We start from the raw sequence: 121,896 nt of genomic DNA, 5'->3' as shown, positions 1-121,896 counted from the left end.
TCACTTGGCCTGAGGCCTGGCTGCCTCTGGCTGCCAGGGGGCCCCTGAGTCGGTGCTCAGAGGCCAGAAGTCTCCAGGTGAGGCAGGCATGACTTCTCTGTGGACACCTCACTGTGCTCGGGGGCCTGGAAAGAGCAGTCCTAGCAGCCCCCAGGGCCAGGGTCCCCGGGCCTTGCTGCGGGCTTCCTGGGGTCCAGGGCACTCTGTGGCCTGGCCTTGGCAGATGTCCGAGGGGCTGCTTACCAGGACCCAGTGCCCGAAGACACTTGGACCCTCCCCTCCCCCCATCCCATGGACTCTCTAACGGCGTTGGCTCCACCCCAGAGAGGCCTGGAGCTGGCTCTCCCCTGTCCCTTGGCCACCAGCCTGGGAGACTTGGGACACAGGGTCCTAGCTACTCAGTCCCTCGCCTTGGTCTCCACATGGACCAGGATGGCTTGGGGCCCAGTGTGAGGACCCTTCCTGGGGACCAGACGTCTTTTCATCTTATGGCCACCCTCAAGTCTGGCTGAATGTCCAGCTCTGCGGACAGTGGCTTCTCCCAGGGCTCCCCTGGACTGCTGTGGTGCCCACAGGGGTAGCGACACGTCCCACCCTGAGGGTCTCTGAGACCGGGGGCGGACGCCTGACTCCAGCAGACACACCGTGACTCCCTGTGGGGCTTCTGGTGGCCTCCTGGGGGGCCAGCCTCACGGGCACATCCACGCGCCCTGCCTGGGGCTGGACGTCATGCACGCACTCACTCATTCGGCAAACATTGGCTGAGCCCCACCATGGCACAGCGCTGGACAGAGAGTGACCCTCTTGAGGGACTCGAGCCCGGCCGCGCAGCCGTGGTCACAGACAGCACCGCAGACACGTGAAGCAGACACTTGATGTCATCGTTTACTAAAGCACTTACACCCAAAACGATGGTGTTCCCTGTCCAGGGACCACCGTGGGCCTCCAGGGACCGAGGGCCTCACCCCCAGGGCCGGCCCCTACCCCAAATACAGGTGGTTCCCCCACCACGGGGACAGAGCAGGAGAGGATTCTGGGGGTCCAGGCAGCTGTGTGGTCAGCCCCGGTGCACTCCTCACCCCACCCACCCCACAGAGCCCCCAGAGAGACTCTCGTCCCCTCCACGAGGGTCCCTGTGCGAGCCAGGCAGGAGGAGGTGGGGGAAGAAGCGCAGAGCAGATCAGACTCGGGAGGGCCCTGGCGTGACCCTGAGCAGAACTGGGGTTCAGGGGCGGGGCACTGGAGGAAGGGCGCCTACGGGTGGGGAGGTTTGGGTGGTGGGTCCTCGGAGGGACAGTCAAGGTCCCTGCCCTGGGAGGGGGGTGTCACCCGATGGCCAGGTGTGGCAGCCCGTACAGGACTGAGTTGAGGACGATGGGCAGCCGCTCAGAGTTGCTGAGCTGTGGCCAGACGTACAGCAGCTTGTCCCTGGAGGCCCACGGAGGCTCACCTGAGGGGGAGTGGGACAGCGTGTGTGGACAGCGCTCGTGGACAGCGCTCATGGGGTGCGCGGCTCCCTGGGGGCAGGGCACATGGTGGACAAGGGCGCTCCTGCCTCTGCCTCCAGACGCAGCCCCACACGGGGACGCTGACACATGTCTACACCCACGGACGCTGAGGCCCACAGGCAGTGGCACACAGCCAGGGAGCGACCTTGCCAGGCCCGGGCCCGCCTGCCCCCTCTCCACACCACACCACTCCCAGCACTGTGGGCAGGCGGCCGGGAGATCCCACCAGCTCCAGGCCTCCTCCTGCTGCCAGCTGGCTGCCACTGCTGACCGGGGGGAGGGCTTGCGTGACAATCACAGTTTTGTCCCTTCCTTCCGACGCACATTCACGCAGAACAACAGAGCCCACGTGGGCGCCATGGCTTCCCCTTCCTCTGTCCCCAAAGCAACTCGTTGGCAGCTCCTCACACCCCTGGCTCTTCTAGCCGCCCTCCACCTTCACACACCAGCCAGCTCTCCACCCCCCCCCCCCGCCCCGCTGCTCTCCCTCCCACATGCATTCAACAGCGTTTGCTGTTTGGAACCATGTTCTGGGCACTGGACCACGTCACTTCTAAATTTAAGCTCCTGCTGTGCGGTATATTTTGAAGGGTTCATGCTCCCGCCCCAGAGAGCAGGCCTGGGCTTCCAGAACTCGGGCGGCTTGAGCCCTTCTACCGCCCAGTGTGTTTTGCCCCGAGGATCGGTGCTGCCGGATCTCACGGGGGCTGTGCTTTCCGTCAGCACACGCTGAGCCGTGGAGGCGGCCCGGAAACACGGGCACCCCAGCCTGGCAGCACCGCTGGGACGCTGGCTGGCAGGTGGCCCTGCTCAGCCTGAGGAACGGCGGGGAGGAGGGACAGCTTCTGTTACCGTGGTTCCTCAGGTCACCAGCTCCCATCTTCTGAAGGAGACGGACTGCTCTCCCGATTGGCCTGCCAACTGTCAACAGATCTAGGAAGGAAACATCCCTCAGGCCGGCAGGCTTCCGGAGAGGCGCACAGGGCTGGGGACGGGCCCAGGACACCCGCGCCCACTCACTTTCCCACAGGACGCTGGCCCGCAGTGCATTGTCCTGCAGGAATGTCGGCCACTGGTTTGCCAGGATGCTCCTGACCCCCGCCAGACTCAGAAGGACGGCCGTCTTGATGGGCTCCTCCAAGGACAGCTGGGGCACGCTGCAGGGACCGAGCTCCAGTGGGACGGCCCGAGCCGACCCCAGTCCACAGCCCAAATAGCACCAAGTATTGGACTGACGGCTCTTCAAGTTCTTGAAAGAATCAAGAACACCCTCCCCCATCCCCCCACTCCCACGTGAAATGTCATTTAACAAGACAAGGCATTCCGGAGTGCTGCCAGTCCCTCTGGACCACTCTCAACCTTGCGGTGGGGTCAGGAGGCAAAGCACCCATCATGAGACTCTCCGCCACCTTCGCAGCCCACACAGGCACTGTGCTGCATGTGATGTGGGGAGCTCTGAAGCCAGGGCGCCCTCCCAGCTGCCGGCCCTCTGTCCCCTGGCCCAGTCCCCGCAGGCCTTGGTCTGCCGCTGGAGCTCCCCTCCTTCCTCCCCTGCACCCCCCTCCAACCAGACTCCTCCAGGGAAGGGTCTGGGCAGATGGTAGAGTTGGCTCCCTCATGGGGCTCTGCCCATGGGACGCAGGGACACTCTGTCCCCGCACACTCCCTGGGGAGCACATCCGTTAGTCCTAGGCCCCCCAGGCACCCCCTATTCAGTGTGTGGGGGCCAGGCTGCTGGCTCAAGCCGGTGCAGGGGGGACAGCAGGTACCTCTTGTTCTCTGACTTCTCCATATGCCGCCGCATGCTCTCGTAGGACCGCGTCAGGCCCAGCAGGACCATCATCTGGCACTCTGCAGGACACAGGAGGGGCAGTCCAGCAGCTGCTCGCCCAGGAGCGGGAGGCCAGTGCAGGCTGGTGGTGTCACCCAGGGCTTGGGAGAATCAGGCTCAGACTTGACATCCGTAGACCCCTTCCCGAGACCCAGTGGCTGCACAAGCACACGGGGACGTTAAGTGCTTCGGGAACCCCACAGCCTTCCCAGTCTTCTAGTGCAGTCGGCTCAGCTCCAAGCATGCCATGCCAACAGGCACCCCAGCCTGCCAGGGGTGGTCTCAGGCACGTGGCCCCCCGTGTGTCCACTGAAACAGCCACACTTGGCCACGGGCATGCCGAGAGCCCCATGTGCACAGAGTTGACTCCCTACTTCCTGCAGTGGCCTGGCTGAGGGCAGGCGTGGGGGGCTGTGCCCAGGGGCAGGCAGGCCCTCCAACTGCATGAGGGTAAGTAGCATAGGGCACCAGTGGTCACCCCACATGAGCCTGGTGAGCTTCAGAACTCCTCTGCCCTCATGCATCTGAGAAGGCCTTGTTTCTACCTCCCCTTGGGGCAAGGAATGCGCCAGGTGACAGGCTTCTAGGGTGGGGTGCGCTGTGGGGTGGCCTGTCTCCAGGGGGCTGGGAAGGAGACAGGTAGCAGGTGATGGTGTGGGGTGTTCAGGTGCCCTGACCACGGAACACACGTCCACGTCCTTGTTACGCTGTCGTCACTGGGCCATGTGCTTCCTGAGGGTCCCCGAAAGGCTCTCCTGCGACTGCGTGGTGTGGCCAGTCAGCCACTGCCTCAGGAGACGGTCACTCAAGGGCAAGACAGACGGCCCACTCAGAAGTCCTCAGGGGATAGCCAGAGGGCATACAAGGCCTAGAGTGCCCACATTTACACTAGGAGTGGTGGGGGGGCTGTGGTCAGTGTGTTCTGGAAATGCCCACCCTATCCTTCCTGGACTCTGCAGGCCCAGCCCTGGGGGGTGACCATCCCAGCTCCTGCCTCTGGCCGTGCCTGTCAGGTCTGGAACTCTGAACTGGGTCTCTGAGAAATGGAGGAGGGGGACAAGGGCAGGAGGGGGCTTCCCCCCACTGTGTTTCCAGAGTGCCCCGGCCCCCCAAACCCTTTCTCAGACAGACGATGACTGATGGAGACACAGGGCCTCGCTCTGTCCCTGTGTGGATCCATCTCACGCGCTGGGGTCCTGGCAGAGCGTCGGGCTTCTGGGGGCCCTGACGGGCTGTCTCACCTGGTAGGTTCATGGCAGCCAACCTTTCCACCAGTATGTGCGACAGGAAGCTCTCCATCCCATAGAAGAAGAAGCCGCTGCAGGTGCCCAGGAGATGCTCCCACTCGGCCTGGCTGCAAAGGGAATGCGGGTGGCCCGGTGGGCGGAGCCAGAGGCAGGCAGCGGGCATCCCAGGGTGTCCCGGGGGTGCTGCAGCCCGGACCACATCTGTCCTGGGCCTTCGGGGCTGCGGCTGCAGGCTGGGCAAGCTCTCAGGACGGGTTTTGAAAGCAAAGCCTGTCCTGAGCTCTTCACTCCTGGTCCCACCCCTCTGCTAGGACTGGACTAACGTCCACTCTCCTGGTGCCCAGCGTCAGCCTCCATCCTGGGTTCTACCCACATGATTCTCCTGAGCATGGACCTCGGGTCCCTGGAATGAACTCTCATCTCACTGAGCAGTGGCTCTGGAAAATGCTAGAAGGACAATTCCCTGATGGCCAACCGCTTCCAGGTCTCTGAGAGAACCCACAGGGGAGTCCGCCCCCAGCAGGCTACACCACTCCAGCAGGCCCTGCTCACCGCCCACAGGCCCCGCCCACGTGCGGCCCTGCACTTCTCCAGCAGGCCCCTCCACACTGCTGCCCTTCCTCATCTCACAGGCCCCGCCCACTCACTCCCCGCTCCAGGGGGGGGGCCTTCTCTCCCGCAGCCCCACCCAGCGGGCCCCGCCCCTCTCCAGCAGGTTCTCCCCCCACAACCTCCTCTAGTCCCCAGAGCCAGGGGCACGCGCTGCACTGGACAGGCTGGGGGACCCCGGCAGAAGCACACTCCCGGGTGCCAGGTCCTCATCTGTAAATTGGGGATGAGGACAATGCCGCCCCCACTCAGGCACTATGAGGACCAAGGAGCCCGCTGTGTGATGAAGAAAGGCCAGACACCTGGAGGCTCTGGGGGTGGGGGCGGCAGGGGGGCTTGACAGGACAGAATGGGGGGGTCAGGGTTGGGGGGAGCCTGAGGGAAAGAGGGAGGAGAGAGGGAGAAGGGCGACTCGGAGCACAGCAGTCCCTCCCACCATGTCTGGAGCACCCCCCAGCTGGCTCACACCACCCTGCTCACTGCAGGACGGTGTCCCCAGACACCCTGACACCAACCTGGGGAAGTGCTTATTTCCCAGATGTCCCACCCAGAGAGCAGTGAACGTGTCTTGGAATCTTTCCAAAATCTCCCGGGTGACGAAGACAGGAGTCAGCCTTTCTACAACACGAATTGAATGGTGAGGAAACACAGGAGTTTGTCTCACATGGGGAACAGTAAGGGAGACAGACCGCAGGCCGTCCCCTGCTGTGGCCCCTGTGTGGACATACAGGACGTGGTAGAGTCAACGTTTGCTGCGTGCGGACAGGTCAGGGCTCCTTCCCTCCTTTGTGAAGAGATTTTACACTTGATCTTAGCCGAAAGGCTGAGAAGCGATGGAAAGAGATTTTAAAAACCAATTTAGCAAAAGAAGAGCCCACAGGAATTAGACAGAGCTGCAGTGGGCGGTGGGAAGTCGTTTTGGGCTCTGAGAAGGGGGCAGCGTACCTCACTTCAGGGGTTCGCTTTTCCTACAACCATCGTCCTGACCTGGCTGTGATGGTCAAGGGCCACAGGACCGCACTCCACCCCCGCCCCCGCGGTCAGTGTAACGGGAGGCGGCAGAAGGCGGAGGCCGTGCACAGGAGGCGGGCTCGGAGGCCACAGCACTGAGCCCACGCTGCTCTGCGGCTGAGCCCAGAGGGTGGCATGTGGCGCGTGTGTGCACGTGTGTGCGCGTGGGAGGCACTCACCTATGCCCTGGGCCTCCTCGTAGGGGTCCACGACGACTAGGTCTGCGTTAAGGAGAAATCGCGCACGCACCTGCATGTCCCGGGCAGCGGGGCCGGTAAAGGATACACTTGAAGTTGTCGGCGTCGACTATGATGCAGTCCGGGGGGATGAGCCGGGGCGGGGCGTCCTGCACCACACACAAGCGTCGTTGGGGGCCGCTGGGGGGTCCTGCGTCCTGCAGGGGGGACCCAGGCTCCCCAGGCCCATCTGCCCACCTTCTGTCCCTTCTTCGCCGGACTCCTCTTCTTGCCTCTGCCCTCCTTCTTCACGGGCCCCTCGGCTGCAAACAAAAGGTGGTGTTTGGGGCCAGCGCGGCTGGCGGCCCACAGCCTTATGATGAACGCACTAAATGTCCCTGAACTGTTCACTTTAAAATGGTTAATTTTTTCACCTTAATAAAAAAAACAAAAAGTAGCGAGAACAACTGACTTCAAATTTTGTAAAGTTGAAAGAGCTATAGGTTCTAAATGTAAAGGATCGCAGGGCCAGGGAAGGCCTGAGCCAGGAGACCTCAAGCAAGGAACAGTCACCAGAAGCCCCGCTGCCTACCTGGCTGACCATTCACACAGCACGCTGGGCACCCACCAGTGTGCCCGCGGCGGCAGCCCAGTGACAGGGCCGGGCCCGGGGGGTTCCTCTGCTTCCGGCACAAGAGTTTACACTTCACTCTTCCAGTGGCTTGCAGATTCTTTTGGAAGGTCCAGAAATGATGACAGTTTACTTCCTCTCTTTCCGCCCTCATGCCTCTCATTTCTGCGCGTCTGCCGGCATCGCGCCTCCCGCAGAGAAGGGACCGGGGCTCCTGCTGTGTCTGGCCAGCGCGCTCCCTGGGGTGTCCCATCAAGAAGGCGGCTTGCTCTAGGTCTGGATGGAGCCTCAACCACGATGAGCTATGTTCACTGTCTCTGTGTGCTAGGGATTTCTATTACGAATGCACACATTTTGTCAAATGCTCTTTTCCTGCAGCAACTGAGATGCTTGTAAGTTTGCTTTCCTTTAATCTAATGATACTTGTAAATTTTTGAGGTCAGACTGGGTGATGCAAGTTCTATTTTTCTTTCTTGTGCTGTTCTTGGCAGTTTCGGTGGCAGGGGCTGACGGAAGGCTGGGACGGGTTGGCCCCTTTTCCCTCCTCTCAGGGAGATCTGTTAAGACTGACGTGAACGGTTTCTGGAAGGTCCGGTAGATCTCAAAGAAGTAAGTCTGTTCATCCCCTTTCCCTGCTGGTTCTGAGACCATTTGGAGTCTTCCTTCTTGAGTCGTGAGCTGCCCTTCCCCAGGACGTGGTCCGCTTTGCTGAGGGCTTTGCACGTGCCGCCGTCAGGTCTCTCAGGCGCCTTCAGAGTCTGAGTGTCTTTTCATCCCTGACTTTGTGTATTTGTGCCCCATCCACTCTTTTTCTTGATCATTCTTGTCAGAATGCGTCTATTTAATGAGTTTTTTAAAATTTTTATTTCCGGGGCCCCTGGGTGGCTCAGTCGGTGAAGCGTCTGCCTTCGGCTCAGGTCATGATCGCAGGGTCCTGGAATCAAGCCCCGTCAGGCTCCCTGCTCAGCGGGAAGCCCGCTTCTCCCTCTGCCTCTGCCGCTCCCCCTGCTTGTGCTCTCTCCCTTTTTCTGTTACATGAATAAATAACATCTTTAAAAAATTTTGTTTTGTTTTCTATTTTGTTGACGTCTGCTCATGTGTTTATTGTACCCTTTCCTCTGCTTTCTTTGAGTTTTTCTTTCTTTTCCTTTTTTTGCTGTTCTTGCTCTAACTTCATAAATTCAATGCTTAGCTTTTACACTTCCAACATTTTCCTTTTCTGATACGAACGTCCAAAGCAGTGAGACCCTTCCAGACCCTGCTGCCGTAACACTCCACCGGCCGTGGGCTTGGACCTTCCTGCGATCCTTTCTCCTGAGCCCCAGGAAATATGCAGAAGTATATTTTTAAATTTCCAAATGAATGGAATTGAGGAGATCCACCCTTGGTGGTGGCTTCTGCCCTCATCATCCTGTGATGGCGCTAACGTGCGTCGCTCCGGGCGTTCGTGGGGAGGATGTCCCCAGTTGTTGTGCGGCTTCCGTGTCTGTCCACGGCGCAGCTCAGACTCTCTGCTTTTCCTCTGTTTGTCCGACCTGCCCGGACGTGGGGGCGTGCGCGGTCTACCATCGCGGGACGGGTCCCTCGGTCCTGTCCTGGGATTTGACTGCTCGTCGCTTCACATATTTTATCCTGCTGATGAACCGACCGTTATCACCGTGGAGTGACCCCAGCCCTGAGGGTGCTTGCGGTGGTCACGGCGGCTCCTCGTGGCAGCGGGTTACTCCGACAGCCTGCTGTCGAGCGCATGTCCCGCGGCTTTGGCGTGCCTCGTCATCCACGCTGTCGTGAAGTTGGCTGGTGTGGCCCATTTATTTATTTCTTTTTTGATTTATGATCCAGATGGACTAATTTCCACCACTTTGCCTTTTGATTTTTGTTTGTTCCACTTGTCCTGTCACTGGCTGCTGGCCGCTCGGGTGAGCTTTGTTTTTCTTCTTTCTTTTCCCTCTGTCGTCTGGAGTTCATACACCGATTCTCTGCCTTTGGTGGTTCTCCTTAAAGATTTACCGGGAGCGTCTCACCCGCAAACACGCCTGTGGCCGGAGCAGCTCACGGCTCTGACAGCGCCCTGCTCAGCTGGGCGGGCCCTGGGTCAGCGCTCAGGCGTGTGTTGAGAGGGACTGAACTCACCCTGCCGGCGCTGTTGTTCGAGTTCGGGTGCGTTTCCTGTCGCTGCTGTAACAGATCAGCGCACGTGGGGGCGTAAAACCGCACCAGGTAGTGTCACAGGCCTGAAGGTCAGGGTCGAAAGGGGTCCCATGGGCGGAAACCGAGGTGGGCAGGGCTCTTTCCTCCCGGGGCTCCGGGGAGAATCTGTGTCGGCCTCTTCCAGCCTCTGGCGGCCACTTCCGCGGCGGTGGCGCGGCCTCTTCCCGTGTCTCTGTCCCCCTCCTGCCTCCATCTTAGAGGCGCCTGGTGCGCCGTCGGGCCCCCCGCTCAGCCAGGACGCTCTCCCGTGTCAGCATGGTCACTGGGTCACACTCCTGGATGCCGGGAGCAGGGTGTGTAGCCTCCGGGCCGCTGCTCCTCCCTCCACCCCGGGGTGGCGCCACGCTGCCGCCATCGCCACAGCAACACTGGCCACGCAGAGCTGAGGGGAAAGCAGGACCCTCCCGTAAATGGTGTGCAGCCCGGGGTGGTCCAGCGGGGAAGAAACGTACCGCACCTCACACCGGGGGTCAGGAGGGGGGTCACCACGTGAAAGGCAGAAAAGAAAAACAGATGTATTTACGAGGTATCATGGGAGAATAGCTGCATGATTGTGAGGTAAGAAAACAAGTTTTAAAAAAGACCCCAAAGCACCAGCGGTTAAGAAAAAGATTGATACATTGGTCTGTATTACAATATTGTGTTCAAAAGGCACCATTTCGGCGTGTGAACGGACACGCCACAGAGTGGGAGGGGACATCTGTCATTCCTGTACATAATAAGACAATCCATATGCAAACCTCTGGAAACCCCACAAATCGAAAACAACAAAAACCAGGTAACCCGGCAAAACTTGGCCCTAGACTCGGACACGAGCGAGTCCATGGCGTGGCCAGCGGGGGGCGGCGTGTTCTCTGTCCTGTTATTTGAGGGGGTCTTAGATGCAGCGAGCTCGCCCACGAAGGGCCCTCCCTCCTCATTGGGGGCTGGCACCGTCTGCGGAGATGGGGCAAATACACCTGCTGTTCTTCTCCACCAGCCCCATCCGCTCTGTGTTCCACTTTCCCTCTTTTTCTGCCTTTTGCGCATTCTTGTGTATTTTGTGTTGTTTCCCTTCATCTTCTTCATTGGTGTGTGGGCTTTAGCACTCAGACTTTCTGCAGTAACGTAAGGATGTCACTCGTGACCTGCGCTGTCTCCATCGGGAAGTCGGGGTCACTCCTGGCCTCGATTCTGGGTGTTCCGTGGCTGCGGCTGAGATGATGTCAGGGTCCTCGTCACTCTGACCACCTTCCCTGGAGTCTCCTCTCTGATTCCTGTGTCTGGGGCTTATGGAAACTTCTGGACATGTGGGATTATGGTTTTCTTCAGATCTGGGGGTTGTGGGGGACACTGGTCATTATTAATTCCCATACTCCCCCTCCAAGGACTCTGATCCCAGGTCATCAGCTCCTCTAGGCTCGAGGCCCATCCTCCGTGGGGTTTGCCCTGTTCTTGGGGACCAGGTTCTGCACGGCCTGCCCTCCAGTGTCTGAAACCCACTGCTCCATCTGTTTTGGGTTTCCACTTGTTTCTGTTGGAAGGGCAAACCCGGTCCTTGTTACCTCCTCCAGCCTACAGGGGTTCGGAAGCTGGGCACATGGGTGTGAACAGCCCCCAGGACAGGACACGGTCAGCCCAAGTCGCCAGCTGCCCCCAGGCCTGCGTGCCGTCCACCCTCCCGGTCCCCTCCCTCACTGCCCCTCGCCACCTAGGGAATGAGTAAGCATGTCGTTGGTCATCACCCATCCCCGGTCTGTAGGGCAAGAACAATGTTTAATTTCTCCCTCGGGGGGCCTTTAGCACCTCACAGACACTGGGCACACAGCAGGTGTTCTGTGACTATCTTGGAGCGGATGAGGGCCTGGAATAAAGCGGGAACATCTGATAAGAAGCGTCTGACAGGAGTCCACGTCAGGCACTTCAGACGGGCCCAGTGCGAAGGTCAGTATAAGCGTGGCCGAACGCACCTCTTACCTGTCTCCTCTTTGTGGAGACGATTACACAACATCTGCAGGGAGAATTCTCGGGACACGGAGGAGACCATCCCCTCCTCAAACACCGAGAGGCCTTCCAGCGGCAGCCCCAGAAGATGCTCGTCCACAATGAGGATGGTGTTGTCTGCAGCCTCGAGCTGAGCTGTAGGCAGGGACAGGAGCTACGAAGGCAGCAGGAGACGCGCTTCCGCGGACAGGCAAGCCCCTGGGGTGGGCCGCTGGTCCGGGTCTGTCTGTCCTTGTGGAAGCCGTTGCACCGCACACATAGGAAAAAGTCTGAGCTGGGCTCAGTGTATGAGGAGTGGGGTCACAGGGTCGTCAGGTCCTCCACGGTTCGAGGACCTGCCCCCACATGGGCAGCCAGTGCCCGGGGCGGGTCTGGGAATGTCATGACTCCTTCTAACCACGGAGCCCCCTTTCGAAGGATGAAGATGTGTGCTGAAGGATTTGCACCCCTGCGATGTGGCAGCTTCTCCGGGTGACCATGGAGCGCTCGGAGGAGCTGTTGGACCTGCCTGGCTCGTGAGGAAACCTGCTCTTTGTGACAGGTGGAAAGGGGACGAAGGGCGAGGCCACCAGACACTTGAACTGAATTCACTATACGTACAAAGTAAAAACAAATTACTTAAAAGTGAGCAAAGGCCTTCATCTGGGGAGTTTTTAGGGCAGAATCTCAGTTCACAAAAGTGACCTCAGGTGGGCAAACTCTGGCCCCTCACCCTTACAGCGGGCCCCAGGCGGCCATAGGCACTGGCACGTGAGCTGGAGCGACCGCGTCTGGGGCGCGGTGCTGGCCGGAGAGCACTGCCAGGTGCTTTTGGAAATCAAAGCACCCTTGGATAGAGCAGCCCTGCTTTCCCTTCATCAACCAATGAAAATGACTCTGAGAAAAAGCGATTTATACCGTCGCAGGTGCCGGCTGAGAGGCTGAACCCTCATGGACGTGCCACAGCCCTGGCCAGGAGCGGGGCGTGGATGATGGTGCTGGCACCTTTCACACGTGTGGAGACACATCAAGTGAGAAACCAGAGGGGCTGTCCTGGCGACGCAGAGGTGACCAGGAAGCCACTGGAGCTCGGGCACTGGCGCCCTCTCCCCAGCACGCTCACCTTCCTTCAGGACATCAGATCACTGAGGCAGAAGCACGTCTGCCCCTCAGGTCATCTGGGGCGCGCGCACTCAGGATGCAGATGGGCAACCTCACACATTGTTACTGCCGTCAGCACACACACGCGGGCGGCCGGCTTTCCGAGGAAGGGCGAGCATGCTGGGGTCGCTGGTGCTGTCGGCAGCGTTGCGCAGAGCCCCCACCCGGGGCGCTGGTGTGGGGCTGTGCACACAGCCTTCTGGGGACCTTCCCACGTCTCTGGGAGGCCCTCTGGGGAGGCCTGTTCTCGACCCACCTAGGCTCTCCCAGAGCAGCGGGTGAACCCCAGCCCAAGTTCTCCAGCAGAAACTCCCGTCAGGCCCCACTCACCATGGGGCAGGGACACTTTCCTTTCCTTGTCTTTGCCTTTTGATTTCCCAGAATCTGCGACAGCTGCGGGAATCTGTGTTCTGGAAGTCAAAGGCACGTCGTCAGGTTTTCAGAAACACAGGAACATCACGCACTAAGAGTGGGAGTGAGTGTCATGAGGCTCCACGACTCCCTCTCCCTGTACTGGAGGCCGAGGAAAACTGGACACACAGGTGCAGACGGGACTCGAGTTCATCTCCGACCTACTGGCAAATCTCAGCAGTACCGCCTGCCCAAGCCCTCTGCCTTTTTCCCCACCGAGCCTAAGTCACAGGGGCTCAGGACCGGGCCGCGCTCGCCACTCCCATCCTGCCTCAGCAGCAGAGGGGAACAGCGTGGCCGGGACGCGTCCCCAGAGGTTTTCAGCAGCATTAGGGCTTCTTCCCCGCGACGACGGTCCTGAGCTGGGCACCGTGGATGTGGATTCAGCACGCGAAGCTCATCCCTTTCACGGTATCAGAGACTCGGACTTGCACGTGGAAACAGCACCCCCCACCCCACAGCCAGCTCTTTCTGGGATCGGGAGGCAGCAGAGCTGGCCTGCAGGCTGAGCCCCCACCCTGTCCACCCTGGCTCCCCGGAGTCCTATTCCTGACTGCTCCCAGCATTTTGGGGCACTCCTAGGGACGGAGAGATGGTGACCCTCCCCTCTGCCCCGAGGAGAGTGCCAGCTTTGGGCTTGAAACCCACGCCCGCTGGGGCTCGGAGATGTAACCAGCCCCTCCCTCGCGCTCCGCGGCCTCAGCCCTCGGACGCTGGGAGCCATCAGCCCATGGCAGGTACCTGGCCTCAGGGCTGCTGAGCACTGGAAACAGTGGCTGCAGGAACTCCTCCATGGATGCCAGGACATCACTGAATTTCTGCAGAGAGTGTCCTTCCCTTTCAAGGTACGCACTTTCCAATTCCTGTCTCAACCCAAACATCAGCTCGTGATCAGAAGCATCTAAGGGGGGGGACTCATTAAATCCCAACCCGGTTAGAGCAAAGAGTGGGAAGGACCCTGTACGGCCCTCAAACCTGCCCTTCCCAAAAAAAGCCTGGTGGCCAGGGGCCCAGTCAGCTGCACAGCAGGGCTCCCTGCACCCGCCTGCCCCAGGACCAGGGCCCGTCAGATCCCCCTGCGGACAGTGCCCCTTGCCTTGTCTGCCTGCCCACTCCTCCAAGAGGCCACCCTGGCACCCCCAGCCCCACCAGTTTCCCTGCTGGTATCAGGGAGGTGGCCGTACCAGACTAGCTCAGGGATTCAGAAAGGAACTGCCTACCCTGTGTGTCCTGGGTGTCCAGCAGTGCCTGGGGTCCGGATGGCCAGTGCCACTCACCTAGCCCTCCCTGCCTCACCTTGCTGCCGCTGGGCCAGGGTCCTGGTCCCCAGCACTGCAGCAGCAGCAGCCTTGGACGCTGGGCTCAGGGTCCTCACCTCGCCTGAGCTTGGGGCCGGGCCCTCTTTGTTCACCTCGGCCTGGGTCAGCTCCCGGAACTGCTGAGCACTGGCCAACAGGCAGGAGAAGGTGTCTGGATCCACAGCCACCCGTGCCACCTTGCAGGAGCCTGTGGAGACCGACACCCCTGCTGTGTGTGCCCACCCCCCGGCTTTGCAGACCACGCTCTGGGGCTGAGGACAGACAGAGTGGAGGTGTGCATGAACACTGGGAGTGGGTCTGCGTGAGCAAACTGCAGGCACGTGAGAAGATGGTCCTGGCTCCAGACACAGCTTGCTGTGGCACTCTTGATGGCTGTGAGCAGTGGGGACACAGATGGATGTCTCTGTCCCACAGCCTTCCTTCGCTCTAAATGAAATGCTAAGTGGAATTTTATGCCTGAGATGTAAGGAAGAAAGTGGGAATATAGTGTTTTTTGAGAAAAGAAATTCTGAAGGGGGAGTGGGGGCAGCTGGTCCTCTCTGTGGACTGGAAGTCCAGGAAACACACAACCCTGCCTCCTTCCCCATCTCTTACAGACTCAACGACCCCCACGCGGCATGCACCCCCACCCGGCAAGCACACAAGCCGCCAAGCCCCACAAGTGTGCATTGTGGCCCCTCGCAAGTGTGCCCCCTGTGCTGAGGATGAGGCCTAATAAACACCTCTTGCAGAACTCACCTCCCACTTGGAAAACCTTCCCTTTGGCCGCGGAGATGGACTTGGGTCTCTCATAGGCAGCACAGTACAGATGGGCCCTGCTGGCAGGACACAGGGCAGGGTCAAAGCCCAGCTCGTGGGGTCCCAGAGGAGCCCCAGAGATGCCGATTCGGTGAACCACGTACACCCCGGCAGGAGCCCCCTCCCCATGAATGCCTTGGCCAAGTCAAGACCCAGAATGGAAACAGGCCCATCTGGGCACAGTCAGTGAGCTGTCCACACCAGGCGAGGGTTCTGTTCCACGGCAAGGGTGGCCTTCAGCAGACGCACAGGCCCCGTGCCATGGACAGCAGGCAGATCGGGGTCCCCAGTAGTACCAGCGTGGCTTTTCCCGGGGGGATGCTGCCCTACCCCATCTCGGCTGGGAGCCTTTGCCAGCCGGTGTCTGTCCAGCCACGGCCTTGGGTCCACCCCTAACATGCCCTCCATCGCGGCATCCCTCGAGCCGTGTTCACCCCACACCGCGAGACTTCTTAAGAGGGTGGGGAACGGCCCAGAGCAGGAATAGGAAGGCCTTACCGGTCCCGCGAGTGCTGCAGGATGAGGATCCGAAAGGTAGGCGGGATTTCATTCAGGAGGTTAAAATGCTGCTCAGTGACCCTGAGATTTTGCCAAGCCTGTGCGTGATAAACAGGAATCAACCATGCACGATGTGGGGTGCAGGCCCAGGCGTTGTGGGGGGCCTCAGGGTGGGGGCGCGACCCCTACAGGACTCACGGCTGCCACAGGGGGGAAGAGGGCACACGCGGACTCCACCGGGACCCGCCGAGCTTCCACTTGCCCGACAGGAGCGAGCCCGAGAGCCCAGCAGGCAACACACGGAAGATCCTCCAGCACCCTAGTGTCTTCCCTCCATCCTCCGCCCGGCACCCTGGGCGCCCCAGGTGTGCACACGGGCGCGCCCCGCCGGCCCCGCCGTGCTCCCCGATGAGCCCCAGGGGCCCGCAAGCACATCGCCCCACTTGCTGATGAAACCAGCTTCGTGTCCACAAGCGCCGACGGGCCTGCACTGGCGTCCAGGGGTGCGGGTGGAGCAGACAGAAGACAGTCGGTCGTACGCGGGCCGCACCCGCCTGCTCGCAGGCGCGGAGTCCTGCGCCACCTGAGTGTGCCCTCGGCCTGCGTCCCCTCCGGGCAGCCCCCGCTTGGCCGAAGCTGCTGGACCGGCCTCCTCGGGGCGCGTTTTCCCTGGGGCCGGGAGCTTCCGGAGAGGCCCTTCCATCGGGGCGGCCCCGCTCCTGCTGCCGCACCTGCCCCACTGTAGCCGTTGGGGGGTCTAGCAGTAACGGAATGCAGGTTTAATTTTTGCATCTCCCTGGGAACTAGTGAAGCTGGGTGCCGTTAAAAATGTTTACGGACCATTTGGGCATCTCTTGTGACATTCCAGTCTTGCAGTTTTTCTTCTGTGGGAGCGTCTGTCTTTTTCTTATTGAGGGGACACAAAATGCGAGCTCCGAGGGTCTCCTCCGGGACTGGTTCTGTTGAGTTTTTTTTTTAAACTCCAGTATAGTTAACACAGTGTAGTCGTTTCAGGCGTACAACATAGCGAGTCAACACTTGCACACGTTACCCGAGCGCAGCACAAGTGCATACCTTCATCCCCGTCACCTATCTCCCCTTCCCCACCCACCTCCCCCGGTGACCATCGGCGCGTTCTCTGGAGTGCAATTGCTGGGTCGTAGGGTGGCTCTATTTTCAACTTTTTGAGGAACCTCCACACTGTTGTCTGCAGTGGCTGCCCCAGTTTACATTCCCACCAACAGTGTAAGACGGTTCCCCTTTCTCCGCATCCTTGACAGTTGGGCCTGGGATTTTTCTTTGTGGGGATGTTTTTAATAAAAGACTCAATTTCTTTAACAGATAATAAATTATTCAGATTTTCTATTCCGTCAACTTTGGTAAGTTGTATTTTTGAGAAATTTCTCTATTCCATCCAGATTGTCAAACTTCATTAGAGTATGGTTGTACAGAATATTCCCCTATCAGCTTTTTGAAGTTTGAAGGATCTCCATGATGTCTTCTTATTACTGATAGTGGAATTTTGGGTTTTCTTTCTTTCTTTTTTTTCATTTTCGGGTCTTCCTAAATGTTCATCAATTTTATTAGTCTTCTCTTTGGAACCTTCTATGCTGTTGGTTTCCTCTACTGTTTTAATTCCATTGTGTGTGTTGTATTTCTTTCTCGTTACCTTCTAGTTTTCTTAGAGGTGTTTTTATTCTAGCTTCTAGAGGTCTAAACCTAAATTACTGTTTTTAAGATTTTCTCCGTGTATTCAAGGCTATATTTTCCCTCTAAGCCCTCCTGTAGACAAGTCTCATAGGTTTCGATATGTGGTATTTTCATTCTCTAAGTCAATTTAAAATATTTTCTAAATTTCATTGTGATTTCTCCTTTGACTAATTCCTGATGATAAGTATATTGTTTAATTTCAAATTTATTGTATCTTTCAGTTATTGGTTTCTAATTTAATTGCATTGTGGCTGGACAACAAAGGGAATGTTTTCACTTGGTTGGAGAGTCTTGAGGCTATGGCCCGGCACCGGTCCATTCCGGCCCACGCTCCCTGCACACTTGGAAAGAAGAGAACCCAATCATAGTTGGAATTGTGCTCTGTGAATGTCAGCCTGGCCACAGCTGCACAGACCTTCTGCACGCGAACAGCTTTCCTATACAGCCCTACATGCTTACCAATCTATCGTCTGGGCTTCCACCAGCCGCCGGGCCGGCTGCGGGTCTCCCACTGGATGCAGGCCTGTCCAGGGCTCCTTTTATTCCTGTCACTTCTGTTTCATGAATTTGAAGCTACATCATTGTACATACAGACCGAGGATGCCGATTCCCTGTTGACTGATCCCCGGGCCACCTGGCTTTCATCAGATGAGTATCTTCATGACTTAGATACTATTTCTCATCTTTTCCATCCAACATTTCTGTGTGCTTATATGTGAAGCAGGTCTCTTTTAAGAGGCATATGATTGGATTTTGTTTTTCTTTTCAGCCAATGTGACAATCTTAGTCTTTGACTTGTAGGGTTTGGTCCATTTACATTTATTGTAAATATATATATATATGAGTTTCCAACTACCATTGCCCTGCTTTTTTCCTCCTGGGACCATATGTTTTTATATTCTTTCCCCCTACTCTTTTTGTCTGTCTTTGGGATAATAAAATACTCTTATTTGATTTTTTTCTTTTTATTAACTTAGTACACAGTATTTTAGTGGTTACTCTAGGGATCATGACATTTGCCTTTAGCTTGTTATAATCTAATAAAAATGTAATTTTACCCTTCCCTAGTAGTGACAGAACCTCTGCATTGTAAACTCTGTCTAATCCTTCCTGCTTTTTGCATTGTCTTTCATTTTACTTCTGCAAAATAAGCTAAACTCCACAAGATGTTAAAATTACTGTTTTACACACTTGAAATGTATTTCCTTGTACCTAAATGTTTGCCTTTGTAGTATTCTTGGTTCTCCCACGCATTCTGCCATTTCCTCCTAGCTTCTTGTGCCGCAGGCTACCTGGTGGCCCACTCCCTCAGTTTCTGTGCATCCAAACGTTTCTCTGTGCTGCCACAGTGGGCAGCGGTCTCCTGGCCTGCTCGCAGGCGCCCGTGGCTCCTCACTGACTGCCCTCAGGTTTCCTGTCCTGGGTAGCAGCGGCTTGGTGCTCGTGGATGCACTGCAACTTTCTTGTGTTTCTCCTGCATGGGGATGCCGGCGCTCCTGAGTCTGTGGACTGTAAGCCATCATGTTGTGTCACTATTGCCTCAGCTCCATGTCACGCTCTCCTGGCCTTTGGAGACAGGTTCCACATGCACTCGGCCTTCTGAGAGTCTCTCCCAGAGCGCTCATCCCTGTTTCCCTCTCCAGCCAGGGTATCTTGTGCTAGTCCACATTCCCTGTGCCATGCTAATGCTCTCTGAGGAGACCTCATGCAGCATCTTGCTGGAGCCAGTGACCTCGAGGCCACAACCTTCCAGGATGGTCCTTATTTCCCAGGTGCCATGAGAACCACAAGGAATTTCACCACCATCCACGAGTTTTCAGGCAAACTCCCCACAGCCCAGGATGCAGCTGCAGTCCCCAGGCAGGTCATCACAAGCCTGCTGCGCGTCCCAGCGGGTCAGCACTGATGCAGGGGCAGTCGGGGACAGGTCGCTGCGGACATCTTCCCCTCTCAGGAGCTGTAGCTCAGCCTGCTCTCCTGTCCACAGCAGAGGCTTTACGGACAGCAGTTTCTGCTGATCACCAGGCTCCTGCTGTGGCTGCTGTGGTGGCCTGGCTGTGGTCTGTGCCCCCACCAAGTGCAGCCGAACCCCGAGTCTGACTGCTCTGTGCACCTGACCGAATCAGTGCAGGTCTTCCACAAGAATCCTTGAAACAGCAGGAGGAGGAGGAGCCGTCACAGCACCTACGATGGAGTTGGCCGCCACAGACCCGTCCTGCCACGGACCTGTCCCACACTGGACCAAGCCCCTGCACCCCCCACATCCAGCCCCATCCTCAGCACCATGCACACATCAATGTATTTGGTCCCTCAAGTCTCCTCTGAGGTCAGTGCTGGGTTACGCCCACCCCAGCCTCAGTGGGACACACATGGATGTGTCCTCCAAGCGTGGGTGTCTGGGCTGTGCTGCTTCTCTCGGTGGACTGGCCTGGTTGTCCTTGCACCTGTGATGGGCTGTACTGCTCTTCAGGAGAAGGGGAAGCTTTCCAGCACTGGCTCTCAGCTGGGGGTGATTCTGGGGACCTCTGTTGTTGTCGCAGCTGGGGTGGGGCGGCCAGCATCTGGTGAGCACCCCACGGGGCACAGGACACCCCACCACAAATGACAACCTGGCCCCCAGTGTCACAGGGAGAAAAGAAACTCTGGATGAAGGGCTGAGGTTGGACCCACACAGGTGTGCGCAGAGCAGCAGGGGAGGAAGAGGAGTGGGATCGGTCAGAGTGCTCCAGGCTGTTGTCCCGATGCCTTGCATTTCATCAAGTCCCGTTTCCTTAAACACCCCAGTTCACATCTGCTCGTCCAAGCAGAAGAGGACGTGCTAGTGTCTGCAGTGTTCTATTGCGGGCTGAAAGAAGTGTGCCCCCCTCAAGAAGACCCTCAGGGGCCCTGTCCCCTCCCGACCTGCTGTAGGCCTGGGCACTTACAGTCACCAGGAGGCCCTGGGGGAGGCGGAGGTCAGAGAGGGCCAGTGGTGCCCCGGAACCACACAGCTATGGAGAGGCTGCACCGGTGAGTGCTGCCGTCGGGCTGGCAACAGAGTGGTACCGCAGGGCTGAGTGGCCAGGGCAGGTGCAGACGGCTCGCTCACCTTGGAAATGACAGCCAGCCTCTGTTCCACGCTCGCAAACAAGCTGGTGGACATCCTCCCCTTCTGCTTCAGCTGGTGCTCGAGCTGCAGCAGGGCCGCCAGCTGCGAGCTGCTGGTGTTGGCTGTGGCCGTGAACAGGACATCCCGCATCATCTCTGAAGCCAAGCAGCTCTGAAACAGACAAGGGATGGGGCCAAGAGACCTGAGCCCTGCCTGCCCGGGGCCAGTGGGTGCCCAAGTGGGAGAGTAGCTAGGGGCTGCTCAGCCTCTTCTGGCACCAGCTTCTTGGGATGCGTCTCCTGCCACCAGCAGTCACCAGGCCCTTCACCACTGTGCCCCCAGCACCTGCCCACTCTTTTGCTCTGAGCCCCAAGAACATAAGGCTTGGTGGACCGTAAGATGTCAGTAATAGGGGCTGGGGCTCAGGAGAACCTCAGGAAGATGGGACAGCCTTCCCTACTTCTTCTGGTGACCGGAAGCTCCCTCTTCCAGCCGAGCACTGCTCTCTCAAGGCAGAGACCCCCGACGTAGCCTGGCTGGCCAGCCTACCAGCAGGAGGGAGTGCCGGGTGCTCAGGGAACTCCCCCTTCCAAGGTGGCCAAGAAGGGACTTGAGGAAGAGGCACACAGCAGAGCCATACCTGAGACAGCGCCAGGAACTGGCAGGTGGCTGCGGGGTCCAGGGTGCCGGTGCACTCCACCATGTCCAGGCTGGCCGCAGCAGCAATGTCCAGGAGGCCGCTGCCCAGGGCGACCTGCACACACTGCAGCAGCACCTCGGAGGCCTGGGCCAGGTACCGCTGGGCCAGCACCAGCCTCCTCTGCGGGGCGCAACGCTTGGGCTCAGGTCGGGTCTGTGGGCAGGGCACCACGGGGCAGGTGGGAGTGGCTGTACCTGCTGATCCGAGCCCTTCCTGCCGTGCTCCTCAGCGGCAGACCTCGAGGCCCACAAGTCTTCGTAGGGATCCTTGCCGGCCCTGTCCTCTGGGACGGTCTGCAGATGCGTGAGGCTGCTCAGCTCAGCGATGGCCTACGGAGGAGCCACCTCCGCTCAGCCGGCCTCCAGCCCACTGCCCGGCCCGGCGTGCCTGTCGCGCTTGGGGCATCTCTGTGAGACCCCTGGGAGAGGCATGCTGTAGGCGGCAGTCAGGCCTCTCACCGACTGGACTGACCTGCGGGGCCTTGGCCCAGGAGGCCTGGCAGCTGGCAGGTGCGGCCTGTGTGGTGAAGCAGCTCTAGAGAAGCAAGCCTGAGTGTCCCCGGTCTCAGAACAATCAAATTCTATGCTTACTTTCTTCAACCTTCAAAATCACCTTCCCCAGGCATCACCACCAGTCCGACTGGGCAGCCAGGACTGAGTACGTCAGGTGCCCTCCTGCCCCCGGGGACCTGGGCCTGCCTGACTGCAGGGCCAGCCACCCTGATGAGGTCCTTGGGGGTGCCAGGGGACTCTGCCGGGGGGAGGCAGCAGGTACAGGGGGAGGCCCTGGGTCTGTGGGATCACGACAGGGAGCAGCAAGGGGAAGGCCGGCTGGGCAACGGGGCTGGGGAACAGGGGTAGGGCAGCGTGGGCACACTTCTTGGAAGCTACCTGTGTATGTTTCCCCGACGACCCCTCTGAGAGGGAGCATCGTTAGTGCTGTTCCATAGACGAGGACCCCAACCCCAAGGGGAGGGGATTGCCAAGGCTACATCTCTGGTCGACATCCACCTGACTCAGAGCCACCTTGCAGGTGCTCAACAAACACAGACTGAGTGAGGGGCTAAAATTCCATCATTTCCCCCAAATGTGAGTCCAGTCCTAGGTCCTGGGATCCAGACAGACAATGCATCAGGACTGGCAATCACACAGGGGTACGGAGCCCAGGTGCTCGGGGCTGGGGGTTCTTCCTAAAAGAGCAGAGTCTGTGGGGATGCGCCTGACTTTGCTTTGGGCAGGTGCCTTCCAGATGGAGGCAGTGGCATCCACAGAGGATTTTGGACGGTGGCCGGCAGCTGCTACAGTGCCAGTGGCTGTCCCCAGCACTCCCTGCGAGGGGTGCGGTGCTCCCCCTGGGACCACCAGGCCTACTGGGCAGCCTTGCCAGGGGCTCGAGAGAAGGGAGCAAGCCTGAGTGCATGACGCCAGGCAGTGTGGGTGGCGGAAGGGAGTAGGTGGCTTGGGGTCTCCTGCTGCTTGTGAGGGGGGTTTCTGCACCCGGCACTCAGGCAGACCCCAGACCCCCTGGAGGAGAGGTGCTGAGGTGCAGGCGGGACACCCCCATTTGGGGCTGGGGCTTCCTGACCTCGGACCACCTATGTGCTCGCTTTCCCTCCTCTCCGGAGTCTGTCCCCAGAAGTTTGTGTTTCTCTTCCACCCACTGGTTGCACCAGACAGACTACTTCTTGCTTTTTTCCTCCCTTTCTGAGGCCACACAAGCCTTCTTAATCAGGGACAATTCGAGGTCTGTTTCATATGCCCGTTCTTACCGAGATTAGGCTAGCTTTAAATAGCCGCTTTTGTTTTTACGCATGGCCGAGGGGCTTGCGGGGAAGCACATACCGAGAGGCCCTCCTCCCAGTAGTAGGTGGGGTGCACGGGGTCTGCGTGCATGGCCAGCAGGCGGAGGGCCTTCCCCGCGAGGCCCAGGACCTGAGCACGGATGTCCACGCAGCCGGCGCACAGTGAATGCATGGTCCCGAGCTGCGCCAGCGCAGTGTGGGCCAGGGTCCGCTTCAGCGTGAACCATTTCTGTAGGAACACAAACGGCCTCGTGGTTACTTGCACCCCGCCCTGGGACATGCCAGAGGCCCACCCTTGAACACCCCCCGGATCTCCCCCCACCACTCCATCCTGTCCCCGAGTTCCCTGGTCTAACGCCACTGGTCTAACGCCCCCAGGAGTGGCGACATCCAAGCTGAGAAATGCACCCTCGGGCGTTGGGGGAGGGTCTCCAGGGCTTAGGTGTTGGGAGTGTCACTAAAATCTACTTATATAACCTTAATTTGGGACTCACTGACAAATAGAAAAGCTCGTATAGCTAGCTAGTTCACTGTTAGAGCTATCTTTGATATATTCATGGTTACATCAAGTTAATTTGATTCATAGTACATGAAATCAAAGAAAATGTCTGAAATGGCAGGATGTTTCTTTCAGATACTTTGCAAACTCCACTTTTTTTTTTTAACAAAATCAATTCACCTTTGTAGAGCTCTTTAATACGCTGCCGTAGTTAGTTGAAGCAAATGCATACCCCAGTAGGAGCCTGCCGTGCACCTGGGAACATCCCCCAGGAGACCCCCCAAGGCCGTCAGACTGGGGGCCCTGGGAGCCGCTGGGGCTGGGAACACCCTCGCGGTCAGAGGGCTCGGCCCCGCGCCTTCTCCTGGTGAGTCCTGCCGTCCCAGGACAGCACCCGCACACCAGACCACGAGCACGAGCACGGGGCCCACTGCGTCCCGGGGCGGTTACCAGGCCGACGGAGGTGTAGTCGCTCAAGCTGTGCAGGTAGTCGGCCAGCAGCTTGTCCCTGGAGCCCCGCTCTTGCCGCCTGGCCTGGGCCTCCGCCCACACGAGCTGCAGTGTGTCCAGAGACGCTTGGACCAGCCTGAGCCGCAGGCGCGCCAGCTTCCTCATCAGAGGCGTGTTGATGTTCTGCACCTGGGCGTGCCACACACACCGTGGGAGTGCCGCCCTCACAACAACGCACGTAGCCCCTCCCCCAAATCCTCGCGCCCTTTTCTCACCGGTCCCTCCCTCCCGGGCAGCCCGGGGCCACCCTCCAGCACCACAAGCTGGTTTGCAGGTGCCAGGGTTTGTCCCAGGGGAGTCACACAGCGTCTGCTCTCTCTGGCCGATTCCACTCGCGTGATCACTCAGACCCATCCACGTTGCTGCGTGCACTCACACCTTTCCACTGACGAGGAGCACGGGTTGTACAGGTGGGCGCCAGCACGTGCACCCCTCACACCCGGGGCTACTGCAAATACAACGGCCGGCTCCTATGGGGGCCCGTGTTTAACTGCACCCCCGCCCCCCGCAGCAGCGATGAGAGTTTGGTCCCTCCGTGTCCTTGCTAACATTTGCTACGTTTGGTCTTTTAAATTATAGCCATTTTAATTGCTGTGGTGGTTTCCCTGACCCGCTGGTGAGTGCATCATCCCCTCATGTAATTACTTACCATCCACATATTTTCTTTGGAGAAACGTCTGCTCAACTCTTTGCCCACTTTTTATGGGGTTGTTTCTTTTGTTATTATTAAGTTTTAAGAGGGTTTTATATTCTGGATACAAGACCTTGTCAGTCATACGGTTTGCAAATATTTTCTCCCAGTCTGTACCTTGTCTTTTCATCCCCTGAATAGTGTCTTTTGAAGAGCAAGCTCCAATTTGTCCGTTTTTCATTCTCACATGGATCATGCTTTTGTTGCCATATGTGAGGAATCTTTGCTGAACCCAAGGTCCCAAAGGTGCTTTCCTCTAGAAGCCTTACAGTTTCAGCTCCTACTTCCAGGTCTATAGTCCACCTGGGGTTGGACCCTACGTCTGGTGTGAGGTATGAACTGAAGTCTGTCGTTTGGGTGTGGATTTCCAGCTGCCCCAGCACCACTGTTGTATAGGGTAGACTTTCTTCACTGAATTCCCTTTGCTCTTTTGTTGAAAAGCAATCTTCTGTCGTCTTTGTGTCTGTTTCTGGATTCTGTTATGTTCCATTTTCTGCTTATCTTACATTTACACTAAAACCACACTGCTTTGATTCCTGTCACTTGATAATAAGTCTTAGGTAGTGTTAGATCTTCAACTCAGTTTTTCTTTTTTAAAGTTGTGTTTGCTATGTTACATCTTTTGCAGTTTCAAAGGAATTTTAAAATGTTTTTTTTCAATTTTTATAAAAAGCCTGCAGCTTCTTGGTCAGGATTGAAGAAAATTTTTGAGGTCTTAGTAGTATCAAGTCTTCTGGTCCATGAACACGGTATATCTCTCCATCTACTTAGGTCTTCTTCAGTTTCTCTCAGTGATGTTTTCTAGTTCTCAGGGGTAAGTTTTCACTTTTTTGTCCAATTTCATTTTTATGCTGCCAAATGGTTTTGTTTTTGCATTTTTAATACCTGATCAATTGTTGCGAGTATATAGAAATATAAAATTAGTATTTGCATATTGTTCGTGTCCTGAAGCCTTACTGTCCTAGTACATTTATTATTGTTTTTGTAGATTGCGTGAGATTCTTTCTTCTTTCTTCTTTTTCTTTTCTTTTTTTTTTTTTTTTGAGAGAGAGCTTGAGCATGCAAGCAGGTGGGGGAGGGGCAGTGGGAGAGGGAGAGAGAATCTTAAGTAGGCTCTTCACCCAGTGTGGAGACCAACGCGGGGCTTGATCTCGCAACCCTGAGATCATGACCTGAGCTGAAATCAAGAGTTGGACACTCGACTGACTGAGGCACCCAGGTGCTCCTGTGTGAGATTTTCTGTACAGATGATCATGCCATCTGTAAGCAAAGACAGTTTTACTTCTTCCTTTCTAGACTGGGCATTCTGTATGAAGGTGGAGCGAGGGCACACCGCCGTCTTAGTGCTCTTCTTTCCCACTAAGTGTGACATGGGCCCTAGTGTTTTCACAGACGCAGTCTATCAGCTCAAGGAGTTTCCTTCTAGTAAGAGTTTGTTAAGAGTCTTTCTTTCTTTCTTTCTTTCTTTCTTTCTTTCTTTCTTTCTTCTTTTTTTTCAATCAGGAATGAGTATTGGGTTTTGTAACTGAGGTGATCATATGGTTTTTTAATTTTTAAAAAAATATGGTGAGCCAAACTGATTGATTTTTGAATGTTAAACAATCCCAGGATAACCCCAACTTGGCATTGATGTGTTATCCTTTTCACATATTATTGGATTTAATTGGCTAAAATTTTGTTTAGAACTTCTGCATCTGTGTTCATGAATAATAATGACCTGTAGTGTTTGTTTTGCTATCAGGGTCAAACTAGCCCTACGGAGTGGGCATGTGTTCCCTTCTCCTCAATTTTCTACAAGACTTTGTGTTGAATTGGTGTTATGCTGTCCTTAAATGTTTGGTGGGACTCACCAGTAAAGCCGTCTGGGTCTGGTGTTTTCTTTGTGGAGAGACTGTTAACTACAAATTCTACGTCTTTAACAGAGGGAGGGCTATTCAGGTGATCTATTTCTTTTTGAGGTTGTTTGTGTCTTTCAAGGAATTGTTCTATGTCATCATAAAGCTGCTCAGAATATTCCCTTATTATCCTTTTAGTATGTATAGGGTCAGTGGCGATGTTACATCTCTTATTTCAGATCCTGATCGTTTATGTCCTCGCTCTTTCTCCTGATCAGTCTGGACGGAAGTGTATGGACTTATTTATCTCAAGTAACAACTTGTGGTTTTGTTGATTTTACCCTTTATTTTTAGGTTTCCGATTTCACTGATTTCTGCTCTGATCTTCACTTTCCTTTCTTCTGCTTGTTTGGAGTTTGTTTTTCTTCTACTTTCTAACCATGAAGGCTAACATCACTAGTTTGGGACCTTTTTTCTTTTGTCATACAGTTATTTAGGGCCACAAATCTCCCCCTAAGCATTGCAATTAGAGACATCTTAAAAATTCTGACATGTGTTTTTTTCCCCTTTCAGTTCAGAAATACTTTCCCTTTTGATTTGTTCTCTGGCTCATAGTTATTTTGATGGATGTTATTTACTTTCCAAATATTTGGGTATTTCACCCATAGCTTTCTGTCTTTTTTTTTTAATTGAGGTAAAATTCACATGACATAAAATAACCGTTTTAAAGTGTACAATTCAGTGGTTCTTAGTGCGTTCACAGCCTTGTGCAGCATCACCCCATCTACTTCCAAAGTGTTTCGTCATTCCAAAAGGGAACCCCCTCCCCACTCAACGGCCCTGTCCTATGCCCCTCCCTGCCCCTCCCCTACCACCACTAATCAGCTCTCTGTCTCTATGGACTTAACTATGCTATCTTTTATGTTGCTTTTTGATTTCTACTGTAATTGCATTGAGGTCTTGGTACATACTGTGGTCAGTAGTAACTTTTAACACCCTTGTCTTTGCATTCTGATACCTGTGCCAGTTCTTGGTTGGTCTTGACGGATTGTTCTGTATGTTATGAGTATGTTTTCTCTGCTTTTTGGCATGGTAATTTTGCATGCAACTTTTGATTGGGATTTCGGCATGGTAATTTTTCATTGGTTGCCAGACACCATGCATTCCTTTTTTGGCAGATGGACACTTGTGCTCCTGGTTTTGCCTTTGTTCTGGGGCCACCAGACACTGTGGTCCTCTCAGGTCTTCTACGAGTTTTCAGGCAGATCCAGGGCAGGGTTCATCCAGGGCAGATTATACCTGACAGAGACAAGACCTTCTGTCCGCTCTGCGCAGCACCCTGGGGTCACAAGGTTGTCTGGTCTGGCTGTTGGGAGCAGGTGCTGCTCTGAGCCTGAGGGGGGGCCTAACACCTTCCTGACCCCCTTGGGCCCCCTGCTTCTGCAGTGAGTGTGGATGGGGTGGGGCCACCTCTGCTCACAGATGAAGGTGCCCATGTGGACATCTAGTGTGCTGAAAATCTGTTTCACATTTTTGTCCACTTCTTGGTTATTTCGGAAAGGAGGGCAAATCGCGTTGCTGCTGCTGAACCTCAGCCAAACCGGAAGCAGGCCGCCTGCTTAGGGCAGGTGCAGGCCCGTCTGTGTGTGCCGAGGGGTGCTCTGGGCGCCAGGGAGGGACCCAGGACACAGACTCACCTCCTGCAGGGACAGCAAGCCCCGCACACTGAGGAACAGCTCCTCTGTCTCAGCCACAGCTCTCTGGACCAAGTCATACGCCTCCAAGCGATATGCGGTTTTTTGCTCTTCATCTTTCTCATTTTGGGCACATAATCTTTATAAGATGGAAGAGTGGAACTTAGAACAAACTTTGAAGCATTATACCATCGGTATTAACAAAATGCACAGTACATAATTTTTAAATAATTATACTGCATTTCTATTAGTACTTCAAATTTTATGATTAGATGTTCTATAATTTTGCCCTCTATAATATTTTTGTAAAATTAAATCTATGCCTAACAGATCCAGTGAACCAACACCATGACATTAATTGTGCCGATTTAACTGCCTTGTTTTCCTATTTGTGCTTTTCTGGATTTCTTAAAGTTCTACAATGACCATATAATCAATTCTGTAATAATAGGATCAAAGTTACATTCCACACGTGTCCAGGTGGCTTTTCCCTTATAAAGGCTGCTTTTAACACACAAGATCTGTTTGTCGTGCTCTGGAATGCGTGCGTGTACACCAAGCACGCGGGTGGCCCAGGGCCGGCTGGGTGGAGGGGAGGTGGGTGAGGGAGGCCGTTTACTGAGGCCCGGCCTCGCTCCTCTGCCTCCGGGCCAGCCCCTGCCCTCGATGACAGAGCAGGTGCGGGGCGTGCAGGGTTGACGTGTGTACGGCTGTGAGCGATCACCGGTCATGTGCACGTGGGAATGTGGCCTGTGGCTGCACAAATGTGACCAATGTGGGAACGCTGTGGGTGTGTCCGTGTGTTTGCAGAGACAGCAGGTGGGACACTGAGGGCACAGCCCCTGTGCCGCTGTCCTGGAGGGAGGTGCAGGCAGCCGCAAGGCCAGGAAGAGATTCTGTGAGAGGGCAACGGGGCCCCGAGGGGGGCTTGACCCTGTGCTCAGAGGGCAGGCCCCTCAGCCACCCCAGGAGGGCCCCCCAACGGGGCTGCTCACCTCTTTATCTTTGCGCGCTCTAGTTTTATGTCCACACAATTCTCTTTGTAGCCCCAGGAGGCCAACTTTTCCTCGATCTCCATCAAGTGGTCGTGCATCTCCGTCAGCAGAAACAAGCATTCGGGAGGCTCACAGCCAGCTGGTTCCTGAATGGCCCGGATCTGGAGGCTCACACATCTGCGGGGGCGTGGACGTCCCACGTGGCGACCTCAGTCTGGCCAGTGTCGCCCTGACGCTGAGCGCACTTCCCGCAGACCAGAAACCACACCGGCCACACGCTTCCATCACAGACAGTCAAGCTGGAAAGTAGCGCCCCCGCCCCCAGCAGCAGCCTGCTGTGACTCAGGGGCAGGAACCCACAGGGAAACCCACATCCGCCCGCCGTGCGGGTGCTGCCCGCAGGAGTCCCGGGGCCCCTGAGCAGGAGCGGGAACCCGTGCGGGTGGAACAGCCATGAACAGCCCCTCAGAACAGAACAAACACAACGTGGAAAACAAAGAGAACAAGACTGCTGCTTCTTTGTAAAGGTCAGTGAAACGGTGATGCGCAACTCTGACTTAGGGGAGGAGTGGGGCACGGGCGCCAGGGGACACACCTGTGACAAAGACTCCGTGACGTTACGGAAAAGAGTCCAGAAACAGACATGCCAACACGACCCAAAACCCAGAGGAAACAATTTTCCAGAAGAATACAAATTCCCAGAAAGATAGCTCAAAAAGAAGCCAAAATTCTGAACGACTGATAAGCACAGAGGACCGGTGCCGCTCTTCAGAGCTCCGCGCCCAAAACAACTGCCACCTGCCCAGACAGGCGACAGGCTCGGGAAGCAGCCAGCGCGGAGGGGAAGACAGAGCAGGACAGGCCCAGGGAGGCACCTGCTCATACGCTGTCTCCGGGGGGGGGGGGGGGAACCCTGCAGCCAGACCCCACCCCACGGGTGTCTGCAGAAACCCCACGCACACCTGGGGGCAGCTCAAACGTGTCCCCTGAGCATTTAGGAACCAAACAAGCTACCTGCATCCCTGTCCCAAGAAAAAGGGCACATTGGAAAGGAAGAGACACTGCCCCCAGGAGCCGGAAGGCCAAAGGTCAGGCTCTGGAGACTTCTCTGGGCCGCCCCCTCCCCCCAGGGGCCACATGCCGCAGGTAGGGGTCCCCAGGGGGCAGGCTCTGCTTCAGAGAAGGTCAGCTAGGTCAGCGGCGTGGGCAGATGGCTCTCTGAATGTGATTCTCTGCACCTCAGAGGTTTGGAAAGCCGCATAAAGAATAAAGTCAACCCTGACTTTCATGTGAATTAACAGTTTTTCTTACGAAGAGCTACCTGGCTTCTAGGTCTGTGATCATAAATTGCAGGATGGGCACTCGGTTAGGTCTTTCCTTCTGCAGGACCCTGAAGGTGTCTATGAGTCTTTGAAACAACTGGCAGGCCTGAGGAAGACAGGGCGTTGATGTTTGCGTGAGGTTCCCGGCCACGGGGACCCGGCCACGTGCCCCACTCCGCGAGCACCAGGGCGGGCCCTACCACCGCTTCACTGCCTTTGCTTTCCGTGGCCAGGAGCGTGTCTGCCAGGGTCAGGGCTGAGCTGTACCAGAACTCCTCGCTGCCCCCCAGGCGCCGGGCCTGCTCCACCATCTTCCTGGCTTGCCCGTGGTTTTTCTCCCTGTTCGCCAGCCGTGCTAGGAGGTGCAGGCATCTCGCTTCTGCACAAGGGTCATCAAGCTCCTGAAGTAAATGTATGTGTGGACAGAGGACGGGGAGGGGAGCGTGAGAGCAGCTCCGGGCACCAGGCCTTCGCACACACAGCGTCCACTGGGCTGGTCCCTCACCTCTGAAGGACGCCCCGCATCTGCCCTCAGGGCATGGGGCTGGGCGGGCTTGCGGCCTGTGCATGTGCTAAAACCCACTTCCAGGGTTCCCGACCCCACGCCTTGGCGGCAGTCCCCAGTGCTCTCTGGGGAGCCGCCGTCCAGACGCTGGCTGAGGGCAGCGGGGGTGGGGGGGGACGGACTTCTGCATCCTAGCCGGCCAGGGCTGTCTCATCCCCCATCCATTGCACACAGTTGCAGGTGGCCTGGGCGTGGGGTGGGGGTGCTGCTGGCCTCTGAACCACACCTGGGCAGGAGGACGTGAGGTGCCCAGGTGGGAAGAGCAGAGTCCAAGGTGGCTGGCTCCAGACAGGGCAGCTAGCATGCAGCCCAAAGAGACTGAAGCGGGGGCCTGGTGGGCCTGGGGCCTGTGGTCCCAAGAGCCAAGGCCCCGGAAGGCAAACACAGGCTGGAGACGAAGAGGGGGAGGTGGATTCAGGAGGCAGACGTGCTGGTGGGGGGTTGGGGGGAGCCTCAACAGAGAGGCGGACTGCGACCTGCTATGGACAGAAGCAGGGGCTGGTGCCTGCAGATGCCCCCGGGAGACGTCACCAGGCTCTAACCGCTATGGCCCCACAGAGACGTGGCCATGGTGTGGGCGGTTCAGGGCAGCAGACGGCCAGGAGGGAAAGGCCCGTGGGCAGAGCACCATCCGTGACAGAAGGCTCAGGAGGGGCAGTGTGAAGTCTGGAGGAGGCAAAGGTGCCCCAACCACCCTCTGGGGACAGACACTCCCCCGGGAGCTCTCTGACACCCGGCTCCTCGGCCCCCTGGTCTCAGAAGAGGCCGTTGCCAGCAGACTGCAGCCTCTCAGCCCCACCCCAGGTGCTCCCCCTTCTGTCCCCGGCTGCGCCCCCTCTGCAGCTGGCCTGCACATGCCCGTCTCACCGCCAGGCCTGCACACAGCTATCTGTGTTGGCCTGTGCTGGCCGAGACCCACACACCTGAGCGCCCTCCCCACTGCCCAAGTCTCCCACGGCCTTGAATTTTTGTGCTTTTATTAGGGACTTCTCTGGAGTCCTTCAAAGCAGTGACAGCCTGTCTGGTCCTGTAGCTTTGCCTTGGCCCCCAGGGAATGCAGTTCTCTGAGCTGGACGTGGATAGAAATCCCTGTCTGCAGGTGCCCGAGGGCCACCATCTCTGCGAGGAGGGACGCACACACGGGCTTCCAACCTCACGGGGGACAGAGCCCAGGAGAAAAGCAACAGCTGGGCTCGGGAGGAGACAGCTGGGGCTTTGGGGCCTGCAAGTGCTGGCACTAGAAGGGCCAATCACGGGGGTGGGGGTGCAACAGAAGGGCCCAGAGATCTATGCTCAAGGGCAGAGCCGGTTTAAGCAGTTCAGCAGGGGGGCTAAGGAGCTGAGCTGAGATCTGGACGCCAGGTGGGAATGCAAGCCTTTCCGAGGAGGCTCAGAACACCCCAGGCTTCCAGTGAGGCCCAAGAGAACCCAGACACCTGCAGGGCTCACACCTGAGGAGTAAAACCCAGCCCCAGGCCCTCCAGGCTCTCAGCCTCTGCATACAACATCAGGAAACACAGCACTGGGAACCCCGCCATCCATGGAATCAGACCCACAGCCACCATAGGGAAGCAGGGACTTTACCAAATCTCAGTGAAGAGTGAACGAAAACCAGAGAACGATAGCAAAGGTCAGAGACTTAGATCCAAGTCCAAGACGGACATTCCAGAACCTCAAGCAGACAGCCCGCATCCCAGAGAGCAGTGGTGGGTGGTATGCAGGCATGCGGGGCTGCTTCCAGCAGGACAGGTGCCCCCCCCCCAACGCCCTAGGCCCCGGCAGTCCCTTACCTGGAAGGCCAGGTAGGCCTCCGACAGCAGCAGCCTCGCAGGCTGGTACAGGTCCATCTCCAGCAGCACTTCTGCTTTGAGGGCCCACAGCTGGGGGAACGATGTCCCTTCCAGGCCCTTCCCAGTCTCTGCGTTTATCTTCAGGAGCTGGAAGGCAGAGCAGGCAAATCTGTGCCTGTGGCTGGCGGGAAGCTGCTGGCCATCCATGGCTTCCCACCAGGCTGGGCCCCCTGCCTCTGCAGCGTGAGGTCTCCTGGGACAGCCATCTCTTCTCACCCACCAGCTCACATGCAGCACGCCCACCCCAGGTGCGTCAGAGCTGGTCCTTGCTCCCGCCCGTGTCCCATGCTCTGTGACCCCACTCTCTGGTACCAGGCAGCACCCAGATTGGCATGGGAGGGGTCACTGAGCCCCTGAGTTCATCAAGATGTACAGGGGCCTGGCATGTTCCTACCACGTCTCCCAAATGGTTGACGTTGGGAGCTTACAAATGGAGTCCCAAGGGTGGTACTCCCACGGTGACAGGTGTTCGGAGCCTGGTGGCTGGGATGGCTACTTTCCTTCATGGGCGGGCCCACACAAAGTGAGCCCGCTGTGTGGAGAGGAGAGCCGGTTAGTGGTCAGACCTCCTGGCCACTCTCTAGCTGCCCAGGCCTCGACCACACTGCCCATCTTCTCTGAATTCTGCCCAGGGCCCTGGCGGGCATGGTCCGAGGTGATCTGTAGCCCTGGCTTCCCCAGAGACATTCAGGGCCCACGGGGAGGGGACACGCCTGACCAGTCCTTGGGTTTCCCAGGGAACCCGGCATGAAGGTTTGGACACAGTTCATAGTGAATACGCGTCCTGGCTAGCGGCCCGAGCTGCAGCCTCGGCGCTGCCTCGCTGGGCTAGGAGCAAGGTGCTGCCAGCAGAGCGAAGCTACCTTATCCTTGGCCACGAGGGGCTTCATCTGCACCGGCTCCACTGCGGTTATGGGTTCAGCCAGCGTCGGCACACTGTCTTCTAAGAGAGGTTCCTTATTCTTCTCCTTTCTCAAGGCAATTTCTTTTCTGCAGCTAATGTAAGTAACATAGGTGATATGCCAAAGAAGAAATACAATGGCCAAGAAATACTGGAAAATGGTCAACATCACTAGTAATCAAGAAACGCAAAAGAAAATAGCTATAAGAAGCCATGGGTCACTCACCTATTTACAAAGACAACCAAAAATTCCCATGACTGCCCCCAGGCACGGCCCCCCACCTCTGGCACAGCCTCCCCACCCCAGGCTGAGGGTCCTCCCACACCCCATTGTCTGGCTGTGACAAAGGACTGGGCCTGGGGCTGGAGGGGACACAGCCGAGAGCGGCACTGCGCTGGCCAAATCCTTCCTTGTTCACAGGTGAGCTGGTGTCCCACCCACGGGGGACGTAACAGCGGTGGGGAAAGTCCACACCTCGCCTGCTCCAGTTCATAGATGTATGTCTGCCCGGCTACCTCTTCATGGTAAGCAGCTGCTTCTCGCAATTTCAGATCAGAACAAACAAGGGCAAGTCTAGGGGAGGGGGCGATAGGGAGAAAGAACACGGTCATGTGGAACGTGGTAGATCAGAGTCTGGCTATATCGTGCCTAACGATTGGTAAACAAAAAAGGAATGTATAATTTAGTGATGTTTTCAATAATTTTTAGACCTAAGCAAAATGACACAGGTGCCTCTACCAAATTTCAGGTAGAAAAAATTTTAATATTCACTCATTCATCTTACTCAGTACGTATGTACCACTCAGGGTCACCTTCAGAGGTAAAAATAAGGCATCGTGGGTGGGGCTCTGGCTCCCGTGACAACTGCCAGCAGAGAGGAGCTTCGATTCTGGGGTAAAACGGTTTTGTTTTGACGGTCACATAAAAGCGGCACGCACACTACAAAGTATCACCGTGCACCTCGCCCCGATCCTTCAGCACAGGCGCACCACTGCATTTGCTCTAGCCTTTGCCTCCCCGCCCCCACCCCTGAGATTTCTTCCCGGGGGAGTAGGCCACAGACACAGTGGCCCTTTATTCTAACACTTCAATGTACATTTCCCTAGAACAAGGATCTTCTCTTAAGGACCGGGTCGCAATTTTAAAATAAAATTGTTATTTTTATGATCAAGAATATTGATTTATTTGGTTTTACAAATCAGAGGAACTATTATTTATAGAAATAGTCAACCACAGAATTAATATTTGGAAATGCTGTTTGCTTTCATATTGCTTTGGAGAAATTTTTCCCTTTAGCCACCTAGATATTCCCCCATTTCCCCGAACATAAGATGGTTATACTGACCGCAGGTGGTAGAGATCTTTGAGGCTCTTGCTTTCTACCACAGAGGCCGCGATTACTACGCCCAACTGCAGCACTGGGATGGTGAGCTCATAAAGGGACACCTTCTGCAGGGCTCTGACCAAGTGGTCCAGATAATATAAAGTGTACGTCTACATAAATACACAACAAACACGAAAGGTCAAAGACGGGAGGAAAGTTAGGCCACTAGCTTATAGGGTCTCTCTTCAAAAACCTCTGTCCTTCTCCACGCCAAGCACAATCCCTGGCACGCAGCAGGTGCTCAACAGTGTTTGCTGAATAAATGATGTGCTCTCCCCCTTCTCTCCCTCATTCAGCTTGTCATGTGTGATCATCCGTAATCTTCAACATCCAAGTACAGATAAACATCCTCAAAGAAACAAGCCATTTACATATTTACTCAAATTTACTCAAATTGATACTCACCCTAAAAACTGCTGATCCATTAAAAACAGAATTTCTTAATGAACACGGGTAGGGAAGAACCAATACTTATAAAGACAGATGGGGTTTGATAAAATAATTATTCTGCAGTAGAAAATCAGAGAAGTTGGATGAAGTGTTTTAGAAACGTGCCAAAAGCTCCGAAGACTGGGTGATGCTGGGAGAAGTTACTGGGCCAAGCGCCAGAAGACAGTGGGTATCCAGAGAAATGGGCCTGCCACACTGAGGTACATTTGTCCTGGGAGTTTCTGCGGATTCAAGAGGCAGCTGGGATTTTGCTTGTTTGTTTGGGTTTTTTTTGTTTTTTTTTTTTTGAAGGGTGGAGACAACAAAGTGGTGTTGAGGGCCCACTGAAAGCTACGTGGCCAGGCTGGGCCCCAAAGGGCTGCACCTGAGGATTAAGGGTGGTCCACAGGTAAAGTGGCCGTCTCGGGGACTTGCTGGAAAGCCAGTGGCTTTGGGCAGCCTGAGGACACGTGGTTCTCTGAGAGACTAATAATCGGTGATGCCTGGGGAGGCTGGTCAGGAAAGAGGGGTGGGGAGACACAAACCCTACAGACCCTACAGACACTAAAAGATAATAAAAGGACATTAAGAACAACATTATACTACAAACTTGAAATTTTATATGAAGTGGAAATATCCTAGAAAAACACAATCCACAAACCAAATTTACAAGAAGAAACAGAAAATCTGAAGAGCTCCAGAACTACAAAGTAAACTAAGTCATAACTTAGGAAAAGGCCCAGAAGTTTCCACCAGGGAACTCTCCCAAACTTAAGGAAGAAATAACAAATAATCTTATATAAATTCTCCCCAAGAATGTTAAACAAAGAAAAAAAGTGGGGGTGCCTTCCGCGGTGGCGAGCAGAGTGTCCTGGCTGGCCCTGCCCTCGCACCCCGCAGGCCAGCAAAGATTGTCTAAAGTCACGGGGAAAATGGTAGAAAATTCACTGTCACTATTGCCAGAAAGAGCGATTTATGGCTTTGTTCTTTTCTTAAGCTCCCAAGTTGGCTTCATACTATATCTTGTGTGAACTTTTACTCCTGAATCTTGACGGAACTCCTTAGGCTTAGCCTATCGGCCTCAAAAATATCGGGCAGGTGCCCTGCTGTCTACCTCCCCGTTACTATAGTACTAGGTTACATACTTTTATTTGGAATGAATGCGATGAGCACCTCTTCACTCAAGCCCATTCACGCCACCACAGGTAACTATGCTGAGACCCACGGCAGAAGACAAACCACGTAGAGGCCATCCCGGCATTAGGAGATATTCCCATTAGTGAAGTAAATCAAATGTTCTTTCTTACAGTCAAAGAACTTTATGCCGAAAACTAATTTGTATGTAGACTAATACCAAGCATTTATTTTAAGTTTTGATGTAATAATTTTGACCATAATTATTTTTATTATCTCTTATTAATACCCTGGGATTGAAATGTAAGAAATTGAACTTCTCTTAAGATTATGTTCCATTAATACTAAAATGTTCTCAAATATCAGTTATTAATGGACAGAATAAATAAAATACCATTTTGTCATATACCAGACTTTTAAAAAAAATAAGTATCAGTAAAAGCACAAAGTCCCTCCGGAAAAAGGAAGGAGGGAGGGAACACTTCCTAACTGACCAAAAGGTCAGTGTGAGGTTGTGACCCAGGAGGACATGTACCCTTGGTCTTTGTCCCCGGTTGCTGGCACTGAGCTCCTAAAACCCTTGCAATCTTGTGACTCGTGCACCCCTTCCAAGCACACCCCAGTTTACGCCCGTGAGGTGACTCCGGGCAGCCCCTAGACAGCTCAGGATGGGGGCTGCGTGCCGGGGAACCAACCCTGTGACCAGAGGGCTGGAGCTGATGCCGGGGATGGGGAGAGGCTGGAGACTGAATAAGTCACCAACGGCCAGTGATGTCATCACTCATGCCTCCATAATGGAACCTCCCTAAAATTCCTAAGTGGAGCGGTGGCGCGTTTCCAGGGTGGCGAACACGTCCACACGGGGGTGGCGCACCCCAGCACTATGCGCATAGCAGCTCCTGTGCTCGGCGCCCGCCCAGACCTCGACCCGTGGACCTCTTCACCTGGCTGTTCGCCTGCACCCTTTCTAATAACCCGGTAATCTAGACAGTCAAATCCTTCCCTGGGTTCTGTGAGCCGTCCTAGCAAATCATCAGCCCCGAGGACGGGGTCACGGGAGCCTCCAATCTGTAGCCACGTCAGACAGAAGTGTGGTAGCCTAGGGACAGAATACTTGTTGACGTGGGGGCCGCCCTGAGGGACTGAGCTCTGAACCTGAGGAGCCCACGCCCACCAACCCTGGGTGGTCCGTGCCGGGACTGGGTTAATTCATAGGATGTCCCGCTGCTGTCCACAGACAACAGGAGAGCTGGGTGTTGGGGTGGGAAAGCCACATGTCTGGGGCCGGTGGGGAGCAGGAAATGATTCAGAGCCTGGGCAACTTTTACCAAATCCTGACACAGGTGCCATATGAACGGAAAATGAACGTGGAGGCAAACACCCCAAAGTGTCAGTCAAGCACGATTATACATAAGATGAGTAATATGTTTCAGGCACATTGATCTTATTCTGATAATCATCAGCAAAAGATCAATGTAATCAAAAAGAATAAAGGAGAAAAAACATCATCACTTGAACAGATGGAGAAAAATACTCAGTAAAAGTCTACAGCCATTGGTGATTAAAACCCTAAGCAAAGAGAAATAAGAACCCCCCCACCCCAGTCAGTAGAGAATGTCTGTAAAAGCACACCACCACCAACTGTACTCCCAGGACGGGTGCGAACCCTCCGCTGAAGCAGGAAGTGAGACGGGCCGTGTGCTGTCACGGCGTTTATTCGACCCCTGAGCCGGTAGAACCAGGTAATGGAATGGAAGGTGCAAGGACTAGAAACTAGAAAATAAGCAGCTGGCTGTAGGTGGAATGATGTATACACACGAGGTCCAGGAGAATTTACAGGTAAATCACCAAAATTACTAAAAGGTTAACAAAATCATATTTCCGTATTTCACGTGGAGTTCAAGCATGACACAGAAAGACGTGTTTACAATAGCATCGAAATATCAACTACATGGAGATGAACCTAACATGTGCATAAGCTCCACACAGAAAACTCGCTCCTCTGTTGAGAATCGAGGGGAGGCCTCAAGCAGTGGAGAGGCAGACTGTGTTCACGGACCGGAAGGCTCTCCCCGAGTCTGCGGCTGACCCAGAGACTCTGTGCGATCACGACCCGAACCCCACCAGGGCGTGAAAGTGGAATCTGACACTCAGATTCTCATGTACATGTGGAAACGCGAGGAGGATGGAAAGCACGGCCAAGACCTCCTCGGAGAGCAAGGTGAGGGCACGTGAAGCTCGACCATGAGGTGTGGGCATGTGTGTGTGGCCACTGGATTCAGGACACACGTGGCTCTGCAAAGAAGATGGGCAATCGCTTTTCCCATAAATGGGGTTGGAACATTCAGACACCCAGGTTTAAAAGCCTGAGGCTGACCTCGCCCTACGCCACACCCACCAATCTCAGGTGGATGGTCAGTGTGAATCTGGCACGTAAAACCATAAAGCTTTGGGGAAAACATTGTGAGAGAATATCTTCATGACCTTTGGAAACAGTCTTTTTTTTTTTTTTTTTTTAAGATTTTATTTATTTATTTGACAGAGAGAGAGACAGCCAGCGAGAGAGGGAACACAAGCAGGGGGAGTGGGAGAGGAAGAAGCAGGCTCATAGCGGAGGAGCCTGATGTGGGGCTCGATCCCACAACACCGGGATCACGCCCTGAGCAGAAGGCAGACGCTTAACCGCTGTGCCACCCAGGTGCCCCTGGAAACAGTCTTTTTAAACAGGACACACAACGTACTAGTGACAAAGGAACAGATCACTAATTTTATCACATCAACACTTGGAATCTCTCATCATGAGAAGACCTCAGGAGAGCCAGGCCACAGAGCGGAAGGTGATCTGCCCTTCGTAAAATGTTGAAGTGTTTTCAGACCAGAAAAGAATTCCTTATTCAACAAGAAAGAGACAGAAACCTTAATAAAATGTGGGCAACAGACTGGACAGGCTGCAGAGAGGACGCCCAAGTGGCCAGTGGGCCTGGGAAGGTGTGCAGCCCCGCTGTGATCAGGGGGGAACCCCATGCAGCCTTTGCGTGGCCAAAGTAGGAAGGGAACCACACGAGGCCGGCAAGGGTGTGACGACGGCACTCCTGCCCGCTCCGGCGGGGATGGCGCCGCCACGACCCCTTCTGAAGGCACTTTGGCCAGAGATGACACAGTTGACCAAACACGCGCTCCAAGACGCACGAGTTCTGTCATGAACGTTCACAGCAGCTTCGTGTGTGAAGCCATGAACTGGAGACAACCCGAATGTCACCCAGTGCCGAACGGACACACGGACCATGGTCCAGTCTCGGGGCCGTGGGACTGCTCCACAGCCATGAAAGCCAACAGGTGATGGAAACACAGACGACTGTGGACAAATCCCACAAAATACTGAGTGTATGAACCCAAACACAGAAGGTTTTTATGGAACATTTCCATGTTTTTAAGCACAAAAGACAGGCGGAAGGCAGTGGGCAATGAAGGTCCCCAAAGTCATCGGGTCTAACCCCTGGAACCTCACATGGCCAACGGGCTTCCTTGCCAGTGTGGTTAGTGTGAAAATCCAGAGAGGGAGAGATTTCTGTGTGTTACCCAGGGGGACCCTGAGGTCGGAGCCCGAGATGGGGGGGTGGCTGCGCTAACCGCCACAGCAGCCACAGACACTCCCACACAGCAGCGTTTCGTGTCCAGGAGTGTTCGGGGTGGGGGGGACTGCATGACGAGAGGAAGCTCCCACCGACACTGGCCGTTGTCTGGGGAGGGGCTGACGTGCCCTGCGCCTCGGCCTGGACGTCGACGCACAGGTGTCTCCTTCTCCACGAGTCACTAAGCCAGCCCCCTGCTTATGTCCCCCTCTTTCTGGATATACTTCACCACAGAAAGGCTACCGGGCAGGGAGACGGGATTCGGAACGCAGGCTGGCTGGCACCCCACCAGAGCCCACACCGCCACGTGAAGTCGCCTTACCGGCTTCTGGATGCTTGCCGGGTTAATGGTAAAGTCACTCTTGTCTTGTTTAAACACCGCCAGGACTTCTTCAGGGCAGGAGTAGGAAGCCCACTCTTCTATGCTCGCCGGCAAGTCTTCAAGCTGTTTGCCAGGAGGTGCGGCTGGATGCTGTGAATGGGAAGCAGGACCTGCTTTAGAATCCAGCTCGGCCTGAGCAGACAGCGGTGAGCCTTGAGAAGGCAGCCCCTCCCTGGCACCGCCTTCGGGGACCGGTGCTGCCTGGACCTGGGCCCGCCCCTGCCCCGAGGGTGCCCCTGCACGTGCCCCTCCTGTGATCCAAGCCCGGGCTGTGACCCACACCACAGCCACATTCCGCAGCCAAGATTTCGCAGCCAAGACGCGCTCTGACGTCACTTGCAAGAGCACAGAGCTGACGCTCTCTGCCACGTGCACACCCAGCGTCTACCCGGGTGCCCCGGCTCGCGGTACTCCAGCACTGCACACGCGCGCAGTCAGTGCTGCGATGGGAGCGCCCGCTCTGGACGAGCTGTGCAGACAGGACTGTCCGTCGAGCTGCAGGCCCTATGGGATGCAGGGCCTCTTTGCCCACTGCTCCAAAGAGCTGCCCTCCCTCCCGCACACCCACAGCCAGAGAGGAGACACACATCCTGGGTCGCCCTCCTCACAGCCCGGGGTTGGGGGTGAGGTCATTGCCTCCACTTTATAGAAGAGGAAACTGAGGCACAGAGGGGTTTGTCAGGCCCCACAGCCTGGGTGTGGGTCCAGGCCCAGCCACGTGGCCCCAGTGTGTGGCCTTGGCCCTCCACTGTCGGGGGGTCCAGACACAGCCTGCACATTCAGACGTGCACACAGTACCTGCCTGGAGTCTTTGCCCTTCTCTCTGTCCTTCTCCTTCTCCTTCTCCTTCCCCTTCTCCTTCTTCTTTTCCTTCTCTTTTTTAGGCAATAACAAATGTGAACTAGCTCTTGCTACTAGAATTTTACTTTCTGAAATTGCTTTTCCTGCTGTTAATAAAGACACCTGTGGAAAATGAAGTCCAGATTTACAACATTAAGAGCAGCCGTGCGCACACTCCCGCGCCTGCTCAGATCTGAGGGGCGGCCAGTGGTTCCAAGGCTCTGAGTGGCAACCTTGTGTCCACTCGGGCACCAGGGCCACACCCGTGAGCCCACCCCGTGCACAGGTGACTGAGTGTCCCTCGGTGGAAGGGACGCTCAGCCTCCAGGACGCTGGACCAGCGGGGATGCAGAGCTGACCTCCGAGGAGTGCTTTCAGCTCCGAGAAGTGAGTTCATGTCTCTAATTAAGAACACATAGAACTTTCAGTGGTTCTCCTAAAAGAAGTGTTAGAAAATCCTCGTTTTGTGTATAGTGGGAGAGTGGACTGGGGGATCTTGAAGACCAAGGATGCCTTCCCAGTCCCTCCCATTCTTCCCACTGCCAAGGGCTGACAGGCCCACTGTCTCCCAGCACATTGCTGGGATGGTCGGGGGCACTGCCCTTAGGTGGTCCTCAAGAACCAGAGGCTCCAAGAGTTGCCCTGGTAAGGCCCTCTAAAGAGATGGTGGGGATGGGGGATGCATGGAAGAAAGTTCTGGAAGCCAAGTGCCAGGGCTGCCAAGGGGCAGGCAGATGCAAGCATGGGAGGGCTGTCCCCTTCACATGAGGAGGCTCTGGGCACCATTGCCTGGGGGAACTTTGTGGTGGATGGACAAGGGTGGTGGGTGGGTTTCAGAGAAGAGCATCCCCGGCCACTGCAGTGGGGTGAGGGCCCTCCTCCAAGGGGCTGCACGAGCAGGCGAGGCCCATGAGCTCCAGGGCGATGCGTGGGCTCCTGCCAAGGGCTGGGGACCGAGCAGGGAGCAGCCTCACGCCTCACCTCCCAAATGCGCTTGAGGTACGTGTAGGCCATGAGGCAGTAGTCCTCGTAGTCGGCAGCGCTCGGGGACACCATGAGGGCCAGCAGGGTGCAGGCGCGGGCCAGCGCCTCCAGCTGTCTCACATTCCAAAGCTTCTCCAAGGGGACTGTCCCCACATCCTCGGACACTGTACCTTCTGGGGCTCCCTGAGTGGACAGGGGCTCCTCTGCAAAACAGGAGTGCCCGAGCCATGAGCATGTCCCGACCAGGCCCTTCTAGAAGTGGAACCACTGGCCGCCCCTCAGATCCCAGCCAGGGGACCGGCTGGCCTCAGGGATGGCGTCCCAGGGCTCCTCCCCCGGCGGCAGGACCCAGCAGGGGCCGAGAGGGCACGCCCACCCCACGCCCGGCTGTGAACCAGAGCAGACCCCACCCTCACCTGCCAGCTCAGGTGTGTCACTGGCAGGAGTCATCAGCAGCAGGATGTCAATCGCCCACTTCAGGTGGAAAGTCACGTCTTCCATAGGAAACTGCTTGTAATACAGCCACTCGCTGAATTCCATGATGTACTCAACTTTTTGCCACTCACTCTCTGGCTTCTTTGGGATGAAACAAAAAAGGACAGAAGAGACATGTACTTACCACTCAGCATCCCAAACACTGAAACAGAGGGTGTCTGCTGCACCATTTTCCGGAAGCCAAGTGGTGCGCACTGACCCCGCCTCCACCGCGGCGGGACCCTCTATCGGGACATCTGCTGCCCCCACTCGTTAGAACCTTTCCGTTGCTGATAGTTTTGTCCCAAGACCAAAGCCTGGCAGAGTCTCTCCGGGCCCTCCAGTCCCTTTGCGGGCTCCTGCCTGCCCCACCCGCCCCCCCACGCCCCCGGCTCCCCAGCCCCTGGGCCCCTGAGTCGGGCTGTCTTCAGTCTGTGTGCAGCTCTGTTTCCATGGGCACTCACTCATGTGTGTGTGTGTGAGGCGCTCTCTGGATGGCTTTGCGGTTAACCGGGGCTCCAAGGGTCAGGGGAGATGCCACCCCATCCAGCAGGCAGCCCCAGAGCCCAGACCAAGGCCTGGCCCATGCACAAACTGGTCACAAATCAGTGGAGTGGAGCTGCACCCCGGGCCTCACAGAGCAGAGCCAGCCCAGCCGATGGCACCTCCACCTTCCACCCGCCCAGCCCCACGCCTGACCCCTGGGCAAGGGGAGGAGAAGCTGCCATCTGTGGGGCTGGGAAGGCAGGAAGGAGCAGGGTGGCGCTGAGGAGCAGGAGTCTGACTTTGGGTGTTGGGTTGACACATGGTGAGATGGAAGGGGGAGTGGGCAGAGGGACATGTGAGGTGAGGGTGCAGGGGGCTCCAGGGTAGACACTAAGTTGTGAGGAGACTCAGGGTGGAGGTGGGGTTTAGCCCAGGAGCCTGGTTGAGATCACCAAGGATGGAGGGTTGTGGATGGAGGGGATCCGAGCCCTGAGCCCCCGCCCTCCGCCTCAGTAAGTAGCGGTGAGGGGGGGAGTGAGCAAGAGACAGGGGGATGTGGGAGCCCAGCGAAGGAAGCCCGTCGGGGCGGGGACAGGTCAGGTGGGGCCTCAGGACCCCCGTGGTGGTCTCGATGGCTTTGGCAAGAGCTCTGCAAGAGAGCTGGAGGGGGTGAGAGCCGGGTTGGAGGGTTTATGACACAACCACCATCTTCCCCACAAATGGTGCTGGGAAAACACGGCACCCACATGCTCACACCGGCCACACAGTGTGACTCAAAACGGATCAAAGACTTCAGCGCAGGGGCTGCAGCGATGAAGCCCCTACAACAAACACGAGAGCAGGTCTTCATGACCTTGGACCACGGGACAGCGTCTCGGATACCATCCCATAAGCAGAAGCAACAAAAGGAGAAATAAGTTGGACTTCATCAAAACTATAAACTTTTGTGCTACAAGTGACATCATCAAGAAAACGAAAAAGTGGCTGAAAAAACCACACACAGAGTGAGAGAAAAAATTTACAAATCTTGTATCTGATAACGGGTCATGCCCAGGATGCACGAGGAAGTCCTAGAGCTCAACAATAAAAAACAACCAAATTAAAAAATGGGCAAAGCATCTGAATAGACATTTTTCAAAAAAATACAGACAAATGGCCAATACATGCATGAAAATACATGCATCAGTCACCCGGGAAACGTGATGACACAGCGCTGGCACCCGCCAGGATGCTAGAACCGGGCAGCCAGGTGACAGTGTCACCCGGGCGCCGAGGGACTGGAGCGCTCGCTGCCACGGCTGGTGGGAAAGCACTCCTGGAAGGTTAGGTGGAGAGGTGGCGCGGGGCCCGTGGTTACGCTGCTCGGGCTGTGCCCAAGAGAGAGGTGACCGTGTGTCCGCATGGCGCTATGCACAGTAGCTGAACACAGAAGAGCGCGAACACCTGTCCAATGCAAGACTATGAGCCCTGAGCATGAGGGAAGCATGGACACGGCCCGACACTTGAGGCCTGGACACGCTATGCAAAGGGGAGGAAGCCAGGTGCGAGGGACACACCTCATGCGACTCCACTTGCGTGAAATGTCCAGACAGACAGACCCCTATGGACAGAAAGCGGACTGGCAGCTCCCTGGGGCTGGCGGTGGGGAGAGCAGTGAGGGCAGACAGACTGGGTTTCTGGGTGCTGATGGAATATTCTCAAGCTGACCGTGGGGATGGCTGCGTGAGCCTGTGAGCTGACTAAAAACATCCTGTCCCGCTGAGAAACAAACAGGAAGCGAGGGAGGAATGGACTTGGGGTCAGTGGGGACAGAGAGCCTTTGCAAGGACCCTGGTGCCTTTCTCTGGAGCGGCAGGGTCCATGCTGCCCTGCCCCAGTGAACCCTGGGGGGACATTGGTCCCAGGAGCAAGGCCTCTTCATTGACCACTCAGTGATGACCACACGGGGTGGCATCCTGACCCATCCCCAGTTAACTCCTTCCCGAGAGACACACCCCCCCAGGGATCGTGGCTCAGTCGAGAAACCTCGCAGCAGGATTTGCTCTGAGAGAGAGTGACAATCTGTGTAACAGACACCTGGTGCCAGTGTGTGTCTTCAGGACAACCTCAGTCCCGCACCTGACAGGGCTTCCCTGTCTTTCCACAAGTCCCACCTGTTCTGCTGCCACACAAGCCACCTCCCCTCCCCTGAATATGCCCCTGCGTCACCCCCCGTCATCTTGGTTCTTGTTGGGGTGGGGAGTGCCCCAAGACCCCTGAATCTCAGAAGGCTGCACAGCCCTGCTCCCTCTGCAGCCCAGCCCAGCCTCAGGCATCCCCCCCTTGGGTGGGCCTCACCCCCCTTCCCCCACAGTCGTCTCCCCTGCAGCAACACGGTGCCCCTCCCATACGAGGACCTCATCCCTCCACGCTGGGAAGGTGCGACAGAAGACAGGGGTCTGTCTACTGCCCCTGACTCATCAGAAGGGCACGTCCCCTCCCATGGCTGCATCCTGCTCCTCTGCTGGGCAAGGTCTTCCTCCAGGGGCCTCGCACGCAGCTGCCCAGGGGCCCGGCCTCCCTCCATGGGGCCACATCTGTACCCAAGAAGCTGAGGTCACCACCACCAGAGCTCCTCACGCAGACCTGCAAGGCTTGGATGGCGTTGTGGTAGCAGACCAGCTCTCCGTAGACACTCTTCGAGTTCAAGGCCAGACGGTGCCACATGTGTGCCAGATAATCTTCACTCTCATCTTTGAATTTCTGTATTTCCATTGTAAAATTCTGGCCAAGTTTGGCCTTCACAATGACCATATGTTTAAAAATCAAGCTAAAAAAAAGCAAAAGGGAGAAATTAATGCTTGAATGATAAACAAATATAGATAATGCATCTGAAACTAAGGAATCTGTGTCCCTTTTCCTCCTTCTAAAAAATCAGAACCGAACCTGAGTTACTCGGCCCATGTGTTGTGTTTCAAATCCCCACCCTTCTTGTGCTGAGTTCCGGTGGGGAAATAAAGTCATCCGTGGAAATGGGATTGTGGGGGTCAGCACCGGTGGGGCGAGCAGGGGAGGGAGGCTCTCTGGGAGGAGGTGCGGGGGAGGGGGGGGGTCCCGGGTGTCCTGTGGGGGGAGGGGACAGGGGCTCCCAGGAGGGGAGCAGCACTCACAGGCGGTGTGCCGTCCGCGGCAGCACCTGCACAGCCTCGTCCAGCACCTTGAGGCCGCCCTCCCAGTCGCCGAGGTCCGCGTGGCAGTGGAAGAGCAGGCCATAGAGCGCGGCGCGGAGCGTCAGGTCGTCCTCGGCACCTACAGCGGGGGGGGCAGCAAGGCTGGGGCGCCACAGGGAGCTCTCTCAGCAGCACCTAAGAGCCCAAAGCTGAGGACGCACCGAAGGGCGATGTGTGCTGTGTCTGTCACACGCATCGGCAACCCCGGCGGCCTGACCACCACCCTCGGGCCAACACGATGCCTGTCTGTGGGGAGCAGAGCCACGTGACATGGGTCCTTCAGGACCGGTCACTCAGAAGAGGCTCACCAGGGGCTCCCCGTCCCTGCAGCTGCCCCACTGTGCTTCCTGAGCGCCTCCCGCCCCCACCCCGCGCTGGGCTGAGAGCGCCTGCCCTGACCCCAGGGGGCCCCGGACGGGGGGCCGTTAGGCTTTGGTGTCCTTGTGCGCACAACGGGGATGCCGTGAGGTTGTTGCTCATCGCACCCAAGCGCTGAGCAGACGCTCCTTGTGACCGCCCTCCTGATTCAGCGGCTTCACACAAGGCTGCAGGAGTTCACAGCGCTGAGCACTTCCCTGTCGTCCCGCCGTGGCTGTGTCTGTCTTGTGTCTACAAACCTGGGAGAAAACGGCCTTCTGCCATCCCTCCGCTGTGGAAGTCTGCCGTAGGCCACTGGTGCAGAAGCAGCACTTTCCCTTTTCCCTGAAGTAAAAACAAAGAAGCAATACGTATGCTTGAAAGTTGCAGTTTATTTTTCCACCATTTTGATGTTTATTTGGCTCAGTATCGATTATAGAAATTGCAACTAAATTTCTGAAATACTAAGTCATAAAAAGTGAAGTGACATTTCACCCATGAGAAAAAGCTCCCCAGTGCACATGAGAACACACACATAGAGACCACTCCCAACATAGCCTGCAGCTTTCTTAACGACTAGAGCATCCAAATCCATTTCAGAGCTTGGATTCAACGGGATCAAAAGCATATTAGAAAAAGCTTATAAGGGGCGCCTGGGTGGCACAGGGGTTAAGCGTCTGCCTCCGGCTCAGGGCGTGATCCCGGCGTTATGGGATCGAGCCCCACATCAGGCTCCTCCGCTGTGAGCCTGCTTCTTCCTCTCCCACTCCCCCTGCTTGTGTTCCCTCTCTCGCTGGCTGTCTCTATCTCTGTCGAATAAATAAATAAAATCTTAAAAAAAAAAAAAAAGAAAAAGCTTATAAGAGGGATGCCTGGACGGGTCAGTCAGTTAAGCGTCTGACTGTTGGATTTCAGCTCAGGTCATGATCTCAAGGTCCTGGGATCGAGCCCTGCATCGGGCTCCATGCTCAGCAGGAGTCTTCCTGGGATTCTCTCTGCTCCCTCCCCACTTGTGCATGCTCAAAATAAATAAATAATGAGAAACTTGTAAGATATAGCAAATGCAGTGCTCAGAGGGACGTTTATAACTGCAAATGCCTACATGGAAAAAGAAGAAAGATCTCAAATCAACAACCTAACTTTATACCTTAAGGAACTAGAAAAAGAACAAACTAAACCCAAAGCCGGCAGAAGGCAGGTAACAATAAAGGTTAGAGCACAGATAAGCAAAATAGAGATTGGGAAAATAATAGAGAAAATCAATGTAAAGATCAAGAAAACTGGCAAACCTTTAGCAAGACTAACAAAGAGAAAAAGACAGAAGACACAAATAACTAAGATCAGAAATGAAAGTGGGAATATTACCACCAACCCTGGAGAGATAAGAAGGACTCTAGGAGAACCCTGTGGGACAGCATGCACTAACATATTATAAGACAGGAAGAAATGGGCAAATACCTTGAAACACTCAACAGAGATGGAAAATCTCAACAAACGTCCGCAAGTTGAGTCTGACTCCATAATCAGAAACCCCCAATACAGAAAAGTCCTGGACCCGACGGCTCACGGGTGGGTTCCACCACACATCGAAATGGCTGACACTAACCCTTCTCAACTCCTCGAACCACTAAAGGGGAAGAAATACTCCCACAATGACTCTGACGCCAGCATTACCCTTGAGAGCAAATCCAGACAAACACATCGCGAGAAAAATCACGGACCAACACCCATTATGAATATAGACGAGGCAAAATCCTCATCAAAATTTAGCAAGTCAAATCCAGCATCACAGTAAAAATATTATTTACCATGACCACGTGGGGCTCATCCCAGGAATACAAGGGCGGTTCCCCATGAGATCGATCAGTGTAATACGTCACATTAATAAAATGAAGGAGAAAAACCACATGATCACCTCAACTGATGGAGAAAGGCATTTGACAAAATCCAACAACTTTTCATCATAAAACCTCAGAAAACTAGGAATAATGGGAACATTTCTCAACACATAAAAGGTATTTATGAAAAACCCACAGCTGGCATTGTACTCAGTGGTGAGCAACTGAAGCTTCCCCCTAAAATCAGGAACAAGATGAGGGTGCCTGCTTTCACTGCTGCTGTTCAAAATTCCACTGGAAATTCCAGCCAGAGTAATAAACAAGAAAGAGAATTAAAGGTATCCCAACTGGAAAGAAGAGGTAAAACTGTCTCCATTCATAGATGACATGATCCTATATTTAGAAAATCCCAAAGAATCCCCAAGAAAATCGTTAGAGCTAATAAATCAATTTAGCAAAGCTGCAGGCACAACGATTAAACAGTCAGTTGTTTTTCTATGTATCAGCAATAAACAATCTGGAAAGGAAACTAGGAAAGTGCTGTGGACTTACTTGTGTCCCCCACCCTCAATACCAAATTCACATGGAGAAGCCCTCATCCCCAGTGTGCTGCTATCTGGGGGGTAATTAGGATTAGATGAGGTCACGAGGGGGAAGGGGGAAGGTCCTCATAAGATGAGACAGCAGAGATCGTGCTCTCTGCCCCTGGAGGAGGACAGAGCAAGATGGCAGATGGATGCAAGACGGAAGAGGGTCTTTATCAGAACTTGACCACACTGGTTCCCTGGTCTTGGACTTCCAGACTCTAGAAGAGCATGAAACAAATTTCTGTTGGTTAGGCCACCCAGTCACCCAGCATTTTGTTACGCCAGCCAGAGCTAAGACTGAGAGCAATTTCATTTATACTAGCACCTAAAAGAATTAAATACTTCCAAAGAGGTGAAAGACGTATCTGCTGAAAACTGTGAAAACATTCCTGAAAGAAATTAAGGAAGACCTTTATGAATGGAAAACACCCATATTCATGGATAGAGAGTCTTAACAATGTCACACTGTCTGCGCCCCCCAGAGTGATCTGCAGATTCAACACAACCCCTCTCAAAACTCCAACACTGTTTTTTGGAAGAAATGGAAAAGCCAATCTTGAAATTCATGTGGAATTGGCCCCAAGTAACCAGAACTATCTCAAAATGGATTAATAATGTTGAAAGGCTCAGAGTTCCTGACTTCGAAATTTACCACAGTCTACAGTAATCAAATCAGTGTGGTCCTGGGATAAAGACAGACATACAGACCAATGGCATAGAAGAGAGCCCAGAAATAAACTCTCACCTGTACGGTGGAATGACGTTTGACAAGGATGCCAAGATCATTCGATGGGAGAAGAGCAGCCTCTTCAACAACTGGTGCTGGGGAAACTGGATTTTCACACTCAGTGAGATAAAGCTGCCCCCACCCCCTGCTCTACAGCACACACCAAAATTAACTCAAAGTGGGGGAAACCCAAACACAAGAGCTCAATCTGTAAAACTCTTAGAAGAAAACACTGGAGAAATTCCTCATGACATTGGCTTTGGCAATGAGTCCGTGGATGTGACACCAAAACACAGGCAAAGAGAGAAAAATGGTTGAATTTCATCAAAATTAAGAAGTTTTGTGCATCAAAGGATACCATCAAGGGAGTGAAAAGGCAGTCAAACAAATGGAGAAGAAAATCTGCAAATCTTATGTCTGCAATCCAGAACATACAGAGAACTCCTACAACTCAACGACAAAAAACAAAGCAATTCAAAAATGGGCCAGGAACTTGAAGAGAAGTTTCCCAAAGAAAGTATGCGGATAGCTAATAAGCACATGAAAAGATGCTTCATATCATTAGTCATCAAGGAAATGCAAATCAAAACCACAATGAGGTAAAGGGGCACCCGGTGGCTCAGTCAGCATCTGACTTCTGCTCAGGTCATGATCCAAGGGATCGAGCCCCACGTCTGGCTCCTTGCTCAGCGGGGAGCCTGCTTCTCTCTCTCCCACGGCCTGCTGCTCCCCCTGCTTGTGCTCTCTCTCTCTCTCTGACAAATAAATAAAATGTTAAAAAAAAAAAAACCCCCACACACACCACAATGAGGTACAACTTTACATCTACTGGGATGGGTATGATTTTTTTAATGGGAAATAACAAGTGTTGACAAGGATGTGCAGAGATTGGGACATTGCTGGTGGGAATGTACAATGGTGCAGCTGCTGTAGAAAATAGTTTTCTTCCAAAGGTTAAACCCGGAACCACCATAAACCCAGCAATTCCACTCCTAGGTATATGCCCAGAAGAACCAACAGCAGGGACATAGAGATACTTGGACACCCATGTTCACAGCAGTGAAAAGGGTGAAACAATCATGTCCATCAATAGATGAGCGGATAATCAAAATGTGGTCCATCCATACAGTGGCATATGATTCAGTCATTAAAAAGGAAGGAAACGCTGACACCTGCTACAACGAGAACAACAAGTGTCCTTGAGGACACTAATCTGAGTGAAAGAAGCCACACATAGAAGGACACATCCTCTATGATTCCACTTAAACGAAGAACCTAGAGTCATCCCATTCATAGAGACAGAAAGCAGAGTTGTTGTCTAATGGGGACAGGGTTTTTATTGGGGATGATGAAAAAGTTTTAGGTATAGACGCCGGTGATGATCATATAACATTGTAAATATAATTAAGGTCACTGAATTGTATACTTTTGAATGGTTAAAATGATAAATATTAAATTATGTATATTTTACCACAATTTTTAAAAGCAAATTGGCAAAAACTGAACTTTAGGCTAAGGTTGTAAATGTCTAGACCTGGGCTCAGCAAACTTTTTCTGTAAAGTGCCAGGTAGTAAGTACTTGTGGCTTTGCAGCTCACACGGCCTCAGTCACAATTACTCCATTCTGCTTTTGGAGCCAAGCCACAGACAATATGTAAGCAAACAGGCACGGCTGTGTCCCAATAAAACTTTATTGACGAAAACAGGAGACAGGCTAGATTTGGCTCGTGGGTGGTGGTTTGCCCACCCCTGGCTTAGATTATCAGAGGTCATAAATATCTTTGTAGGAAAATAGGAAGCAAAGACCAATTTCTTATATGAGGCTATGATTTTCAATTTTCTTCTTGCTGTCTCTTGAACGACAGTTTCCCCGGCCAGGGACAGCCTTGGGAAGGCCCAGCTCTGGAATCAGCAGAGGTTAGCTCCCCCATCTCGTCCCATCCCTGCCAAACCTCCCATAGCCTGTCTGGCTGCTGGCTTCTGAGGATTCGCTGGGCCCTGGACTGAGGGCTCGAGAAGCCCCATCCACAGGCTCTGTCCTAGACTGTCTGGGTACGGACCTCTGCCTGCCAAAGCCTTTGACCTGCAGGCCTTGCCTTCAGAAGGGCCCTTCTGAAGACCGAAGGTTTAGGGGTAGGAGTGTGGCCTTCCCTGGCAGATAGGAGATGTGCTGGAATCTCCAGGATGTGTACAAGACACACATCATCAGCAGGCAGGAGGGCAGCCCTCACTGACCTCCACACACCCTCTCAAGCTGGGTCTGGGCCCCGCTCTGCCGGCCTCAGGGGCCAGGTGGACAGAGGGAGCCAGCCAGGGACCGTCACTTTACCAAGACCACACGTGCTGGTGATGGGGTGGGAGTGGGGTGGAGCCAGTCCAGGACTTTGGCTCTTCTATGGTTTTCCTCAGCTGTCTGAGTCTACTGTTCTGTTCCTACCTCCTGTGTCCTTTCCTCTCTCCTGCTGGAACTTTCTGGGTATGGCTCAGTGTTCTCTAGGAGAGGAGGAGGGAGGGGTGGGATTTTGCCCAGCTGGGATTTTGGAGATGTCATTGTCCTTCAGGCCCCCACTCTGCTGGCCTTTGTGTTCCCGGTTTCAATAGCTCCATGGGGTCTGTCTTTCCTTGGGATCTTGCCCACCCTTTCTGGAAGAAGCCTGCCCCACTGTGGCCCCACATAGCCCACCTGCTTTTTCGCTTCTGTCTTATTGATGATGCTGATGATCCTCTGTATGACGTTCTTGGTTTTCTTCCTGTTGGCTGCAGAGGACAGGAACGGAAGCCAGGTGTTCCAGTAGTGCCTTACGGCCAGCATCACCAGGGCGCTGCTCCTCGCAATGCCCCCAAACCTGAAAGGGAATGCTGACCTGGAGAGGCGCAGACATGGGTGCACAATGCAGCGGCAACACGCGAGGCTTCTGGATTCACAGGGGAGGGGGTGGAGTGGGTGCCATGAAGTGCCCCAGGATGTATGTGCTCCTTCCCTCTGATGGCCACGTGGCCTCTGGTGACCCGCTCATGCCCAAGGGGGTGGTTTGGGGTGGGTGTCACCACAAAGGTGAGATGGCCACAGGGTCACCAAGGGAGAGCCAGCCTCAGTGACAGTTCCCACTGAGCATCGTGCCTTTCACGCAGGCATCGTCTCCCACGCGCAGTGTGCACCCCAAGCCCCCTGGCCGCTCAGCACCCCACGGCATACTTGGCGCTGTCTAGGAAGGCCTTGGCGGCCGCCAGGCGCAGCTGCTTTCTCCCCTTCAGGTTCTCCATCATGCTCCTGCCCTGGATGCAGGCCGTGGTGCTCAGCATCTCCGCCACCAGCTCAGTCTCGACCCTGGACACAGAGAAGTGACTCACGCATGACAGCTCTTCAGGGCAGGCAGGTGCTTTGCAGAAAGCTGAAGGAGCCCTGTGGGCATCCACGGTAACCTCACAAAAGTTCCCAAACCACAACTAACTGGCTGAACCCAGTCAACTCACCGAACCACAACACAGAATCGCTACCTAGTGTTTTGAATGACTGCTCTGTGAAGAGGTTTTATTGTGTGGCAGCAATGGGTGAGCACAACAAGCCCCTCTGCTGAGCCCCCCCTTGTAGAATGGCCAAGCACCACCAGGAGCAATGGGGCTCCATTCCCTGTGCCCCAGACATACTGGGGTGTGCTGAGAGCTCAGTCCTATACGGTTTTGACCCAAAGTAATGTCAAGAATGCTGTGTGATCCTTTCTCCCTCAGTGTTTCCTATCCTAGCCACGCCGTGGCCTGTGCACATCGAGCACCACATACGCTAAGACGTCACCCCCTGTCCAGCGCTGGAGGGGACTAAATCCCTGAAACTCCACTCAGGGGAACTGGATTTATTCTAAGAGAAATACACCGGTTCCTGGGCGGACTCCTCCATGGGCCACGCGAGTCTTTATTTTTGAAGTGTCTCTTGAAAACAGCTTCCGGTTAGGTCTTACTTATTGCATTCAGCGGGGTATTCCCTGCGTGTTTGGCTACAGTGACGGGCCGTTCACATTGCGCTTTGCTGTCCTTTCATCCCATATGTTGTTTCTTTCCTCCCCTTTTGGGTTAATTGAATTTTTTTAGCATTCTATTTTGTCTCCTCTATTGGATTTTTAGTTATACTTTTTGTTTTATTATTTTTTTAGCACTTGTTCTAGAGATTACAACATACATCCTTAACTAGTCACAGTCTACCTTGGATTAATGTTATATCATTTCACAGGTGATGTCAGCACTCTGAACGCTATACTTCTATGTACCTTGTTCCTCTCATTGGTGTTCTCATGGTCATGCACTTTACTTCCACATTTATTAATAACCCCACAGTTCAACGTACTTTGCTTTCAAACAGGCAAATGTCTTTTAAAGAACTCAAGAACTGAGGGTGAAAGCCTTTTATATTTACCCACCCGTTCACCACTCTGGGTGCTCTCCACGGCTTCTTGGACCAGCTCTCCACTGGCTATCATCTTCCTTTAGCCTGAGGAATTATTTTTGGCATTCCTTCTAGGAATGCATTATCTTACCTTTAGTTTATCTTAAAACTTCTTGATTTTTGCCTTCATTTTCTGAAGGCTATTCTTGGACGTACAGTTTTAGATTGACAGGTTTTTCTTTTTTAACACTTAAAGTGTTAGGCGGTCTGCACTGTGTCTGCAGAGAAGCCTTACAGTTTTAACCTTGCTTTCCTATATGTAATGCAGTTTGCCTTCTGACCTCTAATGATCTCTCGTTACCTTTGGTCTGCAGCAACCTGACTACAGTGAAAATAGGTGTGGTTTTCTTTGTGTTTATCCTGCCTGGAGTCATTGAATGTCTTGGATCTCTGGCTTGATGTTTTTAACGGAATTTGAAAAATGTAAACTAGTCTATCTTCAAATACATGTATTTCTGCCTCCCTCTCTTTCCTCATCCTGAGACTCCCATTACACTTGTGTTAGGCCACTTGGTTCTGTCCACCTGTTGCTAAAGTTCTGTTCATTTTGCTTTTCTGTTTTTTCTCCCTATGCTTCGATTCCAATGCTGTGTTGACCTGTATTCAGAGTTACCCATCACATTTTCAGTATTCTGACATTAAGCTCTCCCAGTAATATTTCTAGATACTGTATTCGTCAGTTCTAGAATTTCCACTTAGTTCTTTATTACAGTTTCCATTTCTTTGTTGAAATTCCCCACTTGTACACTAGCTTTTCCACTAAAAATACATTCCTGTATTTATAATAGTTGTTTTAACTTAAATTTTAAATTTGTTGTTTGCTGATTTCAAAATTTGTGTCATATCTGGCTCTGTTGACTGTTTCTATTTTTTTAAAGTTTTACTTATTTTTATTTCAGAGAGAGAGAAAGTGTGAGCAGGAACAGGGGAGAGGGGCGGAGGGAGACAGACAAGCAGACTCCCCACTCGGTGGGGAGTCCAACGTGGGGCTTGATCCCAGGATCACAACCTGAGCCAAAAGCAGATGCTTAACCCACTGAGCCACCCAGGCGTCTGACTGTTTCTTTTCTATTGTCTGTATCTTCTCCTGGTATGGGAGAACATTTTCTAATTTTTTCCATGTGTCTAGTAATTGTTTATCTTGTGCTGGACACTGTAAGGACTATATTGTTAAGAGTATACTGTTGAGAGTGTGGATGATGTTGTCTTCCTTTAAAGGAAAGTTGGGTTTTGTTCTGACAGGCAATTAATTTACTGGTGGTTCAGCTTATCTTATCAAGATTTGAATGAGGCTTTTTAGGGCAACTCTATAGTAGCCCTTCTAGCCCTATTCCTGGTGTGATCTTTTTGAATGCCTGGCAAGTTCAGTGAAGCCTCCCTGACTCTCGTTGGTCAATTCCACCATCTCTCTTCAGCTTAGAGACCACACCTCAGTGCCCGTGAGCACACATGCTCTGTCCAGTAACCTCCGCTCTCATATCATATCCGTAAATGCCAGCTGCCTCAGCAGCCCTCGGCATGGATCCCTGTTGTACCTCAGTACGTCTTCTGTCTGGGCTCCACTCCCCCAATACCCCTTCAACCCCACTTGGCAGAAAGTAAGGGTGAATGTAGAGCCAGCCCACTTTTGATGTTCCCTTCGTGCAAAAATTTCTGCTTTGGACCATCTGTTGTCCAATGTCTGAAAATGATTATTTCATGTATTTTGTTAAGCTTTACAGTTGTTTGTTGGTTTTTTTTTTTTTCACAGAACAAGAGTATAATATCCATTACTGTATCATGGCCAGAAATGGTAGAAAAGGGACTTTCAAATTTATATAAAGACCCAATGCTGATGATTATATTAATTAATGTTGAACAAAGTAGAAATGTCCCAAATATTCTTAGACTACTCCCTTTTAACTTTGTGTCCATTTTAAGGATCCACGTGAAATTTCTTTTTAATGTATATTCCTTTACATTGATAGTGTGAATGTGAAAATCATTCTGGTAATTAAACACTCAGAGGTGAAAATACGAATTGATTAGGAACTGTACTATTTTCCACCAAGAACTAAAAATTACTTTTCTATTTAATGTGAAGTGCTATAATAAAATAACTCTGTGACCAATTCCACACTAGTTTCTTCATGTAACTTGCAAAATGGAAAAATTAGCACAAAAATTTGAAATATGTGTAACTAAAAAAAAAAAAAATCATCTGCCGTGCATGCCATGTGGCTGAGTGTGACCATGTATCCTGCTTGCCCAGGCAAGGGTCCAGCTCTCTGAGTGACCAGCAAGATCACTACAAAGTGTGGTTTCTCTTACAGAACCAAAGACCACTGCTACCTGTCTCTGCAGCCGCCTAGCACGGAGCAGCACGCCTAGGTGTAGCCAGCACCCAAGTGTGGTTGGATGAACGCTCAGAACTGCAGTCAAACCCAGGCTAGATGGGCAATTCCACTGGGTGCAGTGACACTGGTTACCACTAGAGGACAGCGATGTTCTACAAATGAGTTTTCAAAAGTCAAAGTGGAAATTAAATTTTTATAGTACCTGTATTTCCCTAGCACTATATGTATATATTTATATTTTTATCTTAGTATAAGATTTGTCATTTTAAAATAAAACTCAATTTAAGAATCACTGATGAAGAATGGCAAAGCCAGGGCACACGTACTTGGTTACCTGAGCATGTCCTCCTGACCAGGCTTCAGCCAGCGGCGAAGTACGTTCCAGCCCAACTACAGAAGGACTAATGCAGGGGCACTCATGTACCGACTCCTTCTCTAACAATGTCTTTGCAGTTTGTCTTTTCAAAATAACTTTTGAATTTTTATCAAGTGGCACCTGCACATGGTTAAGAGTAACTACCTCCTACCCGGCCCCCAGTGCTATTCCCCAGAGGGAATGACTTCTAAGTACTTCACCCTGTCGTCCAGTAGGCACGTGCTTGCCTCTAAAACCCTGCCATCTCACTTGATTTCTCAGTGTACCAACTTCACACAGTACCTATGAAACTCTTACAATGATCCGTGGAAGCTTAAGTTACTCAGACCCTCCTGTTGCCCGCTTCCCAACTTATGAATATAGCTGATTACAGCATTATTTTAATTCCCCTATTTATCATCTTTGTGACTTAAAATATTATACTAGCTCCAGGTCTTGTGGACCCTGAGCCAGTGACACTCGACTGCTCACCTTCTCAGGCAAGGATGTCATCACAGCTATTCTCCTCCCTTCTGGACACTCCCCTCCCTACTAAAGCGTATCTTCCATATTGTCAAAACTGAGAACGGTTATCTTTTGCTAAGTAATCACAAAGAGGTCTCCTTTGTCAAAATGTTAATCCTAAAACTAAAATATCAGTGAACACCTTGAAAACACAAATGTTTTTCACTCAGGAGTCAAGTTGTGTATGACTCTTGTGTCTTCTGGAGTTTCCAACTGGCTTTTTCTCCATTGCATCATTTTTCCTCTATCACGACACCTTGGGTCCTCTGTCTTCCCTGCCCTTAGTCACCAGGCCCTCCTCCATCCTGCCCCAGCTTAGACAGGTGGCTCTCTCAGCTAGCAGCACAGCTTGATAGCTTTTCTGGGCTGAATGTATTATTTCCAGCATCCCACATTTTTCTCTTTTTTTGGTTTATTCCCTTGTTTTTCTGGAGCATATCCTTCAAGGAACTTTCTAAAAACAGGTGTGTGGGACATATATATTCTAGGTCTCTGTCCTTCTAAAAATGGCTTTCCATACCCATGGACTTGACTGAAAGTTTGGGTGAGTTAGAATTCTAGGCTCAAAATTATTTCCACCTAGAAAGCTCCATTTTTCCTCTACCTTCCAGTGACGGGTTCTCAGAAGCCTGTCACACGTCTGTCTCCTGTGACCTTGTTGGACGCTCCATTTGTGGTGACTTGACGTGTCCCCGTGGTCTGCACGGGAGGGTCTCTTCACTCCCCTTGCTGCTCATTGGTGGCAGGGCCGCTCAAAGAAGTGGGCTGTCTGCCTGGGGCCTCTCTTCATCATCCCCACTCAGACTTCTTTCTCAAGAGCACTTTCTGCTCCTTCTGGACTTCCAGAAGTTACACGTTCCACATGTCTTCTGGCTTCTGTCACATTTTCTGTACACCTGTCCTTTTTCATCTACTTCCCGCGAGATTTCCTCACACTTCGTCTGCACTGAAGTACGCTCAAGAGATCTTGGGTCTTCCGTTTCCACAGCAACACTGTGCTTCACCTCTTCAATGCTGCATCTTTTTCTTGATGTTCTCCTCTGGTCGTTGTGCAGTGGCTAAGATGCTGCTGGGGAGCTCTCGGTACATGGCTTCGGCCCATCTGCTGACGGGCACAGCTTCATGCTGGCTGGTGGAGAGCCAGTGGTGGGTGGGGCACCCCCGATCCCCCGCCTGGGGCCAGACGTCCAGTAGGCGGCCAGGTGCTCTGCCAAGGCTGCTGCACATCCCGTCTCAGTGCATGTGGCCTACGTGGGCTGAGGCCAGCAGTGGGCAGTCTCCTTGCAGCCCTCGAGCTGCATGGCCAGAGACTGCCCCTTGGTCCCCACCCGCTGCACAGTAAGCCTGGGTGGGAAGTCGCAAAGCATGGGAGATTTTCCTTTTGGAAGCAAAGTTTCCAAAGATTGTGAGATTCCAAAGATTACAGATTGTGAGAAAAAATAACACCTAGCCTCTGAGCACCGTCAAATACACCATCACCAAAATCAGTCCACACTGTTTTGGAGGAAGGGTCACTCATGATGGAAAGCCCCTCAGTGCTGGTGGTGAGAAACAACAGGCTCCATCACCTTTGCTTTCCCAGGGAGCCTTTCTGACGTCCCCATGGCTACTGCCTCACCTGGGTGGACATGGGCATGTGGGCAAGGCTGGCGGGCACACGTCCCAAACACTCAGCTCCTCAGGGAGCTTAGTCAACTGCGTGCTCATAAACTGCGGTTCCTATGACTTTCCAAGAGCCCTCACCCTCTGCCCGCTGACCTTTTCTCCCCTCTCGTGGGGAAACCTCCTCCAGCTCTACCACATCCCAGCAGATGTCCATGGCTTGGGCATTCTGGAAGCCTGTGCCTCAGAGGGGCAGCCCTGCGCTCCAGGCTCCCTCGGGGGTGGCCCTGTCTTGACGGGTCGTGCAGCCCGGGGTCCTGGGCATCCATCCTGACTTTCCCTGCGGGGCCACCTTGTCATCCACGCTGCCACCCACTAGGCTGGGCCAGTGCCTGCAGCCCCCCAGCAGGACTTTACGGCCACACATCCACCCCCTCCCCACCCTGGCTGCCCCCAGAGCAAGCTTCCTGTGCCCCCATGTGGTTGGAGTCACTCTTCACGCTGGGTCTCTTGCCCTGAACTCCCACTCCCCCACTCCAGGCCGGAGCGTCCCATCTGAGGAGGGAGGGCCCTGGTGGGCACACACCACCCCAGCCCAGTCCCCATGCAGCGGTCACCCTGAGGGTGGAAAGTCGGCAGCTGAAGCGTGTGACTCTGTCTTCTGTTTGCAGGGCAGCTGGTGCTTGCGCAGGCTCTCAGAGCGGGAGCTGCCATCAAGGTGTCTGATTCTGGAGGAGGGTATGTAAACTAACCAAACACGAGGATTCCTAGTTCAGCTCAGAAGGTCTTCCCAGTCCTTTCCAGGAACGGACCTTGTTCCTTGGGCTCGGAGCCCTCCCGTGGGAGGGAGGCCTCTCCTGTGGCCAGCTGCCCTGTGGCCCAGGAGCTCCTGTCCCCCTGTGCTGTGCTCATCTCGGGGACGCGCACTCACAGGGACCATGGCTGACTCTTCTGGAAGCTTCCGGCATGCTCCTGCTGACAGAGTGGGTGACACGCTCACATCCGAGAGGCAATGTCCAGTGGTCTCTGGGAGTGTGGGCTTATAGAACCAGATGCCTGGGCCCAGTCCCAGCTCTGTGCCTGCCAATAGGGTGGCCTCAGGCCAGTGATTTGGCCTCTACCTGCCTCAGTTTCTCCCATCAATGTGGGAGCCGTGGTGGCTACCAGAGAGCTGCCCCGGGCAGTGAATGAGGCCATTCCGCAGAGCCCTTTGGGTGCACTGTGCACATGGTCCGCCAGCCACTGCCGGCCCCTGCGCTGAGGCCCTGGCCACGGGCTGCTTGGGGGTGTGGAGACATCTCAGGTGGCATTCACCTGTTGCCCCCAAATACACATCGGGCGTGTCTGACGCAGGCTGTGGAGCTGCCCCTGAGATATGGCAGACGCGACGCCCTCCCCGGGATCTGGAGTGGGACACAGACCACCCCCCAACTGCCAATCACGCGGCTGCAGTGGGCAGCCTGAGACGGGGGCGCAGCCCGAGGCTGGGGACGCGTGGCTGGCAGACACACGTGGGATCTGGCCTCGGACAACTGGACCAAGTGTTTGGCCACCACAAACGTCTCCATACCCTTGGGTCAGTGATTTTGTTGTTTCCAGGAAATAACCCAAAAAGAACCTCAAGCAAAGCTGTCTTCACCTCAGGAACATTTACGACAGCAACAGATTTGAAACGGCCTCGCACTCACAAGTGGGGAGACTCAGCGTCGCCGTGGCCTACGGAGCGTGGGCGCCGGCGCCGGGCAGGGACTTCTGAACTTACGTGGCGCGTCTACGCTGCCTGTTCACAATGACCTTGATCAAAGCTCTGCGTCCATCGGGAATGGCGGGCGGCTGATCCGGGAGCCCCTTTCCGCCTCTGTGCCTATCATGTCACAGCCAGTGGGGCCGGTGAGGCCTCGGAATCCTGGGCACAGCTCTCGGGGGCCAGGGCCACTGAGGCCGTCCTGGCCGGCAGTGAGCCGGCAGATGGAGGCGGCACAGACGCGCGGGGGAGGCCGCTGGGATACTGGCCAGGATGATAGGGGCCTGGGGAGGGGCTGGCGCTCACGCTCTGTGACCTCTGCCTGCCTTGCTCCTCGGTCCTGCACACGGACGCGTGACACGGACACCTCACGTGGGGAACGAGCATCGTCGGGACGCCAGGAGTCAGGTGTCAGGAGGCTACTTACGGGCTACACGTCCTCAGGTACCTAATGCCCATCTGGATGGCCTTCTGTGAGCAGAGCATGGTCACCTCGTGATCGTGGGCCGCGTGGGCGAAGCGGGTCAGTCGCATCAGGGTCTGCAGCTCCGCCAAGGGGTCCGACCAGGTGCACTCAGAAGCCATAGTCACCAACTTCCGGGCGGGGGAGAGGGGCGTCTGTGAGCGCGGCTACCGTGCTCTGCACTGAGCGCGGAGAAAGCACGTGGGGGAGCTCCCGTGCGGAAACCATCTCGGGCACCCCGCGGGGACAGCACCGGCTCTGCGGGATGCAGGGATCGCTGTGGCGAGGACGGGGTCACTCCACAGGGCGCCGAGTCTGCCCCCCAGGCGAGGCTCCCTGACCCTGGCTCTGTGTCGGAGCGGCCTCGAGTTGGGGGATTCCTACCTGGGCCAGGGGGGGCACGGTGAAGTCCATGAGGCCCAGCCCATTGCTGGAGTACATCTCCAGAGCGACGAGGACCCGCGTCACCAAGTTGATGTCCTCGTTGGGACTCTAGGGGACGTAAGCATAGGCGTCTGTCAGCCCAGGGGTGCCGGGACCTGCTGGGACACCGAGGACGGTGGCCCTGGGATGCGTTAGCATAGTGGCAATGGCCAGAGCTACTGGTGGGTCTCTCCAAGGTCCCTTTTCAGGCTGCCAACAGGCAGGAGGGCCGATGGCTGGGGGGGCCAGCGGGGTAGTGCCTGCACTCCCACGGCCCAGGCGTCCGCTCTGACTGCCTACCAACTCAGAATCCACATCTATGGGAGCAGAGGCTGAGGGCCCCCCGCCCCCCTCCTCTCTGGGACCCTGTTTGCCTCCCAGCCCCACCCCCACAGCCTCAGGTTCACAACTCAGGGGCTCCCTCCAGCCTGTGTGCACCTCCAGGTAAGGCCACGGGACTAAGGAGAGGACACCGTGGCCCAGGGTGGTGACCTCAGAGGGACAGACCTTCCCGGAGGGCAAGCATTCCTCTGCAGGACAGGGGAGCCCTCCCCAGTGCGCAGCGTTGTCCAGGCTGGTGAGGCCCCAGGTGGGAGACAGGGGAAGATCTCAGCAAGAGGCGCCTGCCCTACAGGTTCGGGCACGTGGAGACGAGCCTCCCCCAGCCCCTGGGCACTCTGCCCCAGCCCCCGGCCACTCCCAGATGCTGGCTGGCACCCAGGGCACCCGGCACCTGCTCGTCCATGCCCAGCCGCGGCCCGATCTGCTGCTGCAGCAGCTGCTTGGCCTTCACCCAGGTGGCGATGAGTTGCTGCCGGGCGCTGGTGGGCACCACCTCCTCGGGCAGAGTGCCGTCAGTCAGGCTCAGCGCAAACTCGCAGACCTATGGCGGACAGGCCCTTGCTCACACCCCTGAATTTTGAGCAGGGAAACCTGAGCCAAGACCCAAATTATTAAAAATAGGTGGACGAGGTTGCTGGTCAGACCACACTGGTGGTTTAAACGGGCACCAGTCCTGCAGCCAGGTGGCCTGACTCCCACCTACACCTGGCGGCCTGCAGCCTCCCCGAGAACGTCCACGTCTCTGTCTTGTTTCCTTGTTTCTAGAGAAATGCATGTTTCCCACCCATCCTCGCCCTGCCCCCATTTCCCCGCCTCCTAACTGCTCTGCCTCTGTCACCCCCACAAATTGAGTGAGGGTCCTGGGCCTCGCTGGGGGGGGGGGGTGTACCTCCACGGCAGTCCTCACTTCGGAGCTGGCTTCCGAGTCCAGCGGCGTGTGAAACAGGTTTGAGCGCACGGGTCTTTTAGATTTTTCCGGCACTTGGGCTGGAATCCAGGTCATCATCAAGCCTCTAGCCAGCGCATTGCAGAGCGCCACCAGCATGGTGGGGTCTCTGGAAAGCAATGCGGCAGCGGGTGAGAGCACGGTCGCACGCACAGACTCCAGCAGACGCAGACCCGGGAACCTCGGGAGACCCGGCTCCCATCCTGCTGGGACGACACAGACAGGCGCCCATGGCTCTGGCACCCGTTCACGGGGCTGTTCTCAGATCTTCCAAGGGACACTGGCTGTGGTGAGGGCTGCACCGGGGACGCCTCGGTCCCCCACTACAGGCGGCCTTCACACTGAGGGGGCGCCTCCCTGCCTGTGCCAGGTGGGCAGGCTCCTCAGAGCGTCACTGGGTGCTGGACAGTGAGGCCCACCGGGCCTCCGCACCCACTCTGGGGCACCTGTCTGTCCAGCCTTGGTCATGGCTCAGACATGCCCATCAGTCGGTTACAATGGTTGAAAATGGTCTCCGCGTGTCAAGAATCAGGGACTCAAAGTCTGATCCCCACCCACAACGGTAATTGGCAGGAGAGTTGCTGAGAGGGGAGAGGCTGGTGTCTACGGGGTCCCGGCTGGCACTCAAGTCAGAGGGGTGTCCGTGGGGCCTGCTGAGCCGTTCTGGATCTCGTGGTCCATTTTTGCTACTTGTCATTTGCAAAAATCCACACGCACATTGCTGCATTTCGACCCACTGTAACATCTCTACCTCAGAATCTGATGCAAAAATCTAAAATCTTACTGTTCAGACTACAAGCCAACAACAGAGGAGAGTTCTGAAATGTCACCCTTGTCAGGAAAACTTTGACTCGACTTGATGGCTGCAAATGTCCCATTTTAGCTCACATCTTACGTCCACCTGGATGAGTAATCACAGACGCAGATTTTCAACCCTCTCCGAAACCAGAGTGGGATTCGAATACAGGGTTGCTCTTTCCTTCCATTTTCCCAAGGGACTTCGGTCTCAGCAAATGTTCCTTAAAATCCTTCTGTTTGGAACAGAGTGTGCCAGCAGGAATCCATTGCAGGGGCGCTGCGGGGGCACGGGGGTGGGGGCTGCGTGCGGGCGAGGGCGAGCATGTGCTCAGGACGTCCAGCTAGGAAACAGAGACTGGCATGGCTTGAGCAGCTAGCCCTGCGTCCCCACGGGTTTCCCCGCGTCCCTGCCACCGCCGCACACCAGCCAACAGCAGCCCTGCCGTTCACGGGAGGACAGCACTGACTGTGGGGGGGGGGGGGCAGCGGACCCACGTGCGAACCCACAGTTCCCAGGCCCGAACCAAGGTCTCTCAGGGCATCAGGGTGGAGCCAGGCCGGGAGTCAGGCGTGCACACAGTGCCAGCCGGCCACACCTACCCGCTGTGGCCCGTGGCCTTGACGATGCTCAGGAGGTGGTCCAAGGCGTCCACAAGCTCCTTCTGCCTCCCGGCCGCGATGAGGTGCTGGTTGTGGTTCAGGACGTAGACCACCGCGTTCTGCACGATCCAGCCCTCCTGGATCTCTCGTCCAATCTCAGCGGACCGTAGCCAGCTGTTCATGGCACTCTGCGACAGACTCTCGATCCAGTTCCTGCGGAACACACCCCATCAAGCTCCTCCTTTGACGGAAGACCGCCACTCCAGACACAAACAAGACAGCTGCCAGTGGCCCAGCTGTCTGTGGCATCTGGGGTCAGAAAGGTGCCCCTGACAGGGGTTGCCCGCCGTGACCCACCGTGTTCCCTCCTGGGGCCTGGCCCTGCCCAGCGCGTCCCGTCCCCCAGCTGGACGTGCTCCCTCAGCACTGAGTTCCTGCACATGTGAATCACACCGTCTCACTCCGTGCCTCGCCCACAAAGCTTCCTCGGGCCGCCGGCTGCCCGTCCACCCCGGCAGCCACCCCTCACCCTCGCCCTCCGCAGGGCGGCCCGTTCTCTTGGACCCGTGTTCCCAACACCTGTTTGGTAAAGGGCCAGACAGCAAGTATGCTAGGCTTTGAGCCGCAGGTAGTCTCTGCTGCACATTTTTCTCTATTTTACTTTACAGATTTTTAATACGTCAAAACCACTCTATGCACGTGGGCTGTACAGAAGCAGCCGTGGGTCAGGTGTGGCCTGAGCCGTGGTTCACTGCGCCTCATCCACAGGCATGCACCCCCCGCCCCAGCCACATGGCAGTAGGCTCCCGGGGCCCAGGCCGCGCACTGTGTGACGCTCTGAGGACTGAGGCAAACACACCCGCCACGTAACAAACACCAAGACACATGTCCGTGCGCCGAATGAGTGTGCCGCCCTCCACGGGAGCAGGTGGCGGCCGAGAGCCAGCAAACAGGCTGGGTGAAGCCGACAGAGAAGGAGGCTCACCGCCCCCTTCAGTGAGCGAGCCGTTGGAGGGGTGGCGGCTCCTGTGAGAAGTGTGGGTATTCACTCGTTACCACATTCGCTTTTAAAAATACTTGGTTTTAGATTAAAGATGACTAAACCCCGTCACTGTTAACACAGCACCTCAAACTCATGGGTGTTTCTGTGGCGGCAGCTCACGTGGCATGTCTTCTGGGCTATTCTGCACAAAGCGCTCCTTCCCATCCACACTCTGGGGACGGAGGCCCAGACGCCGTGGGCAGGTCCCGTGGCAAGAGCTGACCACGGCTCCTCCTCTGAGCACGGAGCCACTCCCCTTCCATACTCCCACCGCGAAGACCATCCCCTGTGCCCCCGCTGTCGCTAATAACAGACTAACTGGAAGGAGCCACGTCTGTCACACACGACACAAACCACGCCCCTGGTCTGGGCCCAGCCACCCCGAGTCTGTGCCCTGCCGCCCGCAGCCAGGCAGCCCGTGTTCCGTGGACAAGCCATGCCCGCAGCTGTGGGGGATGCCTGGGCCCCATCAGGCCACCTACTGGTACGTGATCCACTGTGAGCTGTCCTCCGGGGCCTCGACTGTGTAGCCGGCCGAGTGCTGGCTCAGGTCCTCCGGGGGCTCGGGATGGTTATTTAGCTCCACGCCCTCTGAGCGCAGCAAGTGGACAGTGGCCTGTGAAGGAAGTGGGCGGCAGGAGCGGTCACGGGCGCAGGCTCCCGGTGCCAGGCGGGAACGTACAGCCAGGCACGAGTGGGCAGACACTGTGATGAACCCCATGGTCTTCTCAGAGTGTCCTCCCCGCCCCCCAGCTGCCCCCACCTCACCCACAAGTACTGTGTCTCAGGAAGAGAAGCCCAGCACAGTCCTGGTCACACCATGGCTCAGACACAGTCACTTCTGAGCGTCTGCCTCCCAACCCAGGCACTCTGCGAGTGTGCGGAGACACTGACAGCTGCTGAGAGCGCCGGCACGGATGGAGGGGCTGCATGGGGCGGGGGGGGGCGGTCCTGCCAGCACCGGCTGTCGCCTTCCCAGCACCGGCTCTGCCCCTGTCGTCACCATGTCCCCAGCTCACGGCACAGACTCAATCATTCAGTGAGTGCTCTGGTCAGGTTTCCCCACGGACCCCAAGACAAACAGTCCAAAGTGGTCCTGAGAATGATGAAGTCACAAAATGTCACCACGGTCACCTCCCTGGGCGGAGTGCAGGTGGCGTGGCAGAGAGCTCAGCCCCGGGGCCCCAGCACTGACCCTGGGGTCCTGTGTGCTGTCTCTGGGAGAAAGGCCAGCCCACCTCCGACGGAAGTAGATAAAACACACACACCTCACTCAAAGTGCTGTCGAAGCAAACACCCCCAAAATGCAACAGTCGCCTCAGTACCTACATAACTTTGGGTTTGAGATTCAGAAACGATTTCTAAGGAAAATGTGTATTGACACAATCGCAATACATTTGCGAACCCAGGAAACGCCCGTCCTCTGCGCTGGCATTTCAGGAGACGGTCTCGGGGTGAGCGCCCCACACCCGTGCAGGGGCCACGCTGAGCGCACACCCGCGACACCGCTGAGCAGGGACGCACCTCTGCATTGATGAACCCCACCTCGGCGAACTTCCGGAGCAGGCTGGGGGACACCTGCCTCTGCAGGGTGACCTCCGACTGGCCCACGGCGTTCTGGGCCAGGCTGTCTCCACCCTTCTTCTTCTTTCCTGGGGACAGGGCGGCGCTTTAGCCTCAGTCTGACATGCCCGTCTTTTCGAGCAAATAAAATACAAGGATTCCTGGCCCAGGAAGGGGCCGGAGGAAAAGTGGGCAGGGCTCCCCTGGCGGGGGGTGGCTAAGGAGTCCCCAAAACCAGCTCAGCCCCAGCTCATCTTGAGCTGACGGCCCCGACAACACAGTCTTGGTTCTCCTTGTGCAGTTTTGCCACTCGAGAAGCCCCCGGCCCCACCAAGCCTGCAGCACCCACGTCCCTGGCCATCTGGGACCCCTGGCACGTCCCAGTGTCCTAACTGCCCACTAGACCGGAACTCCTCCAGGGAGCCGCCCACCGAACTGTCCCCGGCCTCCAGCCCCACTCCCAACCACACTGCCTGCCCACGCTCGGCCCCACCTTCACGGTCACCTCTGCCCTCTGCCCCCAGGCTGCCAGCCCAGTGGCCTCTGTTCTCTTGATCACAGCAGGTGCTGTCCCCTTTCTCAGCCCCTGACGACCTCGAGTGACCAGAGCAAGCAGACAAGGGCCAGAGCAGCCAACAGCATGGAGGGCCCGATGGGCACAGGGAGCTGGTTTCCAGCACCGCCGCACGGACCCAGACCCTGGCCTCTAGCAGGAGCCTGTCCCACAGACCACCCTGAGCTGACAGCCCCTGCCCAGCCACTGCCCGCAGCACCGAGGCACCACGGCCGGGGCAGCCACACGCCCTCTCCGGCTGCGGGTTTCGGAGAACGCACAAAGCCCTGAGCTGTGCCCCGGCTGGCGCCTTAGCGCACGTGCACGAGGGTGTGGGCCCTGGTACCTTTCTTCAGCCGCGCCACCTTCTTCACCTTGACGTTGTCATACAGGAGGCAGAAGCGGCTGGCGGCACGGCAAACATCCCACACACCTTGCTTCCGGGCGACTTTGGCGAGCTCTGCCCAGATCTGGATTCTGCTCACCAGACAAGGAGGAGGGTCAACACGTGAGTGGGTGGCGAGATGAGGAACAGCCCGAACCGCCGCTCTGCACGAGGGGGCACCGGTGGTTCCACGGTTTGGTGGCAGGTGCCCGTGTGCTTCCCTCCAGGGCCGTCTGCCCTACAACTGTGTGCGGACGACCCAGCAGAGCTGGTGCCGGGCGGCCACGTGACTCAGACGCCTGCGGGGCCGCACCCCTCACCCACCTCTCCTTGTCGTTCTCATTCCCCAGACGCCGCAGGTGCCCGGCAGCTTTGTCCACGCTGATGATGTGGTGCCGCGCCTTCGCAAACAGGTAGGTGAACCGGCCCCTGATTTTCCCCACGGAAACTGAGGGCGGAAATGGAAATGCCAGGCTGACGCGCGAACGTTAAGGGAACCCAGGACTGGGAAGAGCTGTGTCTCTGTCCCTGGGACCCTGTGCCATGGGCACGGCGGCCGCGTGCGGCAGCCCAGGCTCCGTAGGCCCAGCAGACGTGAGGTGGGGTCCTCTGGTGGTCTCTCCCTCACACCGGCCCCTGCCCGATGCCCCGCCCGCCCCCACGGCCTGGCCCTTTGATCTGCTTGGTGGTGGGGGCTCCTCCCGGTAAATGGGGCACAAGTGAAGAGAGCTCGGCCTCCCTGAGCGCCGGGCTGCCCAGCACGGCGGCACAGGGCATGTGGCACATGCTGCTCTCTCAGCCAACGCGCCAGCCACCTCCAGGAGACAGCCCTCAGGGCCCCCCGAAGCCCCTCAGCATGCAGGGCCATGAGGCCTTCTCCAGCTGGGTCGCTGGGTCGCTGGCGGGCCGGCACCACAGCGGCTGACCGGCGCACATCAGGACTGCTGACACAGCCCCACATTTCTGGGGTGCGGGCCACATCCCAGAGCGGTCCTCTCCCCACTGCTGGGGCATGACAGCTGGGGGAGCAGAGCCTTGGGGCGGCCTTGGGTGGGGCTCCCCAGCTGGCCACAGACCTGCCGTCCACAAGGACGTGATGTGCTTGGCGGATCCGTGATGATGGGCAGAACTGCACCCCCAAAACTGTATGATGAAGCCCTAACCCTAGAACCTCAGAATGTGACCTTATTTGTTGTGTCTTTACAGGGGCAATTGAGTTAAAATGAGATCATTAGGGTGGGCCCTAATCTGTTGTGACAGATGCCCTTAAAAGGGAGGAACTCCGGACCCAGAGAAACAAGTACTGAGGGAAGATGGTGTGAAGACAGAGAAGACTGCTGTCTGCAAGCCCAAGGGGGCTGGAGCCACCCTCCACCCGACCTCAGGGGGAGTTCCTAGCCCTGCTGACACCTTATCTGGACCCCTGGCCTCCAGCCCCTGACGGTCGGTCCTGCTGGGAAGGAGGTCCTTGGTGACGGCGGCCGAGCTGGGACACAGCCTGGCGCTTTCAGAGACCAGACTGCACGCACATCAAGGCCTGGACGGGCGGGTTCAGAACTTAGGCGGGCACAGCATGGTCCTCAGTGCCGGGCTGGGGGTCTGCCCCAGACGGCATGAGGCTCAGGACGGCTGCTGAGCAGAAACACGCTGGGCTCCGGGAGTGACAGCAGTTTGTACCTTTGGCCTCGTTCTCGCTGTCGAGCACAATCTGGAAGGTGTCGGGGGCCAGCGCCAGGCCTGCATTCACCAGCAGAGCCCGCTTCCTCCTGACGCTATCTTTTGGGATGGCTTTCTTCGCCTATAACAGAAAGGGATGGTATGATGGGCAGGCTATACATCATCTTAAGTGACCCTGTCCCCGGGCTGTTCTGTAGGCCCCCAGTCCCTGGGCAACCCCAGTCCCATGGCACCTGCTCAATGGCCATGATGGCCTTGTCCTCGGCACGCTGTGGGGACTGGTACAGCATGGTACACAGGTGCAGCCGGTTCAAGGCCATGGTGAGCTTTTCCTGGTAGAGGCCCAGGCTGTCCAAGAGCACGGCCTTCTGCAGGTGCCGCATGGCCGGCTCCAGCCGGTCCTCGTCCTCCTCGATGTGCGCCATCTCCATGTGCACTTGGCAACGGAGCAGGACCATGAGGCTGGGGGAGGACAGCATGGTGTGACATGGGCCTGGGGCATGCTGACTTCCTGTGAGACCCTCCTGGCGCTTGGGCTCTCCAGCATCCTTCAGCTCCCGCCCAGCTTGGCCTGGAGGACTCTCGGGGGGTGGGGGGACAAGCAGGGAGGTCCCTGCAGAACAGCTAGGACCTGGGCTCTAGGGCTGAGAAGCAGCAAGTCAGCAGACTGGGGACCATGCCAGTGAGACCTGCTGGGTGGAGGACTCCATGGACATGGGAAGCCTGTGACGCTGCCACCACCACTCTGTCCTCAGGTACCGTCCCAACCACTGTGCACCACTGCCACCTGCTGCCTACGGCAGAAGCCTGCTCTTTGCCCCCCTGCTCTGGTCTTAGCAGCTGAAGTACACCCCCCACTCAGAATGGCCACCACGTCCCACCACATCCCATTCTGTGCATGTCAGTGAAGTGTCCTCAGAGCTTTTCCATCCACACGAGGCAGAGACCCCACATCACAGCCACTGCCCTGGGACACCAGCATTAGCAAATCCAACAAGTCCGGCCGAACACAAGTTCTGCAGGGCCCATGAACGGACGGAGCAGATGGAGGTATAAATGCCATGTGGTCTGCCTGCGACCTCAGGGACAAGGAGGCAGGACGTGCCTGTGGCTTCACCCACGCCCGTGAGGGGCCCCTGGTTAGTGCCAGGGGTGAGGTCCATGCTCCGCGTCAGGGAACCAGGCTCTGCAGACTCTGCCCAGAGTGGGCCATGTTTCTGGGGCAGGCCCTGCACTGAATCACGCTCTTCTGGGCAGCATGAGCCCGGATCCCACAATGGGAGACCCGTACAGGGCCGACGGAGCCAAGGAGCTGGCTGAGGCAAGCCAACACCACGCAGACTGCAGAGGGGGCGACACAGAGGGACAATCCACGTCTGGAACAATTTGGCAGAGCACGGGGCCACTGAGCCAAGGAGGCGAGATCGGAGCACAGCCGGGGCCGCTGAAGTCACAGGTGGGACGGAGGGAGGGGCTCCGCAGTGCCGGAGACCAGACCTGTAGGAGCTGTTCATCACCAGACATGCAAACTTAACACCTACCACAACAAAAATGAACGCTTCTGCGAGAGGCCGGCAGAAGCCAAGCACTTCTTAGGGCATCACCCACGATGTCCAGCACACAGCAAATAACACTAGACGTGCACGGAGAGAGAAAAACGTGAGCCACAGTCAGGCTTTGGGAAGGGTCAGGTGTTGGGTCTACCAGATAAATCCTTCTGTGCAAATATTACGATACAAATATAAATGTATTCAAAAACCTGACAGAAGACAATGCTAAGGACGGAACAGATACGGAATCTCGGGAGAGGAGAACCCACAAACTGAGACACTAGAGCTCAGGAAGGAAACGTGAAGTGGGAAAGCTCCTGCTTGGGGCTCACAGCTGGAAATGGGGAGGAAGAGCCAGTGAGCCAAAAATCATCCATCGGAGGGACCGATTGAAGTAGATTATTTATTTATTTATTTACTTATTTATTTAATTTTTAAAATTTTTTTAAAAGATTTTATTTATTTATTTGAGAGACAGCCAGCCAGCGAGAGAGGGAACACAAGCAGGGGGAGTGGGAGAGGAAGAAGCAGGCTCCCAGCGGAGGAGCCTGATGTGGGGCTCGATCCCAGAACGCCGGGATCACACCCTGAGCCGAAGGCAGACGCTTAACGACTGAGCCACCCAGGCGCCCCTGAAGAAGATTTTAAAAATGAGCGGAGGCTTGGGACTTGAGGGCAGTATTCAGGGCACGTGCGAAACTCAAGTCCCAGGAGGCAGAGAGTGAGGATGACAGATAACAGCTACTAATTTCTGATGAGAGGCCACGTCACATGTCTGAGCATCTCAGCAGACCCGAGGAGGAGTTTTTAAAGGCTCCCGGGAATTCCACGATCAGAACTCCGAATAAAGAAAGGGGCAGAAGGACACGCAGTATGTGGCGGAACCACGCTGGAAACTGTGCACCTTTTTTGCAGGAACTACGGCAGCCAGAAGAAACAAAACAGCCTCTTCCAAGTGTTTAAAAAAGAAAAATATCTGCAAACCCAGAACCCAGTAACCAGTGACAATAGTCTTCAAAGATGAGAGTCACGGAAAGTCATTTTCAGATCAACCAGAGTTCATCACCAGCAGGAAGGTCTTTGGGCTGGGTTAGAGCAGGCAGGAACTTGGATGTGTGGGAAGAAAAGAAGAGCCAATGGGATGAGCAAAGTAGGTAAACATGAGAAACTACTGTTTTTGTCTGTAATTTTCTTAAAAACAAACAAGGAAGCAAAGAAAACCACTGGCTGTAAGACCAGATGACAGCAGTGCAAAGTGAGGTAGTTCTATTTATACGTAAGATACGTCGCACTACGTCCAGACGTGAAACCCACGATCACAACAGCGGAAAGGAAGTGGGTGCAGTGAGGGGGGAGAAGCAGCACAGGGTCCACCGTCGGGACGTGAGGAGGGGTGCGCAACCGGCCCACGTGGACGTCACTGCCCGAGGACCCGTATTACTGGCCCTTGAGCAACCCTCCACCCCAGGAGGTATGGTGGGGAAACAAAGAAGCCAGTGCAGGAAGTGGAACAGAATTCTAAAAATTAACCTCAAGGAAGGCAGGGAAGGACCAGCAGGAAGCAGAAGGGATGAGCAGAAAGAAATGAGGTCAAAGACAAGCTCAATGCAACACCAAACACAAAGGGGCTAGAGCTCCAGTCACCACACAGATGGTCCCAGTAGACGAAAGGAAGATGGGTGGATGCTGCCCACCAGATGCGAGCTTCAAGCCCTAAAACGGCAGCTCCTGCCCCTCTTCTCCCTGCTCTACTGTCTTCTTAGCACATAACACAGCCAGCCTACTCAAAGCAGAGCGGAGGTGCAGGTGTGGGTGCAGGTGTAGTCGGAGGTGCGGGTGCAGGTGCGGGTGCAGGTGTGGGTGCAGGTGTGGATGCAGTATAGACGCAGGTGCCGGTGCGGGTGCAGGTGGGGGTGCGGGTGCAGGTGTGGATGCAGTATAGACGCAGGTGACAGTGCAGGTGCAGGTGTGGGTGCAGGTACAGGTATAGCCGGAGGTGCGGGTATAGCTGGAGGTGTGGTGTGGGTGCAGGTATAGACAGAGGTGCGGTGCAGGTGTGGGTGCTGGTGCAGGTGTGGGTGCAGGTGCTTGGCTGTACACCCTCATGGCACGTCTCTAGGACCTGCTGTTGTGCCTGGCCCAGGGGAGGTGCTCAGCAAGCATGTGATGAATGCATCCAATCCAGTGCGGACAGAAGGCATGGTGTCGCACACCTCAGCACAGACCCGTTGGGTGTTCCAGACACCGGGTGATGGGCACTGGCTTCATGGCCAGCGTGCGCCACGCTGTGGCCATGGCAGTCTCTTCCGTCAGAGTCTGTAGGGCAGAGACAACTCCGAGGAGGTTAGACCTAACTTGCTGTCAGTGTGTACCTGCAGCCTCCTGGAGCCTCGAGGCTGGGACCCGGGCTGGCCTGAGCTTGATGTCAGCCAGTGGGGAGGGCCACCCAGCCCTGACCTGGGGCACCCTCATGGCTTCGTCCCCGTGGCAGCTGTGCAAGCCCTTTCTGATACAGGCCGAGTTTCCCGCTGGCACCACCTTCTGGGGGAAATGCGCTGGATCTCATCTTTTTCCTGCTGCTAAAGGGTTCTGCCCCAGCCCTCCCCACACGAGCATGCCCCTCTCTGAGAGGACAGCCCCGGACCGGGAGGCACAAGCTACCTGTCCACCTTCTCCAGGATGTCCGCGATGTTGGTCAGCGGCTTGCGCAGGTGGTGCCGCAAGTTGTGCTGCAGCAAAGGGAGACACATGTTCCACTGGGTGGTGCACACTGCGTGGATGAGCCCGGGCTCGGCCAGGCGCACGGCTCGCTGCAGCGCCACGTCGAGTCTCTGCACTATGTTCAGTTGGGTCTGCACGGAACACACAGGCCAGTCTGTGAAGACTGACGGTGAGGCCCGCGTGCCACCTGGGGAGCTGGAGGGTCGGAGGCAGCGGGTGGGGCCAGGGCCCCAAGTCCAAGTCTGTCTGTGGCAATGGCCCCGTTCATCTTTTCTAGAAGGGACTAGTTGTCTAGAAGATACTTCCTTAAGGCCTAAAGTGGGCTCTGCACACCCATGGATGTGCTTCTCTTCCACGAGTTGATTCTATCCAAGTGTACGTATCTCTCGGGCTTGTATATTCACTGTGGCCGGTGGCCAGTTATGTTTACAGCCCAAAGAACATCTCCTCTGTTCTGTGCTACCTGCGCCCTTCCCACCAGACAGGCTCTGGTCCCACGTTTGAGGATGTGTGGAACGGCTTACGGCCCCACGCTTCCTCGGAGCCCCGAAGGCTCTCTGGAGGCGCCACGAGCTAACCCCACGAGTGCCCGCCGCGGCTCCAGACCAACACCACTCCTCTGTCCAATAGATTTTTTTTCCTTTTAAGCTGCAAAACTGTCATTAAAGAGTAGTCTAAAATAATCTCTGGGTTCCTTTCCTGGCAGGGGCTGCTTGTCCAAATCCTACTGCGTTAAATAAGCAGATGGGCGAGTGCAGCCAAGCTCACGTCGCCTGTAATTCTCTGCCACCATGTTTAGACAGCTGCTGCCATGCCAGCTCATCAGAAAGACAGCTGCCTCCTCTCTAACTGCAGACGGAACGTGGCAAACAAGTCCACCGTTTCCAAATGGAGCAGCTGAGGAAGAGCGGCTCCCGTGAGCATGATACCCCACCCCCCCAGTGAGGGTCCTCTGGACTTGCCTTCCCTGGGCTCCCCACCTCTTCCCCTGTGCCCCTGGGTTCCCCGCCTCTCCCTCCATGCCCCTGGGGTCCTGCCTCTCCCCACGCACCCCTGGGCTCCCCGCCTCCCCCCACGCACCCCTGGGCTTCCCCCTCCCTCCACCCATCCCTGGGCTCCTTGCCTCTCCCCACCTATCCTGGGGTCCCTGTATCCCCAACAACCTCTGATGACCCTCTTCTGCCCACCCCCAGATCTCCCCCTTCCCTCCATCCCTTACAACAACCTTACCACCTTCCCAGAGCCCCCCAGGTTTCCAGGCCCAGTGAGGCTGATGGACCCACACTGTGGCAGGGGGTGAGTTTGCCTTCCTGGACATGAGTCACAGTGGCAAAGAGCCAGGACAGGCACACAAAGGCGCTGACCAACGGCGAGTGCTATCAGTGTGCGTGGGGGGTGGGGGGAGAGCAGCTCCACACAGGCTGCAGGAGGGCTCGCCAGAGGCTCACCCTGGGCCCCCGTCCCCAGCCCAGCACACAGGTTGCATGACCCCAACACACCCGGGAGGCAAGATGGCCCTGGGAGCCATGAGGGCCTGTGCTCACTGGTGGGGTTCCTGCCAGAAAGGCTGTGTTCATGGGTGGGAACCCGAGGCACGGGAGGCCGGCCTTGTGTCCCCCCTCGCCCGGGAGCCAGGAGTTTCCAGGAAATGTGCAAAACCTTTCAGCGATGCTGACTCCTGTTCAGGGATTTACCTCAACGGCTGCTCGGACATAGATCTTAACTTTACTTTCGAGTCTTAAAGCTTCTAATTCATACTCCAGGCATTCAATTTCGATCAGCTTCCCAGGATCCTGCAGGACACACACAGTTTTTGTATACAGGGGAGATTTTTAGTGAAAGCAATCACGTACATTAACTTCAAAGACCGTTTTAAAATACAACTAATGTGCCGGTAGAAACTCAACAACAAAAAAACATAAGCGAATACAAAGACATACAACAAAAACTAAAATGTTCCCCCAAAATGCGAAGATTTAAGTGAGAAAGCAAACAGAGTTTTTTTGATACCTTTTTAATCATGGGGGGAAAAGATAGTTAATTTCACTGGACATTGAATTTTTGCAGAATTACACCAACTTCAGATAAACTCATAAAATTTGGCAAACGTGTTTTCTTTTACTTAGTCCCTGACAGGGCCAGGATGAGCTCCTTGCTTGGCCGAGGTCGAGGCGGTGGGCAGCACGAACCTGGGATTTGTCTTCACAGGGCACACTTGGCTTCTACAAAACTGCTAAGCTTTTCCAAAGGCGCTGTGCCATTCTGCGTTCCCGCCGGCTGTGACAAGAGCTGCGGCTTCCCCACACCCTCTCTCACGTGGAGTGCGGTCAGTCTCTAATTGCAGCCAGTCCAGTAGGTGTGTCACTGTGAGTTTGTACAGAACGTACATTGGTCTCCGCCTCGGTTCCCAGCACAGAGCTCCTGAAACCCTAGTAATGCTCGAGTGATGGAGCACCAGGGGCATCTTTCCTTCTAAAGACGTAACTCCCATGGGCTCCTGGGTGGGGGCTGGTCACACAAAGACCAAGCCATGATTACAAGCCTGGGATTCTCAGCCCTGCCCCCATCCTCCAGAAATGCATCAATAATTGGGTCGTGCCTACGTGAGGAAGCCCCCATAGATTCCCAATAGTACAGGGTTCGGGGAGCCTCCAGGTTGGTAAACATGTCCACATACTGGGAGGGTGGCCCACCCCAACTCCACAGGGACAGAAGCTCCTGCCCTCCCAGACCTCACCCTCTAGAGCTCTTCATCTGCATCCTTATTATATAATAAACTGGTAAATGTGTTTCCCTGAATTCTGTGAGCTGCTCCGGAAAATTAACCAAACCCAAGAAGGGGATTGTGGGAACCCCTCATTTGTAGGCAAAAAGGACAGAAGTTGTGGGTAACTTGGGGCCTTCTACTCACCACTGGCACCAAAGTGGGGGAGCAATTTTGTGGGACTGAGTCCTTCTCCTGTGGGATCTGATGTTGTCTCCAATAAGAGCAACGGAACTGTCTCAAATTGTAAGACACCCAGCTGGTGTCTGAGACTTGCTCGCTGTGGGGAAAACCCACACACATTTGGTGTTGGCGGTGCCGGAAGTGCACGGTTCTGCGGGAAAGCAAGGCAGAAACAGGACTTGGAAAACCAGCTCCTCCCAGAGTAGTCAACATCACAAGTAACGATAATTCCACACCTTTTCCTCTTCCCATCCATGTATTTTCACTGGGGGAAGTGTCTATTCAGAGCTTTCCGGTTTTGTTTTGTTTTGTTTTGTTTTTTTGGTTGTTTGTTTTCTTGAGTATTGAGAGTTCTCTGCATATTCTGGATATGACGTCCTTTATCAGATATGTGATTTGCAGACATTTTTACTCAGGACCTGGTTTGTATTTTCATTTTCTGAACAGTATCAAAGAACAAGATTCTTCATTTTAACAAAATGTATCAATTTCGTGTACGAATTATGCTCTTGACATCAATCGAAGAACTCTTTGCCTGACTCAAAGTCACAAAGAGTTGGGCTTGTTTGTTCTTCTGAAGTGGCAGAGTTTTGACACTCAGAGTTAGGTCCACGACGCATTTTGAGCTAATTTCTGTATGTGGTGTGAAATGGGGAGCCAATGCTTTTTTGTTTGTTTTTAACATGTGGCTATTCCCCTGCTCCAGTACCATTTGTTTAAAAGACAAATTTTTTATCCACTGAAAGCCATTTCAGTGACGCCTCTGTCAAAAGTCAACTGGCCATATGTTTGCGGGTCTGACCCTGGGCTCATTCCATCCACGTCACTTCCTTCAGGCCAACGCCACACCGGCTTAACTACTGCATCTTTACCATACGTCCCGGAGCGAGGTAGAGTACATCTTCTGACACTGTTCTGTGTTTCCAGAGTGGCTTCTCGTTCTCTTGGCTCCTTTGCATTTCCATACAAGTTTCATGATCAGTGTGTCCGTTTCCGATGCACTCCTACTAGGACTCTGCTCAGGAGCACGCCCAAGCCACCATCCGACCTGCCTTGGTGCTCTCCAGCCTCTGCTGCACCCACCCTGCATGCCCGTCCCACCTCTCCCACCTGGCAGTCCTATCCAAGTACTACCAGACTGTCGAGGTCCAAGTGAAGTTTTTTTCCTTTTTTAGAACAATTTCCAGATCAACATAACCACAAATATGACTGATTTCCCTTCTGCTGAACTGCACCATGAAAGGGGCACTACTCTGCAGCTCCATTTGGAGGGAAACTTCTGAGAAGCAGCTGATATCTAAGACTCACAGGTACTGTGGGACTAAACACAGCAGGTGCTTAATGGAAAGGGCAGGAAGTGATGCTGGTGCTAATGGTCCCACTGTCCGAGCGGATCCTCCCTCCACCTCTCTCGCCCTCACGGGCAGCAGCACCCACAGCAGCACCTGCTGTCCCCTGGCATTACGTCCCACAGCGCCAGCGCCGGCGGCGAAGTGAGCCTCTAGTCGTGCAAGAGCCCGTGCGGCTTCTTGAGTCATAACACGGACACCTGAAGCATGCACTCTGAGAAACTCCTGGCAGGAATGTCAAGTTTTCTTTGGAGGGCAATATTGTAATATGTATTTTAAAATCTTGAAAGTGGGGCGCCTGGATGGGGCAGTTGTTAAGCATCTGCCTTTGGCTCAGGGCGTGATCCCGGTGTTCTGGGATCGAGCCCCACATCAGGCTTCTCTGCTGGGAGCCTGCTTCTCCCTCTCCCACTCCCCCTGCTTGTGTTCCCTCTCTCGCTGGCTGTCTCTCTCTGTCAAATAAATAAATAAAATCTTTTAAAAAAAAATCCTGAAAGTGAAATTCCCAAGTAATTTCAGGTCCATGAACTTGCTTTAGGAACAAAAACCTAAGTTCAGATAAAAGCTTTAGGCACAAAATGTTGACTGCAGCCCTTTATGTAAAAGCAAAGAGTAACAGGATTGAAGCGTCCAATAATGGGGCTGAGGAATAAGTTTTGGATCATGAATATTATGAAATATGGTGCAGCCCTTCAGATGAATCGCGTAAACAGCTGGCGGCAACACAGGCCGCTGCTGCCAGGGAGGCGAGAGCTCGTGACGCACATGTCACATCATCTCAACGGGGTGAAATGCACGTGTGGAAAACTGGCAGCATGTTACCAACCACACATTGCTAGGCCCTCCTGCTGAAGGGTTGGAATTCCGCCCCCTCCCCTTGGCCTGGTATGTCCGGACGGCAACAGATGACGACGAGCAGGTGCTACACGCCCACCGCCACCCCTCACTTACTTTGCTGTCGATCCCCTTCAAGTCTGACAGGCAGCCGGAGGAGATCTCCTCACATTTCAAGGTCAAAGAAAGACGAGCCAATTCAAAAAGCAAAAGAATTCTGGAAATGAAGAAACAGAAGAGCAATGCATCAGTAGAGGGGTCAGGGAACATTTACCTGCGTGTCCTGTAGGGGAGAAAAAGCAGTCGTCATTTCACCAGAGGCGGGAAATAAAACTAAAATAAACATCCCATGGTGACGGTCCCCAAGCCCAGCCCCCGCCAGGCCCCGACACAGAATTTGGCGGAAATGAAGAGCTGTGTCCGCTGGGCAAACTGCTCCTCCTCTGCCCTCGGGTGGGTACAAGTGCGGGGAAGGACGCAGGGACAACAGACCCGCACAGCAACTCAGAGCCACGGGGGCACCGTCTGAATCATCAGAGAGTGCAGGCAACACAGAGAACAGACACGAATTTCCTGACTCAAAGCCTCTTCCTCCGACCACGGGACAAGCATCAAGGATATCACTCAGCCAGGTCTTTGCAGAAAGTGGCAGGCTGATGCTAACATCTATATGGACGTGCAAAGGACCCACGATGGCCGAAGCGACTTTGAAAACGAACAAGGCTAGAGGACTAGACTACCTGATCTTGAGACTTAATATAAAACTGTAGGAGTCCAGGTCTGATGTAGGACAGGCCCGGGTCCTCCGCCTTGACCCTGACATCCTGGACCAGGCACTTCTTTGTTGGGCATGGGAGACCCATCCTGCACACCCCAGTACCTTTAGCAGCACCCCCGGCTGCCAGCCACAAGATGCCAGGAGCAGCCCCCACGGCGGCCACCGGCACTCTCCAGACATGCCAAATGTTCCCCTGGGAGAAGCCGGTGCCCTTTCTGCCCTTGGCTAGCTAACCATCACAGTCTTACCCAGGACCCCAAATGGCTTGTCTGCTATAATAACTGAACTTGGTGTCGCCACCTCCCCTCCCTGCACTCCCACCATCCCCGCCCCCCTCTTCCTCCACCTACTCAGTCCCTGGAGCTTCAAGGGCCCTGGCAGTCCTGACCTCCTGACATCCTGCCCCTCAGTGCTCCCTGAGCTCCGGCCACATGGAACCACTGTGCAGGTAAGAAGGGACAACCCGAAAACGCACAAATCACTGGGTTTTAGTCCTTTTTTTTTTGTTTCAAACTAACAGAACATTTTTTTCCCACCCAGAAGCCCGGTTGGAGGGGTGTCAGCAGGGTCCCTCACTCAGAGTTGGGAGCCCAAGGCTCTTAGACAAGGAGGGACCTGAAAGCAAACAGCTGTGGCTGGCGGGACAGATGGCCCAGCCAGCATAGGACACGCCCTCTCCTCCAGGCCCAAGGAACACCAAGCAAACGCAGACTGCACATGAGGCCAAGGAAACTTAACTGTCCCAGGGCAGAAGCTGCTGGGGTCAGCCCTTCTGCCCACACATGGTAAAAGCAGAAGTCCTTACAAAAGTAAAGCCACAGAGACACCGCAGGGGAAAGAACCATTTTCAAACCTGGAGGGTGGGAGGGCCTTGCTGGGCACATACGTAGAGGTGGGGGACACAAGGCCAAGGCTGGTTCATGGTTGGGGGGGCACACAAGTGGGGGTCAGGGTGTGCAGCCAGCTCTGAGCTGGGGCTGCACGGCCTGGACTTCTAGGGCACCGGGTCAGCCTTGACTCACAGGGCTGTTGGGCAAAGAATCCGCCATAGGCCAGGACTGACGGGAATAAATATGAGTTCGAATTATTCTTATATTAAATAAAACATTTCTGTACATCAAAAATTAATTTTAAAAACCAAAAAGGTACACAAACTGGGATAACTGATACATATACTGGAGCTGAAGGGCCCATATTTTAAATTAGAAAAAGCTTCTGCAAGTCAATAATGAAATGGTTTATACCCTACTTATAAAAAAATGGGCAAAGTAAGTGTACAGGAAACTAATAAAAGGAAAAAATGCCAGGAAACACAGGACAAAACAGCAGCAGTCAGAGGACAGGACAGGGTGAGAGCAACGGCATGCCCCTCTCCTCCGACTTGCTCCAAGATGATCGGAGAGGTCAGAGACGAGGGCCCTTACATGTGTGCTCTGTATGGCTTTTGCAGCATGTATCAAGCACCCCAGAGTCCCACTTCTAGAAACTTCCCCTGGAGCTGCTCATGTCAGAAGTGAGAACCCCAAGGGAGGACCCAGTCGTAACAAGGGACGTTGGAGGGGACACTGTACGCGTGCCTATGCGTGTGCGTGGGTTCTCATAACCGAAGTGCTCTGACTGACCGCCTAGAGGGCCTGAAAACCATGTGAAGAACTTAAGTGCAGAATATTTTGTGATGCGGAAACATGCTCACAATTTAAATGTAAAAGTAGGTTAAAAACCTATGTGATAATAATGTTGAAAATATAGATTGATCTATTTTCAAACTTCTTATAATTATTGCATATTAAATTTGAAATAAGAAAAAAATGATGAAAATCATTTAAAGATTTATTTATTTTAGAGCAAGTGAGCACGGGGTGGGGGGGATAGGTAGGGGCAGAGGGAGAGAAAATCACAGACAGACTTTGCACTGAGCGCAGAGCCCGATCTCACAACCCTGAGATCATGACCTGAGCCGAAACCAAGAGTCAGATGCTTAACCAACTGTGCCACCCAGGCGCCCCAATGATGAAAATCATCTTAAAAATATGTATATACGCCATCCCTGGCCCATTCAATCTGTGTAAATTCAAGAGCCGTGGAGGAGTTCCTACAGGGAGTGACATGAACACGAGACATGTTGTGGCCCCTTTCGTCCAACCTACCACAGGTGGCTTCAAGATGCCCGGTGACCCTGCACCCTGGTGTTCATGGCCTGGGTGACCCCTTCCCTTTGAGTAACTCACTGCTAACCAACAGGAGACCTCAACCTTGGGCCTGATCAGATCCCAAACAATTCTGACTTCCCTTGTGCTAGTCAATTATCCCTCGCTGGCTTTGGTAAAGCACCTGCTTGTCGAGCTTCAGAAGTCACCACAGCCCTGCCAACACCTGGGTGGCAGCTGTGCCTGGACTCCCATCCCGCAGACCCCGGGAGCGAATCAACGTGCATCGTCACAAGCTGCTAGCTCTGTGGTAATTTATGACGCAATTGATCATACACCCCCTACGTGAGTTTTCTAAGGCGACTGTGATGGATTACCATCAACTAATTGGCTTAAACAATTGAAATTCCATCTCTTACAGTTCCAGAGACCAGATGACTAAAATCTAGGGCAAGAGCCTTCTTTGCTCTGCCAGCTTCTGATACTCGTCAGCAATCCTTGGTGCTCCTTGGCTTGCAGCCACCACTCCAATCTCTGCCTCTATCATCACCTGGCCTTCTTCCCCATAGGCATCCGCATCCCAAATTTCCCTCTTCTTATAAGGACAAAAGTCACTCATTAGGGCCCATCCTAATCCAGGATGACCCATCTTAACTTGACGACATCTGCAAAAATCCTATTTCCAAATAAGATCATGTTCATAGGCAGCGAAGGTTGGAACTTGAATAGATCTTTCTGGGGAACATAGTTCCACCCATAACACCCTAAAATCAATGAATGAGTGACAGACTGAAAAAATATATCAATAATTATTATAGACAATGGCCAAAATGTTTCATGTGTTAGGAGTGCAGAGAAGTTGATGAGAAAATCATTGAGAACTCAAAAGATAAATTCTCGAAAGTGGTAGTTCCGAGGCCTGCACACATGGCTGAGCATTACACCTCACAGGTAACTGGAGGCGCACAGGTGGACACCAAAGCAGTAAGATAATCTCAGCCACCATGTTACCGGGGCGGCGGTGGTGTCTGTCCTTTTAAGTCAGCACCCATGAGAACAGGACAAAACAGCTCCTGGACTGGGAAGCACACTCATCATTTCTCTAGAAATAAACTAGAGGCTCCATTCTAGCTCATTCTGTCAGCCTCTGGCTCAGCTATCCATTCCTGGGAAGCCAGCACGCCTCCTAACAGCAAACGGCACCAGGGGAGGGAGGAAGGCACAGCACTGAAAACCTGAAGTGCTGAGGGCGGAGGACTCTGGCTGCTGAGATGTGACACTGCTACTCAGAAAGGTGTGAGAGGTTTTAATAACTGGAAAAGTACCTATGCTTAGAAGTTAAATTTGATTTAAAAAGTACAATATGTAGTTACATATCCCACATGCTCCCCAAACAGTACAAACCTCAAGACCAAAAAAAAGAATAGCAGAGTCTCCACAGTGGCTGAGGCTTGATCCAGTACAACGATTATGTAGATGTAAAAGTGGAAAAACACGGACACTTACTTTTCCTCTCTCACTGAAGGGAAGCGCTGGTGATTATAATTACTTAAATGTTTATAGGCCTTCTTCAGAATTGTGTTCACATCTTCAGGAAACTCATTTTTATCCAATTTTCTAGAATTTATTCAAACATTAAATAACCAAAATATCATGTCAGATTTGTTCAAATTACCCTAAAAGAAACTCCAGGTCTATGAATCTGTGTTTCTCACTGAACAGAAGGCCTAAAAAATCCCTCCTTCTTCCTTCCTTCAGTCTCCAAGGTGACTTCTCACGCTGCCTTACTGTCCTCACTCCCAGAGCAGGCTCTTTCTCCCTGTACAGCCCCTCTGCCGGAACCAGACCCATAGGACGGCAACCTTGTAGGCTGGCTTGGCCTGTCATACCTCCCCTGCTCAGGACCCTGGGCAGCAAACTGCCTCCCTCTGGACAGCTTCCCTCTACTCACACACACTGGACCTCTTTACTGCCCTCCCCTCACACTCTCTGATCTCCTCATGCCTTCTCCTTACACACACTGATCTCACTGCCCTCACCTCACACAGTGGCTCTCCTCACTGCCCTTTCTTCTCACACAGTGGCTCTCCAGGCTCCTAATTCCCTCTTGCCACTTTAGCAGGTGTCTGCCTGCATACAGTTCCATTCTTCCTTCACTTTCAACCACTACTGTCAGAGTGTTACCCAAATTAGCTACTCTTGTTTTACTCAATGTCAAGGTCAAATGTCAAGCCTCATCTGGAAGGGCCTATCAGACAGATCTCACCCAGCCTGTGACTTCCCTCCTAAACCAGCCTCCTCCTTAGAAGCTACACTCACCCACTGGCAGCCTCTCTGGCTGCTTCTTAGTAAAGGGAGGCAAGGCGGAGTCCCGTCCTCTGGGCCCCGGCCTCCCTGCTGTTCCAGCCTCACTCACCCCCTGGCACAGCCGTATCCCTCTACATGGCACAGAGACCCTGAGTCAGCACCTAAAACTCCTAAACCACTCACGCTTTTAGCATATTAACGTGGTAAGTGACGGCCAGGCTAACGGAGGTCTTCTTTTCTTCCTGTAACTGAAGCTCGTCCAGTAATTCATGTCGCACCTGTTATAAAGTAGAACAGTACTGTGAGTTGATTTAAACAAATAACTTAGCTAGAAATCCAGGTATTAGTTATTTACAATTACTCCTCCTTTAAAATTAGTGTTTGTGATGAACAAGCGTCTCTTCAGTAACTACATTGTATACTCCGTTTTCATACAGAAGCTCGGTTGATTTTCTACACGCGGCAGGTGGTGGATGACGCGGTCCCTCATACACATTGTAGGGCGTATGATTACTTTACCTTAACAGATTTTCTGCTAGCCTTAATTCAGTGCTGTAACAAGTGAAATACTCAGAGACCACAATGAAGGCAGACGATGTTTTATTCCGTCAATGTGTGCACGATGCATGTACGCTTTTGTGTCTCTCAGTGGATGGACTTGGCTGTTTTTACACACAGTTCTCCAAAACTGACATTTAAGAAAATTACTTCTACCTACATTTTTCAATATGCCAACTTACCATAACAGAAAACATGTGTCGATATTTCTGTGGCACATTAGCTTTTATAAATGGTGCTGCAGTGACACAAAATTTTGCGGCCTCTTCCTTCCTTCCAGCTTGTAGATAACAGTCCAGAAGCTCCCTGGATAATATTAAAATACTGGATATGAAAACCTGATGAAATCATTTTCTGCTGCAAATGTCTAATAACCAGGTTATTATGCATTCATTATGTTTCACGAACTTCAGAAAGATACACGGATCAGCCAGCTCCTTACCCCACACCCGCAGCGCGTGGCTCAGCAGGGACTGTGGGCAGGGGCTGAGCAAGCTATGCTGCTCCTGGCAGGAGGGAAAGGAAATGTCTGCACTGTAACTACCTCAAACATTTAAAATACCATTTGTAAGAAAGATTGTATTTATACTTATTTTCTGTTAAAAGCTCCCCAAGTAGCCATAAAGCAGGTGAAGAAAGCCTACAGATTCCGGATTCCAACTTCAGGGCAGATCCTCTGGGTCCTCCTTGCAGACACGCACCCAGTCGCTAGCCTGCATGTGGGGCCCCCCAAAGACAGGAAGAGCCCGGCTGATTGCCTTCCGGTCCGCCCAGCACAAGGATCATACGCTAACATCTCTCGCTGTGGCTTCTCAGGGCTGTCTCTATGGTGATGCATGAGGTGCATGCTTCCCTAAACAGGGCCATTCTGGCTGAGTTTTCTGTTGCTAAAATGTCTACATTAACAACTTACTGAACTAAGTTGAAACCACAAGCCAGGATTATGACACAAGCTCACATTTCCTGTGTTTTGAGTCTAAACACTCATCTTGTTGTAACACCCATGTGATCACGACATAGTGATTTCATCTATAGACCTCATCAGACAAAACACACAAAAAACCTAATTCTAACTATGGAGTAGGAAACGATGACATCCACACCCTGCAGTGTAAGATCAGCATCCCCATGGGAGCAGGCAGGAGGGGAAGGAGGTCAGAGGCTGCCAAGTGTGGTTGGTTAGGGACTCGTGGCAGGACGCTTCAACTCACAGCATCAGCTCTGCCCGCCACTCCTTGTCCTCTTCCTCAGTCTGATTTAACACGTTGACGATTTGGGAGAGGCTGGAGATCAGATGGTGATGATACCCTGGCTTGAGAAATGGCCTCACCATTTGCCAGTAGAGGACCGATGCGTTATACACCAGGAAGTAATACCTGCAGCACGAGCAGAGGAAGTCTGAGACTAGGTCCCGAGCCCGTCAGCAGCCTGTCCGGAGCCTGTCCCCAGTCCCCGAGTCCCCTCCAGAGCCTGTCCCGAGCCCCCTCAGGCAGGAGCCTCGAGTCCTCTGTCTCCAGTAGATGGCAGCAGCACCACCGGAGCCGCTCGGAGCCGCTCCGACCCGCCCCGCCTACGCACAAGTTCAACCCCAGCCATGATGACCCAGCCACATGACTCCTGAGTCCAGACTAGAGATCCCTTCACCCATTCAGTCATTCCAAAAGTGATCAGCTCCCTGTGAAAATACACCAGTCAGCAAGGTCTCCTTTGGTTCCCAAGAGATAGACAAGAACAGGCAAGTGCAGGGGGAATCAAGGAAGGCTTCCCAGAGGAAGTAACATCCTGCTGAGACCTGAAATGTGACGAGCACTCAGCCAGAGAGCAGTGCAGGGAAAGGGTCTGGCAGGCAAAAATAAATAAATAAATAAATAAATAAATAAATAAATGGGGGAGAGCAGAATCTTTGGGGAACGGAGTCCTCATGCCTGCACACGAAGTGCAAAGTGGGACAGGAGGAGGGGTGAGAAGCGGAGCAGGGACACCCCTCAGAAGGTGGGCTTTTCCCCGAGGGCTGGAAGGAGTCACTGGAGGAATATGAGTAAGGGCATCCCGGGGCCAATTTGCCTTTCTTGCTCCAGGCCTCTCTGAGAGGCCAGCTCCGCCTTGTAAGACCCCAGGTGCCTGGGCAGGAGGCTCTCAACAGCCCTGGTCAGGAGACCGAATGAGTGGATCAGGATTTACACCTCGATCTCCTTTAAATGGTGTATCCTACTTAAAGAGGTTGTATTAATACCACTTTGTGTGCAAACTTCACAGCTTCAATAATATTTCTTCTTGATGAAGGGAACATTAAGTAGAAAACTGTGCAGCTGAATCTGTGTGGACATGAGGCCTCGGCCTGGGCAATCTGCCAGAGGGATAGAGGCACGTGGGGGCAGGGGAGGGAGGGAGCCTGATGCTGAACCCTCAGAGAGGCCCAGAAAGTAAGGGGCCATGAAGACCGACCAAAGAAGTTCCCGCAGAGAAAGCAGACAAAAGCCCATGTGCAGATCACAGAAACCGCAGGCCAGACAAATGGATGAGGCTAAGGGAATGGGGTGTGTATGCGGCCCAGCTGCACACGTTAGAGCAGCCGCAAGGACACAACAAGGACAACCCCCGGTCTAAACAGGTAGAACCGCTTGCTAAATCCCAGCTCTGTACCTTTTACGCGAGCCCCGTATGCTCCGCCTACCTGGGCTCTCCTTTCGCAAAGTTGATCGCTTTCATATACTGAGTAACACAATTTTCAAATTCCTCCTAAAACAACATAAAAAATGCACAATCACATTGAATTTGCCACTGAACCACCAATCATCGCTCGCGGTCACTTCCGTGGACAGTAAGCCACACTGAGGACTGGCCTGGGAGCCCATGCGTAAGCAGCAGCAGCCGGGGCACCTGGGGAGTTCTCAGGCACACGGGCCAGGCTCAAGGGCGGCTGTCGTAGGCACAGCCAGGGCAGCAGGAGGCAGAGGCCGAAGGTCAAGCAAGAGCTGAGAGGAAAAGCATAAGCAGGAAACACGGCCGGTGTCCCGTCACCGACCTTTGCATAAAGAGTACTTTAGGATTTGTCTAGCCTGACACGATTTTGGAAGCAGGGTGAGACTGTAACTCTTCTGACATAAGATGTAAAATCGTGAGGAGAATCAAGGCACCCCAGGGAAAACCCAGAGTGGGACGCACCGTTAGGTATTCATTTAGGAACGGCGAACTAGCACGGCCGTGTGTCCCAACCAAACATTAGGGTTGTGCCCGCGAAGCCTTCCCCCTCACCAGGTTTTCGGCGGACTTGGGGGCACAGAGCTGGGCCCTGCACAGGTGCGCTCGGCCCAGGAACTGGGTGACTGGCCCCTTCACCTTGAAGTACATCTGGACGCAGTCGTCGCTCATCTCGGGGTACCCCATCTGCAAGACACCGCCGCCGCCGCCGTGAGCGGCCCCGGAAGGACGCCTGCGGACGGTGCGCAGGGCAGCGGCTCTAACAACAGCCCCGAGGACAGCAGATCCAGCAGCTTCCTCCCGGGACCACCCCCCACCCCGGTGCTACTCCTCTCTCCAGCTCCACCTCCTGCCCCCAGAGACCTTCCGAGGACTCCCGGACTCAGTACCTTCAGGGCCTGTTCTGCACACAAAACAAACAGGTCGGGGCTGAAGCTTTCCATGGGGTCAAACTCTGATTTGCCCAGGTTGGCCGACTTAATCAGCTCATAAGCCCTCCTCAGGGAGGCGTCATCTACCAGGACGACAGTGGAGAAAGGTCTGGTCTGCAGATAGCCTGCGTGCCATCACTATGCACGGGGGCGGGGGGGGGGGACGGCCGGGTGTCCCCCCGCTCCCACCACCGAGGACCGGCCTCCACCCCGCGCCTCGGCGTCCACCCCCGCGGCTGCGCCCCCTCCCCAGCCTCCAGCAGGCCCGAGCCCCCGCACAGTGGGGGCAGGGATCCTGAGCAACCTTGGAGGATGACAACGCGGGGGTCGCGGAGGTCCTACGGGGGCGAGGGGCGTAGGTTCCGGGACCTCCCCAAGATGGGAATCCGGAGTGCGGCGGGACCCGGCCGCCACAGGTGAGGGGTCTGATGGGTCGGGCGTGTAGCCTCCCCGGGGGCAGGGTACTGCCGGGTTCCGGGTCCCTGCGGCTGGGGGGTCGGGGCCCCAGCCCACCCTGCTGGCTCTGGGCGCGGGCCAGCTCCTGCGTGATAACCAGGTCCATGGCGCCGGGACCGAGGGCGGTTGGCTTTCTCCCGCTAGCCCAGAGTGGGTGGTTGCCTAGCGACCGAGGGGGACGCCCGCCGGTCCTACGGGTCGGCGACTGGGCCACACTAGTCCGGAGGCGAACCGCCGCCAGGGGATCACCCTGTGCGCGTTCCTCCCGCCCTTCCGGCACAAGGACGTGGGGGCGCGGGGCGCGGGGCGTGGCCCCGGGGCAAGGGAAGTGGAGCGAGGGCAGGGCGCGCTCCCGTCGGGGTCGTGCCCACGCTGGCCCGGGCGCCCCCACTAGCACCAGCCTCAGCCCACCCCCGGGGTGATGCTCCGGCCCAGCAGCCCCCTCGTCCCCGCCCGCAGCCCCCCCCCGCCCCCCAGTCAAGGATGCCCCTGGATCTGGCCCTGACTTCCGGAACATATTCCTACCTGCCTTAACTCATTCACTCGGGCATTCATTCATTCATTCATTCGTGCATCCTGCAGACCGAGGATCCCACGGACAGTTGTTCACCCCTGCCTGAGCCGGGGCTGAGCGCGCCTGGAAACGCAGCGGGTGCAGGGGCCGCTGCGTGCGCAGAGGACGTCAGGCAAACAGTGATTGCGTGTCTAGGGGTCCAAAATCGTGTCAGGCTAGACAAACCCGATAGCTTCGCGCAAGCACGGGAAGGGCAAGCTGAGATTTGCAAGAGGAGAGGAGGCTCCCCACAAAGGCGGGAGGACAGCACCTGCGCAGGGCCAGAGGAGGGAGGGGCGCCCACAAGGGCGCGTGGGCGGGGCTGCGGGGGGGCTGGGGGGCCAGCGCTCCGGCCAGGGCGGGGTCCCCCTCCTCCAAGGGCGCTGGACACGGTGAGCCCAGGTCTCGGCATCTTCTGAGGGTGCCAGGTGGAGACTGGTTTGGAGAGGGTGAAGCTGAAGAGGCCGCGGGCTCACACCGAGGGCAGGAAGGGAGAGCGTGTCTGGGTGACAGGTGTGGGGCCAAAGAAGGCCAAGAGGCCACAGCCCTGGGGCTTACACACAAGGCTGGTTGGGGCACACCCCGGCATGGGGAGCTCCAGGAGAGGGCTGGACAGGTGGCAGCTCTGGAGCAGGTGCTGGGTGTCCTGTCCCAGCATGCGTTATGCCGAGGTCCGCAGAGCTCATCTTTGCAGGAAGGCTCTGGGCTGGAGATGCAGGTCTGCTCACAGCTCCCACATGCTGGTGTGTGATGAGTACAGCAGGGGTGGAGCGGGCTGGAGACCAGCAGCCTTGGAGACCTCTTGGCCAGGAGCAGCAGGAAGAGCTGCGGGTGGGGGCAGAGAGGTGGAAAGGAAGCCGGGCGGAGTCACAGGGAGCCAAGGGAAGGGTGTTGGGGGAGGGGTCAGTTACGTTAAATGCGGCCAAGATGTCAGTAAGATGAGCACTGAGAAACAGCGTTGGGATTAGCAAGGTGGAGGCTGTGAATAGCCATTTCCCTGAATGGGGGGGGGGGGGGGGCACAGAGTGCTGGAGGGGTGGGAGAGTGAGTGGGGTCTGGAGTAGAGACAAAGAGAGGTGCACAACTTTTTCAAGAAATTTGGCTTCCCATGGAGTGGAAAGAGTCGAGGCCGGGACTTTGTCATCTGAGGAGGGATATTTCTAAAGGAATAAGACAACTGAGCCCTTTTAAAGTTGGTGGGTTTTTATTGGCTAATGTGATGGCATCTACAAAAACAGGCAACTGCTAAGAAGTGAATTTAGCAAGGAGCAGGGTACAGCATCAGTATGTGAATATTGACTGTATCTGTAAACACCAGCAACGAACAGAAAAGGACAGAAACACGCGTTTTAGAATTGCGTCAGAAACAAAGCCCCGTGGAATAAATTTAACGGAAAATGTGTGCTGTGGCCGCACTAACTCTACAAACATGATGGAGAGAGGGTCGCGGTGGGAGTGGGAAGACTCGGACTTGTGAGACATCCTTTCCCTCCAATACGCTTCTCACTCAGCGCAATCCCAGGCACAGCAGACCTTTTTCTGGAAATCGAGAGCTGACCTTAACATGTCCATGGATATCCACAAAGGACCTAGAGTGGCCAAGACGACCGTGAGGGAGAAGAGCAGCGTTGGGGGACTCACACTCCATTTCAAGACTGACAGTGAGGTTGCGGCAGTAGGGAAGACGGTGTAGACCAGCGGAGTGGAACAGAGTTCAGAACCAGATCCCACGTCCAGAGTTCACTGATTCGGCCAGATGCGCTGATTCAATGGGGAAAAGGACGGTCTTTTCCACAGTGGTGCCAGAACATGGGGGGGGGGGGCATGGGGACACCCAGCCCTGCACCACACAGGGCGGCCCTCATTAGAGCCAGGTCCCAGGCTTAGAAGGGTGTGTAAGAGTGAAAGAAGATACCACAGCATCTTGGAGCAGACGGAAGTTCTTCGCTAGGGCACAAAAAGTGAAACCATCAAGGAAAAAAATGAGCTGTCCTCATCAAAAATAAAACCTCTGCTCTTTGAAAGACTGTAAAGAAAATGAACAGGTTGGGGGGCGCCTGGGTGGCACAGCGGTTAAGCGTCTGCCTTCGGCTCAGGGCGTGATCCCGGTGTTATGGGATCGAGCCCCACGTCAGGCTCCTCCCCTATGAGCCTGCTTCTTCCTCTCCCACTCCCCCTGCTTGTGTTCCCTCTCTTGCTGGCTGTCTCTATCTCTGTCAAATAAATAAATAAAATCTTTTAAAAAAAAAGAAAATGGACAGGTTGGAAGAAAATATTCACAATAAATATACCTGACACGGAAATTGTACCCAGGCTATATTTTTAAAAGCCAGTAAATCAATAAGGAAAGCCAAGCAACACACAAAAAATTGGGCAGAAGACGTGAATAGACTCTGAACAGTAGAAGATCTAAGATTACCAAGTAAGCGCATAAAAAGGCACGCGGCATCCTGAGTAATCAGGGAAACAGAAATTTTTTTTTTTTAAAGATTTTATTTATTTATGTGACAGAGAGACAGCCAGCGAGAGACGGAACACAGCAGGGGGAGTGGGAGAGGACGAAGCAGGCTCATAGTGGAGGAGCCTGATGTGGGACTCGATCCCGAAACGCCAGGATCACGCCCTGAGCGGAAGGCAGACGCTTTCATGACTGCGCTACCCAGGCGCCCCCAGGGAAACACAAATTTAAATCAAAATGAGATTTTGTTGTAGACCCACGAGAATTGCTGAAATTAAAGAGAGTGACGTGATGAATATCGGTGAGGCCAGTGGGGATGAAAAATGGTACCATCACTAAGAAACAAAGTTTTTAATAAAGTTAATCAAGCTGGTACCCTATAGCCCCACATCCTACTTTTAGGGGTTTATGCAAGACAAATGATGCTTCCGCAGAAAGCACACGAGTGTCCACAGCAGCTCTGTTTGCATTAGCCCGGAAGTGGGAACAGCGCAAGTGAAGTGCGGTGTGGTCACGCAATGGACCGCCTCCCCGCAGTGAGGAAGACGGAGCCCAGCCACCACACCAACACAGCAGGGGCCCGTGAACGAGGGAGGGCAGCAGCACCGGGCGTGAAGGAGCCCTTTCTGTGAGTCCCTGTCCACCCAGTTCCTGACCAGGCAGAGGGAACCGAAGACCGGGGAGATCGGGGTGTGGCTAAGAGGGAAGAGGTGGCAGGCAGAGTCCACATCTTTTCTGGAGCACCGGACACATGGTTGTACTCCGTTCAGAACTCCCCGCAGTCTCCGTTTACAGCGGAGCAGACATCAGAATACCCACAGGCGGTCATGGAGGCATCCGGGAGCCAGGGCCAGTGGGACCAAGCTGGGACCCAGCCCCGTGGGGAGGCCCCAGGGCAGAGTGGCTGTGAGCCGGCTGGCAACTGGGGGGTCGGGTGCCTCCGGGTGAGCCCAGAAGGGCAGACAGAAGAGGAAAATGTGGAGCACTGTTCAAGTGTTAGCTCTCCCCTCTGCCTCGCCTCCCGGACTGTGGAGAAGTCCATGCTGCTCCACATACTAGTCGTCTCTCTTTACGCTCTCCCCTCCCCTACTTCTGTCTCAGAAATAGACTCCAGTGTTTGGCAGGCACAAGGCTACCTCACTTCTCACATCCCTTGTAGCCAGTATGGTCAAGTGACCAAGTTCTGACCCCTTTAAAGCAATTTTAGGGGAGTATTCTCACAGGGAGAGCAACCCATTGGTTGGTCCTTCCTCTTGCCTGCTAGTGGAAATGTGGCCATGAAGGCTGGAGCTTGAGCAGCCATTTTGTGCCATGAGGAGGTAATCTCCGTGCTATGGACAAAGAAGCCTGCGTCTCCTGTCTGTGGGGCAGCTGCTCGGTCCTGGATGGCCTTATGTGAAAAAGAAATAGACATTTCTCTTGTTAAATCTAAGTTGCTTCTTTTCCCCTGGGACACTCCCAGCTGATGTCCTCACCAGGGCTTCAACTTTGCCTTTTAAAGAAGATTAGCATGCAGGGCAGACCACAGGGCAAATTTCTGGCAAGTATTGTGTCTGGGTTTTCGTAGATAAGATTTAAAATTCAAAGCATGACGAAATGCATATACACACACGTACCTGTGTGCACACGTGACAATATGTGGTATGTGTCGGTGTGTATGTGTGCATGATAAAATATCTTCTGCCCGGATATGATTCTGAAACCCACACCCCTGTTTCACTTGGGGTCGGAGTCACTCACCATCACAGAGGTAGGCTCCAGTCCCTGTTTCGTCAGCCAGCTGTTAGCTCTCTCAAATGTGACTTTGTTTATTCCAAGGGATGCTTGGCACCGTGCACACAGCAGGAGGCATCTCCCAACATTATGGAGTAAGAGATTTTCCAAATCCTAGAGCATTAAATATTAAAACTCATTTCTCTAGTTATACGGTAGCCTTAAATTTGAAGAACGGGACACAGAGTTCTGTTTTTGCTGGATGGTATTCATTTAGTAAAGACAATTCAGGTCAGGCCCAACCTGTTCTTTTCCTTTTTTGCCTGAGACCCGAGTGTGGAATTTGTGGGGCACTGTGCGTTTCTCCGGCCAGCGTTCGTCCTCATCCGCACTCTGACCCAAGACGCCTCGAGGACAGGCCAAGGCAGCCTGGGCAGACACCGTGGTGTTGCCCACGTAGGGACACTCTGAGCTCACAGGAAGGCATCGGGGTGGGTGGCCGTTCCCCCGATGGTTCCTTGTGCCTCCCTGGCTGGCCTCCAGCCAGCACCTGCAGCAGGAAGTCCCTGATGCCCACCCTGAGTGTCCCTCAAAGCAGCACTTCCACACAGGGACCGCGGCCCGTGTCTGCTTCCCAGGCCTGCCGCCTCCGTCAGCTCAGGCTGCGCGAGCAGCTCCACCGCCCGTGGCTCAGGTGACAGCGGTGCCTGGTCTCGCTGCCCAGGGGCAGAGGTCTGCGAGCCAGCGATGCAGGCTGGGACCTCCTGAGGCAGAGGGAAGGGTCTGGTCCTGCTACCAAGTTGCTTAGAGTCCCTGCCTCAATGCCGGCACGGGAAGTGGTTCTACGGTTTCTGTCCAAACAATTCAGAAGCTTGTCCTCCGTCTACACTCTCGGACTGCGTAACATTGTAGTCACGTGTTCCTTCACGTTCCGCGGTGCTTGGGAAACTGGACGTGCTCTGTTTGCTCTGAGTGTGTGTGTGTGTGTGTGTGTGCATGGTTCTATGTGGGGGTGTGTGCGTGCACGCATGCCAGTGCATGTGGCTATGTGTGTCCTGTGTGTGTGCATGTGTGCGTGCGTGGGAGTGCGTGGGCGTGCATGTGCGTGAGCGAGAGTCACTGGTTCCTCCCAGGCCGTGTGTATTTTTCTGAAACAGCGCCCGTGTCACCCAGACTTGAGAACACACAGACGTGAACGTGGGGTTGTCTCCCGTCTCCTCTGTATCTTGGGCTGTTTCCTTTCTACTGTTTCCTTACTTTGTGTCTCTTTCTCTTCTTCTTGGTTGGGCTAGCTAACAGTCCTACTTTATTATTTTCCTTTAAAAAAAAATGAGCTTTCGGGTTTATTGATCCTAGAATTCATTTTTGACTAATTCTTTTCTTTCTTACCCGACCCTTTTGTCCGTTTAATTGACCGTACGCTCTAGTTCTTCTGGGGTTGGATGCTTAGTTTAATTACTGTCACTTTTCGCGTTAGAGCCGGGGTGAAGCAGCCTCCAGCAGGCATGCGCCCCATCCACCTCAGGGGACCCCCAGCCCGCCTCACGCTCCCCTGTACCCAAAATGGGGATGCGCCCTTTGTTTCTGGCACCAGGACCGAGGCCGATGCCACGTCTGCACCTGTTTGGTGCAGGCCACCCCGCACACCTCCCTCCCACCCCCAGGCATCACGGGGGATGAGAGCAGGGCCCCACGGAACCACGGATTCAAAACAGTAGCTTCCTTTGGAACTGCTAAAAAACAAAATTCAACCAAGCAAATTTTAAAGATCTCCCTGGCTTTGTTCGAAGATTCAAGAATCGGGTGGCATCCCATCCAGCAGACAGGAAGGCCCTTGAGATGCTGTATGGGGAATTACAGGCAGCGGGGAGCAGGACGAGGAAGTTGCAGCAGCAAAACGCGGTCGGTCATCGCAGGGTGACTTTTCCTTAGGGGATGGACGCGGGGGCCTGTTGGGCAGAGGACCTCCCCAGGGCTGACCGGCGGTTCCTGCCTCACTGCTTTAAGGGTCCATTTCTGGGTTCGGGTCGGTGACCTGGGGCTTGGGGCGAGCGATTCCATTTTGGGCCTGTTGTCTTGTTTGTACAGAATCTTGTAGGAAGGTGACTGTGGGGGGGGGATCCTCTCAACTGACCGACCAGTGTGGGAGGGGCCTCACTCCCCCCCACCCACCCACCCACTGGAACCTGAGGACTTGCCTTCCCAAGGCTTTGGTGGTGGTGCCCTGGGGTGATGGGTTTTCCCTTTGGCCCCCGGTCTGAGGATGAGAAAGAGGCAGGGGTCAGGGAAAGGATACCCAGAGGGGTTTTCCTTGTGTGCAAAACACAAGGCAAGGAGAACCTTCTAGAGCTGCAGCTCTTCCCTCACTCTCCCAAGCAGGATTTGGTGAAGGAAGCAGCCTGTCTGAAACGTGGTCCAGAAAAAATGTCCCGCAAACAGGAAGAGACGTGCTGGCACCTTTCTGTATCAGGGGCTTCGCATGGCCCGTCCTCTCAGGGACAGAGGGCTCGGGGTCACGGATGGCTCTTCAGGCAGAAATGTCTGGGAAGGAGTGAGACTCCTCCAGGAGGCCCTGGCAAGATGGGACCCTTATCCTCGCCCCGGGGGGAAGCAGAGCCCTGGACACTTGAGAGGTTTGGAGCAGACACTTTGGCACCTTTGCTGTGCGCTGGGCCTCACTCAGCAGCGCCAGGGCTGCAGGGATGAAGGGAGGGGAGCAGGACCCCTGCACACAGCGCAGATGCAGGCCCTGCATGGGTGCAAAAGGAGTGTGGTTTCTGAGCGCCCAAGGCTGAGCGAGGCCCAGGTGCTGTGACCTCTCCCCGCTGGCTGGGCAGATGCCCCTGGGATCCCCCCCACCGGCTCAGTAGCCCCCAGGCCTGGCCTAGAACAGCACTTGGTGACCTCTGGCCATTGCCTGTTTTAGGAGACCCCAAATAGTTCCTTATGTGTTCAGGTCTCCATACTTGGGGGCTCTCTGCTCTGTGCTGGACAGCTGCCCTGTGCTCTGGGCCTTGGAGTCCAGCTGGGCAGGCAGGTGGCCCGGCGCTCTCAGGGAAGGCGGACCATACAGGACAGGCCGGCACAGGAGGGCGGGCATGCAGGGGCTGTGACCCAGGGCGTCTGGAGGTTGGCGCAGGGGTGGACAGGGGTCCTTCTGTGGCAGGCTGTCGGCAGCTCCCAAGCAGAGGGATGGGCAGCGATGCCTGGTGAAGCTGCTGGGAAGGAGGGATCGTTCGGTAGAGGGGGTGTGGAACTTGCCACAAGCGTCGGTGTGCGGTGCCCATTCCCGACTAAACAGGCCGACTGCACAGGACAGTCTTGCAGGATGAAGGCCCAGGAAGGAGGGGCCCTGCTGCTCCGACAGTCTTGCCCCAGGAGAGGGGATTTCAGATGCTCCGGAAAGTTCTGGAGCAGCCCCCACCAGGGTGGACTGGGGTGGGTGCGGACGATAGAACCGCTCAGAGATGGGTCCCTCCTGACCGGCACCATGAAGGGCAGGGACCAGACCGTGTGTCCTGGACCCAGAGGGTGAGCAGCTCCCCCGGCCAAGGCCCAGAGCGGTGGGCACCCGTGTCTTTCTCCAGTGAGTGGGCGGGAGGCTCCCTCAGTTCTGGGCCCGCTCCAAGGGTGCCGGGCCCACACGCCGACCGCTCTCCTGGCTCCTGTCAGCAGAACCTCAGAGATTCTTCCTGGTAGCTCACCCCCACCCCAGAGACTTCAAGGATCTTATTAGAAAAAAATGTATTAAGGGGGAAAAGTCAGGAAAAAAGTCAAGGTGGGGGTGACGAAGTGGGAGGCTCCCTGGGGTACCAGTGGGCCGCGGGAGAAGCCTCACCACGAGGGCACGGCCTCCACAGCAAACCACACAAACCCAAGCAGGGGATTCACAGGTTATGTGGGGAAAGAAAAAGATAAAAAACAATAAAGACAGAAAGTGTCACATAAAAATTCAAAAACATGAGTAAACCTAAAATATAAATAAAATAAATAAACATAAACATGTAAAATATAATAAGACCAAAGTCATATCCATAAATGTTATGGGTCTCTAACACCGCTGTTGAATGAAAAAAGACTCAAATTGGGACACAAAGCACACTAGTTACCTGCTGTTAGAAGAAACCTCCAACACCCGAGTGGCCCAGAGGTCAGACAGACGAGAATGGGCGGGAGGGAGAGTCCTGCTCTCGGACAAGGTTAAAATCAAATTAAGAAAGCATCGACAAAAACAGTAGGGAAATATTCATAACAAGAAAGCTTAATTCTGTCTTATCTAAAACGGGCCGAGAAGACAGGTGTAAAATTTTATGTATCCACTGGAGACGTCCAAGTGAGATCTGTATCTTATGCTGAACGCAGAGAACAAAACTTTTGTTTCCCATAGAATGTTCCATTATTGATCCCAAATGAGGTTCCTGAAAAACCCTCAAATAGTCCCCAAAGTAGAGAACATTGTCTGATTGTGACAACAAAATTAGGCATTAAAACACTACTGCAGACAGCCCTTCTAACCGAGTAAAAGCACCTGTGTCTTAACCAGCTCTGAGATTCAAGGAGAAATGAAAACAAATTTATTAAATAGAGCATCTCAGAGAGACCAGAGGGAAAGCCAGACACATTACCGCCAAAGGCAGTCCTCTGAGGAAGCATGGATATTCAAGCTTATGAACCAGAGTGTCAACCATCCAACTCAAGTTTTAGAAGGAAGAGCATTAACATTAAAGCACAAGAGAGGGAGGAAAGCGATAATAATAGGAAGGAGGAGAAAGCACAAGGACCAGAGCACCCCTAAATAAATTCAGTGCCAAGTTAGCCTGTCGCTAGCTGGCAAAAAATGGGAAAAGCACAAATACACAAACTAATAAATGAAAACGGAGGAATTGCATGGAGATTTAAACTTAAAACTCATAGGAGAGTACCTTGTTTTATGGTGTTTTCTAGGAAAATGGGAAGGAAGAGAACACCCGGAAGAGAGAGCCCTCTCCGTGGACCCGTTACCACGGAGGACACAGAGCCATGCACCCCGAACACAAGTCTCCCCACCACGGGGCACAGGCCACAGAATCTTCGCGGGAAAGCCGACTCCGCCGCTGTTCCCCGGAGGCTGGAGAAAGGACGAGGGCCTTGGGTGTTCATGGATACGGAGACTCAGTATTATGAAGATATTAATTCTTTCAAACAGAATTAATAATTAATGCTATGTAAACAGTCCCAGAGCACAGAAAAAGAAGGAAATCTTCCAAGTTATGTCTATGAAGACAGAACGGCATTGGTATTTTATTTTGACAAGATAGCACAAGACTGAAAGCTACAAACCAGTCTTGCTTGTGAATATCGATGTAAAACTCTTCAATAAATAAAATATTAGCCAGCAGAATCTTAACAGCACAAAAAAGAGGATGCCCAGGTGGGCTCGTCCTGGGAATTCAAAGGTAGCTTAACACTCGGACATTTATCCTTATAAATCAACATGTAATGGGCTTAAACAGAAAAAATATAATTATTTCTGTCAGTGCCTAAAAGGTGTTTGATAAAAACGAGCATCTATTCTTGATTAAAAGCTCTAAATTAATTAGAAAAAAATGAGCATTTTCCAACATCCTAAGGAAATATTATCATTACTCTCATTAGATTAGAAACAAGACAAAGGTGTTCGAGATTACCTTGCTGCAATTTGGTAAAATAAGGGAATCAGAGGCATAAAGAGGGGAAAAAAGGAGTAAAGTGACTTTTATTTCAGGAAGGCAGGGCCATGTGTCTGGACCCTCCAGGGGTCTGAGGCTCTCTCTCACCCGGCTTACTGCCCACGGCCCCTCCGTGGTCCTCCCTCTGCTGATTGAGTCTGTGGCCTCCATCCGTGGTCCACAGGGCTCCTGTTCCTGTGAAAGCCACGTTCCCTGCTTCCAGAGGGATGGCCTCTGTAACATCCCACCGAGTCCATGGAGCGGCCCCACTCCTGTGCAGACAGGGACAGGAGCGCCTACGTCTGCTGCCTGAGCTCCTCGAGGTCTGAGACAGGACCTGGAACGCGCTTCGGGAAGGTGCTGTGGCCGTGGCCTGGGGACTTAGGGGAAGGAGCTGGCAGGAGCCGCACGGATGCTGCCGGGAGGACCTCTCTGGGCATTGTCCCTCCTGCCCAGTGCCGTCGGGGGCCTGGCCACTTCCTACCATCCCAGGAGGCTGGGCTCCCTTCATTCGGTCCACAGACAGGGCACAGTTCCAACTTACCCTGAGCATGGGGGCCCCGGGGGTGGCTGAGGGGTGGTGGCACAGGAGCGGGCTCAGGCCCCACCCCACTCATGCCTCCTGGGGCAGCTGCAGGCCACTCACCCAACCACCAAGCCTGAGTTTCTCCATCCGTGGACTGGGAACCCTGCCCGTGTGTGAGGGCCGCGTTGAGGCCGGCGAGGAAATCTATGCTGGGTGGGGGTGCTCCGGTGGCTTTAGGGTATTTTGGTGCCCAAACCTCGGGACTTGGCTCCCGGGCTCAGATAGCAAGGTCCAGCTACAAAGGACGCCTGCCCGGCTTCTCCGTGGCTTTGAGTGCTCGTGTCCGTGGAGACCTCCCTTCCTGTGTCTGGGGAGGAAAGAGCCGGCCTGAAGGCGCGGGCTGCGTATTTTTAGCTGTGCTCTCTCCCTCCTGCTGGCTGCCGCTGCTCTCGGGCACATCCTATTCTCCTCCCCGCGCTGAGACACAGCGGGCGGCACGTTTAAATGCAAGCTCAGGCGGCTGTGACAGAGGCTCAGCGATTTGACAAAATGGGAAATTTCACAATTCCGCTCACCGAAGTTGGGAACACATGGGAATGTCAGCCATGAGCCCACTGTCCTTGCACATGGACCACGGCAGCCCGTCCTCCAGGAGCACGGCCCAGGGGCACCACACACACTGCCCAGAGGACGGGCTGCCCCACGGCTCCCTGACGTCCTGGCACCACCCGGCCTTGAGGCCCATGCCATGGAGCCCCCCGGGGCCCGGATCCTGCAGGCAAGCCCCAGTGTGAGGACCCAGCACCCCTCCAGGACTCATGGGCATCCAGGGTTCCTGTCCTTTCTTGGGGCAATGCTGCGGCTGCTGGGCCGGTCTGGAGCTATCACCCCAGCTGATAGACAGGGCCAGGGTGCCTCAGGCGGCAGCCACACCAGGCCAGGCATTGTTGGGGCTTGGGAGCTGCAGGCAGACCCGCACAAGGAGGCCAGGGGGTCACAAAGGGAGCAGAGGGACAATCTAGCTAACGTCAGGGCCAGGGCCCCCACCCCAGCCCCAGTGCTCACCCCTGGAGGGTGGGACAGCCAGAGCCAGGGGCTTCTCAGCCTCAGGCAGGAAGCCAGTGTGCTGGTGGTGTCCAAGTGGCCATGAGCATCCCAAGGCTGGGACAGCACCAGACAAGGTTTCCCGAGAATCACAGAGAGGTAGCCATTTGTGAGCAGATCAGTGAAGGTTCAAAAGGGTCCCAACGGGGAAACCAGGCTGGGAAAGGTCCAGCTGTGGTGAAAGCGTCAGATGCCCCCGGACCAGCGACCAGGCCCCTCACTCCCCACTGGACAGCCCACGTTGGGCTTCACTCACAGCAGGGAAACTGGGTCCTGGAGGGGCTTCCACACATGAAGACCCACTAATGAGGCCACAGTCCTGCCCCAGCCCGACACCCCCAGCCTCTGGGAGGTGGGTCACTCACCCTTGGGTGAGCAGTGGCCTCCGTGGGCGGGACTTCTGTGTCTACTCTCAGCATTTGGGGTGGAACATGAGGAAGTGCCCTGGGACCCCTCTGCTGACCCAGGCTCTCTCACCAGCTGTCAGGGCCCCGAGGCTGCCTTGCGGTGCTTGAGAACACTTGGCGTTCGCAGCCACGTGGCCGACAACCTCGTGGGGCTGCTGTGGCTCCTCTCTGCTCCCCTGAAGACGGGGTGTCCCTGCCTATGGCTCTACCTCCACGGCCTGTCCCCGGGCTCTGAGGTGGCCCGGCCAGTGCAACCCTCTGAAAGCAGCTCCCCACTGGACCTGGTACACATACCCAGCCCAGGCCACCACAGCCCTGGAGAGTCAGGTCCTCCCCATGCCCCCCAACTCCAGTCCCCCACAGGGGTCCTGGCAGCCCCACTCAGGCCCAGACCAGGGTGGATGCTGGAGTGATGGGTCTGGCTGGGCCCTCAGGGTGCCCAGCGCTAACCCTGCCTCCTCCAGCTGGCCCAGTGGGCTGTGGCCCCCACAGGGGTCTGCACTAGAAAGCCATTCAAATCTGGGGTTCTGAAGGTGGTGGCCCCCAGCGCTCCTGTCCCAGGGGGTGGTGCTCAGGTCGGTCAAGCCTACAGTGGGAGCCCGTTATTGAGGCCCCAGGGACCCCTTGCTAAAGGAGCAGACTGATTTGAATTGTCACCTTATAGTTCTCCTTACAAACATCCCCTTAGGTCGAGGGGAGCTAGCATTTCTCAAGTGGCCATGTGGACAGAGGCCCTAACTGAAACCTTCCTACTGGCGTGTCTTGTTTTCTGCAGAAGGGAGGCTGTAATCTCTGTGAGCAGGGCCAGGCCCTGTTCTCAGGGTGCTGAACCCCAAGACAAGAGGCACCAGGTGCAATGGCAACATGGCCAAGGCCCCTGGGGTGGAGAGGAGCCAGCGGCCTCGGAGAAGGAGGCCATCCTCCCCTCACCACTCTTCCCCGGCCTGCTGGGGGTCAGGACGGACTGTCTCCCCAGCACAAAGGAGCCAGCACCTTCTGGAGCCCATCAGCCCGGGGGATGATTCTGTATAGTTACCCTGGAAGGGTGGCCCTTTGTAGTTCCCACGAAGGCACGGTTGGTCTCCCCACCCAGGAGATCTGGCTGCTGCGAGCCCCTTGACCAGGCTGGTGGAACCCAAGGGTTCTCCATGTCTCCTGGATCCCAGCAGGACTTGGCCCCAGGCCCAGAGCATGAGTCCACGTCTACACTGCGTACTGCCTCCCTCCACCTCCTGCCTCCCTGCCCCATCGTGCTCCTGAGGCCCTTCCCTGGCACACGTGCACTTGGACCCTTATACCAGGCCTGTGGCCAGGCCAGCCCATGACACAGCCAAGCAACCTCCTGGGGATGCACCCTGGCCTTGGGGCCGACCCAGCTCATCAACCAATGTCCACATCTGGCCCACCGGGTCACATATCCCACCCATCTGGCCAGGCTGCTGAGCAGGTAGGGGAACAGGGGTGTGGACAGAACATGGAAGGGGTGAGGGACTCAGCTGCCCACCCCCACAGCCAGGACGGGCCGCCACCTGATTGCCTGGCTCGTGTCAGCAGCCTTGCCCCGACGTTGCTCCCCCCTCACACTGCTAGGAGCAGGGCCCCCGCAAGCGCGAAGCCACGGCTGTGGGTCAGTGTGGAGGTCCCAGGGCCTGGCCACCCCTCGCAGGGATGCCACAGCTTGTCCCCTGAGGGGAAAGAACATGTGTGAGTCCAACTATCCTGTTCAGGCCTCAGGCACGTGGGAGGTTGACGGGGCCTGGGAGACGTTTCTGTGTCCCCGACCGACGGGCTCCCAGCTCAGCGCCTGCCCAGGAAACAAGTCTGCTCCTGAATCCAAGAGAGGGCTCCTTCGTTTAAGCCGTGAGAGGTAGAAAGGAGAGTGTCACTAGTTAATGGCGTAAGCAGAAGTCCTGGAAAATTTGGAAATGGTTTGATTTGAGGTTGGCTTTAATTATGTTCCTAAAGCCTGAAGCAAGGACGAGGGGCTGAGTTTGCGCGCAGATAAGCCAGAAATGTCGAACTTTCTGGGCAGACCGAAACTTCCGGCCACCAGCCTGTGCTCTGGGGCCCCCTGGGTGAAGGCCAGCTGGCTTTTGAGGATGGTGGGCTGTGTGTGAGGATGAGCACACGTGTGTGTGAGCATGGACGTGTGAAGATGTGAGGACACTTGTGCATTTGTGGGTATGTGTGCATGTGAGCACACGTGTGCACTTATGAGTGTTGTGTGGGAGTGTATGAGTGTGAGCACATGTATGTGTGAGTGTGAGCACACATGTGCGTGTATGAGTGAGTGAGCCGCATGTACGTGTGTGAGTGTGCACACTAGTGTGAGCACATGTGTGCGTGTGCGAGTGCGTGGGTGTGTGAGTGTGCACCTGAGTGAGCACATGTGTGCATTTGTGTTAGACGTCCCCACATGTGCGTCCCAAACAGGCAAGACCCCCCTCCCCGCCTCCCTCACCGTGCACGACGGCTCCCACTCCCAGGTGGGCCACTGGTGTCACTGAGCTGTCAGCGCCGCATGAGGCAGACGTGATGAGGCGGGTGCTTACCGCGTCGTCCACAGGAGCGGCAGCCAGAGCAGAATCCAGCTTAACTGAAAGCATCTTCCGCGAGCTGAAGAGGCCACCGCTGTGCGGGGAGGTGTGCGGATAGATACCTCGAAGGTGTCATCTTGAATATAAATGTCTTTCTTCAATGAACTGGAAAATGAAGCTAACTCCTGCCTTAATTTTAAACAAACGATATCAAGAGAGTCAGGGGAAGGAGGCCTGGCTCCCCCGGCTCCCTGGCCCCCGGCCCCCAGCCCCCTGGAGGCCTTGTTATTGCAATATACGGAGCCTTCTATTATTTGCTGAAATATTCATGGAGGGATGAAAAATTAAGCATTAGTAGTTTCCCTTGTGTTTCATTATTTATTAAGCTAGTGACTTACTTTTCTTTTGGCAAGGAGCTTCCAATCTCTTCCAAGAAAAAAACCAAGTGGGCAAGAGTAACAGCCCTCATATCTTTGAGCCATTAAAATTAAAATTTAAGTGACCTCCCACCCAAAGGGAAAACTGAGTAAGTGGCTTGATTGAAAATGACACATGTAAGAGCCTTTTGTTATTTGCTTTATTAGAGTCAAGTTTGTTCCAGTAACTCCCCCGAGCTGACCCTGAGCCCCGTTCCCTCCACGTCACCACGGATGTCTGGCCTGTGGTTCAAGGGCCCCCGCCTTCTTCCCCCGGGCACCCACCAGCATCGCTGGCCACCTGCCCTGCAGGCAGGGTGTCCGGAGTCTATGGGAGGGAGCGGCCTTGCGCCAGCCTCACCTCACGAGGGGCAGGGAGAGCCTGCTGGTCACTCCCCAGGAGCACAACACCTCTGGATGGATGTGGCCCCTGGCTCCTGGCCCCTGTGTGATCACCCCCCACCCCAGCTGCTCCCAAGACCATCCCTGATGCCACACACTCCAGGAGAAGGCAGAAGTCGGGGGACTGATGGTCCGGGGGCATCGGTTTCCTAGGGCCACCGTGACAAATGTACACTAGCAGAGAGAAATCTGCTCTGGAGCTCTGGGGCAGGAGCCCAACACCAGCTTCAGGCCGCCTCCGAGGCTCCAGGGGAGGACCCTTCCTGCCTCTTCCAGCTCCTGTGTCCCCAGCTGTTCCTGGGCTGGTGGCATCGGCCCGGTCTCTGCCCCGTCTTCACATGGCCCCTGCCCTACTCTGTCCTCTGTGTCTGTTGTGAACCTCTCTGTCCTCTCTCGTGGGGACACCTGGACTTGCATGTAGGGTCCATCCTCTATCACGAATGATCTCATCTCGAGACCCTTAATCACATCCGCGAAGACCTTATCTCCAGGTAGGGTCACGTTCACAGGGCCAGACTAGGACATGGACACATCTGTTTGAGGACCACCATCCCAGCAACGGCACGGATGACTGCGCGCTCAGAGGAGGGAGGGCCACACAGCCGCTGAGGCCTTAATCCAGCGTCCACGTCAAGATTTTAGTAAAAAGGAGACTGAACTGCAAGAATCCAACGTGTGTGTTTTAATGCGCGAAGTGCTTCTCCGACAGCGGCTGGGCAGCAGGGCGTCCTACCGTCCAGCTCAATCTGACACCGTCCACCTGGAGAAAGACCCTCTCCCCCGCGCTTCTGACCGTTTGGCGTTCGATGGGAGGTCCCCACAACCCCCTCCTTAGGCTCGATCTGCTGGAGCGACTCACAGAACTCAGGGAAGAGCTGACTTACTGGATCATTGGTCTATCATCAGAGGCTGTAACTCAGGAACAGGAAAGTCAAAGACACACGGGGTGGGGGTGGGGGAAGGGGCACGGAGCTTCCGCGCCGGCTCCTGGGGCGTGGCTCCCCCAGCAAGACCCTGTGCTCACCAGCCTGGAAGCTCTCCAGACCCCCTCCTTTTGAGGGCAAGATGAAATCTCCAAGCCTCCCTCCCAGGGCTGGTTCCCAGTGGCCAGGCTCCACCCTGTGGTGGTCCTGGGGCTGCGCTAAGTCCCCTCATTAACAGAACAAAGGGTGCCCTTAGGCCCAACACTTAGGAAATTCCAAGAACTTTAGGAGCTGTGTGCCTGTGCCAGAGCCAGCAAAGACCAAATATGTATTTTTATTATAAATCACAGTTATCACAAAGGGGAACGCCATAAATATTAAAAAGAGAGCTGACATGAGAGGAGGCTTCCAGCGAGACCCCAAGCCCAGGCTCTTCGCGAACGTGGGAGGCGGGAGGTGGTGGAGGCTTCGGCCCCTGGGCCCCCAGCACTGGTGGTACGAGGGTCACCCTCACGCTGGGGCAGGAAAAGTCCCACGGTCAGTAATAAACCCCTCTCTCCTGAGCCCACACTCGGAGCCCCTTCCTACCTCTGGGGATAAAGTGTTGGAGGGCAGGTGGCTGGGGGAAGTGAGGGTGAGGACAGAGGAATCAACCTGCCAAAACCCAGAGACAGGCCAGGCACATTCGCTCGCTCGCTGCCAGAGGCGTGCCAGGCGGTGGGCATGAACCCCGCCGGACGCCGGACCCTGGACCCCACAACCGCCAGGGCATACCTCAGCAGGTCTGAGGGAGGGCTGCAGGGATGATGTTTGTAACTTACTTCTCTTGGTTTTATTTGTTTGGTGCCTGTTATTAATGTGGGTGTTTCAGAAATCATATAAAATGCCTAGAAATTTGTCCATGACCCTACTGTGCATATAATCAGTTCCATTGGCAATTATTATAACTTCAAAATGTGGCACGTTACAGAAATGACCGAGTTCCCTTATCAGCGGCATCGTGTTTTACCGGAGAACTCCCAGCACATCTTTCCCCCGCTGCCACGTTGCGGCTTGTCATTCACACCGACTGCTTTACTCTCGATTCTTCCCTGACAGTGTTTGAGTCAACCACAGGCAGTCCCGGACAGGACCCTGGCAAGTACCGCAGAACACCGGCTTCTGGGGACTCTAGCATCACACCCTTGAACTCGTGAGAATGTCCACAACTCCGACGAAGAAACTGATTCATAAAACCATGAGCTCCAAGCCCAAGCAAACCAAGAATTAATGGGATGGGGGCGATTATAATGTTTATAACTTTTTCTTCAAAGCATTGTTGGTTCTTTAATGTCATGTTGTCCGGATTTGAGAATCTCCTTTCTCCTTTCTCTCAAGCTATCTGTAACTTACAGCAATTTGGTGAAGTGTACTTTTGTATAAACAGAAATTTTACCTAAGTTCGAAAAGAGTCTATCCTCCTTGGAACAGGACACAACTGGATGAGTCCTTAGCTTGGCTTCTTAGCCTGGAGATGCTTTCACTATCTCATCTGCGATTCCTTATTCTTGGACAGTTTTAAGGAACCAAGATTGACTTTTTGGAGCCAATAAAGCCCCTCGGATATTACCAAAGCTTTGACCAATATATCCTATTTGAGAATATGCATAAAATCGTGATTCCCACTGCACTTGTGTAAATAATCAGGCCATGCTCAATGAAGCCAGACTGACTTTGTCTCCCCTTGATTATCTTTGGTAAACACGGCTGGGTGTAGGAAGAGCAATGTCTCAGTGGAGACCCGCAGTGTACCCATCACCAGAGTCCACTCCGTTCATTGTTTCTTCATATGCTCCCCGTGAACTGGACTGGGTCCTAATTCTTCTAGTTTCCCCAAATATCTGGCTACAACTCTCCAAATTAATGTTTCCAATTTTCCTCCACCTTGCTGACTTGGAATTGCTAAGAATTAAAGCTGCCCTTTTCCTGAAGCCCCAACAGCTTGACGGGCAGCTGGATGGCTTGACGTAAACTTCAGAGAGGTTACCACGACAGAGCCCGTCGGAACAGCCCTCCGCCAACTGTGTGGACCACTCAGCGAATTCACTGGGACACCTGGTGACATCATCAAGGACCAGGAACACCCATCAGATCGAAACCCCCGTCCTCAGGTCACCTGGGTGACTCAGTCAGTTCAGTGTCTGCCTTCGGCTCAGGTCATGATCTCAGCATCTTGGGATCAAGTCCCGCATCGCGCTCCCTGCTCGGTGGGGAACCTTCTTCTCCCTCTGCCTGCCGTTCCCCCTACTTGTGCACTCTGTCTCTGTCAAATAAATAAAATCTTTTTAAAAAATAAGAAAGAAAACAAACCACCATCTAAAGATGGTTTAAGCTCAAAGCCAGAAAGTTTCTCAACTGGCTGCTCTCCAAACTGAGAAATCGAGTTGATAATAGTAACTATTATTTGTTTTACTTTTGTTTCCACAGAAATGCCTCTCTTTCAATATCTGATGGTTGACACCACATGGAGGCCCGAGTTGGACGAAAGCTGGCCTGCAACACGGCCTCGTCACATCCGACCTGACGCAGCTCAGTCCTGCAAGGCACTCGGGTGACATGCAGAGACACGTGTGCCCCCGGCCCAGAAGCTCTCTGGGTATTCACTTTCGACAGAAGATAGCATGCCCCACACACCAGAACCTGGGGACTTAGCCTCTTGGAAAAGAAGGCAACAAAACGCCGCCTTCGAACCCCCTTGGCAGGGACCTATCTGGCGAAAATCTCCGCAGTTAACGGCAGAAATCCGTAAACGTTGCGCCAGAGTCGTATTAGAGGGCTGTGTAACCTCAGACCATCTGCTAGCTGAGCGAGGCAGAGAGCCTGTTACTACGTCACGTTGTGCCCACGTAAACAGCTCAGAGAAAAAGGAAACCCAGTTAAACATTATACAGAAAAATGCAGATTGGCATGGAAAAGTTAAGCCTGAACCCGATGATAATTTAATCAATTAGTTAAATTAATTGATCAATTGATTCCATCAGTTATCCTACTTGGGGCAAGTAGACCCCCTGGCTTGGGTTTCACCCCTCTAGGGGCAGAGTTCGTGATCTCCCTCCAGAGCTGTATCCTCCCCCGAGTCCTAAGAGCCTTCCAGCGGCCACTGACTTGGCCCATGGGACTCGACCTTCAGGTGCACTTGGAGGAAGGAACCTTAACCAGGGGTCTGACTCTCAGCTCAACCGAGGCAATGAGCGAGAGGGGCTGATTGTCAGAGAGAAGCCCACACGAGGCCCTGTGGGGTCGGCCCGCTTGCACTCGCCAATACAAGGTTCACGAAGCCAAGCCGTCGGCACTCTCCTTCCCTTTGACCCTGAACGGGCTTTCTAGCCCCTCGCTGTATTTCTTCTTAACCTTGACGTTTTCGTGACGTTCAGGTCAGCTCGTCTGAGGATGCCCCCAGTTTAGGCTGATGCCACGACGGTCGGTGCGTTGTGCTCTTCCGTTTATCCCAGTTGTCACCATGAGCGACATGAAGTTGCTTCTGGAATCCCCCTTCTGCCTCAGCGACGGGGCCTCTGGCGGCACCTCCCTCGTTGCGGACGCTGGCAATCTGTGCTCGGTTGCCCGACGGGTCTCACAGGGACACATCCAAACCGTATTAATGCTTCTAAAGAAGCAGCATCTTCCTCCGGCCACTTTCCCGGATTTGTCTTCAACTGCAGTTTCCCGCCTGGCGAGCTCGCCTCATCTGGACTTGTCTTGGATTCGCTAAGCTGCTGGCATCTGTACGCTTATGGTTCTCACCAAATTTAAGAAAATTTTGGCCATTACGTCTCCAAATTTTCTTCTGCCCCTGTGTCTTTCTCCTCGACTCTCGGGGCTCCGAGGCCTGCAAGTCAGGCCACGTGATATTGCTACACTCTGCTCCTTTCTAGAATCATCTCTCTCTCCTCCAGGCTGGCTGACTTCCATTGATTGACCTGTGATTCGGAGCTCGTGTGGGAGCTTCCAGGGACCTGGGCATGCAGCGCTGCGGCTGGGCTGCAGTCGGGGGTCCACGGTCTCTGTGGTGAAAAATCCCCATCGTGTGGGGGGTAGGGGGTGGCGTGGGCCCCTCTCAGCCTCCACTTGGGGTCAGGACTCTGCAGTAAAAGCTCCAAGTGTGATCCCTGCCGGTCACTCCCAGCACAGAAAGGAGTGGTGAACTTGCCTCCCGCCATGTGTGGTGCCTTTGCGCAAATCCCCCTCGCCGGGCCTCAGTTCCCAGGACACCCAGGCTCCTCCATCAGGGCGCGTGGCCCTCCTAGCCTGCAGGACATCACGGGGCGTTCCCAGCGTGCCCAGCACCAGATGTGGAGACATGTCTGTGATGGCCACTGGTGCCCGAAGGCCTCCCCCAGTCTCAGAGAGACTGTCCTGCCACGAATCACCGGCCTCCATTGTGTGTGCCCAGTCCCGTCCTCGGAGCCGTGCAGACGCCCTGAGAGGCAGAGGTCCACCTCAGCGGGCTTGCACAGAGCCCTCTCTGGGGTGCACCTGCTCCAGCAGGAGGGTCCTGGGCGGCCTGAGGCTGTGCTCTGTGAATGCAGATGGTCAGGCAGCCCTCTGGGTGGCCAGCCAGCTGACCTCAACCCCAGCGGATGCTGACTGCTGCCAGGTGACCAAGGGCAGCCCCTGTCCTGTCTGGGCGCGTTGGCCCTGGGGGGGGGGGTCCCCCCTCCCTCCCTCCGTCCCTTTCTCTGTCTCTCTGTCTCTGTCTCTCCCTGTGTCTGTCTCCCACTCCCTCCCTCCCTTTATTTTCAAAGGTTCCTCTCACACTTTTGTAAACACAGCACCCAGATTACATAAGCTCCCCTCTTGCAGCCCGAGCACATGCAGTTAAACATAAGACTTGTCAAGTGTCATCACCCTCCCTGAGCTGTCTGGCCTCAGAGCTATTTAGAGCCTCAGCAGCACCGGCCTCCAAGGGGAAGGAGCAGAGCCCCCCTTCCCTTTGGCATCACCCTCTAGACAAGGAGCCTGGCTGCTTCTGAAGGAGCAGCCGCTGGAAACGCGGAGACATGACCTTCTACGTGAGCGAGTCAGGACCCAACGCAGAAGAAGCCTTTCCTGATGGAGACACAGGACCCCTGGGCACCAGGGAGCCCTGGGGGCACCAGGAAGCACCCGGATGCAGGCCAAGGCCTGGGTGTGAGTCCGGAGGTAGCGGCTATGTCTCCCAGAGGCACAGGGTACACATCCCACCCAGAAGACACCGGCCTTTGCTTAGAATTGGTGGGTTGGCGGGAGGTGGGTTTATGGCCCTGGGAATAAGAGCAGGGAGACCCTCGGGCAGTAGACCAAGCCCCGTCCCTCAGCCGTGTCCTGGGAGGAATCGAGACTGTTTTCCTGCTGGCATGGAGCCCTGCTCCCTGGCCCTTGAAGCAATCAAAGTACCCTAACCCTCTGCTCCTCAGTCAGCCGTACAAAATCACGTGCAGGGTGAAACTTTCCGAATTTCAGGTCCTGTAACGATGAAGGGAAGGAGCAGCCCCAGCAGGCGGCTCAGCCGGCCACGCCACGTGGACCTCTGCCTGTCCGGCGGGTCCCGGGTTTGCAGGCAGGGCGTGCCCTGAACACCTGCCCACACACGTCTCGGCGTTCACAACAGAAGCTGTGCCCCATGTGCGAAACACAACACGAAATCAGGTTTCCTTGTTTCCCTCTCTGGGCCTGAAGTCTGGTTTCCGGCCCTTCCCACTCACGAGAACGACCTGGCATCGGTTCTTGATGGAATTCTCCAGGTGGCCGGATGGGCGACTCGGTGAAATGTAGAGCATTTATCTTGGAATTACATTTCTGAAAAATCAAAGCAAATCTCAAGACCAGAGTGTTATTTGTCTTGAAGATGGGAACATTTGTGCTAAGGTTGTTTTTGCCAGATACTGTTCTTTTTCCAATTATAGGATGAAAATGTCAACCATCGTGTGAAAACTGGCATCCAGCTTTGTTCTGAAGCAAATAAAAATAAGGAAAATTGTGTCTGCTGTGCCGTGGCCCTGTATCTGTCCTTCACAACTTTCCGTGTGTGGATAAACTTGAAAACTGGTTGGGGAGCAGCCAGGACAGCAAGCCCCTTGGTTTCTGTGTGCGAACATTCGGAGGCGTAGCTCTCGGCGAGGAGCTCCGGGCGCCGGGCTGGCCAGGGAGCAGATGACCCTGCGGGGACCTGTAGACCAGGTAAGGACCCTGGGGCGAAGGAGACCAGGCTGAAAAATCAGACCCCTGGGCTTCTGCCCACGGGCACGCGGGAGGCCTCCTTGTGCCCACTCCTCCCCTAGAGGAAGGTGATAGGACATCCAGCCTCTCTGGGGTCAGAGCCAGGTGTGCACGAGCTGGACACTCCTGAAGGGGTCTCTGGCTGGGTCTCGAGGCCGGCTGGTCTGTGTGCGGACGCTGTGGAGTGGGGACCTGCCCTGTTTTCCTCTGCTTCCGGCTACAGACACCCCCAGGAGTGAGCAGTCCATGTTCTGTTACTAACAAACTCTTGCTTCTTATTTTCCTATCTCTTTTCCCTGAGACCTAAGTCATTTCTTATGATGTGCTGTGGGTCTCACTGGATCCTCTCAGTCACTGGAGAACGGAAGGATATGGACACAGAAACTCGGGAGACGTGCTTCCTGCCCAACTCCGTGCAGAGGAGGGCGCAGGGGAGGGGCACACCCCGGGCCCGGAGCCGACCGTCAGGCGGGGCAGGAGCCTAGCGTGGCCTGCTGCGGTCAGCATGGGTCACCTGGCGGGGTGGGCCGGGACCGCAAAGGCCGTGTGCTGTGGAGGCTCGCCATGCCTGGCTACTTGGAAAATCCCTCCTGGGTGAGTGGTCAGTCTGGCTTCTCCCTGTTGGGACCAGCAGGACTGTGTCCGGGGCTCTCTGATGGGCTCGTCTGCTCTTTTTTAACGATCAGTCTCACTCCGGCATCTGGTTACAGGGAGGGGGAAGCTAGCAGAGACAGTGTTCCAGAGCCCAGAGGATTCCCCAGGGAGGAGCTCCGGGCCTCTAGGATGTCAGCCAACGGGGCCACAGGGTCGTGGCCAAGAACTTCGGTGGGTCCTGAGGCACTGACTTCCAGACCTCGGTCCTGCAGGATGGAGGACTGTCCCTGACAAAGGCCCTGCTGCCCCTCGCCCCCATTGGAGCACGTCTCCCACCAATGGTCAGCAGGGGGTGGCTGGAGGACCCCACTCAGGGCTCTCAGAGCAGGGCTTCGGGCTCCACGGGTGGCTCCAGGCGGGACACGGAAGCTCTGTGCTGGGTCCGTAGAGCTGTGTCTGTGTCCTGGGGACACCTGTGGGGACAGAGAGCCATTCTTGGTTCTGGGGCTGCTGTGACTTCCAAAAGGGCGGGAGCGACTTCTCTGCAGATCACAGGGGATCGCAGCATCTGAGCCTCTGGATGGAGGGACATGGCCCCGTGGTTATGGCGGGCACCGCTGGCGGCCTGTCCGCAGGCGTCCACAGGCCTTCCCCTCACCGGATGCAGCCTGTTTCCAGGGTTCCTAGTTCTCTGAGCAGTGCCACCCTTGGGCATATTTTCATGTTTCATCCTGCTGGTTCGAGACCTGATAAAAAGCTCGGCATAAATACTTTATTCTGCATATTGAATTAATTTTATTTCTGCAGGAGGAGAAACTGGAGGGAAGGTAAATTAATTATCGGTGGGCGTCAGTTGTGTGGGAGGGGCATCGCTTTCCGAGACCCTTCAGGCGGTGTGAAACCAGACATCACCACCTGGACAGTGGCCACACGGAGCAAATGTGGAGAGCTCTGGGCAGGGAGCGGGGCTTCGAAATTCAACGTTCCCACCGCTGGGGGGAGGAGCTTCATTGGTGGGCTAGGCAGGTGCCAGCCTGGGCAGGGTGTCCCTGAGGCTCCTGTACGCTGCCTCCACGGGGCCATCACAGCTGTCCTCAGTAGAGAAGGCCAAGAGGGGTCATGGCGGCCCAGGAGTGGGCTACCGGGGAGCAGGGGAGGGGGCTCCTCTGAGCCTCTCAGCCAGCCTCTGGAGGGGACGTGGACGCGGCTTTCTGGCAGGAAGCCCTCCTAGCCCATGCTTCAGAAAGGCACTGAGTGGACAAGGCCACGAGCGTGGGCCCCGGTGGGGGGTGTTCACTCAGGGAGGCCACAGGGCCCCAGTGGCCGAGCTGGAGGAGTGAGAGCTCACGGCCACGGTCAGGAAGCTGGTGGCGGCACCTTCAGAGCGCAGCAGCTGGTTTCGGAACTGTGTCTAGTGTGCTCTGAGGAGCTGCAGGGGGAGGCGGAGCGGGGCTGGAATCAAACCACCCAGAAAGAAGAGGTCAGGACTGCGCAGACTTTGCACCGAAGTGTTGTAAACCCGACCGCTGAACTGCAGGGACACAGGGAAAGGCTGTGGCACGTGGGCTCGGGACGTGGGGGCTCCAGCTGGCACCGGCGCTCCTCGGCTCTTCCTTTCGGGGCTCTCCCCGAAAGTGCATCTGAATTCACTGCAGTTCCCTCTGCAGGAACTCGTAAGGACAGTCAGGTGACACAGCACATGCCCTGGGCTCCGTGGCCACACACACGCATCACACGTGTCTCCAGATGAACGCACTGCAGGTCCGTGGGTCCCAAAGCCGTCGACCTCCACATGTCTTCTGTCCTTTGATGCTGGGCACCGCCTCTGCAGGGAGCTCACCACCTCACCCTTGCTCCCCCCATTCTCAGACCTGGGAGGACCTCTGCCCTGCCCCAGGGCCCCCAGCTCTGGCCGGTGCTCCGGGGGTGGGAGGACCTCTGCCCTGCCCCAGGGCCCCCAGCTCTGGCCGGTGCTCCTGTGAACTTCCCCTGATTCCCATCCCTGCAGACACAGGCGAGCTTGAATCTCCAGAGGTATTTACAGCGTGAGGCTCTGCACAGTCACAGACGGGTCACCCCGGAGTGTGTGGCTGGCCCAGCCACCCCCGAGGCCGTGTCCCTGCAGGTCCCACGTGTGAGCTTGACGCAGTGCACGGCCACTCACCTTGTTCAGCATCCCACGTCCACGTGTATGCAGTGTGCAATCACAAACAATGAGTTTACTTCCAGACCCACAGAGTGCCCATGTTCAATCTAAGCCAAAGCTCGGGGGACGCCCGTCCAAGGCCCCCGTGGTTGACCCAATCGGCCCGAGAGCAGCACAGTATGATGTCTTCCTGCCCAGCTTTGCGAGGATTTAGCTCTCTGAACCCAGAATGTCCCATGGGGTTAGTTACGGAAGCAACATCCACACCGTTGGAAAACATTCTGTGCTGACTCTCGAGGTAGATTGGGCAAACAGCGGCCTCTTCATTTAAATAGATGTTGGGCTTGAGTGGTTTTGTATTTATAAAATAAAGGACTTCTGTGTTTTTTTAAATTAAAAATCTTAACAAACGTTATCACTGAGATGAACACAATTAGGTGAGACCCTCTAAATAATAAAATGTCTTTGGGTATAAAAATAAAACCAGTGAACCTGGGGGGATTGTTAGCGTGGTGGTGGAGGGCCGTGTGTGCGGAGACGGCAGGCGGTCCGCCGTCGGCTTCCAGCTGGGCTTGGCCGCGGGTCTTGGTTAGTAACAATCGCAGAGAAGCAGCCCACGCGCTGTCTTCCGCAGCCAGTGGGCCTTCCTCTGTCAACCTCCTCGGGGGGACAGAGAAGTCCAACCTCAGGAAGACTCTTTTCCCATGGGCAGTATTTGGGCTCCTCTGATGTCTCAGATCTCTATGCAGACGCTCTCGGTTCCAAGGCCACATCGTGTCCTGGGCCTCCCAGCGGTTAGCGTGTGGCACCTTTCCTCTCAGAGAAGCCGGAGGGGCTCAGACAGGCAGAGGGCGGTTCCTGTCATGGCGACATCTGCAGGCTCCCATGCAACGGAGGGCTGATGCTGGCTGAGGCTGGTCTGACAGTCCCAGCAGAGGCCACCTTTGGCCCAGGACATCAGAAAGGAACTTGTGGGCGAATCCAGGCTGTACCCGACCGGGCTTTGCTCAGTGAGCACCGCTCGGCATTGGGGCAGCAGCTGTGTGTCCACTGCCCCCACGTGCCCCCAAAGGCCTTCTGCTCTGATGCTGGCCACTGCGGGGCGAGCTGGTCACCTTTGGGGTCTGACCTCTAAACCGGCCGGATGTGAGCTCAGGCTGGGGGACAGGGGGCCTTTGGGCCTGGGGTAGACAGCCAGGGCATGGGGCACATAGATCTTCAGTCTCCACTGCAGAAACCCTGGGTGTCCCCATCCTGGGAGTCACTCAGCGTCCAGACTGCATAGCCAGCCACCAGGTGTCTACTGGCTGGCACCGGTCACAGTGGGGTAGAGGCAGGCTCCTCTTTATTGGGTCCTCTGGGGGTGGGACCCATCACTCACCCACAGAGGTAAGGGCACTGGAGGAGGGTGGCCATGCATGGATGGTGTGACCTGAGGTCTTCAGGACATCACATCCCTGAGACCTTGCCTTGAACAGTGGGGACGACAGGGTGGCCTACACCCAGATGGGGGTGTGTCAGGGTTGGGGTGCACCGGGGATCAGGAAGGAGGCCCTTGGGGGGTGAGAACGCTAAATCGGGGCATCCTCTGCATGACCCCATACTCGGGCTGCGTGGAGAGGCTTGCCTCCTATCCCACATGCCTGGTGGGAGCAGCAGGTATGGACAGTGAGGCCCAGCCTCACAGGTGTGGCTGGCCTTGGTGTCCCAGAACGAGACTGGCCCATTTGAGGCTTAGCAGGTGCCAGGCGTTAGAACCTCAGCTTCCAGGTCAGAGCAGGTCTTATGTACCCTTGAGCCCAGCTGTGCTGGTGGAAGGGGCTGCTCGTCCAGTCCGGGCCAGCAGGCCCACTGAGCTGCCTGCTCCATCCTCTAGAGCCGATGCTCAGAAGAGGGGCTGATGGTGCACTGGCCCTCCCACCTTGCTCCAATACCAGGGAGCTCACTCTGACGTCAAGTGTCCTGTCTCCTCCTGGACCAGCAGGTTCTCCACGCAGGAGGTGGACTTGGGCACCCAGGGCCCAGGGTTCGGCCCCACCGTGAGCAAGGGGGCTGGAAAGGGGAGCCTGGTCTGCAGGTGTCTGGGGCACAAGTCCCGTGGCTCCTTCAGACCCCATGGCCTCAGTCCCTGTAGATGTGTGGCCACGCCATCTTGTGTTTGTGCAGAGAGGAGCCTCCCTGGGTCTGTCCTCGTGAGGACACACAGGCTGTCCTCATGACCCGTGCAGAACACCCCACTCCTACCCCAGCATCGGGTGAGGGCCGCAACATACAGATTTGGGGGGGCCACACACACTGAGTCGGAGCAAACATGACGGCACGTTGTAAACGTCAGGCAGACATCACTAACGCTGGAGAAGGTGTTCAAAGACCAAGGCTCCGGACGTCTCTCTGTATCGGCTCATGACACAGGAGCAGGTGAGCGCGTGTGAAAGCGTTCGTCCCGGGTTGTGCCTTGTCCAATCCCGAGAGGAGCAGCCCCTGACAGAAGATTCTTGGGAGCCACTGAGGCAGGAAGGGCCCGCCGGCGAGGTAGGGAACTCGTGCTCAAAGCCCGTCTCCAACAAGAGCTTCCACACTCGCCCTGAGGAGCGCGGCTCTGGTCCCGGGGCTGCGTCTGCGACCATCCGCGGCTTCCTCTGGCGACCAGCAACGACGTCCAGCAGGAGGCCTTGTCCCACCGCATCTCAACAGCCAAACACGGCGGGGAGGCTGTCTGCACCTGCTTTTTAAACGCTGGCGAGAGGATGCGTATCCAGCGCCCGACGCCCCACATCCCACCTCAAGGGCGATCTTTCACCAAGGTACTCTCACTGCGCTGCCAGCGTGGACATGACAACCAGAGAAGGATGGAGCCGAGAGCGGTTTGACGCGCAACGAATGCCCGGCTTCGTGCAGCTTCAAAGGGAACGAGTGGGGGAGTGAGCCTCCGTGGAGCCGGGACGGCGCGGCGCTTACCCTGGATCCTGCTGAAATCACGCTCCTGCTGCCCTGGAAGCAGATCCTCTGAGCAAAGCCTCCAGAGCCAGCCTTGCCCTTGGGAGGGACAGACAGCGGGCGCAGCCGAGGCCTTGCCTGCAGGGGGTCTGCGGGTGCAGGCGGCGAGCGTGGGGGAGCCGGGCGCACGGGTCCTGCTGCCAGAGTGAGGGCTGCAGGTCCTGCCACCCCCCGGCACCCACGGGTGAGAAGAGGGAGCGTGTGGGTGGCAGCGGCCCAGCGGTGGCCCTGCTGCGAGGAGCTGGGTCACAGCCAGTCCTCACCGTGCAGCAGCAGCCTTGTCGTGGCATAATTTACACGGACGAAAATGCACGTGTTGGGGTACGATTCGCGGCGTTTTAGCGTCACAGTCAGGATCGAGTCTGCTAGAAACCCTGAGTTCGTCCCGCCCCTCGGCCCCACGCTGAGCCCCAGCAGCCACGGGTCCTCTTCTGACCTACGGCTGAGTCTTGCCTGCGTAGGGCTTGATGAGTGGGGAGCACACAGAGTGGGTCTCGGGGATTCTCCCTGCACGCGCGAGCAACCGGAGCTCCCGCCCTTGCTGCTCTGGACACGGACGCACCACAGCCCGTCCTGCCCCTGCCCGGGGACAGCTGGCTTGTTTCAAGTGTGGCCAGGGTGAAAAAGCTGCTCTAAATTCTCTCGCTCAAGTCTGTGGGGGACACGCTCTCATTTCTCCTGGGTGAACACCCGGCGGTGGAACGGGGGCCATAGGTTCGTGTGCACGGGCAAGAAACCGCCAAGGGCTTGCTACGGTTCCGTGAGCCCTGACCACACATGCGTGTCTCAAACACGCCGCTCACTCCCACTCACCTTTTCGTTCACTTACTGCGTCTCTCAAAGAGCAAAAGTTTCATTGAATCAACTCTGATTTTCCAATATTTCATTTTAAATAATTTTCTCATTCCTAAATCAGTGTTTTCTGCCCCCCTTCCTGATCAGTCTAGCTAAGAGTTTATCAATTTTATTGATATTCTTAAATTGATTTTTCTATTGTTCTCCTGTTTTCTATTTCATTGATTCTGCTCTGATCTTTCTAATCCACCTTCTTCTGCTTACTCTGGATTCAATTTTCTCCTTTTTTCAAGTTTCTTGCAGCGCAAGCTGAGCTCATTGATTTGAGACTCTTCACTTTCTACCAGAAGCATTTACTGTGATCCATGCACCCCCAGGGACTACGTTAGTGGCATCCCACAAATTTTGAAATGTTTTATTCAGATCCAAATATTTCTTAATTTCCTCTCTGATTTCTTCTTTGACTCCGGGTTATATGGTGTCTAAATACTTGCAGATTTTCCAGAGCCCCTTCTGTTACTAATTCCTGGTTTTATTCCCCTGCAATCGGAGGACATTCTGCACAGTTTGGATTTACTGAGACATCCTCCCGGCCCAGAGGCTGCTCTGTCGGTGGACACCCCGCGTGCTCCTGGGAGGAGCGTGCCCCCCACCGTCGCAGGGTGTTCTGTGAGTGTCGGCTGGACAATGGTGTGATTGAGACCTTCCGTGTCTCTTTGTTCTGGAATTAATTCTCTGTTTGGTAGAATTCCCCAGGGGACCCCCCTGGGCTGGGCTTCTGTCTGTGGCAGTTTGCGTAGGGTTAACCCCATCTCTTTATGCTGTAGTGTTACCAGATGTCCTATTCCCTTTGAGTCCGTCTCGGGGTTGTCTTCCCTGGGATGTGTCCGTCCTCACCTGGGTTATTTTCATGGGCAACCATTCTTCGTGTTTTCTTCCCATCCTTTTCATTTCTGCAAGGCTGCCAGTCACTGGAGTCCTCTCTTTTTAGCTAAAGGGTTGTCGACATCGTTGATCTTCTCAGAGAATCTGCTTCTGGTTTTGCTAATTTTCCCCGTTGTTCTTCAGCTCCCTACTTGGTTTTCCTGTGCTCTCGTCTGCTACCGCCTGCCTTCTGCTTGCTCCGAGCGGACCTTGCTCTCCTTTTCCGAGCTTCTAAAGGCAGATGACTGAACTATGGATGTGCGCGGTCTCCCCTTGTTGAACCTGTGTCCCCGAGCCCTGCTTTAGCGGCGTCTGGTGGCCTTTGTCATGTTGTATCTTCCTCCCTGACCCAAGTTATCAGGAGGGTCTTGTGCACCTTCCAGACATTTTGAATTTCTCAGATTTCCTTCTGTTATATGTTTCAATTTTCGTTCCATCTCATCGCCGGGTCAGAAGCACACTCTGTATGAGTTCAGACCTTTTCAACGTCCTGGAACTATTTTTGTCCCAACATACGTCCTAATCTGGAGAATTCTCGAGGATGCCCCGGGAGCACGTGGGAAGAACATTGCTGTCGTTGTCAGGTGGGGTTTCCGGGGCGTCTGTTAGGCGGGTCCCTGTACTGTCTGTCTGTACTAGTCTGTCTGGCCATTGTATGCAGGGTAGACGGTGGGGGATCGAGCACACCAGCCATTATACTGAATGCTGACTTCCTCCTTTAACTCTGCCAGTTTTTGCTTCCTGTATTTAGAGATACGTTGTGAGCCATATGCATGTTTATAATTGTTCTATCTTCTTGAAGGATTGAGGCTTTTGTCGTTTAAGCGTGTCCTTCTTTCTCTCTAGGAACGGTTTTTGTCTTGAGCTCTCTCTCGTCTCGTGTTGGTGTAGCCAGTCCAGGTTACTGTTTGCAGGGTATACATTTTCCATGTTTTTACTTTCAATCTATTCGTGTCTTTGAATCTGGTGTGTCTCTTGCAGAAAGTGTACAGTTGGATCACTTCAAAAAATCCATTTCATTGATCTCTGCCTTTTGAGAATGCGTTTAACCCATTTGCATTTAATATAAATACTGATAGGTAGGATTTACGTATATCATGTTATTTGTGCTCTACTGTCTTTTTTAAAAAAATGTGTATCATTTATTGAAAACCCATTTCAAGTGTCTTATTAGATGTTTAGATTTTTTCCCAACCTTTTTATACTGTGCTACAACACACATAGCATAAAATTTACCATGTTAACAGTTCGTAAGTGTACGACTCAATGAGATTAAATACATTCATAATGTTGTGCAACCATTACAAGCCATTCTTCCCTGAAACAACTTTCATCTTGTAAAAAGGAAACTGCATCCACTAAACCCCCAATTCTCCCCTCCCCCAGCCCCTGGCACGCACCTTTCTCCATCCCGTCTGCATAATTCTGACTACACTAAGTACCTCCTAGAAGTGCAATCCTAGATTTGTCTTCCTGTGCTTGGATTCTCTCCCTGAGCCCAGCGTCCTCCAGGTCCATCCATGCTGTAGCAGAATTTGTGTCCTTTTTAAGGCTGAATAATGTTCTGTGGCATTTATATAGCACATTTTGGTTGTCCATTAATCTATCAATGGACGTTCGTTTTGCTTCCATTTTAGTTCTTGTGAAAAGTGCTGCAGTGAGCATGAGGGGACAACATCTGTCTGAATCCTGCTTTCTACTCTTTTGGGTGCACACCCAGAGGTAGAATTCCTGGACCACGTGGTAGTACTGTTCCCAAAGTGACCGCACCATGTTACATTCCCACCAGTTTCTCTACATCCTCCCAAACATTTGATATTTTCTAGCTTTTTTGAAAGTAGCTGTCCTCATGGACGAGAGATGGATACCTCTTCTTTGGAGGGATGTCTCTTCAAGTCCTTTGTCTGTATTTTCATTGGGTTTTTTGTTGTTGTCGAATTCTAGGAATTTGCTATATGTTCTGGGTACTAGTCTCTCACCAGATACATGGTTTGCAAATACTTTCTCCCATTCTGTGAGCTGCCTGTGTACTCTGGGGATAGTGTCTTCTGGTGCACAAATTTAATTGTTTTACAAAGTCAGATATATCTATTTTTCTTATTCTGTTGCCTGTGCCTTTGGCATCATATCCAAGAAATCACTGTCATGTCCAGAGTCATGAAGATTTTGCCCCGTGTTTTCTTCTAAGAGGTTTACCTCTTACATTTAGGTCCTTGATCCATTGTGAATTAATTTTTGTGTGCGGCGTGAGGTAGGAAGTACAGGTGGCCAGAAGCAGAAGCGGATTGCTAACACGGCTCGGTTTGTGAAGGACCACGCGTATCTTCGAGGTGGCCCTGTGCTGGGATTGTTGCAGGTCTGAGGACCGAAGGTGGGGCTGCAGGGGAGGCATTCGGGGTCTAGCAGCC

General features: G+C 54.9%; 1 protein-coding gene and 1 pseudogene across 2 annotated transcripts; one reads left to right on the top strand and one right to left on the bottom strand.

The window, feature by feature from the left end:
- Positions 1-867: 867 nt before the first annotated feature.
- On the bottom strand, positions 868-89,215 carry CFAP46 (cilia and flagella associated protein 46). 2 transcript variants are annotated; one of them, XM_026494460.4, is made up of 59 exons: positions 89,127-89,205; positions 88,572-88,696; positions 88,237-88,368; positions 87,656-87,720; positions 86,193-86,357; positions 85,164-85,287; positions 84,607-84,701; positions 83,623-83,733; positions 79,309-79,408; positions 75,756-75,854; positions 74,002-74,192; positions 70,024-70,252; positions 69,791-69,911; positions 68,438-68,561; positions 68,075-68,205; positions 67,137-67,264; positions 66,095-66,228; positions 64,571-64,783; positions 63,116-63,281; positions 62,618-62,767; positions 61,846-61,953; positions 61,426-61,592; positions 53,195-53,326; positions 52,682-52,844; positions 47,107-47,191; positions 46,430-46,568; positions 45,906-46,089; positions 42,737-42,896; positions 42,318-42,523; positions 41,295-41,459; positions 40,437-40,586; positions 34,881-35,029; positions 34,010-34,108; positions 33,497-33,629; positions 32,574-32,720; positions 30,419-30,619; positions 30,218-30,324; positions 28,897-29,073; positions 27,905-28,040; positions 23,622-23,810; positions 22,713-22,901; positions 21,066-21,200; positions 20,812-20,991; positions 20,172-20,342; positions 15,374-15,471; positions 14,816-14,895; positions 14,134-14,264; positions 13,500-13,621; positions 12,678-12,757; positions 11,181-11,342; positions 6,641-6,705; positions 6,492-6,552; positions 6,386-6,421; positions 5,711-5,813; positions 4,581-4,693; positions 3,278-3,359; positions 2,529-2,665; positions 2,361-2,441; positions 868-1,450 (listed from the first exon to the last, which is right to left on the bottom strand). In XM_026494460.4, exons 1-59 carry the CDS (start codon positions 89,173-89,175, stop codon positions 1,326-1,328), a joined length of 7,800 nt encoding a protein of 2,599 aa, XP_026350245.2. In that variant the 5' UTR covers positions 89,176-89,205; the 3' UTR covers positions 868-1,325. The 2 variants fall into 2 exon arrangements, with proteins under 2 accessions (XP_026350245.2, XP_057164658.1); XM_057308675.1 differs by lacking the exons at positions 868-1,450; positions 83,623-83,733 and having other exon boundaries at positions 2,048-2,441; positions 89,127-89,215.
- Positions 36,281-36,683, top strand: LOC123000761 (phosphatidylinositol N-acetylglucosaminyltransferase subunit P-like; annotated as a pseudogene).
- Positions 89,216-121,896: the final 32,681 nt, after the last annotated feature.

This window comes from Ursus arctos, unplaced genomic scaffold, assembly GCF_023065955.2.
Source record: "Ursus arctos isolate Adak ecotype North America unplaced genomic scaffold, UrsArc2.0 scaffold_7, whole genome shotgun sequence".
Taxonomy (NCBI): Eukaryota; Metazoa; Chordata; class Mammalia; order Carnivora; family Ursidae; genus Ursus; species Ursus arctos.
The sequence above is the reverse complement of the archived record's forward strand: the minus strand, read 5'-3'. Positions and strand labels throughout refer to the sequence as shown.

Coding starts and splice junctions, on each gene's coding strand:
- CFAP46 (XM_057308675.1), bottom strand. CDS start 89,175: ATGGACCTGGTTATCACGCAGGAGCTGGCCCGCGCCCAGAGCCAGCAG. Junction 79,409..84,606: donor CACGTTAATATGCTAAAAGC/GTGAGTGGTTTA, acceptor CTTCATTTCCAG/AATTCTTTTGCTTTTTGAAT. Junction 68,562..69,790: donor CAGCGAGAACGAGGCCAAAG/GTACAAACTGCT, acceptor TTCCGCCCTCAG/TTTCCGTGGGGAAAATCAGG.